Source organism: Cibotium barometz, chromosome 21 (genome assembly GCF_041138505.1).
Source record: "Cibotium barometz isolate CiBa-2024 chromosome 21, ASM4113850v1, whole genome shotgun sequence".
In the NCBI taxonomy this organism is placed as follows: Eukaryota; Viridiplantae; Streptophyta; class Polypodiopsida; order Cyatheales; family Cibotiaceae; genus Cibotium; species Cibotium barometz.
This window is the reverse complement of record NC_141066.1, coordinates 3,165,397-3,309,575: the sequence shown is the minus strand read 5'-3', so window position 1 is coordinate 3,309,575 and position 144,179 is coordinate 3,165,397. Positions and strand designations below refer to the sequence as shown.

General features: G+C 43.7%; 2 protein-coding genes across 11 annotated transcripts; both read right to left on the bottom strand.

Moving 5' to 3' along the window:
- Positions 1–32,234: 32,234 nt before the first annotated feature.
- Positions 32,235–133,538, bottom strand: LOC147626765 (uncharacterized). Of its 8 annotated transcripts, none has more exons than XM_086815305.1 (7): positions 130,829–133,538; positions 86,769–86,859; positions 86,408–86,595; positions 86,258–86,309; positions 54,154–54,242; positions 53,924–54,017; positions 32,235–33,789 (listed from the first exon to the last, which is right to left on the bottom strand). In XM_086815305.1, the coding sequence occupies exons 1-7, from the start codon at positions 132,512–132,514 to the stop codon at positions 32,930–32,932; spliced, it is 3,060 nt and encodes a 1,019-aa protein (XP_086671431.1). In that variant the 5' UTR covers positions 132,515–133,538; the 3' UTR covers positions 32,235–32,929. The 8 variants fall into 8 exon arrangements, with proteins under 8 accessions (XP_086671431.1, XP_086671432.1, XP_086671435.1 ...); XM_086815306.1 differs by having other exon boundaries at positions 54,154–54,239; XM_086815309.1 differs by having other exon boundaries at positions 86,438–86,595.
- On the bottom strand, positions 63,981–65,369 carry LOC147626766 (uncharacterized). 3 transcript variants are annotated; one of them, XM_086815312.1, is made up of 3 exons: positions 65,045–65,197; positions 64,742–64,903; positions 63,981–64,617 (listed from the first exon to the last, which is right to left on the bottom strand). In XM_086815312.1, the coding sequence occupies exons 2-3, from the start codon at positions 64,784–64,786 to the stop codon at positions 64,165–64,167; spliced, it is 498 nt and encodes a 165-aa protein (XP_086671438.1). In that variant the 5' UTR covers positions 64,787–64,903; positions 65,045–65,197; the 3' UTR covers positions 63,981–64,164. The 3 variants fall into 3 exon arrangements, with proteins under 3 accessions (XP_086671438.1, XP_086671440.1, XP_086671439.1); XM_086815314.1 differs by having other exon boundaries at positions 64,453–64,613; positions 65,045–65,366; XM_086815313.1 differs by lacking the exon at positions 63,981–64,617 and having other exon boundaries at positions 64,624–64,903; positions 65,045–65,369.
- Positions 133,539–144,179: the final 10,641 nt, after the last annotated feature.

Below are 144,179 nucleotides of genomic sequence, written 5' to 3'. Positions count from 1 at the left end.
CTTGAGATAGTACATAGTGATGTATGGGGTCCTGCACAAAACCCATCTATCAAAGGCAGTTTATACTATGTGACATTCATAGATGATTTCAGCAGGATGACATGGATATACTTTCTCAGAGAGAAGAGTGAAGTATTGGAAAAGTTCATGGATTTCAAAGCTTTTTCAGAAAAGCAATATGGCTGTTGGATTAAATGTTTGAGGACAGATGGAGGTGGTGAATACACCTCAAAAGCTTTTGAGCATTTCTTGAGGAAGCATGGAATAAGAAGACAATTGACTTGCAGGTATACACCTCAGCATAATGGTGTGGCTGAGAGAAAGAATAGAGTCATATGTGAAGTGGCTAGGGCAATGCTCAATGAAAAGAGCATGCCAGATTACTATTAGGCAGAAGCATGTGCTACTGCAGTGTATATACTGAACAAAACACCTTCAGCAGCCATTCATGGAAGCACGCCAGAGATGCGGCTTACAAGTTATAGGCCAGACATTGGACACCTCAAAGTTTTTGGATGCATAGCTTATGTACATGTGCTTGATGAAAGAAGAAGGAAGTTGGATCCTAAGGCAGAAAAATGTGTATTTGTTGGATATGCACAGGATCAAAAGGCATACAAATGTTACAATCCACAAACTAGACAAGTGGTCATCTCACGAGATGTGGTGTTTGATGAGCTTGCTAGTTGGTACAAAGCAAAGGATGAGGGTGTCATTGAGTCACTTGAAGCAGATGTGCCTGTGAACTTGCCACAAGCAAGTTCTAGTTCTACTTCTATGTCTGGGCCAGCAGCATCAGAGGCTGAGAGTAGTACTATACATCCATGGTCAGGACGTTTGAGGCATGAGAGTGTGAGCACTGGGAGTAGTGCTATGGATAAAGGCAAAAAGAAAGTCGAAGGAATTGGAATTACAGGTTATGAGTCATCTAGTTCAGAGAGTTTGGATGAGGAGCTTGGCATACCTGTTTTACGCACACTTGGTGCTAGACAAGATAGATATGTGCCACCACATGCTAGAGTGACAGGTGTACAAAGTGACCCGCATACATTGCGGAGATCCCAGAGAGTCAGATATCCAGTTGTTGACAGATTGACATATCGAGATTTTGCTATGCACTATGCATATATGACATCTATGGTGAAGCATGTGGAACCTACATGCTATACAGAGGCTATTAGAGAGCATGTATGGGAGAAAGCAATGGATGTAGAGATGGACGCATTGGTCCATAATGACACATGGGACTTGGTTGCATTACCAAAGGACAAGAATGTTATTGGATGTAAATGGGTTTACAAAGTGAAGTGCAAATCTGATGGTTCTATTGAGAGACATAAAGCAAGATTGGTAGCAAAGGGTTATGCACAAACCCAAGGGTTGGACTATGATGAAACCTTTAGTCCAGTGGCTAAGATGGGCACAGTGAGAGCAGTCATTGCTATGGTTGCAGCTAATGGCTGGGAAATGTATCAAATGGATGTCAAGAATGCATTTCTAAATGGAGATCTACAAGAGGAAGTGTATATGGCACAGCCAGAAGGGTATGTACACCCAAGATATCCCACTCACGTATGCAGATTGAAAAAGGCATTGTATGGTCTGAAGCAAGAACCTCGTGCTTGGAGTGATAAGATGAGCAGATATCTTATCTCACTTGGTTTTCAGATTTCTACAGCAAATTCTTCACTCTATGTGAAGAAGACAGAGCATGGGATTGTTTTACTCGTCATCTATGTGGATGACTTGATTATCACAGGTGATCATGGTGCAGATGTGATGCACGTCAAGAAAGCTTTGAGTGGGCAATTTGACATGAAAGACCTTGTTGAGATACTTTCTTGGAATTGAAGTGGTCAAAGATCATGCAGGTACATGGTTACTACAGCGCCAATATGCATTGGCTATGTTGGCAAAGTATGGCATGACAGGGTGTAAGCCTATGAGTACACCTTTGGAGCAAAATGTGAAGTTGCGGGCTGATTATGGTGATGAGTTGGATGATCCATCTATGTACAGAAAGATGGTTGGTAATCTCATATACATGACTATCACATGCCCGGATTTGAGTTATGCTGTGGGGCTAGAAAGCCAGTTTATTCAGAGCCCCAGGAAACCTCATTTGGATGCAGTGAGACGCATCATGCGATATGTTAAGACCACTGCACATTATGGTCTACTTTATGAGAGTGGTAAAAGCTTGGACATACATGGCTACACAGATGCTGATTGGGCAGGTAGTTCATATGACAGGAGGTCTACTAGTGGTTATGCTTTTACACTTGGAAGTGCCGTGGTGAGTTGGAGTAGCAAGAAGCAACCTACAGTTGCTCTATCTAGTACAGAGGCTGAATACAGGGGTGCAGCCATTGCTACTTGTGAGGCAGTATGGTTAAAGAATCTCTTGGCAGATTTGGGTGAGCCTATTGATGGCAAAGTTGTCATTCATTGTGACAACATGAGCAGTATACAGTTGGCAAAGAATCCAGTGTTTCATGCAAGGACCAAACACATAGAGGTCCATTATCACTTTGTCAGAGAAAAGGTGCTGGATGGTACAGTTGATCTACAGTATGTGAAGACTGATGAGCAGGTGGCAGACATCTTTACAAAGCCACTTAGCAGGGAGAAGTTTGAGTACTTCCGTACTATGTTGGGAGTACATGGGATGAGCTTGAGGGGAAGTGTTGAGAGCTTTGATATCCCAAGCTCATCTACATCTTCATCGGCAGTACATCATGAGCTTGAGAGAGGCTGTTGAGATTCAAGCTCGATGTCAGTGTGAGCCAACTATGCTATGTGCTGGCATGTTAGGTAGGAACATGTGTGAGACATAAATGACCGCGTGTCCAGCTGGTCATAGTGTGTGGACATTAGCTAGGGTTAGATGTGTGTGGACACAACTCATAGTGTGTTGTGTGTATTATGGATTATGGCTTTATGCATTGTGTGAGAAGGGAGATGGCTTCTCTCTATGGTTAGGGTTTGTAATATACATTAGGGTTTACTCCTGTGTGTGTGTCTCCTCCCCCTCTACCGTTCTTTCAACAATCCAAACATCCATCCACATCATCCACATCATCCATACATCCATCCACATCATTTCATAAGCATTCCTATTCTCATCTAATCATATCTTTTTCTATCTCATCACTTATTTCCTCATTTATCCTCATCAGATCTTATCTACTTGCATCTACCCATGTATCTCATCACTTCACATACATTAACATCTATCTAGTTTACATCGCATCTTATCACATTCATTTCACATCACATCTCGTTCATTCACATCCCGATTCACATGCTAACACATTCATTCACGTCCCTTATCGTTCATTCACATCCCGATTCACATCACATCACATTCATTCACATCCTTATCATTCATTCACATCACATCACATTCATTCACATCCTATATCATACATTCACATCCCTTATCATTCATATCTATCCAATTTACATCACATCTCATCGCCTCAAATTCTTGTTCATATCCATCACATTTACATCCACATATATTCTTCCACATACATCCACATCCATACTTATCACATACATCCACTTCTATTTTTCACATACATCCACCTCTATTCTTCACATACATCCACATACATCCACATCCATCCTTTCACATACATACATCTACATCCATTCTTTCACATACATCCACTTCTATTCTTCACATACATCCACTTCTATTCTTCACATACATACATCTACATCCATTCTTTCACATACATTCACTTCTATTCCTATCACATCCATTCTCTATTCATTCTCATCTATCTGATTTGTTGAAATTTGAGCATAATGATGAGCTAGGGTGGATCATACACTAGAATCAACATGATTAACAAAGTGATTAAGAAATGATTAAGATGTAATTAGTGAATAATTAGCAGATAGATTAATGTAGGCATGGATACTCAAAAACCAGCAAATTCTCATTAGGGCTATGCCTCAATTTATAGTGTTTACATAAAGCATCAAATCCCCTTGATTTCTCCATGATTCATTCCCTGAATTTCTCCACCTCTTGCCTGATTCTCTCCACCTCTTCTCTTTTCCCTGAATATCTCCCAGAATATCTCCACACTCCTAAATTCCCTCATGCTACCCATTATTCTCTCCCAGTAGATTCTCCTAACCTTTTCACAGGTTCTTTCACAATTACATCTCCTCTTTTACAGCCTCTATCCAAGAGCTTGTTCCCACACACACCCTTTTCACTTGTATATTTCAACACCTCCCCTCAAGTGAATAATCCTAACACACCTGGACCCTGTATCAAGTTTCCCTCTTACTTGATAGCCCGCGACTAGTGCCTCAAGTCCCTAAACTCCATAGTCCTTGACACTCTCTCTCTCTATGTGTCCAAGGCTACTATAAGTGCCCGTGACCTTGACTAAAGTGCTCACACATACATCTACCACTTGGCCTACATCATCGGTGGCTCAGAGGTGGTTTTACTTTATTGGGGCAGGTTACATTGGGTTGTGGGTTCTCTCTCTCTCTCTCTCTCAGAAAAGATGATCCGACTCCACTTCTCTTGGAGCCTCCATGAAGTTTGCCGATGTCGTTCCTTCTTCATTGGGTTTGCTGTAGCAGTCTCTCGCCATGTGTCCTGGCTTTCCACATTTGTGGCAAGTGAAGGTCCTCCCTCCTACTCTGCCTCTTCCTCGTCCTCGTCCTCGAGAGAATCCTCCTCGGGTGAAGAATGCTTTTTCCTCTCCTGCTGTTGAGTCGAGCTCTTTCTTCTCTTTGCCTCTGCTCTCTTGCTCCAGTAGAGCTGCTTCTATCTCGTGTATCTTTAGTTCAGGCACATTCTTTAGTGTTGCTACAATGTTTTCATAATCTCCTTTATCCACACTCTTCAAAAGTACAGCTAATGCTTCATCATCTTCTACCTTTTTGCCAATAGCTGCCAGCTGTTGCTTAATGCTTTTATATTTGTTCAAGTGTGTGATTAAGGGTTCACTTTCCTTCATGTCCAATTTGTAAAATTGCATTAATAGATTTATCTTGGAATTTTTTGCTTGTGTACCAAATAATTTATTGAGTTCATCCCATGCATCTTTTGCCCACTGTATCCCTGTGATATGATGAATGATCTCATCATTTAAACTGAGTGCAATAAGCCCCAATGCTTTTTCATTCCTACTCTTCCACTCATTTTCCCCTCTCTCTGGGCATTCATCTCTCCCTTCAACTAATCCCCACAGATTTTTCCTCATCAGCAAATACATGGTTTTTGTTTGCCATGTATAAAACTGTTCTCCATTAAATTTGGCTATTTCCTGTGCTGAATTCATGGTGATGTGAAGGGGGTCTTACCTCTTGATCCAAATTCAAGATTCAAGGGCAGTGTCTACCCTTTTACAACTCAATCTGGTGTTTAATAGATGATTACAACAATTTTATCAGCATAAAATCACCAGAAATTACATTAAATTGAGAGTAACCAATTTGTACGGGATGGTTGGAGTATCAAACCAACTCTGATTTGCAATCTGAAGCTTTAGGGATCTGTATCAGATACCTAATGGTTAATTTGAACCCTCAATTGTACCAAAGTACAGTGATTAGCACTGATTAATCACTGATTAGCAAATTAATGCTCTGGTTTGTGTGCAGAAAACAGAGTATGCGGGGAGCCCAGATCTGATGCCTTCCACTTCAAATGAGCTCAAATGCTTTCAAAGGCATCAATAGCAATGAGTCTAGTAGAGGATTAAGCCAAGAAACACAAGATTTGACCAAATAATGAAAGCTTAATCTCTATTTTACCAAAGTCACCTGCAGATTTGATGAAGAGCTTTGATCTCTCTGTAGACTTGATGAAATTGATTTTTGTCTTCACCAGCTTGTAGAGCATGCTTGATTACCCCTTGGGCTAGGAGGAATTGAAGTAATTTGAATGGAGCCAAGAGAAATCTGCAGTTTGCTTCAGAAAAAACGCGCCGGTTCAAACGTCGATTTTCGCTTCGTTTCTGCGTGGTTTGCTGCGTGGAGTAGATAGGATTGAAGCTAAGGATGTTAGCTATTATGTGCTAGAAGTTCTAGCCCTAATTTTGAGTGTGCTAGATGCTAGAGACCCTCCACTGGCTGGGGGTGAAGGGGAAGATGAAAAACTCACTAAAACCTGATTTTTTTGCTAATTACTTACTAATCCTGATTAATCCACTAATGGGCTCATAAATCTGGTTGATTCTAGGCATGGCTCTGATACCATGTTGAAATTTGAGCATAATGATGAGCTAGGGTGGATCATACACTAGAATCAACATGATTAACAAAGTGATTAAGAAATGATTAAGACGTAATTAGTGAATAATTAGCAGATAGATTAATGTAGGCATGGATACTCAAAAACCAGCAAATTCTCATTAGGGCTATGCCTCAATTTATAGTGTTTACATCAAGCATCAAATCCCCTTGATTTCTCCATGATTCATTCCCTGAATTTCTCCACCTCTTGCCTGATTCTCTCCACCTCTTCTCTTTTCCCAGAATATCTCCACACTCCTAAATTCCCTCATGCTACCCATTATTCTCTCCCAGTAGATTCTCCTAACCTTTTCACAGGTTCTTTCACAATTACATCTCCTGTTTTACAGCCTCTATCCAAGAGCTTGTTCCCACACACACCCTTTTCACTTGTATATTTCAACATGATTCATATCACATATCATCACATCTATCTATCTCTCATTCTCATTACTTCCATTCTCATCACATCCATTTATAGAATGTAAGAGAATTCGTATTTTTGATATAAAGATTCTTTACATATCTATTTCTGCATAAGAACAACTTCAGTGGGAAATAACACTTTTATAAAGATTCTTTACACATCTATTTATGCATAAGAACAACTTCAGTGGGAAATAACACTTTTATAAAAATCCGTTTATGCATCTATTTATGCATAAATACAATTTTAAGGAGAATAACACTTTCGAAATAAAAATAAATCTTTTATACATCTTTCTATGCATAAAATTAAAATTGATAAGAATAACTCTTTTGAAATAAAAATAAATTTCTTTATGCAACTTTCTATGCATAAAATCAAAATTGATGAGAATAACTCTTTTGAAATAAAAATAAATTTCTTTACACATCTTTCTATGCGTAAAATCAAAATTAATGAGAATAACTCTTTTGAAAAAATAAACTTCTTTATGCATCTTTCTCTGCATACAATCAAAATTGATGAAAATAACTCTTTTGAAATAAAAATAAATTTCTTTATGCATCTTTCTATGCATAAAATCAAAATTGATGAGAATAACTCTTTTGAAATAAAAATAAATCCTTTATGCATCTTTCTATGTATAAAATCAAAATCAATAAGAATAACTCTTTTGAAATAAAAATAAATTCTTAATGCATCTTTCTATATGCATAAAATCAAAATCAACGAGAATAACTCTTTTGAAATAAAAAAAAAATTCGTTATGCATCTTTCTATGCATAAAATCAAAATCAACGAGAATACTCTTTTGAAATAAAAATAAATTTCTTTATGCATCTTTCTATGCATAAAATCAAAATTGATGAAAATAACTCTTTTGAAATAAAAATAAATTTCTTTATGCATCTTTCTATGCATAAAATCAAAATTGATAAGAATAACACTTTTGAAATAAAAATAAATTTCTTTATGCATCTTTCTATGCATAAAATCAAAATTGATGAAAATAACTCTTTTGAAATAAAAATAAATTTCTTTATGCATCTTTATATGCCTAAAATCAAAATTGATGAAAATAACTCTTTTGAAATAAAAATAAATTTCTTTATGCATCTTTCTATGCATAGAATTTAAATCTAATGAAAATCACTCTTTTATAATAAAAAGAAATTATCCAATATGCATCTTTTTATGCATAGAATTTAGTTTTAATAGAAATAACACTTTTATAATAAAAATATTTCTACCATGCATTTTTCTATGCATACAATGAAAATAACACTTTTAGAATACACAAACGATGGGAATTACTCTTTTTGAATAATAAAGATAATATTTATTTCACAAAATTTAAGAAAATTTTACCATAACCTCCTTTGTATGGCTGACCATTTTTTAATTTTTCTATCCTAAAATTACTTGAAAATTATCCCCAATTGATTAACTAATCAATTTTCACTTTTAAAAGAGAAACAATATGAAAAGTTTAATTCCAACCATTAGATTACTTAACTAGGATAAAGAAGGGCTGAATTTAAGAAGAAGAGAGGGGGAAAGCCTTTCCAACAAGGCATAGCATCTGTTTATACTTCGAAAGAAGAAAAAAATTGAAAAACCATTAAAATAATAAAGAAAAAGTAGGATTTCTTACTTACATGAATTTTTGGGAGCTTTTCTTTGGCTTGATGGTTTGAGGGATCTACTCTTGTTTGCAACAAGAGTGGCCACCAATTCTTTAGAAGAGGGAATGGTCAAAAACTAATGAATTATTAATAAATACATAGTTTTTGGCTCAGGGGAGGAGCAGAGTAAGAGTGCATAAAACACTATTAAGCTTTAACAAAGGGAGAGGCTTCTATTTATAGGAAAAAGTGAGCTTATGAAAATCTAATTGATGAATCTAATTGGCCCCTCAAAACCTTAATTTAAAATTTTGAGAAAATATGGACCCCCAGGATAAGGCCTTTTGAATAGATTATAATTTATTTCTAATGCACCTTATGAAAATCTTTTTGAGCTTTTGATTCGGGGGAATTTATTTTAATAAGAAGAGATATTCTTCCATCCAAAAATATCTAAAAATTGAATAATCTCTCTCTAGAATATTTTCTCTCTCTAAGTCAAAACAGGGTAAAACAGGATCTTTCTTTTATTTCAGAGAGGGGAATAATTATAAGATCAAAAGGGGAGGTTATTACACTTGCACACCTCAAAAGTCGGAGGGAGGAATCTTACATCCTACCCCACTTAAAAAGCGCAAGATGTCCTCATCTCGCAACATTAGAGGATAATTCATTTCCTTAAGATTCAACTGATTCTGGGGTTCCTTATAGTCTGGAGAACCCAACAAAATCCTAGGATAAAGATCCCTTATATAAAACTCATCATTAGATAACAATTCACTCAGATCATAACATTCAAATCCTTATCACAATAATGGTCCATTAGACCGAAATTTCTATTATACAGATTTTTAATTTGACCTCCTTTAACTTGATCCACTAGGTCAAGTGTTAACAGTAGCAAACTGCCAGCACAATCCACTAATCTCATAGTGATTTGCTGGAGTCATTAACATCATTCCAGCTACGAACATTATCACAGGGGCTCGTCCCATTCATCCTCATTGAGGTTTTGCTTAGTTATTACAATTCAGCCAAAATTCAAAAATCTTCATTTTTCAATCACAATCCAAATTAACTCATCATTTCTCAATCAGAATTTAAAATCATATCAACCACATTTGAATTCATGGTCTAGATAGTATTAATGCTTATAATTTCAAGTCTTAGATTTATACATATATACTGCCAGTAAAGAGCTGTAATTATACCCTCAATATATACGGGTAGTCACGGTCCTTGGAGCTATAAGGAAAATACCATCATGTCTAGGCCTCAAGAAAGTCAGGGATTCCATACAATTGCGGTACTTCCATCTAAAGACCCAATTACCAATCTATGAATTTTAGTTTGAATATCAATTTGTATGAATTTTATCACACAATTATAACCCTTTACTGCTTCTTCATAAATTTTTGACATTTTTGGCTTCTCGGTGGATCCTCATTAGCCAAATTTGCTCTAATACTAGCTCTAGGATCCCTGACCCCACTGCACAATGAATTTGGGGGTGCTAACAGTGGAAGTAGCACTTCTTGCACGGGGCAGGGTCCCACACTCGGGGCCTCGCCCACGGATATCCAGACAAGAGACTAATCCATCGGTTCTTCCAAAACCGAACTCGAAAAAACTTCCCTTGCCCAAAAAGCACGGGCGATTCCTCCAGGATAACTTTTCTCTAACGTAGTCAAAAGCCTAAACTAACTGAACTGATCTGACCGAACCCGTAAGTCCCATAGTCAGATCACAAAAAAGATTGTACTTAGGTCATAGAGACCAACGCTTCTTTCCTCATTGAGAGGCACAACCGTTGATTCTTTTCCATAGAACAATTTTTATCCAAGATTTACCTCATCTATCATACTATACAAAAATTGAGTCTCGATTTACGGATCCATCAGTCCAGCCTACAGAAATCAAGTCTCGATTTAGGGATCCATCAATCCCATGGGTTAGCCAACCGCCCAACCACTGTAGTGATGGGATCCAATTAGGAATTTTGGTTAGGTTTTGTCCCGGGTACCAGGGAAAAGAGTTCCCAGGCCCCCTAGCCGGATATTCATGCAAACATAAAACTAGTCACACCACTTACACACCCAATATGAACTTGCCTTTTTCACATATTCAACAATCTTTAAAACAGTCATTTAATTACTTGTGGGTATCTTCGGCGGCGGCGACCCAGAGCCCGAGCACTATATGGTTAGCACCCTCTAGGATCCTTCGCAGGTCACCTAGCGCTTCACTCATAGGCCGCTTCCTTAGTCCCTCATCCACTGTACCGGAAGCTCACCATTTAAATCAAACCGAGGCTGGTCAAGACCTCGGTCAACCTTGCTACGCGAGACGTCCTCCGTTGACTCTCCATCAGAGCAGTTGCAACTTTAACAGATAGGTCTCTACGACCTCATTCACAAGACGATTAAAATGCTTTCCCAGCATTCTTGACATCAAATAGTTATTTAAAAACAAATTTCACATACAAATACAGTTCCAGCAATATTTCCATCTTTTGACGATACTCCGCATCCTTTCACATTAGTCCCCATCTTTTCTCATCTTACCATAATTTTATTTTCTTCATCGATCCCTATCACATCACATCGTTCTCACATCAAATCACATCTAATCACATCATCCACACATTAATCCACATCATCCATACATCCATCCTCATCAACCACATCAATCTACATCATCCATACATCTATCCACATCAATCCACACGTCAATCCACATCATCCATACATCCATCCATACATCCATCCACATCGATCCACATTATCCACACATCCATTCACATCAATCCACATTAATCCACACATCCATCCGCATCATCCACATCATTCACTCATCATACACACACCAATCCACATCATCCACATCATCCAAACATCCATCCACATCATTCACTCATCATACACACACCAATCCACATCGATCCACATCATTCACTCATCAATCCACATCATCCAAACATCCATCCACACCAATCCACATCATCCATACATCCATCCACATCATTTCATAAGCATTCCCATTCTCATCTAATCACATCTTTTTCTATCTCATCACTTATTTCCTCATTTATCCTCATCTACTTGCATCTACCCATATATCTCATCACTTCACATACATTAACATCTATCCAGTTTACATCGCATCTTATCACATTCATTTCACATCACATCTCATTCATTCACATCCCGATTCACATGCTAACACATTCATTCACGTCCCTTATCGTTCATTCACATCCCGATTCTTATCACATCACATCCATTCACATCCCTTATCATTCATTCACATTCCGATTTACATCACATCACATCCATTCACATCCCTTATCATTCATTCACATCACATCACATTCATTCACATCCTATATCATACATTCACATCCATTATCATTCATATCTATCCAATTTACATCACATCTCATCGCCTCAAATTCTTGTTCATATCCATCACATTTACATCCACATATATTCTTCCACATACATCCACATCCATACTTATCACATACATCCACTTCTATTTTTCACATACATCCACTTCTATTCTTCACATACATCCACATCCATCCTTTCACATACATACATCTACATCCATTCTTTCACATACATCCACTTCTATTCTTTACATACATCCACTTCTATTCTTTACATACGTTCACATCCATCCTTTCACATACATACATCTACATCCATTCTTTCACATACATCCACTTCTATTCCTATCATTCTCATCTATCTGATTCATATCACATATCATCACATCTATCTATCTCTCATTCTCATTACTTCCATTCTCATCACATCCATTTATAGAATGTAAGAGAATTCGTATTTTTTATATAAAGATTCTTTACACATCTATTTATGCTGCATAAGAATAACTTCAGTGGAAAATAACACTTTTATAAAAATCCATTTATGCATCTATTTATGCATAAATTCAATTTTAAGGAGAATAACACTTTCGAAATAAAAATAAATCTTTTATGCATCTTTCTATGCATGAAATTAAAAATTGATAAGAATAACTCTTTTGAAATAAAAATAAATTTCTTTATGCATCTTTCTATTCATAAAATCAAAATTGATGAGAATAACTTTTGAAATAAAAATAAATTTCTTTATGCATCTTTCTATGCATAAAATCAAAATTGATGAAAATAACTCTTTTGAAAAATAAATTTCTTTATGCATCTTTCTATGCATAAAATCAAAATTGATGAAAATAACTCTTTTGAAATAAAAAATAAATTTCTTTATGCATCTTTCTATGCATAAAATTAAAATTGATGAAAATAACTCTTTTGAAATAAAAATAAATTTCTTTATGCATCTTTCTATGCATAGAATTTAAATCTAATGAAAATCACTCTTTTATAATAAAAAGAAATTATCCAATATGCATCTTTTATGCATAAAATTTTAGTTTTAATAGAAATAACACTTTTATAATAAAAATATTTCTACCATGCATTTTTCTATGCATACAATGAAAATAACACTTTTAGAATACACAAACGATGGGGATTACTCTTTTTGAATAATAAAGATAATATTTATTTCATAAAATTTAAGAAAATTTTACCATAACCTCCTTTGTATGGCTGACCATTTTTCAATTTTTCTATCCTAAAATTACTTGAAAATTATCTTGATTTAAAGCATTCTAAACTAATCAATTTCCACTTTTAAAAGAGAAACAATATGAAAAGTTTAATTCCAACCATTAGATTACTTAACTAGGATAAAGAAGGACTGAATTTAAGAAGAAGAGAGGGGGAAAGCCTTTCCAACAAGGCATAGCATCTGTTTATACTTCGAAGAAGACAAAAATTAGAAAACCATTAAAACAATAAAGAAAAAGTAGGATTTCTTACTTACATGAATTTCTAGGAGCTTTCCTTTTGCTTGATGGTTTGAGGGATCTACTCTTGTTTGCAACAAGAGTGGCCACCAATTCTTTAGAAGAGGGAATGGTCAAAAACTAATGAATTATTAATAAATTCATAGTTTTTGGCTCTCAAGGGAGGAGCAGAGTAAGAGTGCATAAAACACTAGTAAGCTTTGACAAAGGGGGAGGCTTCTATTTATAGGAAAAAGTGAGCTTCTAACCAAGCAAACTGATTCTAGAATTTTTCAGATCAGTTTGGTCAATTTTTGACCATTTTTGGGTCAGTTTAGCTTACTTTTTGGAACTAGACTTGAATTAGGAGAGAGGAGAGATAAAATATCTCAATTTTTGGAAATTTAAAACTCCACCACACATGTGAAATAGGCGCCTCCTTCATGAGGGAAATTCCCCCACACTGAGGTGTCAAAAATGCATCATTTCTCTAAATATCTCTTCTTTTTTAACTAATATCCTTGTCCTTAGTCAACTCTTCATCTTATGTGAGTATTTACTCATTTTTGGGGGGATTTTCTTCATTTCTTCTATTTATCTCCTCCACACATTTGGATGAATCTAATTGGCCCCTCAGAACCTTAATTTAAAATTTTGAGAAAATCTGGATCCCCAAGATAAGGCCTTTTAAACAGATTATAATTTATTTCTAATGCACCTTATGAAAATCTTTTTGAGCTTTTGATTCGGGGGAATTTATTTTAATAAGAAGAGATATTCTTCCATCCAAAAATATCTAAAAATTGAATAATCTCTCTCTAGAATATTCTCTCTCTAGGTCAAAACAGGATAAAACAGGATCTTTCTTTTATTTCAGAGAGGGGAATAATTATAAGATCAGAAGGGGAGGTTATTACACTTGCACATCTCAAAAGTCGGAGGGAGGAATCTTACATAGCATAATTCAAATTATGAGAAGTTATCAAAAGTGGAATTTTGAGCATTATTGGAAATATGGGTAGAATTGATTTTTGTAAATCCCATGAATCTTTTACTCAAAAGAAGAATATTGAATATATTTTGCTTGAGAAATTTGAGAAAGAATATGAAAATATCCATCGAGAAAAAGTACCTTTAACTAGGCCAAGCAATTGGCAGAAATTTAGAAAAAGTCCCATCGGTATCGAAAGTAGAAAATGTTACTAAATGTGAATACGATGTGAATAAGATGAGAATACAATGTGATAAGATGTGAATGCAATGTGATAGTATGTGAGTGGATGTGATAAGATGTGAATGTGATGTAAATGGATGTGATGTAAATGGATGTGATAAGATGTGAATGTGATGTAAATGGATGTGGATGTGGATGTGGATGTGAAGAGATGTGGATGGGATGTGATGTGATGTAAATGGATGTGGATGTGAATGTGATGAGATGAGATTGAGATGTGATGATATGTGAAAGGAAGTGATGTGATGTAAATGAATGAAAATGAGATGTGGACGTGATGTAATGTGGATGGGATGTATGTGATGTGATGTGGATGTAATGAATGGGATGGATGTGAATGGATGCAATGAGATGTGAATGGATGACATGTGCTATGATGTAAATAGATGTGAATGGATGTGAATGTGATGTGATGTAACTAGATGTGAATGGATGTGAATGTGATGTGATGTAAATAGATGTGAATGAATGAGATGTGATGTGAATGGATGTGATGTGCTGTGAAATGGATGTGATGTGATGTGAATCGGGATAAATATGAATGGATGATATGCAATGTGAATGGATGTGATGTGATGTGATATGGCTATGGATAGATGTAAATGGATGAGATGTGATGTGAATGGATGTGGTGATGTGAAATGGATGTGATGTGAATCAGGATAGATGTGAATGAATGAGATGTGAAGTGATGTGATGTGAAATGGATGTGATGTGATGTGATGTGAATCGGGATAGATGTGAATGGATGAGATGCAATGTGAATGGATGTGATGTGATGTGATGTGATGTGATATGGATATGGGTAGATGTGAATGGATGAGATGTGATGAGGATAGATGTGATGAGATGTAATATGATGTAACTAGATGAGAAAGGATGAAGGATGATGGGAATACATATGATTGGATGTGGATTAAGCAATGTGAATTGATGTAGAAGAATGTGGAATAACGAGATGATGTGGAACAATGTGGAAAGATGAGAGTTTGTTATTAGAAACTGTATTTATGACCTGTTTTTAAATGACTGTTTTATGTCAAGAATGCTAGGGAAGCATTTTGACCATCTTGTGAATGAGGTCGTGGAGACCTAAGTGATAAAGTTGCAACACCTAACGGCGGAGAGTCAACGGATCACGTCTCGCGTAGCTGTTGAAATATAGAAGTGAATAGGGTGTGTATGGGAACAAGCCCTTGGCAAGAGGCTGTAAAAGAGAATCTGTAAATGTGAGAGAACCTATGAAAAGGTGAGAAGTATCTACTGGGAGAGAATAAAGGGTAGCATGAGGAGATTTAGGAGGTGTGGAAATATTCTGGGAAGAGGTGGAGAGAATCAAGCAAAAGAGGTGGAGTGAATCAAGGAGAAATCAGTGGGATTGGCCTATTAATTGAGGCATTGACCTAATGAGAATTTGCTGGTTTTTTATTATCCATGCCTACATTAAGCTATCAATTAATTGCACACTAATCACGTCTTAATTATCGTCTAATGATATTGATTCTAGCATTTGATCCACCATAGCTCATCACATTGCTGCAAATTTAACATGGTATCAAAGCCTAGCCTAGAATCCATCAATTTATGAGCCCATTATCTTGCTAATTGCCTAGCTAATTAGGATTAGTAGATAATTATGTTTTTATCTCTTTTTTCAATTAGCCTCTGTACCCCCAACTGGTGGAGGAGCTCTCTCTCCCTTCATACATCAAATTAGCCCAAACCACTTTACCCAAGCATAGCTATAACCCTTGTGCTCCAGCCCATTCAAACAAAAGCTCAAACCGCCAGCGCATGCAGCAGTTCTACGCGATTTTGTAGGTGCCTGTTTTCTGAAGGAAAAATGAGATCTCTACTGCTCCAGATGCAATGGGTCTGATTCCTCTTGGCCCTAGGGGTTTTCAAGGGTGCTCTACAAGCTGGTGAAGACAGTTTTTGATTTGATCAAGTCTACAGTGAGATCCGAGCTCTTCATCAAATCTGTAGGTGACTTTGGTAAAACAGAGATTAAGCATTCAATGTTTGGTCAAATCTTGTGTTTCTTGGCTTAATCCTCTACTAGACTAATTGCTATTGATGGCCTTGAAAGGATTTGAGCTCATTTGAACTCTAAGGCCTCAGATCTGGACTCCCCGCATACTCTGTTTTTTACACACAAAACACAAGATTAATTTGCTAATCAATGATTAATCAACACTAATCACTATATTTTGGTGCAATTGAGGGTTCAAATTAACCATTAGGTATCTGATACAAATCCCTATAACTTCATATTGCAATTCGGAGATTGTTTGATACTCCAACCATTTCGTACAGATTTGTTACCCTTGATTTAATGTAATTTCTGGTAAAATTATGCTGATAAATTTGTGGTAATCATAATCTTGCATTTACCCCTTGGTTAATGCCTATAAATCACACTCAAATTCAAGATTATTCACAGCCAAAGTTGCATTTGGGAATGTGCATAAGAATGAATGCTATATGCATTATGTATTGGGCACACATGGGTGATTACATCATTGTAAAAATGGGATCAGACACTGTCCTTGTCCAGAATAAGGCAAGAGGTAAGACCTCCCGCATAGATTTGGGTTTGCATTGCATAATGACACAAGATAAACATCAAAAGCCCAAAAGAACTGTCAACAATACATTAAAACATGTTGCTCACATGGAGCAAGAAGAACTGACGGATAAGCTCGTGGTGGCCCCAGCCAATGAAAGAAGAAGAACATCTCTTTCCAAGAGGAGGATCAACACCGAGAAGAAGAGCTAGAGGAAGCATTGAAGGAAGACATCGACTCGTGAAGAGAAGCTACCACAACAAGAAGACTGAAAGAAGAGGAAGACATGGACGCATGAAGAGAAGCTGCCACGACAAGAAGACTGAAGACAAGAGAAGATGTGAGGCTCCAAGAAGTGAGGAGCCATGTGAAAATGAGAGAGAGAGAGAGAGAGAGAGAGAGAGAGAGAGAGAGAGAGAGAAACCCCACAACCCAATGTAACCTGCCCCAACAGAGTAAAACCACCTCTGAGCCACCGATGATGTAGGCCATATGGTAGATGTATGTGTGAGCACTTTAGTCAAGGTCACGGGCACTTGTAGTAGCCTTGGACACATAGAGAGAGAGTGTCAAGGACTATGAGTTTAGGGACTTGAGGCACTAGTCGCGGACTATCAAGTAAGAAGGAAACTTGGTATAGGGTCCAGGTGTGCTAGGTTATTCACTTGAGGGGAGGTGTGCTAGGCACTGGTCGCGGACTATCAAGTAAGAGGGAAACTTGGTATAGGGTCCAGGTGTGCTAGGGGTATTCACTGGAGGGGAGGTGTTGAAATATAGGGTGTGTGCGAGAACAAGCCCTTGGCAACACGAGGCTGTAAAAGAGAATCTGTAAATGTGAGAGAACCTGTGAAAAGGTGAGAAGTATCCATTGGGAGAGAATAAAGGGTAGCATGAGGAGATTTAGGAGATGTGGAGATATTCTTGGAAGATTTAGGAGATTTAGGAGATTTAGGAGATGTGGAGATGTGGAGATATTCTTGGAAGAGGTGGAGAGAATCAAGCAAAAGAGGTGGAGTGAATCAAGGAGAAATCAATGGGATTGGATGCTTGGATGTAAACCCTATAAATTGAGGCATTGGCCTAATGAGAATTTGCTGGTTTTTTATTATCCATGCCTACATTAAGCTATCAGTTAATTTCTCACTAATCATATCTTAATTATCATCTAATCTCTTTGTTAATGATATTGATTCTAGCATTTGATCCACCATAGCTCATCACATTGCTGCAAATTTAACAGTAGCAAGGTCGACCGAGGTCTTGACCAACCTCGGTTTGATTTAAATGGTGAGCTTCTGGTACTATGGTAAATGAGGGACTCAGGAAGCGGCCTATAAGTGAAGCACTACGTGACCTGCGAAGAAGGAGCCTAGAGAGTGCTGACCATACGGTGCTCGGGCTCTGGGTCACTGAAGATACCCACACGTGCGTCGAGGAAGAAAATGGAACAAGGAGTTAGAGTTGTTTTCTAAACTCGGGCATGGATCTGGTTGATTGTCTTTGCTGGTCCTTAATTAACAGATGAGTCCATGGCTCTTTTCTGTGGATCTGTTGGTTGATCTTGTTGATCTTCAACAGAGAGTCCATCTGGATTTTTATAAATGAATATATTTTCGGGTACTATGAGCTAGGAACTATTGAAAAGGTCCCTGAGTGAACAGGTGGTGAGCGTTCTGGTTGCCAATGATGCCATAGGTACACCGATGAAAGAATGATTCGAAATTAGAATTCAACCTGGATATTTTGGAGGATTATGATGATCAATGATACTATGATTTTATTAAAACATTGTTTTAAAGATAATTAAATCTGTGAAATAGGCAATGATACTATGGTTTCATTAAAACATTGTTTTAAAGCAGCTGAATGTGTGAAACATGCAATTTCATATTGGGTGTGTAAGTGGTGTGACTATCTTGAAGTTTGCTTGAAGCGCCGGCTAGGGGACCTGGGAACTCTTTTCCCTGGTACCCGAGACAAAACATAACCAAATTCCTAAATGGATCCTATCACTACAGTGGTTGGGCGGTTGGCTAACCCATGGAACTGGATGGGGTTAGGCTGGACTGATGGATCCCTAAAATGAGACTCAATTCTGTTATGTTACGATAGATGAAGTAAATCCCAGATAGTCCTTGTTCTATGAAAAAGAATCAACGGCTGTGCCTCTTGAGTGACGAGGAAAAAAGCGTTGGCCTCTATGATCCAAGTACAAGTCTCTTCCTTGATTTGACCATGTGACTTACTAGTTCGGTCGGATCAGTTTGGTTAGTTAAGGCTCTTGACTACGTTAGAATAAAAATATCCTGGAGGAATCGCCTGTGCTTTCTGGGCGAGGGAAGTTTTTCCGAGTTCCGTTTTGGATAAACCAAGGGATTAGTCTCTTGTCCGGATATCCGTGGGGTGGGCAAGGCCCCGAGTGATGTATGCATAGTAAAATTTTAGTTCAAAAGAGGAGTTCCTATCACATTTCATAATTATGGGTATTTATTTAAAAGTAGAATTTTGAGAATTCTCAAAAAATGCAGCAAAATTGTGGCAAAAAAAAATTAATGAATTTAATTTTATGCGTAATTTTGTTAATACAAAAAGAGGAATTCCCATCATATTCTAGGCATAAATATTTTTTATGCTAAAAGAATGATTTTTGTTACATTTATGAAAAATACTTTTATAGTATTTATGCATATTTATTTAAATAAAGAAAAGAGGAATTCCCATCATATTCTAGGCATAGATATTTTAATGCTAAAAGAATGATTTTTGTCATATTTATGAAAAATACTTTTATAGTATTTATGCATAATTATTTAAATAGAGAAAAGAGGAATTTTTGTTATATTTATTTTTTATGCAAAAAAAAGATGCAAAAGAGGAATTCCCACGATATTCTAGATACAAATAATTTAAATATTAAAAGAGGATCTCTTGGCATATTTCAAAACATGGATATTTTTAATTATTTAAAAGAGGAATTTTCATCGTACTTTAATTAGAAAATGCATAAATTAAATTTGGTGTTAAAAGAGAAGGTTTCACCATAATTTCATGTAGAAAATTATTGTATATTAATGTTGAGGATCAAAATGGAGAAAAGAATATTTTAAGATATTTCTATGCAAATAAATCAATAAAATGATGTATGCATATTCACAAATGGATTATTGGAAAAAGAGTTATCTTTATAAAATTCCATTATTCTCGAATAGAACTATTTATAATTCTATTGTGGCCAGGAAAGAATAAATTTTCATAATTTTAGAATTTACCCTTAATTACGATTGGAAATCTTATTGATTTATCAGATAAATCGAAGAAAAATCCTTAGGAATCAAAGCTAGGATTAAATCTGAGTAATTTATGGTAGACCACGACCACGTCAGAATGGTGGACCAGTAAGATGCTTACCTATCTCTCGAATCAGAAATTAAGCAAAACCTTGTGACCATTCCCATTTCTTGAGTACGAAGAATGGATTACCGGTGGTGATTTAGAGAAGTTTTTCTTAGACCGAAAACATCAAGAAATAAGTCAGAAATTCATTGTAATTGATGGGTGGGTTACAAGATACTAGAATTGTGATTTTCATTAAGAAAGTCTGGATACTGAGAAAAAGAGTCTTGTGGAATCAAACTCAATGGAAAATTCTTACTTGCATAGAAACTCTCTTTTTCTAAAGGACTGTCTTACGCTAGAATGATGGAGGAAGCATTTGGCTTATGGTCTAATCTAAGGAGAATTACGTTGTAACAGCAGCTAGCGGCAGGGAGTCATCGAAGGATGTCTCTCGTGGGTGGGGACAAAGCCTACCAAGGTCTTGACCAGCCTCGGTATGGTTAAAATGGTGTGCTTCCGGTACGATGGGCGAGGGCCGAAGAAGCGGTACCTGAGTGAAGTGCTAGGACATCTAAGGAGGATCCTAGAGGGTTCTAACCAGGCGATGCATGAGCTCGCGGGCTGCTAGGACACCCATGCGTATGTCGAGGAAGATATTGATGGACTGGAAAGAAATTATCTAAGTGAACTGGAACTTGAAATTGGATCTCGTTGGTTGACTAGCTGGTATTCAACGGAGAGTCCGGATGACATTTTGATTATAAAACATTGGACTAGAATTTTGAGGATTATGATGGAAATACTATGGTTTCATTCCAACTCTATTTTAAAGACAGCTGAATCTCTGAAAAAGGCAATTTTATATTGGGTGTGTAAGTGGTGTGTCTATTTTGTAATTTGCTTGAGTGCTGGCTAGGGGGCTTGGGAACTCTTTTCCTTGGTATCCGGGAAACAAAACATAACCAAATTTTTATAAAAAGGGATCCCACCACTACAATCTTTAGGTGGTTGGCTAACCCATGGGCCGATGGGCCGGTTGGCTGGATCGGTGGATTCCTATTACGATACAGTTAGATACGTTCAAACTACATTAGTTAGAATAAGTCCCAAGAAGATTCTTGTTCTATGGGAAAGAATCAACAGTTGTGCCTCGCTTATGGGGGAAAAAAGCGATGATTTCTATGAACCAAGTGCAAGTCCCTTCCTTGATCTGGCCACGTGACCTACGGGTTCAGCCAGAATAGAAAGGATAGTTAAGGCCTTAACCCGTTAGTAAAGATTCTAGTTAGAAAATTTTCCTGGAGGAATCGGCCATGCTTTCTAGAGACGAGGGAAGTTTTTTTGGTCTCGATTTCAGAGGAACCGATGGATTAGTCTCTTGTCCGGACATCCGTGGGCAAGGCCCCGAGTGGGAATCCGTGCCCTGCGTAAGAGGCTGCTACTTCTGCCTGCCAACGCCCCCCCAGAGAAGGCCGCGCGGAGAGGACAGGGGTCTCACAGCAGAGCTTTGTTGAAAGCTTAAGAATAAAAGACCAAATTTGACAGAAAGAGCATTCATATATTATGTTTTCATTCAGATTAAGTTCAATATTAAAGACTTTTAACAATTGATGAATTGGATTTCATAGATGGACGCCCCGTGTTTATCTGATATCCCCGATCTTACTCAAACTCAGGATATGACTGATTTCGCTTTTGAGCATATCCTCTCTTCCGCTTTAATGACTCGAATGAGCAGGGCAAGGCTCGCTAATCATTTCGAGGAGCTATATTTTCCAGACCCAACTGAGAGACGACAACATAAGTGGTTTGCAGCACAATATGTCCACGCCTGATGCTGAGGAAGAATATCTCTTTAGCCATGGTCCTGTGTTGGGGCTAAAGGTGGTTCGCGGTGTTATCCTGTATCACCCCACACCTCAAGATTTTAGGCTTTCTTGCCATATTTATAGACTTCTCAGTTGTTTTATCCTGAGAAGTAAGATTGTAGCACCTTTAGTGAATAAGGGAAGAATTGTATCTCGGCATGTCTGTAGCCCAGTATCACCATCTCACGCGTATACTACAGAGGTTTTGATTTTCTGGAGCCATGTTGCTCTATGTATATATTGCAAACTTTATCTAAATAAAGAATGTTTTGTGAAAAATTTCCAGTTACCTAAGTGATTTAACTATTAGATATCGAGTTTAAAGAAATAAGATCTATTTTCTCGGATGTATGTCGTAGATCTCTAGTAAGAACAATTACCATGTTTGAAGTAATTAATTCTGAACTTCTTAAGTCTTAGGATCTCGAAGATGAAATCAAATAGAAATTTAACGATGTATCGTTTTGGCAGAATCATGAGACGCACGAACCGTAGCAGACAGCCAGATTCTCTCACTGATGTGAGGAAGAGCTTGACCCCGATGCTCGCAAAGCCCTTTATAGATCTCAGCCAGGTCCCTTCAAGGGTGAAGGGAAAAACTTGGGCGAGGCTGTGGTGGAAAAGTGGATCGAAGCAATGGAAGAATACTTCGATGTCACTGGATACAATGAGAAAAGTAAAGTGGCTCTTGCAAGACTGAAGATAGTAGAAACAGCCATAGTAGCATGGAGAAACCACTGTGAGACAAAACATCTCGATCGGAACACCCATACATGGAATGATCTCAAGACATACCTAAGGAAGAGATTCTATCCTCCCGGCTTCTTGGAAACTAAGATGAATTAATTCTTGGAGTTAACCCTGGGGAGCAGAACTATTAAAGAGTATCACCAAGCGTTCGCTCTCCTCCTCAAATACTCGCCACCGTCGCTGGACGAAGAACAGCTGATGGCCAGGTTCATTCGGGGAATGAGCGAACCCTTGGAAACTAAGATGAATTAATTCTTGGAGATAACCCAGGGGAGCATAACTTTTAAAGAGTATCACCAAGCATTCGCTCTTCTCCTCAAATACTCGCCACCGCTGGACGAAGAACAATTGATGGCCAGGTTCATTTGGGGAATGAACGAACCCTTGGATACCCTGGTAAAGAATGCCAAGCCAGTTTCCATGGCTGAAGCAGTACCGATGGCGAAGGACTTCAACAAGGCCTTTGTTGTTAAGGTCCCGTCCCGCCAAAGCCAGCTCCCTCATCCTTCAAAAGGTTCCCAACCCTGGGAAGTACTTCCAACCTTTCGCCTCCAAAAAGACACCAAGGTCCCAATCAGAACCATGAGACGGGAAGTTTCAAAAATGAAGGAAGACCTTTTCCTTGGAGCACTTTTTTAGGAACTCCGAATCTTTCCAGGATGCAGAAGGAAGAGCTTCAAAGTGAAAACAAGTGTTTCGGTTGTCAAGGTTTTGGGCACCAGCTCAAGGATTGCCCAACTCGTTCTATGTTAATGGGGAAAGGAAGCCAAGGTCCTAGAATGCAGAGACTGACTCCTTCGTGTATCAAACCAATCAAGGTTCCCCCCTCGCCAAAATCAGGGCAATCCCAGAAGAGTGCCAGCTCAGCCTGCAGCTTCAATGCAAAGCAGTCTCAGAACCCCCTCTCAGAATTAGGGAAGCCAGCGAGAGAGAGTCCCACCCCAGACAGCAGTAGCCACAGCTGTAGCTGATGCAGTGGAGGAAGAAAGAGGACATATTTATGCTGCATTGAACATCAAGGGCAAAATCGTCAGTTCTGAGTCCTTCAGACTCCAGCAAAATACAAGGGTAAGCACTTTAAGCTTTTGATTGATTCAGGCAGTACACATTCTTTTATTTCCCCCCTGGATGCTTGCCTAAGTTAGTCCTAGATCAGAAAACAGGGAAACCTATGCAAGTAGAATTGGCCAGTGGGAAGATTCTTTTCACACACCATGAGACAAACCGCATTCAGTTTAATCTAGATGGGAATGCGAAAGACTGCCAGTTCAGAGTCTTACCCTTGTGGGAATCTATGAACGGAATCCTTGAAATGGATTGGCTCCATGAGAATCAGGCTGACATTCGCTGTCACAATAGAACCATTTCTTTCCTCGATCTGCATGGGAATCGAGTCCAAGGAACTGGAATTTCTGGATCTCCAGTGCTACAATTAGTCAAAGCTTCTAAATTGCTGAAAAGGGACTCAGAAAGAGGCAAACTGTCTATGTCGTTAAAATGAATCCAGTACACAGAAAATGCAAGGCTACGGAACCAAAATGGCTAAGTGAGTACGCTGATGTATTCCCAGAAGAGCTGACTGAGATGTCTCCAACTCGTGAAGTAGATCATAAGATAGAGCTCAGCCAGTACCCCAGCGTGCATACAAAATGCTAGTTCTTGAAGCCATAGAACTTAAGGAGGAGCAGTTAAGACAACTGCTAGAGTAAGGATTCGTAAGACCCAGTGTTTCACCTTAGGGTGCATCCGTTCTCTGTCAGAAAAAGAAAGATGGAACGTTAAGACTCTATATTGATTATAAATATTGATTATAAAGGATTAAATCAATTAACAATCAAAAATAAGCATCCTATCCCTAGGATTAACGAACTTCTGGATTGGTTAAGTAGAACCCAAATGTTCACAAAGATAGATTTCAAATCTGGGTATTACTAGATCAGAATCAAGGAATAAGATATCCCAACAAAGACAGCCTTCAATACTCGCTATGGGCATTATGAATTCACAGTCATGCTATTCTCGGATTAACTAATGCCCTAGCAACCTTATTCGCCTCAGGCAGGACATTCTCAGAGAATACTTGGATGAATTTGTTCTTGTCTTCTTCGATGACATCCTGGTATACTCTAAGAATGCAGCTAATTATGAAGATCATGTACGTAAAGTCCTAGAGATCCTAAGGAAGCACCAACTCTTTGCAAAAAAGAGCAAGTGCTCTTTCTCTGCTAACCATGTAGAATACTTGGGATTCATAGTATCTAAAGATGGGATTTCTCAAGTGCTCTTTCTCTGCTAACCATGTAGAATACTTGGGATTCATAGTATCTAAAGATGGGATTTCTCCTGACCCCGCTAAAATCCAAGCAATCGTGGATTGGTCAGAGTCCAAAATAGTGAAAGAAGTCAGAGGATTCTTGGGATTAACTAGATGGTATAGAATCTTTATACCCAGGTATGCTCAAATAGCATCCCCTTTGACTAACATTCTCAAGAAGAGCACCCTATTTCATTGGACCGCTATGTGTCAAAGTGCTTTTGACAAGCTGAAGATAGCCTTAGTAACCAACCCAGTCCTAAAATTGCCAGATTTTTCCTTGCCCTTTGAGGTAGTGACAGATGCCAGTGGTTTTACCCTAGGAGGTGCTCTTATGCAGGAAGGTCATGCAGTAGCCTATGAATCCAGAAAACTCAGAACGCATGAGAGAAATTATGCTGTCCATGACTTGTAGTTACTCTCAGTAGTTTATGCTCTTCTGAAGTTGTGGAGACATTATCTCTTGGGACAGAGATTCACCTTGATGAAAGATCATCAAAGTCTGAAGTGGATCTTCATCCAAAGGGATCTCAACATGCGTCAAAGAAGGTGGATGCAGGCTAGAATTTGACTTTGAGATAAAGTACCGACCAAGGAAAGAAAATGTGGTAGCCGATGCGCTCAGTAGGAAAGCCTCCTTGCTTGCAATAACATTGGTGTCAAATCCATTGATCATTGAAACAAGAGAGAAGATCATGCAGGACAGATTCTTTGCTCCCATTGCTACCCTACTGATGCAGGAAAGCAAGACTCCTCAAGAAATAAGTCGAGTTCTTGGGTACAAAATGGACGAAGGATGTATGTATTACAATAATTGGCTATGCATTCCTAATGAGATGAGGAAACAAAGAGGAAAATTCTGAGGGAATCCTATGATAGCCCGATTAGCTGGACATCCAAGGTTCATAAAGACCTACATGTTTGTAAAGAAAAGCTTCTTCTAGCCAGGACGACTCAAAAGGGATGTACTCAATCATGTACGTCAGTGCTTAACATCTCAAAGAGTCAAGGCAGAAAGGGTTAAGATGCCAGGAAAGCTGCATCCCTTAGACATTCCACAAATCAAGTGGGAATGTATCAATATGGATATTGTTACTAGATTACCGTCAGTGCAATCAGGTTACAACTCCATTTTTGTGGTAGTTGACAGATTAACCAAGGTTGCCCATCTAATTCGAGTAAAAGAAACCTACTCTGCAGTGGATGTTTCCAGAGTCTTCCTCAAGGAGATTTTCAAGCTGTATGGCTTACCCAGAAGAATAGTGAGCGACAGAGATTCTAAGTTCACATCAAGGTTCTGGACTGCATTCTTCGAAGCAGTAGGAACTTCCTTAGATCTCAGTATAGTTTATCATCCAGAGACAAATGGTCAGACTGAAAGAGTACACCAAGTAATTGAAATATTCTTCGGTCATGTTGTGGCAGGGAACCCAAAAAGTGGCTAAGCTACTTACATCTAGTGGAGTGTGCTTACAATGCCTCTTATCACCGAAGTATCGGGATGAGCCCATTCAAAGCTCTGTACGGACAAGATTGCCTCACACCATTAACTTGGTCCGACCCATTGATCAGGGTCGAGATGTCCAGACAGATGCTTGATGATATGGAGCAACAAATGCAGGCAATCCGTAAAGATCAAGGCTGCCCAGGATAGACAAAAGCAATATGATGACAAGAAGAGATTGGAGAGAGTGTTTGAAGAAGCAGATATGGTCTTCATTCGTGTATGACCCAAGAGAAGTTCTTTATCTCTAGGGAATTACAAAAAGCTGTCTCCGAGATACTGTGGGCCCCGTACGTCATTACGAAGAAAGTAGGAGATCTAGCTTATGAACTTCTTCTGCCTCCCCATCTCAAAGTACATAATGTATTCCATGTCAGCTTACTTAAAAAGTATGTACCCAGCCCGAGTCACGTGCTTGATAATGAACAGTTGATTTCTCTGACTCAAGGCTAGATGGTACTCCAACCTGAAGAAATCCTTGACGTTCGGGAGAAGGTTCTCAAGAACTGAGTTCTGAGAGAATTTTTGGTCAAGTGGAAGTTCTACCCTTTAAAGGATGCCACTTGGGAGAAAGAAGAAGAGCTGGTAAAGGATTACCCCCACTTTGTGAGATGAGGACATCTCGCGTTTTTCAAGTGGGAGAGGATGTAGGGTTCCTCCTCAGCTCCTAAAAGATGTATAAGCTCTCCTATTAGTCCCCGGTAATCATCTCCTATTTTAGAATGCAAGAAAATAGTATTTTTCTTTGTTTTTAGCCTAGAGAGAGAAAATGTTCTAGAGAGAGATAATTCAATTTTGAGATATTTTTGGATACAAAGTTTTCCTTATATTTAAGATTAATTCCCCTGAAACAGAAGTTCAAAAAGAATTTTCCAATGTACATTAGAAATTAACTGATTATGTGTATAAGAGACCTTAGCCTAAGGGTCCACATTTTTAGAAATTTTTGATTAAAGTCCAAATAAGGTTCTAAAGGGCCCATAGGATTAATCCAAGTATTTTAATTAGAAAAATACAAAGAATAAAAGAAAATCCCCCAAAAATGAGTAAATGCTCACATAAGATGAAGAATTGACCAAGTACTCAGTTTATTAGTTAAAAATTAAGGTTTATTAGTAAAAAAATCAAATTTTGACACCTCAGTAAGCCCGAGACTATTTTAAGTTATGGTCGGCCAAGTGTGAGCACTAATTATTCGTATATGTCATTTTTGACATTAATAAATACACATTCATTCTCTTGCAAAAGAATACTAATGAGCTCTCCCTCTCCTCTACCCTTTTACTTTGCGATAGAATGCTTATGGCCTCCCTCTCCTCCTCAACCCTTTTGCTTTGCGAAAGAACGCTTGTGGCCTCTCTCTTCTCCTCTGCTCTCTTGCTTGCTTGTATTGTGTTGGTTTTGAATAGGTTTGAGTGTAGGCTTCTCTCTATCATGAGCTTCTTCTCTATCCACCTCTTGTGAGAGAGAACCATAGTAAAGGCTCTTCAGTTCTTTCCCTTATCTAGGTAAAAAGAGATCTTCCTTTACCCCCTTGGCAAAGGAAGCCTTTTGATGTGACAACGGAGTGAGGATACGACTTACAAGCTAGTGCATCCACATAAGGAAGTTGTATTTGCAACTCTAAGGCAAGACCAAACAAAACTTCTTCTAGAAAAACTAAGCTCTTGACTTGAACAATAGTCGACAATACACCAAATTCAAATCAAGATAAAAGTAACATTCCTATGTAAATATATATACAATTTGTCAATAATGTTGTGTATGCTTCTAACATTAAGAAGAAACTATTCTTCATTGGAACCATGATAGAGAAGAACTATAGGCTTATTTTTTGTGTCTGGTTCAAGATAAAGCCAAACATAACCTAATATTTGTAAAGGACATGAGATATTTTAGGTTTAAAATTAGCATTCTAGGAGTTCGCGCAATGATGTCAACCAGCCATGAACCGTTGTCTAGTATATTATAATTATGGCACAAAAAATTATAGCCATTTAAATTTTAAATCATTGGAAACAATAGAATATGGTGATTGGTATGCCTCAAGTAAAATTTTTAAATGAGTATGCCTCAAGTCAAATTTTTGGGTGAGTAGCAAAATGTGTTACACTGGCCAAGAAGCAAGAGCTAGATTCAATTATAGTTAATCAAGATCTTGCAACCTGACAGTTAAGAATAAGTATCCTATCCCAAGAATTGATGAACTTTTGGACAGGCTAAATGGAGCCCAAACCTTCAACTGACCATATAACATAATTTACTCTTTTCTAGAAAGTCAAATATAGTTGAAGGTCATGATTGAAACGCAAATTGATAGATGTATAAAAGTGATGACTTATCAAGAAAGTAAGTATAACTTTAATGTATTTTATAAATATTTGCAAGAAGCATGGCATTCATGTGGTGACTAATGGGGGCGAGTATTTTATGAGCAAAAACTTTCGAGTGTCTGAGCAATGGTGAAATTTCCTAGTTTCTCAAAGAAATATATATAATGCATATTCAAATACAAAAACTATTCTAAACATTTTCTTAAAAGCTCTTTACCTCGTTTACAAACTTTTTTTGGTGAAAGAAAAGGTTTTGTGAATTCCTTAAAACTTACTTTCAAAAAAAATACACTATGCACGTTTTCAACACATAAAAAATATCAAAATTATAACTTTTCCTAGGAATTCTGAGAGGCCCTTGACCTCTTCTCAAACACTATTTTTTGTGGAAAAAAATATGCATGAGACAAATAAACATAAGAGAAGATTCCTTTAGATATGCATGAGACAAATAAACATAAGAGAAGATTCCTTTAGATATGCATATTAATTATTTTAAAAAAAAATTACAAAGCAAGTTCTTCAAAGAAAACTAATATAAATGTTTCTATTTGCATGTTATTTCCATAGAAAAAATGTGCTATATTTTTCTTGTATGTCAAAACCTCAAGGTGAAAATGTATGACTTCTACTCTGTAAATGTATGACTTCTACTCTGTAAATGTACTTTCGTTGGAAAAACTAGGTTTGCGGGTTTTTGAAGTAGCCATAACTCCTGCCTTTAGTGTCCAAATATAGCCATTTCACCACTCAAATCAAAGGGAGGAAGCCCTTGGAAAATATCAAAGGGGGCAAACTTTACAAATCTTATCATTTACCATAGTTTCTGCCAAAAGAAAAATGTAAACATTTTTTGTAAAGGCATATACTTTATATTAGTGATAATTTATGTAAATTTTAACTTACCAATCACTATTATAATCATAATTTCTTGCTTAATTATTTTAAAAACATATTTTTATGTGATCTTTCAATAAAAGTATGTGTTTATTCTTTATTTTTGAATTATATTTTCTTTGAGGACTATTTAACACACCAAGAAAAATCATATTGAAATACTAAATTTTAATTTGATCTACTTGAATAAGACATACTTTCTTTTTTATATGTTTTTAGTCTTCTTTAGAATAAGGTATTTATTTAAACATTATTAATTTATTTATTTTATTCATTACTCTAGTATCAATTAGATATTTTCTTCTTAGTTAGGTCATATGTTTACTTAAATCTCATGAATCTAGGTTGGATGTATTACTTTACCATAAATTAGGCAACTTATGATGCTAGATTTATCATGAATATAAGTTAAATATTGGCAATATTTTACAAAAGTAACTATTAAAAAAAATGTATCAACCACCCAAAATTCTTGTGGGTAAAATATGTGTGCTTGCTTTAGAGACTATTCACTACTACTATATTTCTTTGAGGAAATAATTTTTACACGAGCCTGAAAAAGGCCGGTTGAAAAACCCTACTCATATGGGTTTTTTTTTTTTGCTCAGATTGTGTAACTAGCATACCCACACACACCCCTTGGTAGAATGGGAGTGCATAAAGGAAAACGTGGGTTTGATAGATAGTGCTAGATGTATAAAAAAAATTAGAAAATTCTTCCATGTTAATATTTGGCAAAAGTAGTTAATACTGTGTATTGCATCATTAATAGGAGGATGCCATTCATGGTAAAGACACTTTATAAAGCGTTACATCTTTACTACACATTTGAAGATATCTGGATGCCCAGCTTATGTATACATATTGGACAAATGATAGATGAAAGCTTGATGTAAAGTCAAGAAAGGTTAAAATGGTCACACACATAAAGAAGACCAAGGCTCATAGTTGTACTACCATAATTCATAACTATTTCAACTTTTGGACTTACGTAAAGTGAAGGCTCTAATGGTCACATACATAAAGAAACCCAACGCTCATAGTTGTACTACCATAATCCATAACTATTTCATGATAGTAGAGATGTAATGCTCAATAAAGAAGGTATGTGCGATACCTTTTACCCCAACCTCATCAAGTCCAACTCTTCCCATAACTGTTTATCCTAGACAAAATTTTACTAATCCAAATTAATGATCATTTTATCCTAGAAGATCAAAAAGATCACCCCACCCACTAGCCAAGTTGCCATATAAAACTCTAAGGAACTACGTATTGATTAGTATGACGTACATACATGAGCTAGCATGTCGACAATGGCAACAAGCACTCGTGGATGATGAGATACAAAGAAATAGGACACGAGTTTTGACTCCCTTGCCAATTGGCAAAAGAAACTAGTAAGTTATGCGTGGCTCTATGAAGTTTAATATATTATTGATGGTTTAGTAGACAAGTAGAAGGCTAGGCTAGTATCTTGGACATATGGCCAATGGCATGCAATTGATTAAGAGGAGGCATTTGCTCCAATCACTTGATACATTTTGTGTTTAGGTAACAACAAATTTATCCTCAATAGCAAAAGCCATGGATACAAGGGTGCCATATAAACAATCACCATAAGCATCCTGTAACTTGAAATGAAAGGACACTACCCAGGCTCTTCCAAGTTTTTGATTGGGATATTTAAAGACTGCCCATATAAAAATTAGACTAGGGTAGGAATATAAAACTTGGATTTGAAACAAAGCCAATAGAATTCTCTCAAAAGAAAACTTAAGGCATCATGATTCATTCCACCTAGACAACCATAGACTTGCAAAGATTTAGTACATCATGGCAATCTGTATTGATATTATCATTGTCAATTGTCCGATATTATCGATGTCCATTGTCCCCTCCATCCATGTGTATAGCTCTTCTAGCTAAGCGACTTCCTCCTGAAAAGTGAGGGTCACATCGGTGGGAGATTCTCGCATAAAAATCTTAATGGCAAAGTACTTTCCCTAGCTACAAGAAACCTAGGAGATCCGTAGTCAAGGGGAAAATAGGTCTAAGCTCCATATTTGTAAATGACGTGAATCAACTGGGCTTCTCCTCTTCTGATCTTCATCACATGCATTTGCACATCCATATCCTCCACAAGTATGATCTTGGAGACACGTGAACAAAAAAGTTAAAAATGTGTCTGTTTCCCTCCAGTAATTTTCAATTCATTTCCCATTATCATGCCACACGGTTTTACATCACAAACCACCGCACTCTTGCTTCTCTGCAATATTAAAGATATGTAACTTTTGAATGTATATGTAGCATTGAAGGCTGTAGGTGATATTAGAAAGATACATATCAAGAGCACAACAAAATTTATCAGAAAAAGTCTCTCATGATCCCGCACAAATTCTCTTCGAGCTTCTAATTCATTAACTGCTCTTTTTTACTAGAAGTAACGAAGATAAGGTGTCCGTCTCATGTGAAGTGTTCCATACAGAGTAACACTGATAAAGGTGCAAAACCCTGAACTCGAAAGCTTAACAGAGAACAATGTGCACATGATGTAAATATAAAGCTTTTCTTTTCATAAAATCGCAGTGGCCAAGGGTAGTTTCACATTCATGGAGGTTGTCCAGGCCTGCCAAGACATCCGACGGCCTCTAAAGCTCACCTTACCCCAAGACACGGTAGTTGGCGTTGGATGTGGCAGCCTTTTTTGCAATAGATGTGGGTGGGCAGATGTTGTGAAGCCACCCAGATTTTTTGCGACGGGATGCGGGAAGATGTTGTGACGCCACCCTACCTCTAATGCCTTTATGATCGCTGTTTGCTAACCCACTAGAGCCTTAGTCCCAGCGGATTTTTAAAAAAATATGTCAAAAGAAGAAGCCACTCTCTCAACACCAACTACGGAAGGCTTTCTACAATTGATACCTAGAAACTAAAGTCAAACAGGCAGGCTATGATTTTGAAAAATTTGAATCTCTCCTCCCAACCCAGCAGTGACTATGATCAAACCCCATGCTGCTGTCATGGCAGTGACTTTTCTGTCAACAACATCCTCTGCAGAATGAACGGTCCTAGGTTTAGCCCTTGGACCAGGTGGACTCTTGGCTTGTTGAACTGATGGAAGGTTCTCCTCAGGCCAAGTTGCACACCCTCTTCCCTCAGAAAAAAATCCATGGCTTCCACCTTGTTGATTAGGCATGCCTTTTGAGAACGCTGAGTTCCCACAGCAGTCTTCCAAGTAACAATCCAACATTGAGGAAGTGAAGGTTACTCCACCCAAAACAGGTGAGCTTTTTTCTCTGCTAGCCAAGTAGCTTGCATGTTGACGAAGCTCTGAAGAATGGGATACCACCCTGGAACCATGGGCCAATCCAGTAGCAACAGATTCTCTTATGGTCTCATGCACACCATTTAAGGCATGAAAAGAGGATGCCTTGCAACAAGAAACCACATCGAGATTTGAACCATCAGCCAACATACTCACTGGTAAACGACTGCCAATGTCAAGATTTGTCTCCAAAGTGCTGACAGCTTCTTTAATAACCAAGAAAGAATCATCATTGTGTTTTACTTGCATGGATTTCAAGCCCATTCCAGGCCAGGGTATGGCTATTGAAACATGTCTAGCAGAGAAGTCTTCATAGGACCCTGACAAGCCTTTTTGTTGTTGGATTGATAACCCAAGACTTGCATCATAATATTTCCATATACAAACACGAGAATCCTCACTTGCACAAATTATGTACATTCCATTTGAGCTGAATGATGCCGAAATTTGGCTCTTTGTGTTCCGTAAACCTGACCAAAAAGGCTGTTTGTTTTCTCTCTCTCTCTCTCTCTCTCTCTCTCTCTCTCTCTCAAAGAAGAAGGATGTGGATTTTCAATGGGAGGCCTGGAGACTGGAATTAGAACATTGGAGGAAAATGCGTTGTGCAAACCTGCACTAGGGTATACTAGCGGATGAAGCCTCCTAGTGGGTGGAAGTAGTCAAGAAACAAAAACCTGCCCCAAGTCTAAACACTATCATGGCAGCCACACATGAGGAGGAGAAGCGCAGGCAGAGCAGAGCCCTTCACGTGAGGGTCACTTGGCTGTATGCAGACAAGAGGGTCCCCCTTGCATCGATGCGTAGCATGCAAGGAAAGACATGACTACAGAGAGGCATCTCCTCCTCAAGTTCAAGGATACACAGTCACCCCAGGCTTTCTTGAAAAAGAGAGCTGCCTTATCCACTACCAAGTTCTACATTAATGATGGCATCACACCACTACAAGTAGAGCAAAGAAAAATTGGGATGGCGCAAGTGCTTGAGGCACGCAAGACCAGGAAATGGGCTGTCTATTGGAATGAATGGGTAATCACTGCAAAGCACCACCCCAAATACGGGCAGGGGTCTATAGGACTAAACCCGTATTACAGATAGCCACCTCAAATTATAATGGCATTATATGGTCTGACCCAGGAACATTTGCAGAGACTTTCACAGGGCAAGACAAGAATTTTACAATGAGACACACTAGAGCGCTAATAGCAGCCTACCATAGGTCTCAGGAGACCAAAGCATGTGGAGGAGTTTGGGGATCAGGGGGTTGCAGTTTTGTTTGAACCACACCTTCCCACCATACTCACAAGGTCAAGGAGCCTGGAGGATAAGGCTAGATACATGTGGATGGTGTGATACATACCACGGGAGTGTTTCCTACACATAGCAGGGAGTAACTTTCCACCAGAAACATCCAGTGACACCCAGACCCTTATGTCAGATGGGGTCCTGAGAAACAGTGACTTGTAGTGAAGCTGGTTCTTGTACATATACCTCTGTGGAAAGATTAGATATATATGAACCTGACTTCGGAGTCAATTGTCTGATGTGGTTAGACTTTCCTAGATTCATTTCTGAGTGCGAAAATGTCTGAAGGGAAGTACGTTACGTAGATGCTAACCACATGGTTAGTTGGCCTAATTTGGCATTAAGAGGACCCTGAGGATTAGTGCAACAAGTTGTGATCACTTGGGCTAAAGTATTTATAAGTGTTATTCCATAAGTTATAGCTATTTATGAGTCAATGGCTCTGTAAGTGAGATGAGTCTATTGAGTCGACTATTGTATTGTATTATATCGTGTTGTCAGCTGACAGAGGCCTCTACCTAGGACAGCCCACTCCGAGCTTTAGCCCTTGTGCTCCAGGCTGGTCTGCCAATGAAGACCTACGGTTGGGTGGTGAACCAGCCTGCACCCTTTTATCTCGGTTGTTAATAACGCTTGTCCTGTGTTTAGAAGATCTATGGGCACAAGAAAAATCTCCCCCGTATCTCATAATAAGTTGGGCATTTGAACATATAGTGGTCCTCGTCCTCTACTATAGAACACATGCTCTTATGTGCTAGGGTTTTCCAGAGATAGAAAGAAGAGTGTGGCGGAATCACACATACAGCACCCAGAAGAGTCCTAAAATACTGCTTTGTATTTCATACAAGAAAGAAGTAATACAACTGGAATTCCAGTACAAGATGTAGCTGAGAATGAAGACCTACTGTACACGAAGGGCTAGCACCTCGCCTACCAAGAAACGTTCTGTGAAGTCCAACACTGACTACCACATCATGATTGCCATGTGGCAGTGCCACATGTCACCTGCACTGTGCGGCCCTGCCCATCGGCTGCTACCTAAAGTCTGGCTCTGCCCTGCATACTCCTAGATGTGTCACATTCTCCCCTACTTGCATTGCAGCTGTCCTCATCTACACCGTGTCCATATAAAGTGCCCTTCCATAAAAGGAAAAGATCCAAACAAAGCTCATCAAGGTACCCAAGATCATGAACACTGAGACCACTTTGAGTCGACTCCGAAGGCTCACATTCTGTCCTCGCCGCACTAGCCCAAAGACTGCAAAGAAACTTGCCGATGACCAACTTCCACTCGATCACGCACTTTCTGTCTGTCCAACCGTCCATGAAAAAACACTGCAAACCTCTGAGTATACTCCGGTAGCCCACCAAAAGGACACTCAAGAGAATGGCCGAGAAAAACTCCCAACCACTAACGCATCGGCTCAGATGGAGCACAAGAACTACTTGCACCATCTCCAAAGCACGCTCAAGGAAGAAAGCAAAACCAAGAACCATGCTCGTCAAAAACGCTGCATCAAATCTGTAACCATCAGTACTACTTGGCACTAGTATGTCTAAACCACCCATGTCCTGTGTAACATACTCCATGTAATACATCCACTGATACACCAAAATCAAAACCCTAGTTGTTGTGTACTATGAAGATACACCAACTAGCCTATTCTCCCATGACGAAGACAAATCTGATGACATGTCCTCCTGTGGTGCCCCCATGACATTAGACACTGAAGATACTCCACCCATTGCAAACAACAGGTGAGAAGAGTCCTCTTGGACGACCCCAAAAATTGAAGCAATCCCCAACTAAAGCCAAAGATTCTCCACTGAGGGAAAACGACAACTGTAAAGACTCTCCCTCAAAGACCTCGCTGAAAACTTCCATTGTTCATACATGTGGCCTAATGCAATGTAGCACCCACATCTCCTTCACACTCATCCTCCAGTCCTAAAGAAGTCTCCTCCTCGGACTGCTCCTTTGGATCTAAAGAAGCCGCCTCCTTGGACTGCACTTCCAAGGTCTTCGAACAATCCTTCGCGATGTGCTCTGTGGAGTCACAATTAAAGCACTGTCTGGTTGTAGCACTAAAAAGTTATGTTTGATTCAGTAAAATCAATGGATTTGACACTATGCTATATGAGGTACTATTCCTGGGATCTGTGTGGTTCAAGGCACAAGTCGTACTATTCTCGAGGCCTAGGTAATCAATCACAAGAAGTACTATTCTTGGTTCTCATTTGGACTTGGCAAGATCAAGTTGGCGATATTCTCAGATCTATGCCAAGTAGAGAATCAAGTAGCATGATTTCCGAATCATTCGGTCAAGTGGTACGATTCTTGGAACGTGCGGTTGTAGGATTAGGGTTTGCACAGGTGCAAGCCTAGCTATGGGGAATCAAAGAGATCCATGGTGTGTGTGTGTGTGTGTGTGTGTGTGTGTGTGTGTGTGTGTGTAGAAGCTCCTTACGGCAATCTTATCAGTATTTTAGAAGCTCCTTACGGCAATCTGTTTATGATGCTTGCCAACAGTCATGCCTGGAAATAGTTTCTCTTTGCTTCTGATTTCCCGTTGAGGCTCTCTGTTTTGGAGACTCTCATGTAAATTTCATTGATAATATATTGTTCATGGATTTACCCAAAAAATAAAAGTGTATAGAACTTTTATGATATAATGCAATTTCAACTGGTTTTACCAAAAAAAAAAAAGTGTGTGTATAGAAAGAGAGAGAGAGAGAGTGAGAGAGAGAGAGAATGCTCAAAGAGAGAAAGTATTGCATGATTCAATGAAAAAGCCTTCACCGAGTACAAGCAATCCCCAACTAAAGCCAAAGATTCTCCACTGAGGAAAAACGACAACTGTAAAGACTCTCCCTCAAAGACCTCGCTGAAAACTTCCATTGTTCATACATGTGGCCTAATGCAATGTAGCACCCACATCTCCTTCACACTCATCCTCCAGTCCTAAAGAAGTCTCCTCCTCAGACTGCTCCTCTGGATCTAAAGAAGCCGCCTCCTTGGACTGCACTTCCAAGGTCTTCGAACAATCCTTCGCGATGTGCTCTGTGGAGTCACAATTAAAGCACTGTCTGGTTGTAGCACTAAAAAGTTATGTTTGATTCAGTAAAATCAATGGATTTGACACTATGCTATATGAGGTACTATTCCTGGGATCTGTGTGGTTCAAGGCACAAGTCGTACTATTCTCGAGGCCTAGGTAATCAATCACAAGAAGTACTATTCTTGGTTCTCATTTGGACTTGGCAAGATCAAGTTGGCGATATTCTCAGATCTATGCCAAGTAGAGGATCAAGTAGCATGATTTCCGAATCATTCGGTCAAGTGGTACGATTCTTGGAACGTGCGGTTGTAGGATTAGGGTTTGCACAGGTGCAAGCCTAGCTATGGGGAATCAAAGAGATCCATGGTGTGTGTGTGTGTGTGTGTGTGTGTGTGTGTGTGTGTAGAAGCTCCTTACGGCAATCTTATCAGTATTTTAGAAGCTCCTTACGGCAATCTGTTTATGATGCTTGCCACCAAGGAGATCTTCATCAGTCATGCCTGGAAATAGTTTCTCTTTGCTTCTGATTTCCCGTTGAGGCTCTCCGTTTTGGAGACTCTCATGTAAATTTCATTGATAATATACTGTTCATGGATTTACCCAAAAAAAAAAAGTGTATAGAACTTTTATGATATAATGCAATTTCAACTGGTTTTACCAAAAAAAAAAAAGTGTGTATAGAAAGAGAGAGAGAGAGAGTGAGAGAGAGAGAGAATGCTCAAAGAGAGAAAGTACTGCATGATTCAATGATGGTTGATTGATTGCACCAAAGCCTTCACCGAGTACAAGGCTTTTGTAGGCTAGGGAGTCACCTTATCTTTTGACACAGCTGGACACATGTCACATATTGGACACACAAACACACACTAATGACTCATAGGCAGTGTTCAATAGCCATGGCGGGTGTTCAATAGCCATGGCGGGTGTTCAATAGCCATAGTGATTTGGGCTCTAAACTGCAATCCATAATATAAAAGAACACAGTGTGCCAACAACTAAAACCCTCCTGTCAGGCCTGAAATAAGAGCTTGACCACTCATGAATGTGCTTACATCAATCTACCGAGAACAAACCCCTCTGGTTCTAAGTAGGGATATGTGAAGAGCACGGAGTCTTTTATAAAAACAAGGCTTACAAGAAAAACACACGATTATTTATCAGATATTGAGGGACATCCAAGGCAAAGAACCCTTGACTCATACATGAAATGGAAAATAAAGACTATTTTTAGAAGTTTAAAAACTTCTTGAACATATGTCGATGAAGAACAGTATCTTTCGAGGCGACGCTTCCATGCCACTGCTCTTTCCATGGCGCTATCGGAACTTCAGTTCAATGTAGGAGACTTCAATTTGGAAAAGCCCCATATTTTGGATGCATTTTTCAGAAAAATCCCCAATTTGACTGCTGACATGGATTAGCAGATACAAAAGTCGTCGGAAGAGCTATTGCCATGAGCGGTAGAGGTGATGAGAGGCGCTCGAGGAGACAGCACAGGACGGCTGTGACGGTGTCAGGCGTTTTTCTGTAAAGGTGTTTTGAGTCCGTGTACATATGGGATGCGTGGTGTGCAATAAAACTTTGCCCTGAATGCCCTGGCAAATGTACAGGCTGAGTGGTTTGCAGTGAGCTGGCATATGCACGTGTTTTTTTGGGAGCAAATGTTTGAGATCTGGAAGTTTAATGGCAACAGTGTGGTGTGCAGATGGTTGCTAAAAGCAGGGCACCGACTGGGAAATTGTCGGGTTTGGTAAGATGATGCCGATGATTAAAAGCTGTGGGCAGCTCTTATCAGTTCTGGAAGGTTATGAGTACTGCACGTGAAGTTGAGACAAATGATGATGTAAAGGGGTGTGGTTATTATGAAACTTTTAAAAAAAATAAAAAAAAACATGATACAAGTGGCCAATAAAACCAATGGCCACTTGGAAGCTTTTTTGGGCCGCCACCTCGACGTCTAGAAGGGAGGAGAGAAAGAGAGGATGGCCGCTTCGGAGATAAAGGGTCGCCGAGTAAGAGACAGGGGGAGCAGCTTGTAAAAAGTCTGGAGAGGGAAGACAAAAAAAGGAGTGTGAAAGCGCTGCAGAGGCCAGCGTTGGTGAAGCTACTGTGGTTGCAGAGGCTGGCGAAGAGAGAGGACCAGCTGAAGGCACTCTGGTGCGTGGCTAGAGAGACCGCTTGCAGAGTCTACAACAGACAGGCGCTGGGGCAACCTAAGCTTGAGGAGCTGGGCTGAAGGCTGTACGAGAGGAGCCTGGCGAGTGATCGTGCACACAGAGAGGCTGGAGGACGCCAGCTGTGGACGCCGACGTGGGGGCTCTGGAGTGCAGCATGAAGCGCAGAGGGTAACTCTGACAGGCGTGAAGAGTGGACTGGTTGCCGTCTGTGGGAAGGTGGTCGCCTTGTGAAGGCGCTGCGGTGCATGAGGGTTAGAAGGAGCCGCCTTGTGAAAGCGGCCTGGAACGAAGGCAGTACAGGTGAGGAGCCTGACGGGTGGAGCGTAGATGAGCTGGCAGAGAAAGTGGGCTAAGTAGCCGCCTGGAGAGATGCTCCAGCAGCTGGCGTGAAGACGTAGGCAGCCTACTGGTGCTGGAGAGAGGCTGGCCGCGTGTGGGAGCCAGTGGGACAAGCCGTCATGTGGTTGGCGACTGGGGAGGCGCCCTGGTCATTGAGAGAAGAGGGTGAAGGTACAAGGGCTATGTAGCCTTGCTGACAGAGACAAGCAGAGAGAACGGGCAGTTTTTTTAAAAATTCTGAAGACGCCTGGCGTTAAAGGACAGGCTGGCGATGGGTTTAATAAGCCTTTGAAACTGGTGTTTTGGAGGGTTGGGTATTGGATGTGTAGCGGTTGGCTACATAAGTAAAGAAAGTAACAATTGTGGAAGCAAAGGAATGGGCTGAAGGTGTTAGCTACAAAGGAAAAGCGTGGATTGGTGGCTGTCGTGTCTACAGTGAAGTGAAGGTGGATGAGTGAAGTACCTTGGTGATAGCTGCAGAGGGAGACGACACCGAGACTGGGAGCAAAGAAAGAGATGTGCTAGCTGCTTTTTTTCAAGGCCTCTGGTGTGAGACCAAGAGGAAGATTTGGGCAATGTGTGTGAGTTGTTTGCTGTAAGTGTGTGATAAAAGGAGAGTGCGAGGATGAGTGGGTTGAAGTTTGTCAATTAATAAAATCTATGGTGATGGATCACCCCTTGTAAATGGACAAATAGGGTTTGTGTTGATGATATGTGAGTGGCTTAGCCTTGCTGACAGATAAAAGGCTTTTATAATGAGATATGTGAGCTGTTGAAACTGCCTTTCTTTGGGTATCTCTGTGTGGTATTTAGAGAGATTTCTTTCCAGCTAGAGAAGCTGGTGGTGCCCCTTGTGCTTGTGAATGTTCCGAAGGTGGTGAGTCGGCGAGCTATAGTGGCCTTCTTGTGTTCCTGAGCTGCCTCACATCTTTCTGGTGCCCCCACTGAGGAGTTGCTCTGGCATTGTTTGACTGAGGATTGCTCTGCTATTTTCTTCAGTTTACCAGGGTGTAGGCCCTAGGAGTCGAGAGTTTCAGGGAAGGTTTTTCTTGGATTTGAGGTGAAGTTTGGGGGTTAAAATGATGTCTTATCCAGAGTTTTATGGTAGCCCTAATGAGGATGTGGCAGATTTCTTGGAAAGGATGGAGGTTGCATGTATAAGCAACCACATCAATGAGTCGGTACAGGTGTTGCGGCTACTGAGCATTTGCTTGAAAGGGGATGCAAGGACCTGGTACAGGGCTTATGAGGAGTCATTGAGGGTTGCTGTTCCACGTCTTGATATGACTGAAAATGGATTAAAGACAGCACTTAGCAACAGGTTCAAGAAGGTAGAAGACCTCGACAAGGTTTGGCATGAGGTGCAAGCTCTGACACAAGGTGAGTTTGAATCATTAGATGATTGTATGAAGAAATTTTCTTTGCTATGGGAGACTCTATGCAGGGCTTTAGGGGAAGACCAGGTACCCCCTGACATGATGAAGAAAAACAAGTTTGTAGCCGGGCTTAAGAGGAGTATTCGCTGGAAAGTGGAATTGAAGAAGCCCAGGTCTTATGAGGATGCGGTAGAAATTGCTAAATCAAAAGATTGGAAGCTGCAGAGCAGATGAATCAGCTGGGGATGATTCCAATTGTAGCACAGCCGGAGATTCGTAGAGTGGAGGCTACACCCATGAATGCAGTGATTGAGAGGATGAAGCCCACTGAAGCCCAAGCTATGCAGATGGTGCCACAAGCTAGTCAAGGAGTACCTATGGTTCCTGCAGGTTCTGATGAGGGATTGCGACAGGATATGAAACAGATGGTTGATCTTATGAAGAATTTGAGCTTAAATTTAATGAGAAGTACAGGTGGTGGACGTGGTAGAGGCCGAGGCAATAATCATGAAGGGGGAGATGGACAAGCACGGTATGGACGTGGTCGCGGTAGGGGCCGTCGTTTCATCCCTACATACTGGAACTGTGGTGAGCTTGGTCATCTAAGTACAGATTGTGATAAGCCTCAGCGAATGGGTGGTGATATGTACCCACTACCTTCACAGCTACCTGACAGGTCAAATGATTATGGTATTGATATCAGGGATCAAGCAGGCCCCAGTGGAATCACAGCTGAGGAGAAGGGGAAGGCAAAGGTCATGAATGTTGTTACTCTGGAAAATGTTCAGGTGAGAGAAGAAGGGGATGTGATGCCTATTGGCAAGCGCACAACAGATGAAAGAGAAGGAAAAGGGGTGGCTGGACCCAGCCGTAAGAAGGGGAAGCAGCAGGAAGGAGAAGATGTGAAAGCTAAAAGGAAACAGAAGCCTCGTAGAAGGTTCCAGGTGTCAGACTTCCCACTGGGGGATGGGCAAACCAGCTATGACTTGAAATCTGATTTGGTGAACAAGAAGGCAAACATCACCTTTGGGCAGTTGGTAGAGATGGTGCCAAAATTAAGAAGGCAATGGAAGGGACTTGTGAATCCAATGGAAAAGGAGTCAGGGACGAAGTCAGTCAAAGTATTATCTTTAGAAGAGCTTCCAGATATTTGCCCTATTGTGGAGGTGTGGAGTAAAGGTAGAAACCTTGGTCAGGCCTATATAGATGGAGGAGCTCAAATCTGTGTGATTACCCAATCATGTGTGGAGCAGTCAGGCTTGAGGGTGTCTGGGGTTTCTGGTTTCCGAATCAGGATGGCTAATCATCAAAAGGTAAAATGTCTTGGTATGATAAAGGAATTGGAAATTGAAGCTTTTAATGTCAAAGCTACTGTAGATTTTCATGTGATGCCTGCGGGTCTTGGTGCTTTTCCAATTATTCTTGGACGACCCTGGTTGCGAGTGGTGGGTGCAGTACAGGATTGGAGGTATGGGACCATTTCTTTGCATAATAAGCAGGGTAATAAAAAATCTTTTGAGATGCATAGTAGGAGATCTTTGAATAATGTGTGGGAGAGGCCACAGGATTCGAGTGAAGAGGAAACTACCACCAGTACTTCTGAATCAGAGATGGATTCATCGACTACTGCTTCTAGTGAAGAAGAGGCAGATGTGGCTTTCCTAATATCAGAGCAACAAGGTGATGAAGATAAAGAAGTGCATGAAGTGGGTGCTGAGGGAGAAGATACTATGGGGTCGTATGAAGTGATCGAGGAATTAATGCAGCCAAAGATAGAAGTGAAGAAGAAGCACGAGCTGATTGAAGGAATGCTGAGTCCGGATCTCTCGAGTGGAGAAAAGGTTAGATATGTTAATATGCTGTCTCATTTTCCAGAATTGTTCATCACCTCTTATAGGGAGATTCGAGGATTTAAAGGGCCAGATTTGAGAATTGAATTGAAAGAAGGTGTAAAAACAGTTAGGCAGAAGCTTCGCAGGATGGGACGAGAACGAATGCAGGCCCTGAGAGAGGAAGTTGATAAGCTGTTGAGTGCAGGTTTCATTACACCAGTGGACACAGCTGAGTGGGTAAGTCCTACGGTGGTGAGTCCAAAGAAAGATGGCAGGTGGCGTATATGTGTGGATTTCAAGCCTTTGAATGCTGCTACAAAGAAGGATTCTTACCCCCTACCTTTTTTGGATGAGATTTTGGATACTGTAGCTGGATATGAAAGGTATAGTGTTTGTGATGGGTATTCAGGTTATTTCCAGTTAAAGATTGCAGAAGAAGATCAGCGCAAGACGACTTTTATTACACCGTGGGGGTGTTTCTGCTACAAAGTTCTTCCTTTTGGATTGATGAATGGACCAGCCTACTATCAGAGAAGGGCAAATTGGATATTATCTCCTTTTTTAAACAAGTTTGTGAAGGATTTTATTGATGATTTTTGTATATACAGCTCCAGGCAAGAGCATTGTGATAAGCTGGCTACAGTTTTTCAGCGTTATGATGAGTGTGGTGGTCAATTAAATCCGAAAAAGTGTTTTTTAGCTCAACCGAGGGTGAAGCTCTTGGGCCATGTTATTTCAGAGAATGGTATTGATCCGGATCCTGATAAAGTCAAGTCTCTTCTTCTTCTTCCTACACCAAAGAATACAAGGCAACTGACTACTTTTGTGCAAAAGGTGAAGTATATGGCTCGATTCATCTCTCTATCTTCACAGTTGTTATATCCTTTGCAGCAAGCAGCAAAGCATGATCCTTTGCATTGGACGGAGGAGTGTGAGGTAGTTTTCCAAAAAGTGAAAGAGGTGTTGGGAGCTATTCCTACAATGCAGGCGCCTAACTGGGAACAGGTATTTTATGTCAATCCTTCAGTAGGTGAAGATGCTATTGGAGCTATGCTGTTACAGAAGGGGAAAGAATCACATTATATGCAACCAGTCTACTGTGCTAGCAGAGTAAAACTTGCTAGAGAAAGGTTGTTATCAGAAGTGGAACTTGTTATGGTTAGTGTGATGTATGCATGTAGGCGGTTCCGCCATTACTTGTTGCCTCGCCCCTTTGTGTTTTTGACGAGCTACACTTTTTTGCCTCAGTTGATAAATGGCACAAATTTATCTAAGGCTTGTTATGGTTAGTGTGCTGTATGCATGTAGGCGGTTCCGCCATTACTTGTTGCCTCGCCCCTTTGTGTTTTTGACGAGCTACACTTTTTTGCCTCAGTTGATAAATGGCACAAATTTATCTAAGGCTATGATGAAGTGGGTGATTGAGTTGCAGGAATTTACTTTGTCATTCTTGGTGGAGGAGAGTACCAGGGCTACCTTAGCTGATCTACTGACATATAAGGAGAGTCCTCTTCTTATAAAAGAGGAGACCATCAAGAAGCCAGTTGAGGATGCGGCTGAGTTGATGAATGCACACTTATTATATTTTGATGGTTCTTACAGGAAAAGCCATGATGCAGCCTCAGGAGGTTTGGTACTTTATGATCCACAGGGTTGCCTTGTTTTTAAAAAGGGTGTTAAGGTGGATGCACATAGCAACAATGAAGCGGAGTATCTAACTTTGGAAGTTGGATTGCAAATATGCTTGAAGCATGGTGTACACAGGATTCGCATTCGAGGAGATGCATTGCTTGTGGTAAAACAGGTATTGGGAGTTTGGAAGTCAAAGAATATGTTACTCAAGGAAATGTGTTTCAAGATTAAAGGTTTGTTGAAGGAATTTGAAGCTTGGAGTCTTAAGCATGTAGATCGAGGTCATAATGAGGAGGCTCATGAAGCAGCCCAGGGAATGATTGGTGAAGTTTTTGTTCTTAAAGCTCATGCATCATTTTATTGTGGCAGGGAGAATTTACAGGATATTGAGGAGTTTTTGTTAACAGGGATGATTCCTAATGGTATTGAAAAATCAAAAAAGTATGGTTTCATCAGGAAAGCTACAAGGTATGTGATGGTTGGTGATGCTTTGTATTTGAAGGGAATTGACTTGATAATGCGACGGGTACCTTGGAAGGAAGAAATCTACAAAATTCTTAAGGAAAATCATGAAGGAGCATGTGGTGGACATTTTGTCTCAAAGATCACCTTGCATAAAGTATTGCAGGAAGGTTATATATGGCCAAGTATACATAAGGATGTTAATCATTGGTGCAGGTCATGCAAACAATGCCAAGCTCACAGTAGACGGATATTAAAGCCTGAAATGAGGAAGACAATTCTTGCTTATGATGTTTTTGAAAAATGGGGAATTGATGCTGTGGGACCATTGCCTATTACCAACCGAGGGAAATGCTACATCTTGACTGCAGTTGATTACCTTTCTAGATGGGCAGAAGCAAAGGCAGTGAAACAAATTACTGCTAAGGAGGTGGCAAAGTTTGTATATCAGGATATTTGCTGTAAATTTGGTGTGCCATTGGAATTGCTTTCTGATCAAGGTCCAGGTTTCAGAGCAGAGCTTATGGACTATTTGTGTACAAAGATGAAGATCAGTCGCAGTTTTACCACATCTTACTATCCACAATGTAATGGCCTGAATGAGCGTTTCAATGGTGAATTGATCAAGATTTTATCTAAGGTGACAGAACAACAAGGCAAGAATTGGGATCTGGAATTGCCTGCTGCCTTGTGGGCATACAGGACAGCAATTAAAACTGGTACGGGTTTCACACAAGGGCTATGTAGCCTTGCTGACAGAGACAAGCAGAGAGAACGGGCAGTTTTTTTAAAAATTCTGAAGACGGCTGGCGTTAAAGGACAGGCTGGCGATGGGTTTAATAAGCCTTTGAAACTGGTGTTTTGGAGGGTTGGGTATTGGATGTGTAGCGGTTGGCTACATAAGTAAAGAAAGTGCCAATTGTGGAAGCAAAGGAATGGGCTGAAGGTGTTAGCTACAAAGGAAAAGCGTGGATTGGTGGCTGTCGTGTCTACAGTGAAGTGAAGGTGGATGAGTGAAGTACCTTGGTGATAGCTGCAGAGGGAGACGACACCGAGACTGGGGAGCAAAGAAAGAGATGTGCTAGCTTCTTTTTTTCAAGGCCTCTGGTGTGAGACCAAGAGAAAGATTTGGGCAATGTGTGTGAGTTGTTTGCTGTAAGTGTGTGATAAAAGGAGAGTGCGAGGATGAGTGGGTTGAAGTTTGTCAATTAATAAAATCTATGGTGATGGATCACCCCTTGTAAATGGACAAATAGGGTTTGTGTTGATGATATGTGAGTGGCTTAGCCTTGCTGACAGATAAAAGGCTTTTATAATGAGATATGTGAGCTGTTGAAACTGCCTTTCTTTGGGTATCTCTGTGTGGTATTTAGAGAGATTTCTTTCCAGCTAGAGAAGCTGGTGGTGCCCCTTGTGCTTGTGAATGTTCCGAAGGTGGTGAGTCGGCGAGCTATAGTGGCCTTCTTGTGTTCCTGAGCTGCCTCACAACGGTAGGTTGAAGAAGACAATGAACTACAGGTTCTCGTACAGTCGACAACTACATCCAGTCAAAAAGGTGGGCAGGTGGGCAGGCGAAGGTGAGCCACTAGAACCGCATGATCTGGAAGGGCCAAGCAGGCTGAGGTGGCATCCTGGCCAATAGTGCCGCCGTCTAGGCACAGCGGCGGCAGTGTTCAAGCTGAAACAGGCGACGACTGCAAGCTCAAAATGCGGGCAGTGTCGCGCAAGGAGCTATAGGTTGGAGCAGAAGGCAGCAATTGGAAACCCTTAAAAACAAGAGAAACCCTAAACCTTGCTCTGATACCAATTGTAGGATTAGGGTTTGCAAAGAGAAGATCCATGGGGGGGGGGGGGTGTGTGTGCGCGCGCGCACAGAGAGAGAGAGAGAGAGAGAGAGCTCAAAGAGAGAAATTCTTGCACGACTCAATAGTTGGGCTAGGGTTTGCAACTGCAGATAGAGCGAAAGAAAGTTGTATTAACGTCTTCAAAAGGCCAAAATGACCTATGAGACCAAAAAGGTTACATCATATCCATGAGGTGTACAAGAGAGAGAGAGAGAGAGAGAGAGAGAGAAGCACACAACTTGATAGTGATTGCATTAGATTGTGAGTGGTGCAGGTACAATGTGATAAGTACACCCAGTAATATGAAATAAGAGGGTGTTCACATGATGGGGAAAAAAGTACCCCAGCTACTAAGTGTGTGTGCACACATCACTGTCCATATGGTATATGTCTACAAAACCCCTAGAGTGATGATGTGAACAAGTACAAGGATATGGCCGATCAATCCCCGAAAGCCAATAAGCCCAAAGCTTTACACAAAACTTCGAACTTTTCACGAGGAAGAGCCTTTCTAACAAATCTACCACGTCATCATGTGTCGACACATAGACCAAGCTGATCTCTCGTGCAGAGAGTCTCTCCCTAACATATTCATAATGCACCTCAATGTGCTTAGTGCGAGCATGAAATACTAGGTTCCTCACAACTGCCAATGCGCTCCAAGTGTCAATAAAGATGCAAGTTGAAGACGGCTATCCAACGCTCACATCGACCAATAGGCATCTTGAGCCATACACACTCAACTCTCATTGTAAAAGCTACCATGTACTGAGCTTCACAGCTTAAAGTGGCCACTCTTGGCTACTTCTTTGATGAGCCATGATATACATGAATCATCAAGATGAAAGAAAAAGACGCTAGTGGACACCTTGGTGTCGTAACATCCTGCCGTGTCGGAATCATCGAAGGCATGCATTTGTGACTCACCTCCCTCCCCTGCCCCCCATGTGGGGGATAGAACAATCCAAGGAATTGAGTGCCCTGTAAGTAGCAGAAAACCCGCTTGATAGCCTGTCAATGCCTAGTACCTAAGCAATGCATAAATCTACTTAACTAAGACACCTCATACTGAATGTCCGACCTCGTGTTGCATAGATTAACCAAGCATCCAATAGCCTACTCATAAAATGTTTGATCAAAAGGATCCTGAATGCTAAGCCTGGCATGTGTCTCAACTAGTGTACCCACAGGCGAAGTCTGTGTATATACTTTGATTGCATCATGACAATCCCACCTCACATTGTAAAAATTGAATGCCCAAATAGTAATGCAACGGGCCCAAGTTTGACATCTTAAAAGAAGCCTTTAATACAACCTTAAAGGTTGAAATCTTCTCAACATTGGGGTCTGAGTAGCATGTCATCAACATGTAAAACGAAGACCAGCAAATCCTCTCTCGTCTTCTTGTCATAGAGGCCACTCTATGTTAGACTACTACAAAACCCATGTGCAATCGAGTACGGATGTATCTTCTTGTACCATGCTCTAGGAGCTTGCTTTAAGCCCTACAAAGCTTTCTTTAACCTACACACTTTGGCTTCTTGACCCTTCTGAACAAAACCATGAGGCTGAGATACAGAAACTTCCTCACGCTAATCACCTGTGTAGATTGAAAACCAACAGAAAGCCCCTTAAGTGATGAAACCAAGGCTCGAGGCAGCATGTCTCAATACTCCTAATGGTGGTCATACGAGAAGTGGGAGTAAAGGTTTCACCATAGTCTAAGGCCCTTGTGCTGAGCATAACCCTTTGAAACAACAAGCTTGGCTTTGTAGCGATCAACACTTACGCTTAAGCTTGTAAACCCACTTTGTACCAATGGCTTTCTTGCCATGAGGCAAATCAACCAAACACCACACGTCATTTTTCAAGATCAAGTCACATTCCTCCCGCATGGCATGCAACCACTAATCATCTTCATGTGCTTCCTCAAAGGAAATAGGTTCCTCGTCATTGCATGTACTAGCAATGAGAGCATGACCCACATAATAATCGAATGCATAATGAGAACCTGCACGTGTCCGGCTAGGCAAAGGAGATACCAATCTGCTGCACATGATGTATCCAACAGCCATTTAGACACCCGTCTCGACTCCCGAATGGCTGTCCGTTCCTCATCCGCCGTTGCATCTTCCACAATAGCCTCATCTATGTGGGCTGTAAATCGGGTTGAATCTCAGCCAACGAGGGATGATTTGCAACTATTAGGGGCTGAAATTCAGCACCCCATTGAGCACCAAATGCTGCACATGTGGCTGTCCCAAACTGTACAAGGGGAGTAGTGTATCAAAGAGATCCTGTGAGCTTAAAACTTGTTGTTTGTCACCGAAGCATCAAAATACAGGTCACTAATATGCAAAAATGCAATGCGCACAACCAAAGAAAAAAAGTTTCGGGAAAAAAATTTGGGGAAAAAAAGTGACGTAGAGATGGTGATGTGGCACTGACACATGGCAGGATAGTAATGCAAGGTCACCTTACAATCTTGGAATGATGCGACTAGGTTTTGGAAAGCAAAATATTAAAAGATTCTTAGATACTAAAAAGAGGAGAGATTTTATTATTAGAAAGATGCTTTTTGGACTATAAGTGAGTTTTAAAGTGCTTTTCTCAAGTGCTTTTGGGCAATAACTAGGATATTCTCTCATTGTTGACACGTGTAAAAAGATAAGAGAGCTCTTTAGCTCTAAGAACTTGTACTCAAGACTCCTCCAAGGAGTTTTATCTAATATAACTCAAAAGGAGTGGAGGTGGGCCAAGGCCATTTCGACCCCTAGTGTGGTGTCTTCTCTCTCTACTCCCTCTTTTGTTTATTTTCAAATTTTTCACGAGGTTTTATGCATGAAATTGTTGTTTTCTTGAAGATAAGATAAGTACACATGCCACAGCCCTTACAAAGGCCTATTTCAGCAGTATCAGAGCGAACGTTATATCTCTCTCCTCCGAGGGGATAACGATCTTTACACACAGTGCTTTTTGCTTTTTCTTCAAGCACTGGGAAGCACTCAGCACCAAGAAGATCCAAGAACCCAAATGGTCAAAGAAACTATAACCAATTTGGACACTATTCTCCAAGATCCCGACTTGATGAGAATTTTTGAGCAACTATCTAAGAAGATAGAGCAAATGAATAAAGACGATGAGCAACCAACAACGGAGGATGAGGCTGAAAATCAAAAGTCTTCATCAAAGAGATCACCCAGTCCACCTTCTCGTGGAAGGAAGAGGAGCCATTCCAAATCAGCCCACTCTCATTGTGGGAAAAGTCAATATCATCGGAAAAGGTCCAAGAGTCCATCTTCTTCGTCAAGCCTTTCATCTTCTTCTTCTTCTTCCCCTTCTAGGTCACCCTCTCCACGGCATGGAAAGAAAGGGAAGAAAGGTAACAAAGCTAAGAAATTCAAAGGAGGAGGAAGGACGGTGCAGTTTACATCCTATGATGGAGCTTATGGTTACAGAGACAAAGCCCTCACTTTTATCCGCCAATTTGATATTGCTTTTGGTTCCGAAAACTATTCGGAGTCATCCAAAATTCGCATAGCTAGTTTACATCTTACGGAGACATCCAATGCATGGTGGGATGCACTCATGGTTGAGAGAACATCTCACAAGAAATGGAAAGACTTCAAAAAGCAGTTTTATGATCAGTTTTACCTAAGAAGTTTGAAGATGATGTGCACCTTGCATGGGAATGATTGTGGATGGAAACAAGTGAGACAGTTGATCATTACAACAAGAATTTTGGAATGCATATATCAAGATTACTCCTTTTAAAGAGATTTCTGAGGGACATGCTACTGCCTACAAGAGCTACCGCTTGCTTGAGTCAGAGCGTTCTTTGGCAGTCTATGAGAAGGAACTTATAATTATGGTTCATGCTCCTAATATGTGGAAGCACTATTTGCTTGGAGCTGAATTTATAGCTTAGACAGATCATCATGGATTGAGGTATTCTCTTACGCAAATCAAGCTTTCGCAAAAGCACATGAGGATGGCCAATTTTCTTTCCATGTTTCACTTCCAAATTATGCATACTCTTGGGAAGAAGAATGTAGTAGCCGATGATTGAAGGGTTTTTCTTTTGGGCTTCCATGAGACACAATCTCGAGGCTTATGTTAGAAAGTGTCTCCCTTACCAGAAGGTGAAGTTTGATCGGCAAAAGGCTTTTGGTTTACTTCAACCTTTGCCTATTCCAAGTGAACAATGGAAGAGTATCACTATGGACCTTATCATGGATTTGCCACGGACATCTTATGGAAATGATGCTATTTGAACGACTGGTTACAGGTTTAGCAAACATGCTCACTTTTTGCCAATTAGGAAGACTATAAAAAGCTGAGCATATGGTTTGCATCTTTCTTTCTCAAGTGTTTATAAGCATCATCGTATGTCGAGTCCATTGTGGGGGATAGAGATCCAAGAATGACAAGCTTGTTTTGGGAAGCTCTTTTCGACAGCATGGGAACAAAGCTCAGTTTCTCATTGGCCTATCATCCTCAGACTGGTGGGCAAAGCGAAGCCACAAATTTAGCGGTGCTTGATTTACTTAGATAGTCATGTAACAAATCAAAAAACTTTGGGGAATTATTTACCCTTGGTAAAGTTTGCATACAATAATATGGTGCATTCTTCTACGTGTAAAGCTCCTCCTAAGATTGTTTATGGTGAAGTGGTTATTCCACCCATCCTCAGGATCAAAATCTTTATTGCGGATGAGTTTGTTCGATATTTGAAAGATATCAATATGAAGGTGCCAACAGCCATTGCTCGATCAAAGAACAAGCATAAGAAGATTGTTGAAAAGCATAGAAAGCATCTGACCTTATGGAAGGTGATTGGGTTTTGCTTCCTTAAGGCAAGAATTAGGAAGAAACCTTGAAAGGAAGAGGCTCATCCAAAGCTGTCTAACAGGTTATGGACCATCCCAGGTGACCAAAAAGATCAATGAGGCCTCATTTTGTTTGAGGTTGCCAGATCATTGGAACTTCATTCCCAAAGCATTTCATGTAAGCCTCTTGAAGAAATATGTGGGTCCAGAGCCAATGGACCTAGCGTTGGAAGATCCACCTGAGGTGGGTGACTTGGAAGTAGTCTTACAGCCAAAACAAATTGTGTTTTCATAAAGAGAGAAAACTTCCAAGAGGGCATTTGCATAGATGTTATCTTCTGAAGTTTTAAGAACTTATCCTGCTATTGATCCCAAATGGTTGGATGAGGACTATTTCACGGAGTATTCCGAAATTTTTGAGGCAGATCCAGAGGGTTTTCATTGTTTAGAAGTGGTGTGGAGGGGATGTCACCATTTGGATTATTTCCTGATTAACTCTGTATAAACATCTCTTTTTAGTTATAAAAATTATGTTTATTCAATGAAATACATGGATTTGACATTAGACTATATAAGGTACTAATCTTGGGAACTATGTGGTTCTAGTCACAAGTGGTACTATTCTCGGGGCCTTAATGAGTCAAAAGTGGTGCTATTCTTGGTGCTCATTTGGACTTAGCCAGATCAAGTTTGTGCTATTCTCCGACCTATGCCAAGTAAAGGATCAAGCAGTTCGATTCCCAGATCCTTGGGTCAAGTGGTATGATTCATGGACCTTGTTAGACAAGCTCGTGCATGTATAACCATTGAGAATGGGAGATTTATCATTTTCTAGCATGTGTGTATTTGCATTAGCATAAGAATGTGTGTGAATACTAGATTTGTGCTTGAGCATGATGTATGTTGATGATGTTGCTTGCATGAACTATCTATATGTTGTCCAAAGGTGTGGGGACGCCTAGAACTAAGAAACTAATGGACATGTGGATGTATTGTCTGCCGACAAAGTGTTTGCCTTATTTGAATTGGTTTTCCCCTTAGCTTTTGGGCTAAAACCTTGTACACTTTGTATTACACACTATTAGTTATATAGTAGGTGGGCACTTTAGTCTAAAAGGCCGCCCACAATACATTATTATAATAAGTGTGTGCACCCTTTTTTATTGGAAATAAACCCTACACTTGTAATAGTTTTGGGGGAAAGCAAGTTTTATTAAAAAGAAAAGCAATACAGAATCCTTTTGCCAGTTCAGCAAGGCAGGTCAGAAGGGTATGCTACCCTCACCAGTTTGACAAGTTCAAAAGAAAAAGCATGCCAACAACAGACCCTAGCCAGCTCAACAAGTCCAGTGGCAAGCATATGTGCAAAACAACCTGTGGCATGGCATCATTCACCAATGCCTTCAAACAGAAACAAAGAAAATTCAGCAAGGGCATGAGATGACGGGTTGACAAACTGTCAATGAACAATTTGGGGGGCAAGCATAATTCGACACAAATTTGAGAAGGTACAGCAGGATATTGCAATTTTAGAAGCAAGAGTTTGTTAGCCTGACAATCGAGGAGGAGGTTTTGAGTGCACTGGCCAGAAGAAAGGCCTGGCAATAAAAGTTGTCTAGTTACCTTCGCTAATATAAATTTACACTGCTATGTTAAGCCAGCCTAGTAAGAGCCTAACTAGAGTTAGTTGACCCTGATCTACTTCAAATAACTGCCAGTTCATCTAATATAAATTCCATCTAGTACATGTACCTTTGTACTTGGAGCGGATTTTGGTACCATCGTACACACGGATTCGTGAGTCACTAGATGTGATCAGCACTTTGTCTTCGTCTCCAGGTATGAACTGTCAGAAGATAGCACCATACACATGAGAGCTTACTGCCAGCCTTGAGTGAAAGGATAAACAGCCCTAAAAATGAATTTCCCCAAGCAACAATGGGTCCTTCAAACCTGCACAAGGGGGGCAGACAAATGCATACCTGGAACCCAGTGATCTTCTTCCCTTGAGACCGTTTATTTTTCTTCCTTTGTGCTTCAAATGTTGTGTCGAATTGCAACTTGTTGTCTGCTACAAAACACACGACTGTTCGTTGAAACTGATACTCGTATAAACCTTTCAAAAGGACAAAAAAATGGTAATATAAAAAATAGATCAACAAAGAAAGGAGCCGACGATATCAACCACTTGCTCAAGGAGCAAAGTGAGTGCTTGGAAAAAAGCATGCATTCCTGCTCCTTTGTGGGTTGGGATCACTCATGTATCACCTCCTCAATCTCTCTGCTGAGATGTATCCTGACACTCCGCATCAAAATTTAAAAGCCACAGTTTCTCCAGCTAGATGCCTCTCACAGTTATTTGGAAGCAATCCAAGTACTACCAAGGTGCATCCATGAAATTTGAGAATGTTTGCTGTAGGCACAACAAACCCTGAATAAGACAATTCCAAGGCAAGGGCTCTTGATGCCATGCTTATTCAAGATAGGTGGGCACTTACTGAATTGACTGCAGGCCAACGGAATTCCAAGCATGGAGGAGGCAAGCTTTTATGAATAATGTGTGGATGCTCTTGTAGCATCACCTCAAAAGCCAGTCGTTGATTCGTTGTAACAGGGGCTAGAGCTGGAGCTTCCCCCTTCGCCTCTCTTCCCCCTCCTTCACGCTGCCCCCACCTCCCTACTCCTGAGCGCTTCTACCTCTCTCCTGCCTATTGGGATTTCAGAGTTAGCTGGTGTGAAGACCCACTAGGGGTGTGAACAACCCTTATTAATGTCTAGGTGAAAAGATGAGGCTTGATGCCTATAAAAGCATGAACTTGGGAGGTTCTTATTATAATAAGAATATACTTTGAGTTGTGCAACACCTCTCTCTTACAGAGTTGTGGGAAACTAGGAAATGGATTTTTCCAGGGGAGGGAAACAGAAACACCACGTCAATAGGGGTTGGGGTTACATAACGATAAATTGTTCCGGGAAAAAGATCCTTCAATTAGTTAAAGAGAAAACAGCCACAAAGGGCTAAGTACAACCACAAAGGGCTAAATACAAACTCGCCTCATATAAGGGCAGGAAAAAAGTGATCATAAGGGAGAGAGATGCTTCTCCTCCGGCTGGCCGCTCTATGAGGAGAAGGCTGTCTTATAAGGGGGGGGGGGGGGGGGGGGGGGGGGAAGAACAACCACACAGGTGGTCTATAGTAACAAATGGGGTCACCGCCTCTATCTGTGAGGAAAGGGCCAAGCCTCCAAAGTCTCAAGAAGGCTTCTCGCCGCATCCGCATGCGGTCAAAACCTCCCTGCAGCTTCTCCCACTGATTGCGGAGGGTGTGAATGATGTCGAGCCATATGCTCCTCATGGTCTCAGCCGGCGGAGTGTGGGTACCCTCGATGGCCTCACTACATCTAGCATGCCAGATGTGCCAGGCTGCTATGCTACTGCAAATCTCCCAGCGCTAGCATGAGCCTGGACGCCAAACACTTGCAAGTGGGGCTGTGACTGGTACTACTGCAATACGATGGGGGGAGACCTGAAGGGCATGGCCTTCCCCACCCTCCTTGTAAGTCTTGACCACTCTAGCCTCCGTGACCCAAGTGACAGTACCCCAAGTGATAATCTGAGTCGTTGCCCTGTCCATAGCAAAGATGTGGAGAATCCGCTGCCAAATCTACCCTTCGGGCAATCCCAAAGGCAATGTCGCTGAGACTCCTGGGGGTGGCCGCACCTCGGGCAAGCTGTTGGCCACCATCCGACTGCCAACCAAGTACCCACTGCCAGACTCTTGTGTGCTGTCAACCAGAGGAAGAGGGTGATCTTCCTCGGCCGAAAGCTGTCCCAAAGCCTCGTCCGGAAATCTGAAAGGAAGCGTTGCGATAGGCCTTGAGACTACCAGTGTGTTGCTGTTGCCGGTGTGCCATCTATCTCCGACATCTGGATCCTGCGGCCGAGCCTCGCTGTATATGCAAAGAAAGGGGCATCCAGAGTCTCCACCCGATCTGTGGGATCATGCCACGTCCACTCTCCAAGGTCCCACTACAACCGCGTGAGAGGACAGCACTCCCAAATCCATAACCGCCAAAATCTCTCACTCGCCAGTGCTGGATCTATGTGCCATGCACGTGCCCGAAAACCAATCACCCACACCCTCTGCAAGGTGCAACCTCTAAAATCATCCAAGGGGTACTCTGATCTCTCTAATCTGCCATGTAATCCAATAGAAAAAGTGAGCACACAGCTGTCCTCATCTGCTCCATAGACCACCACGAGAATATCGTGTTTGGTGAACACGTCTAGCCATATCGGGGGGGGGGGGGGGGGGGGGGGGGGGGGGGGGTTAATAGGAGTCAGCCACTCCGGAGGAATAGCTAAGTCAATGTCGATGCTGAGCCTGTCTCTGCTCCGGATCCCTATCAGGCCTCTCTCCTGCTCCTCTTCAGGTAATTGCCTGTGTGCAACCCAATCTCCAAGAGACTTGGCTGGTCCCATGCTCAAGGCGCCCCAAGATATGTGCGGTCAGGCCCCTAGCATGTGGCCACTGGGTAAACGGATCAGGGGTTCCAGATTAAAGGTTGTCGAAGCTACTCCTCTAAGGCCACTGGAACAATCTGTCTGAGCGCTAGCCTGAGATGATCCCAAGCACGAAGTAGACTGGCTGCAAATCTATCCTCAAAGGCAGGACTAAAACCACGGGCTCGCCTCTCTATGAAGATCCATCTAGTACTTTGCGGCCACGGGTCTCCAAGGCTCAAAATGCGGGTTGAAATCCGAGCCAAGAGGAAATCCTTCCAAGGCTCACCACCGGGTTGGAGTCCTCTGACAATCAGCTTGCCCAACAAGGCACGGCTCTGTATAGCTAGATCAATGAGACCTAGCCCCCCTTTGCTACGTGGATAAATGATCACTCTCTATGCCACCTTGGCTGTGGCTGGCCTCCCATCACTTCCGGCCCACAGGAAGTTCCGGATCAAACGTTGTACCTGGACAATACAAGCCCGACAAAAGGCCCAACACGACGTGATGTACCATATGGTGGCAAGCAGTACCCGGTTCGCCACCACCACTCTGCCAGCAAGGGATAGCCTCGCCGAGCTCCAACATAGAAGCTTCTTCCGAATACTTCCGAAGAAGCACAGCGAGCTGTTGCTCGGGAGAGACATCAATGCCAACCTGGCAGCCGAGGTATTGGACTGGAGTGCCCCTTGAGATCCACTGGAAAGCCTCAACTAGTCGCCAAGTCAGGGTGGGTGTTGAGCCTACCCATGAGGTCCTGCTGTCGCATCCTGGCTGAAGCTGTCGCCTCCCAAAAGGTAAAGATGTTGTCCAGAATATTTCGATCCTGAACAAAACCAATCTGAGTGTCATGGATCAAGTCCGGAAGGGAAGGCTAAAGTCGCCTCCTGATGGCCTTGGCCAAAATCTTGTAGGCCGTCCCTAGAAGGGTGATAGGTCTCCACTGCTGGATCTCCAATCTATCACCACCCTCCTTGGGAATCAAATGTATCAAGCCCTCTGTGAGCCTCTCTGGCATGGCACCTGTTAGCATAATCTCATTGAAGGCAGCGCAAAGGCCACCTTTTGTGAGGTCCAATGGCGAAGAAAGAAAGAAACACGACGCCCATCTGCCCCGGGGCATTTGCCCCTGGGTAATGCCTTCACCGCCTCCGCCAGCTCCTCTGCAGTGAAAGGGGTCAATAAGAAAGACCGAAGGGAGGGGGGAACCACCTCTCTCGTGTGTCTCCAGACTCTCTCGCGTGCATCCATCACCTGGGGGGATAATGGGGCACCAATGAGAAGAGACCGAAAGAAATCCGTAGCGGTGGCTCTCACCGCAGGGGATTGGAAACAATAACTCCATCCTGGCCACGTAGCCTGCGAATACCGTCTCTCCTCCTGTGAGAGCCGGCTATCTCAAAGAAGTCTCCAATAACTCTGTCATCGGCCTGAGTCCAGAATGAGGCCTCGCATGGTATCTATAGTCCACCCTCCTCTCCTCAATGGACCGAATCTCCGTGCGGGCAGTAGCGATCTGACTCTCAATCCACAAGCTGTCCGGGGAACTCTCCTGAAGACACTGTAAAGAGGCTAGGCCCCTCCTTAGACTCCTATCCAGCTCCCGAAATCCCTCCAATCTCCTCTGGGCTGCCTCTTGTAAGAAAATACTAACCTCCCCAAGGCCCTCATCCAAAGTGCACGCTGCAGATCGTGAGGAAAAATCTAGACCCGCCCATATCTGCTCAATCCGGCTACAAATCTCGGGGTCCTGAATGAGGCTGTCTGGAATCTTGGAGCTCGCATGTCTGTCATGCATCCATGGGTCCTCTCTAAGGACAGAATAACTGGGGCATGACATGAAACTGTAGTTCCTGCCAGAATACCAACCATGCCTCCACGGCTACAAGCCCACTCGTCAACATAAAACCTATCCAACCGAGAGAAGTTGGGGCCAGTGCTCCGTCTATCAGATCGAGAAAAGCTAAGACTCCCGGGGATGCGCCCAAACTCTGGTAGATGCCAAGGGTCCAGTTCCCTAAGAATCAGTATCATCTCCTCCCATGCAGAGGACTCCACCCCTGAGACAATGGTCGTGCCACCTCCAAGCATGTCCTCTGCTGCCTCTATCATGTTGAAGTCAAAGCCCATGCACCAACAATTAGCCTGGGGAAGGGCCTTTCGGACAGTGCTCCAAAAGATGCTCTACCTGTAGCCGCATTCAGGGCATAAATGTGAGGAAGCCAACGGTATCCTCTCCAATGAGAATGGTAACCCTCTGAGCACGTCCTCGAACTATGACTCCTGATCCTGTCACAGATGGCAGAAGCTGCTCATTGACAGAGAGAGACACTCCTCCCTGCGTCCCTGAAGGGCCGAAGGATGGAGACCAAAAAGTACGACTCTTGCCTGGTAGAATCTTCCCGCAAGCAGCGGGTACGCCCCTCAATAAGATAGTGCTCTTGAAGGAAAAGAATGTCGATAGATCCCCCGACCATCACTCGATGCAGCTCTCCTCTAAGGACGCCTCGTCTCTGAAAGCACTGAGGGCCCCCCCAAGCCCTGAATGTTCCATGAGACAATCCTCATATCAATCTCTGTGTGACGCAGAACCACCGGAATTTCCCTCCACTCGAAGAGTCTTGGGCGCAGGCTTAGACGGGGAATAGTCACAATCTGTCCTGGTGCAGAGTCGCACCAAGTGGACGTGGATCCTGCGGCCTGCCCTCCATGTACTGCCACTTTGCTCGAGCGCAAGAGTATGCATACTCCGTGCTCCATCGATCACAATGGAGGTATCTATAAGAAGGGGGGAGAGGAACTGCGAGAGAGGTATGCATGAACACAAAAGGCAGCACCTCCAGGCTGGAGGTCACTATCTCCCCTCCCTAGTCTCTGTGGGCTGATCCACCAAGCTCCATCCTAGCCAAAGGCCATAGATGAGTAAGAACATCGGTGATCCCGAGATCCTACAAATGATGCGATAGCTCAATTGCCTGATCTTGTATGGTAGCGGCCACTGACTCTGGATCCCACACAATCTCGGGGGCTACGCTCAAGGGGAAAGAGAAGATCATTGCGCCATTCTCTGGCGTAGAGGGTCTAGAGAGGTGGAAGACCACACATACCCGAATACGGGCCACGGTCTCCTCGAACTTGTCTGTCCCTTTCGTCGGAAGACACCGGAAGAAACTATAATCCACAGGCTGCCCCAAGATCTTGGGAGACCCACCTAGAGACGCAGGTGGGAGAGCCCTCACTGGTGAGGCCGCAATAGTCATCTCCACCGGCTCTGAGAACTGATGAATCAGGCGGCGAACAGTACTCGCCGGCTATCTCCTCTCCGGGTCAGGGGCTACAGGGGGCCGACGGGAATGCTATGGAGGGGGAAAAGGGGGGGGGGGGGGGGGGGGGGGGTCGTAGGCACGGAGAAAGAGGAAGGGGCAAATGGAGCGACTGCAAGAAGAGTCGAAGGCGAGGGTGGGGGAGGGGGGGGGAGGAGGCGAGGGGGAGTGGGAAGGCGGAGAGGCTCGAGAGGGATGCTGTTGAGAGGTATCCATCGGAGAAGAAGGTTGCTGGGGCAGGCTCGACAAAGCGAGGGTGGGGTCAACCTGCCCTACTGGGCACTGAAGGCCAAAGGAGAAGTCGCAACGAGGAATCGGCCGCCACCTCGGGGGGGGGGGGGGGGGGGGGGGGGGGGGGGGGGGGGGGGGGGAACCCTCTCCATGACTAGAGGGGGCCTGCTGTCTACGCGCAAGTGCTGTGATAAGTGCTCGAAACAGTTCTTTGACAGAACCAAATCCTCCTGCATGTTGCCAGCCTGCCGCGCATGGCGATGACGCTCAACTCTCGTGCTCGGCTAGCAACCGGGGTGGGGGCCTGTAACTCGCGACGGGTCCCCGGGAGACTAGGGTCTTTGACACACTTGTTGATACCATCAATGCATATTAAAACATTTAAACATGGCCACAACCTTAACATATATCCATCATCACTTTGCATAATACATAAAGCTGGACAAAACATCCACAAATGCTGAAAATGGAGCTTGCACGTGTGACACCGCATAGAGGCCGGAATGGGCCGACCCCCCCCCTTGGAGTATTTTATTACCCAAGGAGAATGATATCATGTACAAGCTTTGAGGGCCTTACTCCCCCCACGGGAGATGCCGGATTATCCATATACAAATGCCATAACACAACCCAACACAAGGCAACTGAGCCAAAACATAGGCTCTAGAAATGTCGAGCCAACAACATAATCCATATACCTCCGTGTGGGTACTGATTCTTCCCGAGAAAACCACGGGTCTTCATGCAATAGAGCTGGTACAGCAAGTACAACTCTCCATTCAGCCGGTATAGCAGGTACAATGGCTGGTACAACAAGTACAGTGGCTGGTACAACTGGTACGGTGGCTGGTGCAACAGGTACAGCCAGTACAAATGCTGGTATAGCATGTACAATGGTGCTGGTACAGCAAGTACAGAAGCTGATACAGCCGGTACAATGGGTGGTACAACAAGTACAAAGGCTGGTACAACAAGTACAATGGCTAGAAATCATAATAAATGATTAAATACCTTTGCCTTCAATATTTCTTCGCGATGGAAGCCTCCAAAACAGTCCCCAACAGCCGGTATTCTTCATGAGCAGCCTGAGAGAGAGAGAGAGAGAGAGAGAGAGAGAGAGTAGCCATCATTAGGGAAGCCTTCAACGGTGGTAGAGGCTAGTGTGCAGCAAGAAAGCCTCCATTAATGAAGAGAGAGGGCCCCAATTTATAGATTTGGGCCTCCCATGAGCTAAAATGGCAAGAGAAGACTACAATGACAAGTGGAGAGCCACACAATAGCTGAAGTGACAAGTGTGAGGCCACTTGTCTCACTTTGATCCACTTTCTGACAAATGTGAGGCCACTTGTTTCACTTTGTTCCACTTTCTTGCCACATGTCCCAATCTAAGAGATGGGTTCTCCCATAATCTTTAGCTCTAAGAATATCCCAACTAGTAGACATTCTGTCATAGGCACTTTGCCAACTCTTGGTATCTGCTCAATTCCAGATGTAATGACGCGAACAGAATTTCCATTGGAGTCAGGCCAAAATAGCAACTCTCCTAAATTTTAGGAGTGTGGTCCTTTGTATTCTAGGATAATCCCCCATTTCCAAAGCTTGTACTTTCCAAATATTTAGACATCCTAGAGTCCACCAGACCCCTTTCATACTGGGAAATGTCCAAGCTGGTGACAGGGCCAACCGTCTGCCACTCTCTGGCTGATGGGTCATCCATGGTTGGAACCTGGTGCTCCGCGGCCTGGGAACATGCTCCTCCCTCGGCCCCCTGATGATGATCTGAGTGGGAATTAGGAGGGGGAACCACCCGGGGCGGTCGCCTAGTCTAACGCCGAGGGCAAACTCTGGCCAGATGACCCATCTGTCTGCAAATAAAGCATTGGACTAGAAGGCCGGAATACTCCGCTCGCTACATAATGGGATCGCCCCAAAGACTAGGAATAGATATCATGTGATGCACAGAATCCGGTGAGGCAATGCAAATGCGGAGAGATGGAATCCCAGCTGCTCGTGCGAGGGCTGAGGCAGCGCGCGGGGGGGGACGGGGTCCATCACTCTCCCGATGGCACAACCAATCATTGGGAGAGGAGGAGGTATTCCTTCCTGAGGCCTGGAAAGCATACTGTCACGGGAAAGCCTGAAACTCCGGCTAATGGGTCAAATGCCGGATCGAAGCCGTGCTGCCACCGTGCAAAGAAGGCCTAGGCCGTACACAATGCAATGGGGATCATATGCCGCTAGTGAGTCGAACTGAACCTGGTAGTAACCACATCCCAAAGGATGAATATCTGCGATCTTTGCTGGCACACCTAGGAGGCTAGCCTGAAGAAGATCTCTGAGTTGGCCATGCGCGAGGCAGCTACCGACAATCTTGCATACCAGAGTGGAGCATAGTTGCAACCAAACTACGTTTGGATGTGTAAGCCCAGCGGGGCGTGCAGTGACAGACTCAACCGCGTGTCCAAGATATAAAAATATAGAGAGAGGGGAGAGTGAAAAGGGAATGGGGATCTTACACAGTACACCACATTGAGCGGGAAACATGCCCCGCCCCCTTTCAGGAATTTCTTCAGGAACAATCCACGGGCACGTTGGCCAAGATCAATACAATCAATGAATACAAAACAAACAAATATGCCAATGTAGGATATCCAAGTCGATGTCGATGTCGACGCACAAGATCTCTGATGTCAAGCACACCACGGGGATGACCCACAAGTATCTCTCACCGGGTTAGAACCAAATCCAATATCCAAATCCAATGGATCCCAAGTCCAATGAATCCAAATCCAAGTCCAAGTCCAAGTCCAAGTCCAAATCCCAGTCCAAAATCCAAGCTCCATGTTTAAGCTCTCTGTTCCATGTTCATGTCCAAGCTTCATGCCCAAGCTCTACGTCCAAGTTCTTCATGTCTATGCTCAAGTTCAAGCTTCCATGTCCAAGCTTCATGTTCCATGTCCAAGCTCCATGCCCAAATTCTCCATGTCCAAGTCCAAGAAACACTCGCTCATCCCATGAGTAATCTCCACAACTCCTATAGCCTTGTCCATGAAGAAAACCATGGAAAAGCTCTTTCTCGCAAGAAAACTGATATAAAACTTGTTTTAATGGTTTTGGGGCGATAAAAACATCCAAAAAGCAATTTTTAGGGTTTTTGGAGCAGTTTTAGGGTTTCTAAAATTTCTGTCCGTACAGCTCCGTACATGCGTCCGTATTGCCCATGAATATGTCCATGTAAGTCTAGGGCTGACCGTACATCTGAAAAGCAAGTTGGAGAAGGTGTTGATGGCGAAGAAGAAACTCTTCATGATCATAATGATGTCCACACACACTCCACGAATTGTATAACATTATTTGGCCCCACATACTCCACTGTCTCACTCCATATTTCACAGAGAACAAGTGCTGTTTTTTGGCACACACCATATTATGTGGACTTTATGTACAAAGCCTTATCACGGCATGATCAAAGGACACCCTCCAAAAGTGGTTGCGTATAATATCAAGGTTGATGTGTACGTACTGTACGTTGTGTATATGTACGTACTGTACGGTGTTCCGTACAGTAAAATTTTTTATGTACGTAAAAATACGTACCATTGGCAAACAATAGGACATTCAACACCTTTCTACATTTAAGGTACATAAAACATTCAAGAATCAAAATAAACCACTTTGCATGTAGTATGTACTAATTTCAAAACACACATCATATACTTGACACAATGGCTGTCAAGACAAAATAGACGTAGAAAGGCTCATACTAGAGCATACAAATAACAAATGTCTGATGTCAACCTAAAAGGCTCATACTAGAGCATACAAATAACAAATCATAAATGTCTGATGTCAAGAGTCAAGACTCAAAAGTAAAAAACACTAAGCAATAACAAAGAGTCTCGACTCGACTCTCGAGACTCTACTCTCTGAATCTCAAAACTCCTCATCGGATGAGGATGATGACACTCCTGAAGAGAGCAAGTCCCCATCTGTCAGGACGTTGCCCTCTTCATCATACTCTGGCTCTGCCATCATACTCTGCTGTCCTGGATCATCATCCTCCGTAGGCTGAATGAGAGGAACAGCCTCATTTGCCCGTCTCCGAGGAGTACGGACAGGAAGCTTTCCTCGCCGAATGGTCTCTCGTCGTGAAACTTCTGGATCTGCATCTCGCCCGACTAACGGGAGACTAAGAACTCGCGCACGTGACCTCGTCACACGTCGATCCACACTCTCCAGCTCTCTGTGCAGCATGCGAATAATCTCCTCCCGATCGTTTCTCACAAGCTGCTGCTGCTGCTGTTGCTGCTGCTGCTGCTGCTGCTGCTGCTGCTCAGTCTCCTCTGCACTCCCCTCCGAGACCAACTTCAATTTTGATGGATCTGTCTGTTAAAAAACAAAATGCAATTCAGTGTTCACATTATTAACAGCGTAGAAAGTAGTAATTAGTAATTACAAATATTCGCTTGTAATATGTATAAACGCTAGCCCAAAGTTTCAACTTTCTAACCTGCTTGGGTGTCCCCAAAGCGTGGTAATCTCGCACAAGCTTCATATTTGCTCGGCAGTAGACTAATCTCTCTAGCTGTGCAGTGCTGAGTCGATTACGGATCTTCGTGTGAATTAGCGAATAAGCGCTCCAATTGCGCTCGCATCCACCAGCAGAGCAATCCTGCATGTCACATGTGACGTGTCAATGGTGACAAATTACAATGGACATTGGACATGGTCATAGACAATAGACATTGGACAATGAACCATGGTCCTAGGTCCATAACACATGTATGGAAAATGTAAAGATAGAAAACTTTACCTGTGAGAGGACACGTAAAGCGATACGAGTGAGCTTTGGAAGACCTTGTCTTCCATAACTCTGCCACCATGTAAGAGAGAACTTCGTTGCCTCCGGCCTCAACGCCACAGCTCTAGTAAAGGATGACCCTAAATTATTTTCATAGCTAGCGATCTCTCCATCAATGTCCAACTGCTCATCCTCCTCGCAAATCAAGCCAATGTACGCAACCTTGCCCTTTAGTAGACTCCTGTCATTAAAAAGAGTTGGCTTCTTGTAGAAAGGATGAAGCAATGCAGCCATCGCATGAATGGGCCGACTCATAAATGTCCATCTCTTGTCTACACATCATCCTCTCCATCATCCTCCACATAGTCCTGCTGCTCATGCATCTCTCCATCATCCTCCACATAGTCCTGCTGCTCATGCATGGTACGAGCCCTCTTCCTACTGCCAGTGGGCTGCTCCTCCTGAACCTGTGAAGAACCACCCAAGTCTCCCAAGAGTGCATCATGGAGAGCATCCTGTGTCTGTTGACTACCTTTCACCTTTTTCCCTGCACCCATTGCTGGAAAATTCTCAACAATCAACTTATCCCTAATGTCCTTTGGTACTGCCTTGCACCCTGCACAGTTATTGGTTGTGCCAATGCCTGTCAAGTGCATAACGACGCGAGAAATGGTACTGGTGAGCTGAAAGTTGCAATACTTGCATCGCCATCGTCGCGTGCCAGATCCAGCTTGCCTTGGCGTGTTGACAATGCGGATGACATTGGTGTGCTCTTGCCAATACGGGTTAGTTGGCTTAGGCATGATGGCTCTTGAGACTTTTGTCTGCACCTGCCAACTGCGCAGCACATATGCAAGAGAAAGAGATAAGACTCAAGAGGGAGAGAAAGAGAGAGAGAGGAAGATGCTCAGTTTACCTACACGCACGCCAAAGTTCCAACGCTGTGGTCGCCTGGTCTTTTTCGATAACTTTCTGCTCTCGCCTCTCTGTAACACACGCTCTCTGGAGTCCAATAATCAAAGTTGAAAGGCCTAGTATGTACCCAAAGGCCAGCCGACAGGCGGGCGCCCAATCAGACACGCAAGTCGATTTTCAGCCCAAAAAAAACCTCACGTACGGATCGATCCGTACACGTGCGGATCCGTCCAGTACGGCCGTACGGTACGGATCAGATCCGTACGTACGTATATGTCAACCATGGCGTATATCACTCCAGCCATCTCCCATCAAAGATACCCCATAGATGTCCCATTTTTCTTTCACACGAACTAAGGCATCATTAATGCTAGAGACCTCATCTTGCAAAAGTCTCATATTTGGGTGCTTCATAAGTGGGCCCAAAGACTACAATTTCAACCACCATCTCCTTGAAGAAAGGAGATTGGGCCACATTAAAAGAATACCACATGAGTGAACAGCTGCATATACTTGTGTTGTCCTTTGAGGATGCCATGCAGTGCTTTGTTTAACTTTGTTTGGGATGGAGTACCATCAATGCTCGCAGAAGATGTTCCAAACATGGCAGTTGCACTCGCTCAACTCCGTGAGCTTTGGCTGTGCCCATGACCCTTAGTGGGAGGAGGTCCACTTGTAGCGCACACTCTGCTCCCTCTCTCAAAACTCTACTAGCCCAGAGGTGGGAAATAAGCGGAATACCCTGAACGCTCCGATCCCCGCCGATGATGGTAAACTCAAGCAAACCTTCGACAATCGTGAAGGTGTCCTTCCTCCAATCAGGAACGGGTGCATATTGGCGGAACCATTGAATCCCTAGGATCATGTTGCACCCGAGGAGGGACGAGACAATGAAATCCCTCTGAAACTGGGCCTTCTGGACAATGAAGGTAGACTATTAAGCTTTTTGGGTGATATGGGTATGCAAGCCTTGAGTGAACCTGTCCACTTCCAAATGACAAGGCACTAGGGCACATCTCATCTTGGTTGCCAATTGCGGAGAGATGGCATCTTCAGAACTGTCCATGTCGAAGAGAACAACAAATTGTTGCCCCTTCACTATTCCATAAGCTCTTATAAGACCTTTCTGACGCCCCTCAACTCCGCCCTCCTACTTATCATTGAATACCACCGCGGGTAATGCATTTAAAGCGGGCAAGAGCTAAACAACATTGGTGGTTGAGGGCGGGAGTGGAGGGAGTGGTACAGTTGTGGCGGCAGCAGCCACTATAGAGGCTTATTGCTTACCTTTTTCCACTTGCCATTTGGAACAATCTTTCTTTGCATGTCTTGTGTGGTGGCAAAAAAAAACAACCGTTCTCGCTAAAGTACCGCTCCTCATCAGAATGTAGGAATCCTCCGGTAAGGTCCTCCTTGATCTTTTCTTCAGTGTCTTCTTGGGTCCATCTTGTAGCCAACCTCGCCTAACAACTCCCCACAATCTTACACACCTCTGCCATAGCCACATTTCAATCCACCAGTTGATCTACTGCCAGACCCCCCACCGGCACCATGCCCCTGAACGATTGGAATGACAAGGAATGCCACACAACTCGTGAACGAGATGCTCAACGGATTAACCAATACACAACCAGCTGTAAGAAACAAGCACATGTTAAGGGCCAATACAAGGACTTATACCAATCTCTCAAAGGTGTGAACTGTATTGAGGGCTAGAAGAAAATCCCAGAGAAACACCCACCCACACTCATCACAGCTCCATCCATATGGCACACATATGCACGATTCCTGTACGAAGTACAGGATCAGCCCTCCATCCCACCACCATCACATCCACCTTCTTCACACCCGCAATGGTAGACTGAGCCATCCGGACTTCGGATACTGAAAAACGGTAGATCACAAGACCACGAGGGCCTCTTGGCAGAGCACATCTCCCATGTGGGGGAGACTCTGGCACCCCTCCTGGCCCATATGTTCAACTGGGCTCTTTCGGAAGACTTCCCACCCACCTGAACAGCCCATATCATCACACCCATCCCTAAAGCCTGATATACCCTAACAATTACACGACTATCATGATTGGCCACACACTCGCCAAACTTTATGGGTCAGTACTTGAGATTGAGCTCAACACACTAGCAAAGAGACATGGGCACACAGCATCAAGGTAGGCAGGCAGGCTTCCACAGGTCATTCTCTTACTTTGGATCACATCTTCACCCTCCGAGCCATCACAACGGGGTTTACTGTTTCTTTGTGGATTTCTGCAAAGCATTTGAGACGGTGCCTCAAGCCAAACCACTGCAGAGACTCCAAGATTTGAAGGTACCATCAGACATGATTTTGGGGGATCATGGCATTATATGAGTCGGTCATAGGGCGGGTGAGATGCATGCCCAGGAGGATTATCAGAGAGGATCTCCAATACCATTGGAGGCAAGCAAGGATGCCCACGGTCTCCCACTCTTTGGCTCTACATCGACGAGATTTCGGCCTTGCCTCCATACTATTTTATGCTGATGACATTGTGCTTATTGCAGATTCTCCAGAGGCATCTTGACACATTACAAGAGTTTTGTGCAAAGCAGGATCTCCCAGTAAACCTTGGGACAACCAAGGTTTATGGTCTTCAACACATCCCCTCTTTTCACATTTCGATTGATTTTCACCTACATGGGCTGCCTAGTGGAGATTGCACACTCATATGTGTACTTGGGAGTCGCTTTAACAGGACCGGTCTTCTCAATGAGCCATGCTGCAAAGGCTAAACTGATGGGAGGGTGTGGTTCTCTTGCTCTCATGGAGAGAGAGTGCTTCCAAGCCCATTTCCAAGAGCCAAGGACCAAGATGTGACTATTTGACACCTTGGTCACTCCGGCATTGATGTATGGACCTTTTGGGCACCTGATCTTACAGCGGCCAAATGGCCAAAGATAGAGAGGCCTCAGGTCATGATGCTCTCCCGTATGATACGCACCAAACCATCGGTCCCACATAATATTATCCTGGCAGAGTTTGTTGCAACACCCATGGTAGTAGAGAAACTCTTCTAGACAGTCACATACATTCACAGGATCAATGTCATGGCCCCTTAGAGACTCCCGAGGCTCACCCTACAGTCCTCCCAGCAGATAGCAGCAGATGGGCACGAGTCATGGTATAGCCAAGCATGCACCTAGTTCACGAGGTAGAGACTCAGGATGGATCGCCTCCCCCCACTCCAGTATGACCCGGACTCCCCATTCATCAGGCTCTCTCAGGATGACAAGAACTGGGTGATCAGATATGATTTATTGGGACTATACATACAGGATACCTGGATCACAACACATGACCACTCTCACACAAACGGTAGTACTACATGGATACTTTCATGAGGCTTACAGAGGATGGTTTCATACTAAGGGCAAAAAATCTTGACATATACATGTCACATGGCATGCAGATTGTAGTGGGCCAGTTGTGGATGTCATCGCACCACCTGAGGATGGAGATAGGGAGAGCCGTGGAGATACCCTCCAAGGAGAGGATATGCACTATGTGCCAGCAGGAGGTCGAGCAAAGGAGCACTTCATATGCAAATGCACCGTATATTATGAGATTCGAGGGAGGTTCCATTGTCTCTTTAGAGAGGGGTTTGGACCCTTATCTAGGATCATGGATTACCCAGATCAATGGAGCATGGGCTTCTTCCTACCAGAGCTTCATCACCACAGAGAAGTTGAGACTCCATGGGAGACATCCACCCCGGCCCCATACGACCATCACTCAGTCCTTCCGACCACGAGAGGGCACCCCATCAGCCATGGATGACATACCCACAGCCTCATCAACCACACATTCTGGAGTGCCCAACCCCCTGCTGGACCCCCCTCTCGTGTGACTCTAGACTACGCAAGCCTGTGATGCTTAGAGCTTCTCAAGCTCCATGATGGCTATAGGCTAGGATTTCTTCTCTTTCTCTCACACGCAAGCTTAGAGCTTCTCAAGCTCAATGATGGCTGGGCTGGGATTTCTTCTCTTTCTCTCACGCTTGATCTGCTCGCTCCTGTGATGTCCGTCTGTTTGTGGTTACCTTATACACAGTCTGTTGTGCGGGAACGCGATGACGTTGCTACACCGTCTGTTGAGTGGGGTTGCAATGACGTTGCTACACCGTCTGTTGTGCGGGAACTACCTTATACACTGTCTATTGTGCGAGGTTGCGATGGCATTGCTACACCGTCTGTTGTGCGGGAACTACCTTATACATCGTATGTTGCCTCAGGCTCATAACACTGCACTCACTTGCTGAACTTTTCCACCATGGCTGCTGAGGCTATCACTACTGCTGTCCCTGCCAATAAGAAAGCAAAAAAGAACAAGCTTGTCTCAAAGAAGCCCAAGGCAGTGGAGAGACCTCGCAGCCATTTCTATTGATGCGCAGAGACCCCACAGTAGCTCTTGCTTGCTCCTCTTCTTCCAAGTGCCTTTGCCTTTATGTTTCTGCACCTTTGGGGACCTTCATAGTCTTTCGGTCCAAGGCTTCCACCCCTACAGGCTAAAATGTTGATGCACGGGATTGTTCCTTGTGCTGCAGTGTAAAGGCTCTGAGAGAAAATGCTCATGCACAGCCGTTAATGCTGTACGCCAGCAGCTTGAGCCAGCCATCCCTTGAAGGATGAACTAGACTGTTGAGCAACAATCATCGGAGAAGCTCGTTGCAGCATTGTTAGCATAGCTTGCTGATAGTTGCAAAGCCGACCGACCTACTTATTTTGGGGCATTAAAGCACCCCAAAATGATCAAGCATGTGCCTGTGATGTTGGGTATTTCAGAGTCTCTTGTGTCTTGTGTGTCCACCACGTATACATGTCAATATGTGTGTATCCATCTATATGTGTTTGTATAGTTATGAACACCTATTTAGGTGTGAACACCTCACATATGTGTAAGTGTACCTATAAGTGTGTGAACACCCCTCTTATCTGGCTAAGGTAAGTTCACACCTATTTAGGTGTGAACACCTCACATATGTGTAAGTGTACCTATAAGTGTGTGAACACCCCTCTTATCTGGCTAAGGTAAGTGTGTGCCATGTATCGTGTCCCCATATGTGTGTGTGATTTATGTGAGTCAAAAGATAAAGCCTTGTGCCTACAAAAGCATGTACGAGGCAATGGTTCTATCATCAATCTAATCATTATCTTTTACGTGCAATTCTCTCTCTTTTTTCTTTTTTTTCTTCCGTAATGGTTGGTTGATTAGATTACGAAAATGTAATACAAAGCAAAGGTCACATGACCAACTATACAAACATGTACATAGAGGCCATCACACCGCACACACTAAAAGGCCACATGAGGCATGCCCACCGTACGAAGAGCATGTAACCAAGGGTCAGCTTGTGCCCTGGTGATAACATGTGCATTGATCAAAGAAGAAACTTGCCAAAGCAATAGACCACGAACGCGCTGGACACGACCTTTCACCCCTGATTGTGAATCAAAGATGAAAGCATTTCACATAAGCCAATTATGCCAAAGACCCAACCATCGAAAGAAAACAAAGAAGACCTCATATTGCTGATTGTCCCCCCCGGGCTGACCATGTCCAAATACCCACTGTCTAGGTGACAAAGTGTTTCTAGTCACCATTTGCCACACTGAAGAGATGAACTCCCATATCTGGCGAGCCACCAGGCAAGAAATAAACCTGTGTCGACTAGATTATGGACAAGCATGGCAGAAGAAACAGTTGCCATTCAAAAGTCTCCGACGCCAAAGGGCAGCGGCCAAAGGCAAGCCCCCAACCATGACTCGCCAAATAAACACTTTGCCTTGAAAAGGAAGCTTGGAATGCCAACCACACAATAGGATGCGCTTCCACCAGGAGGCCGTTTTCTTAACATTCCATACTTTATTAGCGTTTGCTGCAAGCCATCTCTTCTCTTGGACCAAAAGATGATATACAACATTAGCGGAAGCCTTCAACAGCCTGGTCTTGCATCCCAACACCCAATCATCCCATGCATGAGAAGAATCCATCCTAGGAAGGCGCCCCAGAGACTACACGTGTTGCTACAACTGCAACCAAATACACTTGTAACCTTGGGGCGCACAAAATCTATGACGAGCACAACGGAATGATTGCAATTCTCTCTCTCTCTCTCTCTCTCTCTCTCTCTCTCTATATATATATATATATATATATATATATATATATATATATATATATATATATATATATATCTATACACACAGCACCCACATTGGACATCTTCCATCCACCTTAGGCCTCACTATGCGAAACCTAGCCTTGGCCATCAATTTTCTTTTTTTGAACGACTCAATGAGTATTGGATTGCTTGATATAATTTTGAAGTACACTCAGCCCGACTCTTCATCTCTACTTCGTCACCCTGCTCCCTTTGTCTTCGTGCGCATCATCTACTCTCGGCCACCCAAGATATCACTTACCTGCACTGCAACATCAACCATTGGTTTTGACGCCGCCACGTCACTGCCCAAACCCATGGGCGTTCGCCATTGACCAGTCCACATGCACCATCACGCTGCCCAATGCTTTGTCGTCTACACTCAGTCCTTGGCTGTCATGCTGACACCCAAGCCGCATCACCTGACTTTGCCTGGCTCGTCTGACCCTAGGCGGCACCACCCACAAGGGGCAAACCCCGCCTTGGCCGCCTCCAGACTGGCTGCTACCACAAGCTCTGCATCATACCACATGAAGATCCCACGTTGGTACCCATGCGAGCTTCCATTCCTAACACCACCTATTCCAAGCTCACAAGTCGTTAAAAAATTATTGAATTGAAGCCTTTGCAACATTCACAAATTGGGGGTTTTCAAATTTAGGCAGATATTACCTAATTAAAACCTCTACACTCTACAAAATTTGGGAAAAAATCACCAAATTACAACTTCTGCACCAACATGACCTTAGGGATTTTTCCCAAATCAACCAAAATTGGTAAGACCAGAGCTGTAGTCAGCACATTGAAGTCTTCATAGTGCCATGGAGGGTGTGGTAGCATGGAAGAGACGCCGGAAAAGGCAACACCACCAAAATCGAGGGGGGGTTTCACCCTGATTTCCCCGGAATTTGTAGTTTCCATGTTGTGTGTGAGTTAGGGTTCTCTGCCTACGATATTTCCTAAAATTTTCACCTTGATTTCCCCGAAATTTGTAATTTCCATGTTATGTGTGTGAGTCAAAGTTCTCTGCCCCAAATGTCCCCTGAAATCTGAAAAATAATCTTGTGCGTGTGTTACATTCATAGTCACAGGGGACGCCCGTCCCAGGCCTTCGGGACGGAGGAACGTCGTCTCGGCCTCCCTTTCATGCGGGGATGCATCCATCTGCAAGGGAGACGTCCCATGTTCCGTCCCTCACGAAGGGACAACCGTCCCTTGTCATGGGACGTGTTAATTTTGTGAGACGGCTGGACGGCTCTGTTTGGGGACGTGAAGAAAAAAAACGGGATATTTTCTTTTTCGAAGGCTTCGCCTTGTTTTAAGTTTTTATGTTTTAAAAAAAATCATGTTGTGCAAGCAATCTCTGCTCTCCTCCGTCTCTGTTGTGAACACTTGCTCTCCTCCATCTCTGCTCTACAGTGTGCAGTGACTGCACAAGTTCTTGAGGCTTGAGGCTTGAGCGCACCACAAGCCCATAGCTCCATGTACGTTGCCCAGTGCCATCAGCCTTCAAAATTCAATGGCCTCTTCCTCACGAGCACCAGCAGCCCGTGTTGGGGGCAAGGGTTCAATTGGTCTTGGTGGGAAGAGGTGAATGCCCAGAGACCCGGAAGCAAGGGAGGTTCACGTCAATGGCGCTGCAGGTTATGCCCATACACACGAACAAGTGGGGAAAACAAGGTGAGAGCTCACCATCTCCATGAGTCCAGGCATGAGGTGCAGTTTTGCCCAAATGTAAGCCAAGAAAAGAGGACGGAGCTCTTAGAGCAAGCTGCAGCACAAGCGTCTCTCTTTACAGCAACAGGAGGGCGGCACGTCCTATGGGAGTTGACCCCGCAACATTTGTCAGGCCACCTGTATCGGAGGCATGTAGTAGAGACTCTAGAGCTTCTGCATCAGCATCAGCTAGCCATACATCGTCCACACCACAAGCATCCTTTAGCATGCCATCCACAGTTCCTGCACGTCGACAAAGTACCCTTGATCAAAAATGGGATCCCAAGAGAAAGGAGGATGTTGATGCTGCAGTGACTCGCTTCTTTTTTCATGATCATATTGCCTTCCATGCTGCCAGATCTGAGTACTTCAAGGTTATGGTAAGGAAGATTGGCGAGTATGGTCCATCTTACACTCCCCCATCAACAGAGACCTTGCATACCACTCTTCTTGAGAAAGAGAGGCGTGTTGTAGAGCAAGCTGCAAAGAACACAAAGCATATGTGGAAAAAGAATGGATTGTCTCTCATCACTGATGGATGGAGCGATACACGAAAGAGGTTATCCATGGGGTAGTGGCCTATTCTCAAGGAGAGATGTATTTCATTTCGTCGCATGATGCATCAGCGACTGAGAAGAGTGCTGATGTGCTTGTATCATAGTGGACAGAGGTAATAGAGTTTGTTGGTAGTGACCTTGTTGTGGGATTTGTTGTGGATGGCGAGGCTGCCCTCAGGGCAGCAGGTGCCATTGTTGAAGGGATGTATCCACATGTGACAATGTCATTTTGTATGGCACATTGCCTCAATAATTTGCTGAAGGATATAGGGAAGTTGCCTTGGATTGCGCCCATCATTGAGAGGGCAAGTCACATGGTCACTTTTGTGTTGAATCACCAATTCTTACTACATGAGTTTAATAAGAAATCAAGCAAGCAGCTCTCGGAGACACAATTTGCATATAACTTTCCAATGTTGGGCCGACTGAGTACATGTATTGCCGCATTGAGGCAGGTTTTCATTAGTGATGAGTTCACTACATCTCCGTTAGCCTCTACTACTGGAGGGTGGAAATGCAAAGATGATCCTAAAGATCTTGAGTTTTGGGAGCATGTGTATCGCATCGATGCAATGGTGCAGCCCATAATGCATTTGTTGAGGCTTGTGGATGGCATGAAGCCATGCATTGGGAAAGTGTACAAGGTCATGGACAGGATGATTGAGCAATTGAAAGAGCTCATTAAAAGAGTGAGAGCAATTTGATCATGATGACGAGGATGAGGACACTCTCAAGAGCAAGTATGAGATGGTTCAGGATCTTTGTGTCAAAAGATGGAATGCATATCATTCTCCTTTGCATGCAGTAGCATACATTTTGGACCCCAAGTTTCAAGGCAAGGGTCAAGAAAATGATCGAGAGGTGAACAGTGGTTGGCAGAGTATCTATGGTTGCCCCGATGCACAGGAGAATCGGACTCGAGTTGGCGCAGCTTTGTGGTGGGAGGATTTTGGATCAAATGAATGGCTATTTGCATTCTCAGCCACATTGTGACCTCTTATTTGGAGCAACTGTGGAGCTCCTATAGTCACATTGCATCAAAGAAGAGAAGTAGAAAAAGCCCGTGATTTGGTTTTTGTAAGTGCCAACTTGCGTATGTTGGGCAAGGGGGTGATTGCAAAAACTTATCCTTTTGTAGAGTGGGAGCAGCAACAAGAGGAGGAGAATGAGCAGGTTGAGATCACAGAGACTAATGCTCATGACAATGAGGCCACCGTTTCCTTCAGTATGGATTCTGATTGATGATTTTAGATTAGCGCAGCGCCGCAGGCTTTAACCTTGGATGTCACATGTGGAGTTCAGCCTTTAGGGCCCACTACCCAAGCTATATTTATATAGACATGGTTTATTTTCTATTCTAGAGTCAGTAGACTATGCTTCAACCGTGAGTCTCGACAATTGTATTGTGTTTTGTGTCCACAGCTACCAGTACACTATTTTTGTAATATGAATCATGAATTGTGTCATTTTGTGTGCTTTCTTTCAGAGTACTCAAATGTAATATAAATACTTAACATTTGATGATATATTGATACATTTTTTTGTGTACCGTCCCACCCCTCGTCCCCGTTCCCTGCCTCCAGGCGTTCCCCATCCCCAAACCCTTCCCCGTCCTCGTTCCCATCTCCTGACCCATGTGACTATGGTTACATTTTCCCGTGTGCTTTCCCATCTAAATGTTTGTATTGCCTTGTGTTATAAAAGGCTCTGTAATTTCCTCATTAACAGTGTTTTGAGTCAAGGGGGGTAGTTCTAGAGGCTGAAGAATCTTATGTGTGGTCAAGATCCATTTGCAGGCTTGGTTGTCATCTATTGTTTCACACCAAGTATGGTCATTGTGATCTTTTGCATCACGTGGTGCTAGTGAGCCCAAATGGCCATAAGTGTCAAGGCTATTCCTCATAACTTCACTCTCGCTCCAAAGGGGAGTTTATTGGGTATTTCGGTCTCTTGTGTCTTGCGCATGTTCACCACGTATACCTGTCAGTATGCGTGTATCCATCTATATGTGTTTGTATAGGTGTGAAGTTTGAACACCGCATGTAGTGTAAGTGTACCTATAAGTGTGTGAGCACCCCTCCTATCTAGATAAGATAGGTGTGTGCCATGTGTCGTTTCCCCATATGTGTATGTGATTTATGTGAGTCAAAAGATAAGGCCTTGTGCCTAGCATGTACAAGGCAGTGGTTCTATCATCAATCTAATCATTATCTTTTATGTGCAATTCTCTCTCTCTGTACATAGCACCCACGATGGACATCTTCCATCCACCTTAGGCCTCACTGTGTGAGCCCTAGCCTTGGCCATCATGTGAGCCTTACAATGAAGGCACTGATGCCCTCCCTCTAGTGCCACTGAGCACCTACTCTTGTTTGAATGTCATGTGCGCTCATTTGCGAGGTTAGAAGCTTGAAGATATGTGAGTTGGCTGTTCAAATTTGTCTTAACTGATTTCAAGCTAAGCTAGGAATACTCCAAAAGTAGTATCTGGTCCTTGAAGGCAAGATCTCGTCAACCAAAGTTTGGAGTACATCCTTCACACTCTCGCTTATGACGCCTTTCTCACACTGTGTCTTCTTAAGCCACACGATATATCAGAGACTCAACTGCCACACGATATATCAGAGACTCAACTCTGTTTGCTTTGAGCGTGTTGGTGTTCTATGTTTTCAACAACTCTGCACCTCTTGTGAATGCTACGAGGAGATGGGAACGAGGACGGGGAAGGGTTTGGGGATGGGGACACTATCCTCATTGTCTATTGTTGTTGTTTAGTCTGTAATCTACATGCAGTTGATTTAAGGAGAGGTCCAGCACTTCTTTCACTATGATAAGACATTGTTTAGCTACATGTCCTTGTTAGTGATGCATGTCTATAGTTTAACCTATGAATGTATGTCCAGTTGCATCAACCAAGAGTCTGAATCCTCTATTGTTGTACCACCTTGTTGCTGATGACACACTACTATGCTGCACTTCAAGTAATGCTCTGCACTGACTTGCACTTCAAGTAATGCTCTGCACTGACTTAAAACACTTGTGGCTGCTAGTATTGCAATCTTGTTTCTTTGAATTGCCTAATGGTATATGTCGTAAGTAGATCATCTTTTCTTTCTTGCTTTGATTTTCTTCTCTTCTTTAAACTGATTATGACACTTGTGTGCAAGTTAGGAAACCTCAGCACCAGACTGTGCATTGGTGCTTACACCAAAGGAATTCGCTTCAACTCCCCACAGGGTTACATATACAAATGTTGTTGTTAGGATGCTAGATATGAAATGAATCCTTTGTTTGTAGCTTATGATTGTTGGTCATGACCTGGCCATCTCATTGAGGAATGCAAGAAGTGCATTGAGAGTGAAAAGAAAAAGAAGCAGCAAGGTTTGGCTGCTACAGTGGACACTAAAGAAGAGGCTAACTTTGTTCATGAGGGCTATGCATTAGTGGTTACCTACAGTTTGCCTACTTCTTGTATGTCTATCTCAGCTGGAGATTGGTGCTTTGATAGTGGTGCTTCTAAGCACATCACTTCTTGCAAGGATCTATTTGCCACTTTGCAAGATTCACCTCCAGGTGGCATAGTTATGTGTGCCAATGATGCCTCTTACTCCATTCTAACCATTGTTGCTCAGTGTATGACGGTAGAGATTCAGCTTCTCTTATGCTTTCTGGGACATTATGCAGTGGCTTGTATAAGCTTGACATGTATGACAGGAGTACTCATTCTCATGATGCTATGATTACATCCACCTCCCGTGAGTTGAGTGACACTGAGTTATGGCATGCTCGGTTTGGTCACTTGAATTTCCCATCTCTTGTACGCTTGCAGAAGCAAGGTATGGTGCATGAGCTTCCTCCTCTGCAGGTTCCATTCAAGCATGTATATGAGGGAAGCATTCTTGGAAAACTGCACAGGAATTCCTTTCCTAACGATGGTGCTATGAGGGTTGTCCGTCCATTACACCTCATTCATAGTGATCTTTGTGGCCCGATGAGGGCTCCATCTTTTGGAGGACACTTGTACTTCATCATGTTCATTGATTTTGTTGGGTGTATGGTTTAAAAGTGAAGTCAGGTGCCTTTGGAGCTTTCAGAGACTTCCGTCCCATGGTTGAAAATGCTTGTGGACACAAGCTTGTCACATTGCGTATAGATCGAGGGGGGGGAATATTTGTCAAATGAGTTCACATCCTACATGCAGTTACATGGTATTTCCTATCAGTGTACTACCCCCTATACTCCTAAGCAGAATGGAGTTGCAAAGAGACGTAATCGTACACTTATGGAGATGGCACGTTGCATGCTCAAGAGCAAGGATCTGCCCAGTAAGTTTTCGCTTGAGGCGGTTATGTGCGCCAATTATGTGCTTAACCGTTGCCCTATTAAATCCTTGAAATTTATGACTGCCTATGAGGCATGGAATGGCAGGATTCCAGTGGTGACTCATATGAGAGTCTTTGGGTGTTTGGCATATGTGCATGTGCCCACACAACAAAGACATAAGCTTGATGCAAAGGCAATCAAATGCATTTTCATTAGTTATAGTACTGAGGGTAAGGGATACAGACTCTATGTGCCTAATACAGGTAAGATCATTGTGTCAAGAGATGTTATCTTTGATGAATATGCATCTCAACCACTTGTCTCATGTACCAGACAGCCATCTAGTGGGCCGGAAGATGTGTTTGATACTTTATTGCCTTTATTCAATTCCAATGTGGATAATGTAGAGCATGTTTCAGCTCATTTACAGCCACCTATGCCTGTTGAAAATCAGCAAAATCAGCAGCTAAGCTTGCCGCAAATTGATCTTGAAATGCCTCAAATTGATCAGGATTCCTTGGGTGATGCATTGGCAGAGGAAGATGCAGATACTAGGAAGTCAAAAACTGTTCCTAGATGGCTGGTTGAGACTTTGCATGATAGCACATAGTCTACATTCATGCCAGGTCGTACACGTCAGGCTTCTCGCCATGCATCTTCACATTATGTGGATACAACTCTTGTTGCCACCGCTTGTAACAAGGAACCTATTTCTCACGTTGATGCATTGGAGGACGACAATTGGGTGGCAGCCATGCGTTTGGAGTTGGACTCCATTGACAAAAATGGTACTTGGGAGTTATGCGACTTGCCTCTTGGCAAGCGTGCTATTGGCACAAAATGGGTTTTCAAGCAAAGCGTAAGCCTAATGGTTCAGTTGATCGCCATAAGGCTCGCTTGGTCGCCAAAGGGTATGCCCAACGTAAGGGCATTGACTATTAGGAGACCTTTGCTCCCACTTCACATATGACTACCATACGTACTGTTATTGCATTGGCTCCACACAACAATGGCGTGTACATCAATTGGATGTCAAAACTACCTTCTTGAATGGCGATTTGCAAGAGTAAGTTTATGTATCTCAGCCTCCTGGCTTTGTTCAAAAAGGTGCAAAAAGTAAAGTATGCGGTTTACATAATGCACTATGTGGTCTTAAACAGGCTCCTCGTGCTTGGTACCACAAAATTCATGCATAGTTGACTGCCAAAGGGTTTCAAAATAGTTTAGCTGAGAGTACACTTTATGTTCGCCACATTGGGAACAATGTTCTCATCCTTATTCTTTATGTGGATGACATGCTCATCACTGGCCCTGAAGAGGGTGCTATTTCAGCTTTTAAAGCTGATTTGCAGCATGCATTTGATGTCACAGACATGGGGCATTTACATTACTATTTGGACATACAGTTTATACCTTTTGAGAGGGGTATCATGTTATCTCAGTGTAGATATGTTGAGCAGCTCCTTGAGCGTGACAAATTGTAAACCTACTTCTACTCCTATGGAACCATGTCTAAAACTGTCACTTGAGCATACCGGTGAACCTTTTGACGTTGCCACCTATCAACAAGCTGTGGGATGCCTTATCTATTTATGCTCTACTCGTTTGGACATACAGTATGCTGTTTCTCAGTTGAGTAGATTCATGCATTGTCCGAGCACTATGCATTGGCAAGCGTGTAAGTGTGTCTTTCGTTATCTTAAAGGCACCGCAAACTTTGCCTTGTTCTATGGCAATTCTTCTACATTATGCTTGCTTGCATCAATGTGATTGGGCAGGTTGCTATGACACGCGAGTGTCAACTAGTGGTAACTGTTTTCTTCTTGGTGACTCATGCATCTCATCGCTCAGTAAGAAGTAGCCTACAGTGGCCACTTCTAGCTGTGAAGCGGAATACAGGGCAGCCTTTACAGCTACTGTGGAATGTGTTTAGCTACGACACCTATTAGCCCATCTTGGTGTTGGACAACAATCCCCTACCACCATTTACACTGACAGTTAGAGTGCTTTGGCAGTTGCACGAAACCTAGTATTTCATGCCCGCACAAAGCATATTGAGGTTCACTATCATTATGTCAGGGAAAGGCTCCATGCAGGAGAGATTGACTTGGCTTATGTGCCTACACATGCCAATATAGTAGATGGGTTTACAAAGCCTCTTTCGAGAGAAAAGTTTGAAGCTTTCCGCAAAGCTTTGAGCTTTGAGCTTCTATCAGGGTAGTATGCTACACCCTGTTTCCGTTCCCAACATTCACTTTTGGGAAGGGAAGGGGGGGGGGGGGGGTGTTGGTCATGACCACTCCCGACTAGTTCAGGTGTGAACCCAGCTTACTCACGGACAATTTTTCCCTGTGGCTGGACACAGGTTTTTTCCTCGTGTGAACACACTTATGTGTGTTGGGCACTTTGCCCTAGGCTATTATTTGTACTCATTGTACTTTTGTACTTCATTATTATAGAGTTCCTTTCCAGCAGCAAGCTCTTCCACGTTTTTATTCAAGCTCACTCTCTGTGTGTGTGGCGGTGTACAGACAAGCTCTCCCCAACCCCAACAATGATCCCAATATTATCACATGCACTCTGCACTGTAGTGCATGGTGACAAGCTGGCTCATCATCATCAGTGCAACATTGTACAGTATTAGTTCCTTTTAGGTTATATTTGTCGTACGCTACTATGCCGTGACCCCATTGTAATCCCTAGTCCAGGATAAGTCAGGCACGAGCTATGTAGGTCATTCTCAGCCCTAGACAGTCAGTCAGTCACTTCAAGTCCCTTAACCCACTTGAAGAGATGCATTCATGCATGTAGAGTCAGTAGTAACCTTAGGGTTTGCATTAGAAAGCACTCTACATGTTGCATATCATTCATCCGTTGCATATAGATCATTGCAGAAGCCTTGAAATAGCCTCTGGCAACCTTAGAATATTTATTAGGATTTATCTGCTATTTTTTCCATAATTTCCAGCATTTAATACTATGTATTCATCATCTACAAGTCGTGTAGCATTTATTATGCAATCGGCCAGCATCTAGTGCCAACCGACCAGCCTCAAGATAGTATAAATAGGAGTGCTTTGCTCATTCATTTATATCATCTCATATCTCAGCAATCAGCCTCAAGCGCTTCAGCGTTTCAGTCTTCAGCCCATAGTTCCCTTCAGCAACTTGGATTTTGGAGAAGCGTTTCATTCTACAGTCCTAGGAGTATCAACGCATGTGCATCCAGCCCTCCATCAGCAGCACGCAGCAGTTTTCAGCATTCAACCATCAGTAAACCTTGAGTTTTCTGCATACAAACAGTTTTCAGCATTCATCTCTTCATCGTTTTGCTACAGCCAATTGGTGAAGGTAAAACTCAGCATTCATATTCATTTTCAGCATTCATACATAGCCTAGAACAGTCCCAAACAGCCCCTATCTTAGCCTCAGATTTGCAGCCCCTTCCTCATTCCATTGGGAAGAGTGCATAGGCTCAAGATTGGACATCATTGGTGTTTCTACAGCCACGTACAATTCAGCCCGACTCTTGGTCTTCAGAGATCTTGCGTTTGGCTTATCGTCAGTCACACCGTCAGTCACACTGTCAGTATAATAAAGCAAATACTATTCCGGTAACGGGATAGGGGGCCCTTCAGTGGGTGATTCGGGACCCCATACGGTGTACAGTTTCCATCTCTCTCTCTCTCTCTCTCTCTCTCTCTCTCTCTCTCTCTCTCTCTCTCTCTCTTAAAGTTTGAAGTTAAAGTGGATTGCTAAACTCGCGAAACTCAAGATACAAAAGACGGTGTGAGCATTTGTGTGACAGGATCCTCAATTATGAATACTTCTACTGCATGTTACAAATATGCATCAAACGGTTGTAATAATCTTGCACTACTTCCACCAAGATTCAATAATCTTGTTTTCTTGCATCAAATTATGCAAGAATACAACTCTTGTGCTTATCTTGCATCGAATTTTGCAACATTTCATGATTTTCTTAAAGCTTTTACAATTTCTCTTGAAGAAACACGATTCTTGCAAAGTATAATCAAGAATCACTCCCTGTTACAATTTTGCACCAAGATTTGATTTCTACACTCATGTCTTTGCAAACTTTACAATTATGCACCAAGATTCTTATAAACTTCACTCAGAATAGTAACTATGCACAAATCTATGACGGAAGTGTAAACTGCACATGAATCTATTCAAAATTTGCAATAGAATTGCAATCTTCACATAAATCTTCTCAAATCTACAAACAAAACTGTAATCTTCACACTTTCTTGATAAACTTCGTGCCAAGATTTGCACAACCACCACCAGTATCTCCCAAACCGCCAAGAATCTAAAGAAACTAGGCAAATGTTGAAGGAAACTAGGATGTATGAAAAGGTTTGATGACAGAAGTCACTAATCAAGGAGCTGTGCACTAAATTCAGAGAATAGGATTTTTGACAATGGTGATTAGCATAGATTCCAAAATGGTTAACACTAATCCCATTGCTAATCAATAGAAATCAAGATAACGTCAATCTTGAAAAACTATGTAAAACTTAATTCGAAAATGATTAAGTCTTAATCATCACCAAGATCAAAGCGTGCTCGATCAAATACATGATCTAAGATTAATGTTTGTAACTCAAAATACGCAAGCCCAATGATCGTACAAGAAATTAATAAGTAACTACAAGTAGTCAGAAATCCGGTCACTAGCACTCGGCTGTGACACACATGGATTGCAATCAAATCAAATGCCTGACAGAATTCCTTCATCAAGGCTTCTCAATTGGCGTCTATCTATCCAAGATCAACCGGTGTAATTCCTGGATGCACGAAAGAACTATCAAGCATGACAACTGTGCCAGCAAAATAAAATTAGATAAGTGCATAGTATTCACAACACCATCAAAGTCATGCTATCGCTCCTTCACATGCTCTCCAGATTCCCACCAGGTAGCCTACAATCACTAGGATCCCCACCGAAGACGTGGGTTTCCACTTTGGAACACACGGGTCACGAAATAAACACCAAAGTACATCCGCATCCAAGAGTTCATCTAAACGGAATCAAGGTTACCTTGGCAAGACCAGTCAAAGAAGGCTCTCTCTGGTCTCCCAAGTCAATGGTCTGTACCATAAATTCTTCTCTTCAGGTTGAGGATTTTACCCAGAAGGAAAACATCCATCTACAACTGGACCCACTCAAATATCCAAAACAATAATCTATCAAATATCACGTACAAGATGGGACACCAAGGTATATGTCTCCAAGGTGTGTATCCCTATCTGAACCTCCCAAGATATCAACGACTCTTGGGTCCCTCCCGCAGATCACTCCTGCAACGGTCTAGATCTACTCCTTTAGATCAGTCTACCACGAGTCCACGTAATCAAGGAGAATTCCAGTCCAAGTTGTTCAGCTAAGGCATTACGAGCACATACAAATCAAGAAGCTATCAAGAAATCTGCTTCTCGCTACATACTCAAGCAACTCTCCTTCCACCTATGTCTGCTCCCCGTGGGTGTGAAGGCTACAGTACTCTCTAATGGAGGAGAAAGAGCCATCAAGTATCTGGAAGGAATTATGAAGGAAAACTCGAACTGTTCCGCTCATATGAGCTCCCGACTATCTCTGTTGCGCATCATGCATAGCCCCGGCTGCCCCACAAAAGGCTGGCAGTGTTGCTTGTTTTTGAAGCTTCCCCCTCTGCCACCTATAAGCAGCCTTTTAGCCTGTATACAGGCTGGAAGACAGCCCTTCTACACACCAAACTGAGGCTATCCCTTGCTCACTCTCCTCCACCACTATGCCTACATGCATATCACATGTATCAAGGGTAGGTACATGAGCATAAACACAGCCAACAGGGAGGAAAACTAGAGAAGGATCAGGGTTTCCCATGAAGTTTCCTTCGGCACATCCTCTACACGCATGAATATTCCCCCTCTCTCAGAATCCAGGGTGTCTCAGAATCCATGTAACCTAACATGTCCTAAATGGCATAAACGTTTTTCCTAAGATGAAAACTTAGGCATGGCGTAGAGAAATACTTTCAACGAGTATGCATCAAATCAACCTTAGCAGAAAAGCGTAGAGAATACCTAGATCTTGCGAATCCATCAAAAGTAAAACGGAAAAGCTTACTGAGACTACCTCCCACATGATACCTTCCGCGTTTAGGCAGCTCTGATACCAAGTGTTACAACTCACGGATCTCCTAAACACGAGACACAAGTGATTAGTACAAACCCCCTAAAAGGGGTGCAGGCTAGCTCCCCTTCCAACCGCAAGTTCTATGCTTCCAACCACCCCCCTACCCAAGGGCTAAGGTTTGACTCCCACAGATCCATGCCAATCCTTCGTCATGCCGATCTATGTTGTGCCACACACATAACCAAAGTCTTGGCCAAACTCTAACCAATAGCGAGGTTATGACAACAACCCATGTTTCACTTATATAGGGCCCACTACTGCTTTTGTGAGAGTCCGATATACTCTACACTTCTTCGACTGTAGACTATTCAGTTGGGAGGGAGGACTTTTAATTCGTTCACTCGGGAGTTCAGAGAGCTTATTACTAAGTTCTCTGACCTCCTTGATCCTCGTTACGTCCACTTGTTCTTTCTACAAGCACTTCCTCGGGACTATCAACATAAAGTGCTGCAGAATACAATCAAGTCTTTTGGGAATGCATTATACTTCGCACGTATCTATGATGATACCATGGCGGCCAGTAGGATTAAAAAGAAGAGAAAAGGGAAAAGAAATGTCAAGCTGTTACACTACTTATCAGTTGCAATCATGCTCATTCCAATCACATTATGCAATGAGGCGGCTGTAGTAAATGATGCTTGTCATCCCCACAGAAGCTCTCCACTAGCCAGCGCACACATTAATAACAGTGCCAAGGGCCTGTCATGGCGAGAGAACTGGGTGTGGTACCTTACCTTGACTCATCAGTTTGAGTTGTGTTTATCGAGTCATATTTCCAAGGGCTGTCTTGGGACTCTTGTGATGAAGCTGCTCAAGAGAGGATAAGCCATTGTCCCTCCCACAAAACAGAGCTGGCTTGTTAGAAGAAGCTACTAACCTCTAGCACAGCCATGTCTAGTGCAGCTGCCTTGTTACCACAAGGTACCAAAACCTCCTGCTCTAAATACTCCATCCATGAGCAGACACCCTCTAATTGAAAATTTCTGACCCAATAGTACAGGCCTATTGTCTTGCCTCCTGCCAGGCTGTGTTTTTTCAAGCTCAAAATTCTATAGCCAAGGTTGGCTATCCTCCCCCCTCTTGCAATTCCTTATCCCTTCTTTCTCATAGTCTCCTTTCCCCCGTTTTTGTATAGAAACCCCCTCAAAACCTCCTAAATTTCATGACCGTGCACTCTCTAGACCTCGGAAGCAATCGAACTCCAGGCAACCATTCTATGTCTCAAAGAGCGAATATTCTTACCTTAGATTCCTAAGGAATATTCCCACCATACATCAAAAGAAACAACCATAAGAGAAGAGGACAAGTAATACCTGATGTTTTGTAAAAGCGGCAAGTCCCCTTGTACGAGCCTACAACTGCTCCCTGCACAGGAACGCATCATTATTTCAGAAAGTAAGTAGCAGAATTCTATACAGTGAGAGCATAAAATGATGAAAGATGGAAAGAATTATAAACCATACAAAAGATACATCTTGCACCACAGACAAGACCTGCCCATTGGGTGTATAACATGCTGCAGTAACCATCTCGCGTACGTCCACCCAGTCCACCACTTGGCGTTCTTTAATGCTCCAGATTCGCACTTTACCATCCAATGAGCCGCTAATAAAGTACCCATCATCCACAGGGTTGAAGTGAATGCATGTCACTACCCTCAGCAAAACATGTCAAACATGCAGACATCAGATCCTGACTACTGACCTCAACCCCCGAACATACAAACCATGATGATGGTGTTGGCTGAGTGCTTATTTTCACACACGTGTGGAAAAGAGAAGAGAACTCTATTGTCATATCAAGGCTAAGTTTCTTAATATTTACCATAATCATTGTGTGTAAAGATCCTTAAGCATTCTCCGGTCAGAATGTTCCATAGACGAACTGTTTTATCCATAGAAGATGAAAGAAGAGACTGCCACAAACAACGTAGAGCATGTGATCAATGACTTGTAGATCCAGCAAGAAGACCATTCATCTCGTTAAAGTTATACCTTTGTAAGGTTGGAATACATCCAAATTCACAAATTTGAGAGAATTAACATGCAGTAGCAAAGGGATTTAAATGAAACAAAACCAAACTACGGAGGATGAGAATCTATGAAATTGAGAGTTGATTACTACATGCTTAATCATATTAGAAATATTCAAGATAATATGAGGCCAATTTTTTGCCAAAACAAGGAGTTGCCAAACGGCACATGAGAAATCAAGCCAGTAAAAGACTTCTTAAGGTTTGCAACCTTAATAATGTCCTACTTTCAAGTACATTATCCTTTTTGGATTTTGGCCAAGACCATAGTTCATATCATACATTTCATACTGCCATACGTCGAAGAGAATGATAGGTATGATAAAGTATGATTCAGCTCCTGGTGGAGTTTCATACATGGGCTTAAATTTGGGGCTATATATGCACGTGGGACTTGGGACTTAAAAATATTGACAATTTGACACTTGAAAGTTGAAAGTTGAAGGCTGAAACTTGAAACTTGAAAGTTGAAGGCTGCAAACTTGAATGTACATACTACATACTACATACTATGTATATAATACATAGTATATACTATGTACTATATGTACTAGTAAGTATGTGCAGTGCATTGGTACTATGTAGGACTACCCAACCTGAGGTCCAAGTTCTTTACAGCCCAAGCCTAGTACCTACAGGATGCAGACCAGCCATGGTGTCACTTTCAGTAAAAAAAAGTCTCAAATTTTTTATTTTAAAAAAACAGCAAGAATGATAGGCCACTTTCATACGCCATTTTAGCATATGTTAGCAAATGTTTGCTTCACCAATCATATGAGTATGATATGAACTATAGCCAAGACATCATGACAGCACTTAGATCTCCGCTACAAATTTCTTTGCCCCTCAACAGATGGCTGCAATGATCCACCCCCACCCCGACACGGGCACGGAGAGCCAGACACCCCACGGATGCAATATCTGACCTTGCCATCCCTTGACACCACATACACGTGGAGTCATGAGAGAGCACGAAGTCCCTCTGGAGAGCCAGACGCCCTCGCCCACAAACAGCTAGACCCTCCGTTTGCCAACTCTGGATTTGGGACATACTTGGGTGCCATACAGATACACCACCACAGGAGGTCCACAATGAAGCTCTGTACTCCTTTCATGAAAAGGGTGACATAGGATGATCTCTTCCCAATTCATTGTAATGCACAGCTCGGATAGTATGCAGGCATTGTTTCTTTTGGTAGACAATTTCCACTTTCCTGAGTTTTTGACATCCACTTTAATCATGGACGCTAATACAACCTCTCTTTTGAGGCCCAGACCTGGGAAAGGAGGACTGGCACAGAGTGGCGAGACTGCAGGTTATGATGCTCTCACGCATGATCAGGAGTAAGCCATCAGTGCTACATGCCATAGTATTGGCCAAGTTCAGATCAGCTCCTCTTGTCATAGATGCCATGTTCCAGGCCATCACATATATACAGCATATCTACAGACTACAAAGAGATCGCCTCCCACGATTGACCTTGGAGTCCTCTAGACAGCTGGCATAGGAGGGTCATCACAGTTGTTGGTATGCACGCATCACCAGTTGGTTTGAGTAACATGGATTTGGGATGGATCACCTCCCCCCTTTTGAGTACAGACTTTTTGATCTCTTACGATAGGAGATCAACCGCATCATCACTAGACTTCGTATAGACTGGACATGGATATCAGTGGCCAAGCTTTTCTTGAAGCTTTAGTTTTACAGAGAACATTTCTTGAGGGTCACACAGGATGGTTTCATTGAGAGGCTATGCAGTACTGAGGAGATCAAGTCTGAGAAGCATTACATACTTAGATGCCCAATTTACTATGAGATACACGGACACTACAGCGGTCTCTTCAGGGAGGGGCTCAGGCCCTTGTCACGGGTGATGCATTACAGAGATTAGAGACGCTTAGGACTATACCTATTGGAGTTGAGGCACTACAGAGACAGACAAACTATTGAGGTAGCAGCCCGAGCTGTGGGATAACACACAGACATCTATCATTGACTTCTTTGGCCCCCTACAGAAAGCCCCAGCTCACACTCAGCATGCACGAGATTCATTGGGAAACATGGACCAGGACAGAACTAGACATCCACATCAAGTGAGCACCCTCCAGACCCACAACAAGCTGGCTCTCCCCAAAAATTTGAAGTAAACTAGGGATCCCTGTCTGATGTTATTGTCCTTGGCAAACCTCCTATGGGTACCAATGGCAGATGAACAGGCAAGTGATGTCTTCGGTTGTGGCCGTTTGCTTACACAAGATCTACATGCAAAATTTACTCAGTCGGTCCACAATGGTCATGCACAGTGTGTTCCAAGATCCAAATGCAATGGGAAGAGGTCCAACAAAGTCCATGCTAGTGTCTTAAAAAGGGCCTTCCAAAACTGGCAAAGGTTCAAGCAACCCTGCCTGTTGCGTATGAGGAACCTTCACTTTCTAGCATATCTGGCATGCTTGGACATGTTGATAGACATCCTGTCTCATCTTAGGCCAATAGAATGATCACACAAGCTTCTCCAATGTACTATTGATACCTTTGTGACCTCCGACGAGAGAGTCATGGGCATCATGAAAAAGTGCCTGTTGCTTTTCCTTGAATATGCACAGCCGGTTCTTGTAAAATAACCAGCCATCATGGATGGTATAGTGACCCGGTTCTGATTGCAAGACCAATCTATACCGAGTCTCAAATTCCAAAGAATCCTCATATTGTGCCTTCATACTATCGAGATCACTTCCCTGTATTTCCAGCACGGTGGACAACTACAAATTTTGAATTGTGCCTTTACGACTAGGAGCAACGGCAACCACGTTATTCGAGCCAGGAATGTGCAACCATTTAAGTGCCTGATGATCTATCTTAACTGTGAAATCTCTCCCATGAAGGATATGTTTCCAATGCTTAAGAGCTGTCATCACCTCCAATAGGTTCTTGTCATACACATAATAATTCTTTGCTGCATCATTTAATTTCCAACTATAACAAGCCTGTATTATCCTGCTTTCTCCTAATCCCAGAGCTCCCCTAAACCTGCTAGATTAGGACACTAATCCCAAGGATTAGTACTAGATACGTAACGTACTTTCCCACCTAAGACATTTCTACTCTTGAAAATAAATAGGGGAGACTCAAGCTACATCTGACAACTAACTCCATAGTCTCTTTCACATGCATCTTCTCTTTCCACTCATATATCTATCATAGGAACTGCCTAAATCTACAACCATTGTTCCTACAACTATCTCAGTGGAACTCAAGATAGACCAGCTCAAACCAGAGTCAAGGAACACAACAATCCCTCAATCCAACTCCCAAGGAATCGGACAACGTAGAGACAATTGTCTTAGCTAAACATATTACGTATCCCATGAAGATTGAGTAACTTCTTGTACCTAGGATATATAAAAAATACCTTCCCTCTATGAGAACCACAAAACTATCAGATATTTGACCACTCGCCAGTTCTTTCCAAGACTATCTGCACCTAGAACATCTTCAAGTTCTAATTCTTGGGCTAACACCCATACCAAACCACAACCTATTCGATATCATCATAGGCGGATACGGACCAATCAAATGATCTCTCCGTGCTGAACTCATTACAATGTTCCACCAAAACTAATATATCCTCTCTATTGTCTAACAAACTAAGGACAATCAGATCGAGCTCTTGCTAGAGTTCCCCCCCATTGTGCACCTACTGGCAGAGCCGCTGTCCCTTCTACTTGTCGTCAACCTCAGCCCCTACCTTTGCTCCACGTTTGCCTCCCTCCAAGGCTTTGCTACATGTTTCCCCTTTCGCGCCTTGGACAGACGCCCAACCGGTGCGCATCCGTCTATTAGAACTTTGTGCATCTCAATGTTCTGGGAACCGAGCCTTTTATTGGCATTTATATATTTTTCACATGTTTTCTGGGTCGAGGGGCCAGTCGGCCAACTTCTAACCTCTCTATATAAAAGGGCCTCCCTCATCCAATCCTTGCACATTGTATTGCATATTTGCTGGCTATTGCCATTGTAAAAGCCTCTTGCTTATCAAGTAGGTCTTCACACGGCAGCCTTGCAAGCTATCCCGTGAAGGGAACTCTGATGATGTTCTGAGAGGGCATGTAGCCCACATAAGTGATGTGAGAGGGCATGCAATCCGCACCAGTGATGTAAGTGGGCATGCAGCCCGAGCAAGTGTTTTGAGGGGGCTTGCAGCCCATGCAATAGATATGAGGGGGCATGCAACCCGAGGAGATGATATACATCGACATGCAGCTCGAAGGGATGATGAGGGGTTTTCAGCCCATTTGAGAGATGCACAAGATCTTCATGCATTGTCGGTGGTGTCTCCACCTTCTAGGTATGTTCCTGCTCCTAAAGCTCCATCCAGAGTGGAAGGTGTTACACGGGAAATCAGCCCTAGATCTGGACACCGTCGCCATCGTAGACATGACAAGCAGGATGATGTATTAGAGCGTCAGGATGCTCGTCATAGCAAGAAGGCCAGAGAGTTCAAGTCAGGGGACAAGTACATCAAACTCGAGAGCTATAATGGAAAGTTGGATACTACCAAGGCACTTGTTTTCATAAGGCAATTTGAAATAGCCTTTTGCACTGAGGAATTTACCGAGAAATCTATGCTCAGGCATGTGGGTATGCATCTTAAAGAGACTGCAAGTGATTGGTGGATAGCAAAGCTTTTGGATAGGCCAGCTGCCCGTACACGGGGTGCTTTCAAAGAGCAATTTTATGATCAGTTCCTTCCTCCTCACTTTGAGAAGGATGTACGAAAGGAATGGGATTGGCTATCACAGGATGAAGGCGAATCCGTTTCCTCTTATGTTTTAAAGTTTTGGCGGATTCTTCTCAAAGTCGCAGCTTTCATGACGATTAGTGAGGATGAGAAGAAAAGAAAGTTTGAGTCAGGGCTGCAACGAATCATTCAAAAGAGCCTTGCAATGTATCCCCACAACACCTTACAGGAGCTCATATACTCGGCCACTATTTCTAAGGAGTTGCATGGCAAGGAAGCGTCAAAAAGACAAGAATTCAGCTCATACAAGGGAAAATTCAAAGCTGGAAATGAGCAGAAAAAGGGTGGACAGCCTGCATGAGAGGGGAAAAGTGCTTCACATGTGGGAGCAAAGATCACATGAAAGCTCAATGCCCCCAGAATCTCAGAATCTCAAAAACATCACATGTGAGAGAGGAAGTCCAGACAGCACATCTTCGGAAGCGGCCAGGTAAGGAAGTCCGGTTTCCTAAGCTTTCAAACAGGTATTACGGGCCATTACAGATCTTGCAGAAAATAAATGATGTGGCATATAAATTGGTATTGCCCGATCACTGGAAAATACACAATGCCTTTCATGTCAGTTTGCTGAGGCCTTATGAGGAACCACCTCCTATGGAACCAGTTTTGGAAGATCCACAGATCCACACGAAGTGGATGAACTTGAGGAGGTATTGCAACCTGAGCAGATAGTTTTTCATAAAGAGCGCGAGCATGCAGGCGGCAAGCTAGTGCGCAAGTATCTTGTGAAGTTTAAAAACTATTCGGCTATGAATGCAAAATGGATGGACGAGGATTACTTTGCGGATTATCCGGAGCTTCTGAAGGTCTACTTGGAAGCTTTTCAGTTGCGGTCAACGGCTTAGAAGCCGGGAGGGATGTCACAAAATTCCTTAGAGCTTCTATTTTTCTACTGTTCATGTGTGGCATGTGGAGCCTGACATGACATACATGTATGGCTGGTGCAGCCTGACATGGTGTGTCTGTGTGGCATATGGAACCTGACATGACAGTACATGTATGGCTGGTGTAGCCTGACATGCTAGTACATGTGTGGCTTCTAGGGCCTGACATGGTGTACATGTATGCCTCATGGAGCCTGACATGATGTAATTCTCTGGGACTAGCTATCTTGGAGATCTTTTGTATTTATGTTCTAGGAAGGTTCCGGAAGGATCATGAGCCCTAGACATTTTATCGGATACAACTGAGCAAATGGGTGTTTCTTCTAGTCTAGCTGCACTCATGTGTGTGCATGACTTTGATTTTATCTTTGGATGACTTGTCTTGTTTGCCTGGACAATGATGAGATTTCTGCCTACGTTGTCCATGGGACCGAGGACGCCTGGGCGCCCTGTGGACATGTATGTGCACACCTGTTTGGGACTGACAGGTGGTCTACATGTGTTTTGCAGGTGGTAAGTATTCCCAAAAACTCAATTTACAGCTTTATGAGTTCACATGCTAATAATTATCGGTACAGGTTCACACTTACTTATAAGTGGCTCAACAACTTATAAGTGAGTACACATTGAGTAGGACTTATTTAATACACGTGGCGGCCAAAAGCTGGGCACTAGACAATATTTGAGCCTCCTTCAAGTAGGCACCCCCTTCTAGACCTAAAAAGCACACGTGGGAGCTAAAACCAGCGGAGGAGCTAATCTTGAGTAAGACTCCAGTTTTCTGTGAGGCGCCTGCTTTTCATGGTACATGGGAGCTGGTCGACTGCTTCTACAGGCTGGGCCTTCTATCGTGACAAAAACCTAACAAGTGCATGGGAGGTGCTGGCCGACCCCTTCTGCATGTTCTCCACTGCTGGCCGGCTGATTTACAGCTTGAACAGAGGCTGGACAGAGGATAAAAATAGAGAGGAAGAGCTGGTCGTGCGACGTGGGCATCTCGACAGTTTTCCTTCTGACCAGGGGCTTGCAGGCTTGTGTACAGCTGCTGGTCGATTTCTTCTGAGGCTACTGAGGGCTGGTTGACTCCTGAAAACAGCTTTTGAGGGCTGGTCGACTTGCTCTATGAGCCAAACAGGAAGAAGACAATGATGTTGAGTTGTCCCGAGCTGATGTAGGAGTGCTATGAGCTATCCATAGTTGTCTTGCATGTGCTTGATGCTGGGAATGCTCACTTGTGCTGAGAATGATCAGCAAATTCAATTTACGTTATCTTTTCTTGTTTTCATATTGTATTGGAAGAAACAGGTGCAGCCAGTGGTGAACCTTGGGCACCCGCAAAGTTGTATTGGAAGCAAACTCCTTTTTGGTAATCTAACCATAAAGGGGGGGGCTCAACCCTTCTTCTGGCCCCTAGTGTGGTGTACTGTGCAGATTTGTCATCTTGTTTTATCTGGCATGCTTATGTGTGTTTTCAGATTTCATGATTGATAAGATTTTCCATGTACAGTTGCCTTCCATTTACATGAAGGCTGATGTGGAACTAGCCTTCGAAAGCACAAAGAAGGTGGCGGCCGGTGTCCAAGGAAAGAGCGTGGAGAGCTACTAGTTGAGGTCCGGAAGTTGCAAGACACCAACCAAACCCTGAACAAAGAAAACGAACGCCTAAAATACAGATTAGCCAACAGCTCAACTACTCCATGGGCCAGCACAGATAACCCATTTTTTGAAGCTTCTCATGTGATGTTCTCAGAGCTATTGAAGGCTGTCATGTGCACACTAGGGGCAGGCAGATTGGCGAGCTAGAGTGTGATATGTTGTGGATGGACATGTGCTTTTTGGTCCACTACTGATAGAGTGTGCTTTTTGGGCGTTCCTTCCCTATTTATTGGGGGGGAGGGTGTCCATATGCACAACGGAAGACTAACGCACGTAGGAGACGCATCACCATCGAGCAGTACGAACACCCCCAACGGGCATTGCAGCATCCCTCCACCGGGCTCCCATCTCCCGGTGAGCTGCCTCCCAAAACACCGGCCGCAGGAGATGATTATGACAAGGTGTCACTCTAGCCTATATATGGCTCTTCAACTTCCCATGCTTCCACTTATGGGATAATCCAAGGCACCTTCTAGCCATAGATCACACGCTCGAAACCGCCAACCTTCCAACACCCTCCCTCGATTCGAGCTCTACAAGCCACCGAGCCACGAGGGGGTCACCCCCAAGACCACACGCCTGAGCCGCCCAAGACCACACACGCTCGAGCCGCCCAGGACCACACACGCCCGGGCTCTGATACCATGTCAAAATGCGTAGCGGAAGACTAACGCACGTAGGAGACGCATCAACTCTACCTTTGACTTGCAGTCCTTCACCCCTTTGCGTTAGCAAGCCCTTGGCTGTCCTGGCCCTTGATTGCCTTAGCTCTTGGTGAATTATGAGATAACACAATGGATTGGGACCTCAAGTATTTATACTACCAAATAAAGACAGTCGGCCAACTTAAGTTCAGGCGGTTGACTCTATTTCTGCCCACGACTAGAAAATAGCAATAAATGCTGAATAAAATCAGTAAAATGATGCGCATCACTTCCTTGATGGCTGGGCACTAGGCACCTGGTGTTCTGGAGGCTAGGCTGCCCCATACTTGTCCTATAGCCATCACAAGGCTGGTTGACCTGTCGGCTGTCCCTAGGGCTGTCCTACAGCCCTCCATGGCCTACGCATGGCTGATGGGTACGGCCAGGGCCTTCTTGGCCCCTCATGGAGGTGGTTTTACACTGTCCCCATGCCCACACAAGTACTTGGGGTAGCCCTATGGGCTGGCCCCTTTCCTATAAGCAAACCCTAACTTATCTACACAATGATCTGGCATCCAGCACCATACCAGATACACACAATCACTGACATCATTCCAGAGGGAGACTCACAGCACGGACTGGCACTGTTTCATGTGCAGGACAGTGCACACCTGACCTTGGATTCATGTGCAGGACAATGCACACCTGACCTCGGACGACTAGGATGGAACCCTGGCTGACTCGTCCCGGACTAGGCTCACATGGGACCAATTTACCATCCTAGGTCCTACACCTTCTGTACAGATATGTCTACGTGGCATCCAAGTGCGGGATGCATGTGATATCTGTCACCAATTGGCCGACCATTTGGTCCATTCCTAGCTTTTGCGTCTCGTTCACTTGAGGCCAGGCCAGTGTCTCATGTGAAGAGGCCAGTATTTTGCTGACATGGACGGGAGCCAGACTGGTGCCACCCGTGTGTTAGCAGGATGGTGTCGTATGGACGGGAGCCAGATCAGTGCCACCCGTGTATGACCTGGACTGTGTTCGATCCATGGGACTGTCACGCCATGGAAGAGCCAGTATTCGTGCCGTGTTTTACCTATGGGACTGTCACACCTAGGGAAACTCGTGCCTGGAACTGTGTCTTACCTATGGGACTGTCACTCCATAGGAAGACCAGGTTTTTATGTTTTATGTCGTGCCAGTTTTGTGCCGACAGATATTTTGTACATGTTCCATGAACGGGAGATATGTCCATGTTACTATTTGCACATGCACACATGATTTGCATGCTTGAAACTGTTTTCGCATGACATGTATTCGTGTGTTTGCCTGCCTGACGTGTTACTTACTGAGCGGGGACGCCTGCCAGTGAGTCGTGAAGTTTGCCCTGTATTCTGACGAGTTTCAGTGCATGTGAACAGGTGGTAAGTATATGGTACATGTTGTTTTAATGTTTTAAATTCTAACCCTTTGATTTATAAGGTTAGGGGTTTACACTTATTTAAAAGTGGGCACCCACTTTGGGGCCAAGGTGGGGAGCCTCACTTTTAAGTGAGTGTGGGGGTGGGCATGGTCACCAACCCCCACTAGTCCCCACATGCATGCGTGGATATCAAGAGTTAACTACACATTAATTTTATTAAAAGAAAGGGCCCCCTTCAAGCGTGCTAGGAATCGCTTCCCTCTTACGTGGAGAACCAGCAGGCGACTACCATCTCTGCGATTATTCTTCTGGAGGCGGCTTGTTTTCCATCAACTTCTACAGGCGGCTGACTCTGCCGCTGCTGTACCTGCCCCTCTACAGGCGATTGAGCTTGTTGCTGCTGGCTGCTACTGCCCTGCAGGCGGCTACTCTTCCCAGGGGCTGCAACTACAGGCGGCTGCTCTTCTCCTTGCGCCTGTTTTCCTGCAGGCTGTGGTACCTTCCACACAGGCGGCTGCCCCCAGTTCAGGTCGCATCTTCTGTACTCTCTGGTGGCTGCCCTACACCTCTCCTACGTTTGTTTTTCCACAAGCGACTGGCTGCAACAGCCTCTGTATCCTCCGTACTGCAGGCTGTACCTTCTTGCTGCAGGCTGTGTACCTTCTGTACCTTCTTGCTGCAGGCTGTGTACCTTCTGTACCCTCTGCTACGACTGTACTCTCTGGCTGTACCTTCTTGCTGCAGGCTGTGTACCTTCTGTACCCCCTTGCTGGCGGTTATAATCTATACTGGTAGCTGTGTATTGACTCTCTCCTCTCTTGCAAGTGGAAGTTTCTCTCTCTCACAGCAGGCGGCTGTGCCCTTTGTGGTGGAACTTGCCTTGGTGGTTCACCACGAGGCGACTAAGTCTTCATCAAAGGGACTTCGCATCACCTGGAAGACTTCATCATTCCGCAAGTTTTGGTCCTTTATCAACCAACTACAAGTAAGTGATTTTCAGATTTGAGTAAAGCATTTAATGTTTAAATCTGGTAAAAGATTCGTCCCGCTCGGCCTACACCCGTTCGGTGCCGGGTTGTCCAAGCTATATGGGCGAACCTCGGTCCAAAGGTGCTGAGATCGGGAGAGCCAGGCGTTAGTACGAGAGCGCCTGTCTGTGCGTGGTCTCGGAACACCAGTGTGGTGCTCTCCGCGGAGTCCAGTGAAAGCACAGGACCGTAGCGATTGGACCACACTAGTGGTCGATCTGCTTCGAGTTTTCTACATCGAAATCCGAGCCTACTTGTTTGGTACTGTTTTCATATGTACATGGACATTATCTGGTTCTCAGAACCCATGGAGCATTGTATTCTTTAAATACTCCCAATAAATATATCATATATTGAGGGGGGGGTCGGCCCGTTCCGGCCCCAGTGCTGGTGTCCATTTTCCATTTCATTTCATTTAAAATTCAAGTTGTTTTAAAGTTGTCCATTTCAAATTTGTGGTTTTAAAGTTGTGCTATTAAGCGTGTGGGTGTCCAACGGAGTCTTTCCCACTTGACGGGATCGGTTTCATTGGTATCAGAGCACGGTTGTTTCCCTCTTCCTAGTGGGGAAACGAACCTGTGTACTGGACATCCCGCTTTTAGCAAACTTTGAACACAATGGACAGCCAAGGCAACCCTTTGGAAGTGCCAAATTCGAGGGGTCCATCTAGTGCTTCTCGTGGATCTGATGCCTTGCGAGGAAGACACAAGCCTCTTGAAAGGGTTATGGATAGTGAATCCAAGGGTCAACTGTCTCCAGGAAAGACAGTTATGCTTGAACAAGACCCTGATGCTATGAAAGCTGAAATGGAACATATGAGAAAACTTTTGCAGGCTCAAGAGCAAGAATTGAAGTTTTTGCATGAAGATCCTCATCTACAAAGTGCTATTGAAGCCAGGAAGGCTGATGCTATGGTTGATGTAACCTTTGAATCAATGGCTCGTGAAGTGGGCAAGAAACCAAGGGAGTTGGCACTTGCCTATCTCCTTCGCAAAGGTGATATCAAAGAGGGGGATGACGGAGAGCTGATTTTCAGAAATCCACCTCGTTTGAAGCATGGAGATCCCGCATCCCAGAGGCTGAAATCTTTTATGCAAAAGGAAGAGGTGACTGTCACCTCTCGTCATGCATCCTCTCCCCAAGACACTAAGCCTGACAGATTTATGTATGCCAGTGCTCATGGAGGGCACGAAAGTCACATGCATGCCAGACATGTACTTCATGGTGACAGGTCTACTTCCAGAAAAATTTTGCCTTCTGAGTTGTCTCATGGAGAGACTATGCCATATGCAGGTAAGTCGCATGCATCTGAGCTTCGAGTTCGTGGAGCACATGCCACCGTGCCCCATGAAGCTTCTTTGACGACCCATGGAGCCCATGCAGACAGGGCTACCCCGTTGGATAAGGGGAAAAGAAAAAGAGAAGATCATGAGCCTCATGCCAGGAAGCTCAAGGAGTTCAAAGCAGGTGATAAATCTGTCAAATTTGATGTCTTTCATGGTGAACATGATGCTTCTAAGGTGTTAGCATTTGTGGCACAGTTCGACATTGCTTTTAGCGATGAGGACTTTACAGAAAAGTCAAAGGTGCGCCATGCTAGCATGTTTCTGAAAGGCACTGCTGCCCATTGGTGGATCACCGAAAAGATCACCAAGGATCCCATCTCTACTTGGAAGGAATTCAAAGATAGATTTTATGCTCAGTTCTTGCCACCCAATGCAGAGCAAACTCTCACTCAAAAGTGGGACAGGCTGGAACAAAAAGATAACGAGAGTGTGCAACAGTATGTGAACAAATTTTGGAAAGTGTTGCTGGAAGTGACTCCCTTCATGCTAATCACAGAGGATGAAAGAAAGAGGAAGTTTCGTTCTGGATTGCAACCAGCATATAGATCGGGTATTGAATTGCACCCAAAACATACGTTGCAGCAACTCACAGCTTCTGCCCTTGCTACAGAGCAATTGGTGCTCAAGATCAAGCAGGATCAAGGAGGTTCCAAGGCGAAGGACAAGGCTGCCCCAAATCAGCAAAAGGGCGGACAGCCATCTAAAAAGAACTTCTGGGAGTCCTACGAGGGTGGTAAAGCTGAAAATAAAGAACAGGGCCCAAGAAAGAATAAATTTGGATTAACCCCGGAGCAAACAGAGCAATATGCTAAGGATGGAAAATGTTTTTCTTGTGGTAGCAAAGACCACATGTTTCGGCAATGCCCAGATCGTAAACCAAAGCACGAGGACAAGCACACCAAAGCAAATGTTCATGCAGTTCCTGATGTGCAAGGTAATACAGGTCATGATGCTAAAGAGCGTATGGTTTGCAAGGCTTGGGGGCAAATCAAGGATCAGCCCGCATTATTCATGTTTGATGACTGTGCAACTGACAATTTCATCTCTATGCAAATGGCAGCTGCACTGGGTATTGAGGTTGAAAACATGGGACCTCAGATTGAAGCCGAAGTTGCATTTATTGGCAAAGAGGTGCAGGTTACCCCTTTGATTGGGAAGTTGCGTATCCATATACAGGGCTATCTTGATAATGAGCATTTCCTAGTTGCTCCTCTGAATGGATGTGATGTATTGTTGGGCAAGCCGTGGCATCATAGGCTTGAGCCCCGCAAAGACTACAAGTCCAATATGATTTCTTTTATGCATAAAGGCCGCATGCATTTTATTGATGCTGGCAAAGAAGGGGATTCTATCCCAGTTGTATCACACATCCAAATTAATAAAGCAATGAAAAAGAGTCTTTCAGCGTACTTGGTTTTTGTGCGTGATAGTCTTGTGCCAAATCATCAAAATGTGGATGCTATGTCTAATGATAGGCTGAATTTTCTTAATGCATTCAAAGACTGTTTTGCTGACTCATTGCCAGGTGAATTACCTCCCCAAAGGCCCGAAGATCACTGCATAGATCTTGTGCCAGGTAGTTCTCCACCTAACAAACCCGCATACCGAGTGAGTGCTGCACAACAAGAAGAAATTATGAAGCAGGTAAACGAGCTTTTAGAGAAAGGTTTGGTTCAGCCCAGTTCCTCACCTTACTGCTCTCCTGTGCTTCTAGTTCAAAAGAAGGACGGATCATTCCGTATGTGTGTGGACTATAGAGCTTTGAACAAGCTTACCATCAAGAATAGATTTCCAATTCCACGTATTGATGATATCTTGGATAAGCTTGATGGCTCAGCTTGCTTTAGCAGACTTGATTTGAAGAGTGGTTATCACCAGATCCGAGTGGTGCCACAAGATGTCCATAAGACTGCATTCAGGACAGCCTTCGGATTATATGAATTCTTGGTAATGCCTTTTGGTCTCACCAATGCTCCTGCTACCTTTAATCGTATGATGGATAGGATATTCCGACCCCATCGCAAGTTTACAGGAGTCTTCTTTGATGATATCTTGGTTTTCTCCAAGAATGAGCAGGAACACAGAACTCATTTGGTCACAGTGTTCCAAGAGTTGCGGAAGCATAAACTTTTCGTCAATGCTAAGAAAAGTGAGTTTTTCCTTTCAGAGATTCATTATCTGGGACATATTGTATCCAAGGATGGAGTTACAATGGATCCTGCAAAGATAGAGACTATTCGGAATTGGCCCGAATTGCAAAACGTACATCAAGTACGTAGTTTTCTGGGATTATGTTCGTACTACAGGCGTTTCATAAGGCATTTCGCCATGATTGCCACTCCCCTACATGATCTCACGAAGAAGAAAACTGTTTTCAAATGGACTTCAAAGGAACAGGATGCTTTCTTGCAGCTCAAGCATGCGATCATATGTGGTCCAGTATTGATTGTTCCTGACTTGCACAAGTCATTCGTGGTTGAATGTGATGCTTGTGGTGATTGCATAGGAGCTGTCCTAAATCAAGAAGGGCATGCAGTTGCATATGAGAGCCGTCGTTTGCATGATGCCGAGCTTCATATGGATATCTATGAGAAAGAGCTCTTGGCTGTAATTCACGCCTTAAAGATTTGGAAGCATTACCTTCTTGGGGCTGAATTTGTGGTCAAGACAGATCATCAAAGCTTGAGATACTTTTTATCTCAAACCAAGCTTTCAGAGAAGCAGATGAGAATGGCAAATTTTCTTTCCATGTTTCATTTTCAGATTGTGCATACTCCAGGAAAGAAAAATGTGGTGGCCGATGCACTATCTAGGAGGCCTTATATTGCTGCAGTCTCAGTGGCCTCTCATGGAGATCTATCTGCTATGAGAGATTTGTATCATTTGGATGCTGATTTTTGCCATATATGGACTGATTTGATGGCTGGTCATTCACATGCCTCTTATGTTATCAACGAGGGTTATCTCTTGAAGGATAATTGCCTATGTGTGGTGAAGGATTTGCGTCCAAAGGTTATGGACGAATGTCACGCTCCACCTTATGCTGGTCATAGAGGTATTATGCCTACTACTCGCATGATTCAGAGGTATTTCTTTTGGCCAAGCATGCGTAAAGACATTGAGGCTTATGTGCGTGCATGTATCACTTGCCAAAAGGTGAAATTTGACAGGCAAAAGCCTCCAGGTTTGCTTCAGCCATTGCCTATTCCCTCGCAACCTTGGGAAAGTATCACGATGGATTTTATTATGGATTTGCCTAGATCCCATCATGGGAATGATGCTATTTGGACTATTGTGGACAGGTTTAGCAAGCAAGCTCACTTCTTGCCCGTCAAGAAAACCATTAAAACTGATCATATGGTAAAGCTTTTTCTTGCTAATATTTTCAAGCATCATGGTATGCCTAAATCCATTGTTGGGGATAGAGATCCCAGGACTACAAGCCTATTTTGGAGGGCTTTATTTGATAATATGGGTACTAAGCTTGAGTTTTCATCAGCTTATCATCCCCAAACGGATGGCCAAAGTGAAGCTGCAAATTCAGCCGTGTTGGATTTATTGAAATGTTATGTGGCAGATCAAAAGAGTGCATGGGAGAAGTATCTTCCACTTGTTGAGTTTGCCTACAACAATACGATCCATGCTTCCACAGGAAAGGCTCCGTTTGAGATTATTTATGGCAGAGTGGTCTTGCCACCCATCCTTCGTACAAAGGATGAGATTTTTGCAGCTGATGAATATGTTCGTGACTTGGATGTTGCCTTTGGTCAGGTGCGGACAGCCATTGCAAGATCTCAGGATAAGTATAAAAAGGCTGCTGACAAACATAGAAGGGACATGGAAGTCAAAGAAGGTGATTGGGTATTGCTGAAATTTGAGAAGGCTAGGCTTCGGAAGAGGCCAGGACGAGAAGGATCATATCCTAAGCTTTCTCCTCGCTATTATGGACCCTTCAAGGTGATTCACAAGATCAATGAAGTGTCCTACAGGCTTGCTTTACCTAGTCATTGGAAGATTCACAATGCTTTTCATGTGAGTCTATTTCGGAAATATGTGGGGCCAGATCCTGATGAGCCTGTCACAGAGGATCCTCCAGCCAGAACAGATTGTTTTTCACAAGGAGAGAAAGCTACCTGCAGGAGAGCTTTCCAGGAGATACCTTGTGAAGTTTAAAAATGATTTGCCTATTGATGCCAAATGGGTAAATGAGGATTATTTTGCAGATTATCCGCAATTGTTGCAGGCATATCTTGAGGCTTTTAAGTTGAGGTCAACTCTTTAGAAGCCCGGGGGGATGTCACCAATTGGCCGACCATTTGGTCCATTCCTAGCTTTTGCGTCTCGTTCACTTGAGGCCAGGCCGGTGTCTCATGTGAAGAGGCCAGTATTTTGCTGACATGGACGGGAGCCAGACTGGTGCCACCCGTGTGTTAGCAGGATGGTGTCGTATGGACGGGAGCCAGATCAGTGCCACCCGTGTATGACCTGGACTGTGTTCGATCCATGGGACTGTCACGCCATGGAAGAGCCAGTATTCGTGCCGTGTTTTACCTATGGGACTGTCACACCTAGGGAAACTCGTGCCTGGAACTGTGTCTTACCTATGGGACTGTCACTCCATAGGAAGACCAGGTTTTTATGTTTTATGTCGTGCCAGTTTTGTGCCGACAGATATTTTGTACATGTTCCATGAACGGGAGATATGTCCATGTTACTATTTGCACATGCACACATGATTTGCATGCTTGAAACTGTTTTCGCATGACATGTATTCGTGTGTTTGCCTGCCTGACGTGTTACTTACTGAGCGGGGACGCCTGCCAGTGAGTCGTGAAGTTTGCCCTGTATTCTGACGAGTTTCAGTGCATGTGAACAGGTGGTAAGTATATGGTACATGTTGTTTTAATGTTTTAAATTCTAACCCTTTGATTTATAAGGTTAGGGGTTTACACTTATTTAAAAGTGGGCACCCCCTTTGGGCACCCACTTTGGGGCCAAGGTGGGGAGCCTCACTTTTAAGTGAGTGTGGGGGTGGGCATGGTCACCAACCCCCACTAGTCCCCACATGCATGCGTGGATATCAAGAGTTAACTACACATTAATTTTATTAAAAGAAAGGGCCCCCTTCAAGCGTGCTAGGAATCGCTTCCCTCTTACGTGGAGAACCAGCAGGCGACTACCATCTCTGCGATTATTCTTCTGGAGGCGGCTTGTTTTCCATCAACTTCTACAGGCGGCTGACTCTGCCGCTGCTGTACCTGCCCCTCTACAGGCGATTGAGCTTGTTGCTGCTGGCTGCTACTGCCCTGCAGGCGGCTACTCTTCCCAGGGGCTGCAACTACAGGCGGCTGCTCTTCTCCTTGCGCCTGTTTTCCTGCAGGCTGTGGTACCTTCCACACAGGCGGCTGCCCCCAGTTCAGGTCGCATCTTCTGTACTCTCTGGTGGCTGCCCTACACCTCTCCTACGTTTGTTTTTCCACAAGCGACTGGCTGCAACAGCCTCTGTATCCTCCGTACTGCAGGCTGTACCTTCTTGCTGCAGGCTGTGTACCTTCTGTACCTTCTTGCTGCAGGCTGTGTACCTTCTGTACCCTCTGCTACGACTGTACTCTCTGGCTGTACCTTCTTGCTGTAGGCTGTGTACCTTCTGTACCCCCTTGCTGGCGGTTATAATCTATACTGGTAGCTGTGTATTGACTCTCTCCTCTCTTGCAAGTGGAAGTTTCTCTCTCTCACAGCAGGCGGCTGTGCCCTTTGTGGTGGAACTTGCCTTGGTGGTTCACCACGAGGCGACTAAGTCTTCATCAAAGGGACTTCGCATCACCTGGAAGACTTCATCATTCCGCAAGTTTTGGTCCTTTATCAACCAACTACAAGTAAGTGATTTTCAGATTTGAGTAAAGCATTTAATGTTTAAATCTGGTAAAAGATTCGTCCCGCTCGGCCTACACCCGTTCGGTGCCGGGTTGTCCAAGCTATATGGGCGAACCTCGGTCCAAAGGTGCTGAGATCGGGAGAGCCAGGCGTTAGTACGAGAGCGCCTGTCTGTGCGTGGTCTCGGAACACCAGTGTGGTGCTCTCCGCGGAGTCCAGTGAAAGCACAGGACCGTAGCGATTGGACCACACTAGTGGTCGATCTGCTTCGAGTTTTCTACATCGAAATCCGAGCCTACTTGTTTGGTACTGTTTTCATATGTACATGGACATTATCTGGTTCTCAGAACCCATGGAGCATTGTATTCTTTAAATACTCCCAATAAATATATCATATATTGAGGGGGGGGTCGGCCCGTTCCGGCCCCAGTGCTGGTGTCCATTTTCCATTTCATTTCATTTAAAATTCAAGTTGTTTTAAAGTTGTCCATTTCAAATTTGTGGTTTTAAAGTTCTGCTATTAAGCGTGTGGGTGTCCAACGGAGTCTTTCCCACTTGACGGGATCGGTTTCAATATCCCCTTCTACTTAACTTAACGGAAGCTGCATAGCCTCCAAATAATCCAATAACGCCGAATAGTCCTCGAAAAACTCTTTGTCAAGCCATACCGCTTCGTGGGTCCCTCGGTCTTGAAACTTCGTGAGAAACTGTCTGTGTCTTCGGCCTAAGCCATGCTTGAAACGGTGCAGAAGGATCTGTTCTAGAACCATCACTTCTGCTTCATCAATAATATCTGGTTCCACCTCGTCTTTAACTTCTGAAGGGATAGGACCTGCATATGGCTTTAACCAACTGACGTGAAACACATCGTGCATAGTCCAGCTCGGAGGTAGCTTCAACTGGATGGAAACCTCATTGATCTTTTTCTGGATGGAAAAGAGTCTAAAGCTCCTGAAAGACAACTTTGGGCATCGCTTGCCCACTTACTTCAACCTTTGCTTCATAATCTGAAGATAAACCCAATCCCCTTCCGAAAACTTCATATCCCTTCGGTCTTTATTGGCCTGTCAAGTGTAGGCCTCTTGCGCTTTAGCCAACCTATCTTTTACTGACTCTAAAATCTCTTGGTAAGACTCTGTCACTCTGTTCGCTTCAGGTACTGAAGACGAGGTCCTGGTCAAAAACGACTGGAAAGGTCTTCCAAACGCTGCCTCATATGGAGTCCTACCAATAGCTGAAGAAAAACCAACTGGTTGTATATCTCTGTCTGGCCGTCCGTCTGTGGGTGAAATGCACTGGAAAAAATCAATTTAGTACCAAAGTTATCAAACAATGCCGTCCAAAAATGACTGGTAAACTTGGCATCTCGGTCTGACACTATGGTCCTAGGAAACCCGCCAATCGGGTAACAATGCCGAATGAACAACTCAGCAATATCCTCGGCGGTCACATTGCCCCTCCAAGGAATAAGCATAACAAATTTGCTAAATCTATCAACAATAGTTAAGCACTGCGTATTACGCTTACTCGGACTGGGAGGTAGATTTCCTGACAAAGTCCATTGAAATATCTTAGAAAGGACCCTCAAGAATTGGCAAGGACTGTAACAACCCTATCTTCTTTCCACGAGGAGCTTTCATCTTTTGACAAATATCACAGCATTGTACATATGTAAACACATCTCGCCTCATCTTTGGCCAATAATATTGCCGTTCCAATTTCTCCAGAGTCGAATTCATGCCCCTATGACCACCAGTAATGGCGTCATGGGGATATGGAGAAGAGCTGCCTTGAACGACTTCATGACACATAGTCGGCCTTTGTAGAAAAGCCAACCATCGCGTATCAAAAAGTGGCATGGTCCTATGGCATCCAATGCCTATTCCCACTGTGTACCGAATTCCTCTAAATCCGCGTACGTGTGCTTCATGTCATCTAGTCCAGTACCAACAAGATCGAGTCTAGTGGTCTGAATCGAAGTCACTTGCCCCTTCCTGCTCAAAGCATCGGCCAATGGATTGGCCTTTCCTGGAAGGTACTCAATCATACCACCGAATTGCTAGAATATCCGGCTCCAATGGTGTTGTCGGTCACTCCACTGTGCACTTGGCATTATCTGAATCCAGCTTAATGCTTGATGGTCAGTGCGAACCTCAAAGTCACAGCCATAAAGAAAATGTTTCCAATGTTTCAAGGCCTGTATAACGGCAAGGAGTTCACGATCGTAGACTAAGTAATTTTTCTCTGCGGGCAGTAACTTACGAGACATGTAAGCTACTGGATGACCATTCTGTTGTAACACACCGCCAATTGCGATGTTACATCGGTGATCACTTGAAATGACTCGTCTCACTTGAAATGGCTCGTCTCACGAGGCAAGTGCTAAACAAGGCGCTTCTGATAAAGCCACCTTGAGGTTCTTGAATGCCTCCAACGCTCGTGGAGTCGTTCGAATCCGTTGCCTTCTTGTCTTCACACCCTTTAGCAAATCGGTGAGATCCGCCGAGAGGTCAGAAAACTTGTATATGTGGGTGGCGTATACCTGGCATATACCAACAAAGGATCTGATGTCATATGCTATCTGAGGTACTTCCCAATTGGCAATCTTGGCCACTTTAGCTGGGTCAAGTCGAATGCCTTCTGCACTAATGATATATCCAAAGTAATAAACCTGGAACAAATAAAATTCCGACTTCTTTTCATTGACGTAGAGCTCGTTGCTTTCCAACAACTTAAGGACTTTCTCCACATCAATGTCATGCTGCTCAACCGAAGCCAGATTGCAACAATTCTTGGAGTTGGCGGTGTAACTCCGATTCCATTGCCTTGGAAAGGCGATACGGAAACTTGCTCGGGGATTCCGAGCCTGGGAGGAGGTCAATCTTGTGGTCCTTCGGTTTGGACGGGGGGAGCTGGGGAGGGAGACTGTTCCGAAGAAAAATCTTCTGGAACCGAGAGCCGAGTACTTCTCGGAAGCACTGGCCACCGTCTGGGCTGTCTGGATGTATATCATCGCACAATGTGCGCCTTTCCTAACTGCTCGCTTAGCCTGCAAGTGGCTTATGAGCGGAAAGTTTGGAATTCCTAGCTCACACTTAATGGTCACTGGGGCGTTTGACACATTCCGATTGATCTGGAACGTGTGCTTGTCCCACTTGACATCAGGAAGAAACTTGTGAAACCACTGAATACCAAAAATTATGTCTGCTCCTACAAGAGAGGCAACCATAAAATCACGCACAAATTCTATGCCCTAAATAACTAACTTAGCACCTAGAGCTTCATACTTGACGCTCGTTGCCATGCCTATGCTAAAACCCTCAACCTGTTTGTCCACCGAAGTCGGGACGAAACGGGCTCGCCTAGCGGCCTGTTCCATGACCACATCCTCCGTGCTGCCGCTGTCGAACAAGACGACGACTCTCTGGCCACCTATGTAGCCAAAGGACTTGAGCAATTCGTTGTGCTCATACTCCTGGTCATGGGCGCCCTTCTACTTATCTTCGAGTTCCCGGCTAATAATTGCTCGAACTGAAGCACCGGGATTTGAAGAACTAGGGGCAACCACTGGGGTCTATGTGGAAGTTGGGCTCACCACGGAAGCTGTGGAGGCAGCGGCGACGGTCTTTGGAGTCTTCTTAGGACACTTCCAAGAAGTATGTCCTTTTGTATGACAAAAGAAACATCTATCCTCCTCCTTGTACTGAGAAAGCTCCTCAGCACTCAACTTGCCACCTGTCTTGCCTGCCTCCGCTTTTTGGTCTGGAGTAAGCTTCGAGTTCTTGGAGCCAGAGGCTCCCGTGCTCTGTCCTAGGGAAGACCCAGTCTGGTTCTGGCCTTTTCCACCCATGGCGATAGCCTTGGGAGTAGCCGGCTGGGAAGTCTTGGGCTTGCCACCATTATGCTTCATTTCTGCACTTTGCGCAAGCGAGAGTGGGACTTCAAAGGTGGCTGGCCTAAACATAAGCACCTCCCACTGGATTTGCGTGTCAAGGCCATACAAAAATTGCCCTTTCTTGTTCGAATCAGATAAGCCTAATTGCAAACATAAAGTCCAAATTCTATTGGCAAACTGAAGGACTGGTTGCGCGTTCTGACGCGCTCCCCAGAGCTCGTCTTCAAGTCGCTCAAGGTAGTGGGGCGGTAGAAACCGCTGCCTAAGGTCACGGACAAACTCGTCTGAAACCGATCCCGTCAAGTGGGAATACACTCCGTTGGACACCCACACGCGTAATAGCACAACTTAATATCACAATTTGAAATGGACAACTTAATAACAACTGAAATTGAAATGAAATGAAATGTTGAAAGATGGACACCAACAATGGGGCCGGAACGGGCTGACCCCCCCCTCAATATATGATATATTATTAGGAGTATTTAACAAATACAATGCTCCATGGGTTCAATGAACCAGATGATGTCCATGTACAAATGAATACAGTACCAAACAAGAGGCTCGAAGTAGATGTTCGAAGGAGAGCGACCACTTGAGCGGTCCAATCTCTACGGTCCTGTGCCTTCACTGGACTCCGCGGAGAGCGCCCCACTGGTGTTCCAAGACCACGCACAAACAGGCGCTCCCGTACTAACGCCTAGCTCTCCCGATCTCGGCACCTTTGGACCGTGGTTCTCCAAAAGCTTGGACTACCTGGCACCGAACAGGTGTTAGCCGTAGAGAGAATCCTTTATCAGATTTACAACAAAGTTCTTTACTTAAATCTGAATTCACTTACTTGTACCTCACAGATGGAAGACCAATACCCGAGGTGTCTATGTGCAGCTACTAGTGGTGGACACCAAGACGCAGCAGCCTCTCGAGGAGGAGGGGGAGCTGCCTGTGTTGAAGGTGTAACCACCTAGGAGGTGCAAAGCCACCTGTAACCACCTATGGAGGGAAGGTGTAACCGCCTACAGAGGAGCACAGCCGCCTGCTGTGGAGGAGGAGGAGGCGTAGCTGCCTATGGAGAGGATGAGGAGCCGCCACCTATATGCAGAGCACAGCCGCCAAGGGAATAGAAGTAGCCGCCTGGCTGCAGCCGCCTCTGGGGTGGCTCAGCCGCCTGCAGGACAGAAGGAACAGTCGCCTGCTTGTGATGCTAAAGTCGCCTGGCTGCAGCCTCAAGAGGAAGAGACGTGGAGGAGCAGCCTCACGCAGCCTGTAGAGGAGAGTAGACAACCGCCTGAATGGGAGGAGGAGCATGCGCAGCCGCCAGCTGAAGAGGAGCATAAACGCCGCCACCAGCAGAAGGCACAGCCGCCTGGCTGCAGCCTGCGCTACCTGCAGAAGAGGGTAGCTTGCTGGAGAATAGGCGCAGCCACCTGCAGCAAGTACAGCCGCCTGTATGGGTAGTGGGCAGCCCGCTAGAGAACTAGCGTAGCCACCTGCAGCAGGTACAACCGCCAGCAGAGGTGGTGGAGATGGCGCAGCTTGAGGAGGAGGAGGCGTACAATCATCTCTGGGATGCTGAAGGGTGGTCGCTTATTTTTGTAGGTGTTGGAGAGGAGTTCCACGACAACAGCTGGCCGGCTCCCCAAGGTTGCATGGGAGCGGCCAGCTTCAAAGTGTGGTGTGGGTAGGTGGCCATGCACCCACCCCCACACACGCAAAGGGTTAAGTGTGGCTCCCCACCTTGGCCCATATGTGGGTGCCCCTAATGGGTGCCCACTTTTAAATGAAATGTGAACTTACAACCTTATAAAATGAAAGGTTAGAAATAAAATTATTAAACCAACAAGTGCAATACACTTACCACCTGTTCACACGCAACAAAACTCGTCAGAAGACAGAGCATTCACGACTCACTGGCAGGCGTCCCCGCTCAGTAAGTGGCACGCAAACACAAAAACACAAGTCATGCGAAAATAGTTTCAAACATGCAAAACATGAGTGCATGTGCAAATAGTATCATGGACATTTCTCCCATTCATGGAACAAGTACAAAATATCTGTCGGGCACGAAAATGGCACGACATAAAACATAAATCCTGGTCTTCCTATGGAGTGACAGTCCCATAGGTAAAACACAGTTCCAGGCACGAGCCTCCCTATGGAGTGACAGTCCCATAGGTAAGATATGGCACAAATACTGGCCCTTCCATGGCGTGACAATCCCATGGATAGAACACAGTCCAGGTCATACACGGGTGGCACCAGTCTGGCTCCCGTCCATACGACACCATCCTGCTAACACACGGGTGGCACCAATCTGGCTCCCGTCCATGTTAAGCAAAATACTGGCCTCTTCACATGAGACACCATCCTGGCCTTAAGTGAACGAGACGCAAAACTGGAGATGGACCAAATGGTCGGCCAATTGGTGACATCCCCCCGGGCTTCTAAAGAGTTGTCCTCAACTGAAAAGCCTCAAGATATGCCTACAACAACTGTGGGTAGTCAACAAAATAATCCTCATTTACCCACTTGCATCAATAGGCAAATAATTCTTAAATTTCACAAGGTATCTCCTGGAAAGCTTTCCTGCAGGTAGCTTTCGCTCCCTGTGAAAGACAATCTGTTCTGGCTGGAGGATCTCCTCAAGCTCATCAATCTCTGGTGGATCTTCTGTGAAAGGCTCATCAGGATCTGGCCCCACATATTTTCGAAAAAGACTCACATGAAATGCGTTGTGAATCTTCCAATGACTAGGTAAAGCAAGCCTGTATGACACTTCATTGATCTTTTGAATCACGTTGAAGGGTCCATAATAGTGAGGAGAAAGCTTAGGATATTATCCTTCTTGTCCTGGCCTCTTCCGAAGCCTGGCCTTCTCAAATTTCAGCAAAACCCAATCACCTTCTTTGACTTGCATGTCCCTTCTATGCTTGTCAACAGCCATTTTATGCTTATCTTGAGACCTTGCAATGGCTGTCCGTACCTGAGCAAAGGCTGTTGGGGTAAAGGCGTTATGCCCACCCTTATAGTGTGTACAAGCCCATAAGTTATAGTACATAGTACACTTAGTACTTTTAATGTACTAAGTGCACTATGTGTACTAGTGCAATATACATGTGTGATAGGGGAGTCACACACTCATGCTATTGATGAGTTGACTTATCCCCACAACTCTCTCTCTCTCTCTCCCTTGTTTCTCTGTGTATGTCTCCCACACATAAATTAACCTAACCCTAATTCTTCCTTCTCCCACACAACTGGTATCAGAGCCAAGAAGAAGGCCAGGGGTGATCAAACCTGCTGACTTGTAAGCCATGCCCACAACAAACACCAGCAGGTGACAGGCTGAGGAAACCAGCCGCTGGAAGAGAAAGCGAGAAGGCGCCAGCCAATAGAACCGGGAGTTGTCAGCGTATGCGCAGAAGCGCTGAATCCAATAAGCTGGGCAGCAATTCGTGAGCTGTGCGAACTCAGGCGATAGCACCACTAAAGCGAAAGCAGCGCCATAGGCGAGAAGCGTTGAGCAAAGGCGGCAACTGGGCGTGAGCGAGCGCATTCGCAGTGTAGCGAGCCACTGAAGCAGGCGAGCGAAGAAGCGTGAGCGAAGGCGGGCGTTGAATCATTCGCAGCCAGGCGAAGGCGAATACTTAGGGCGCCCTTGCGCAGGCCCACCTTCCATTCGCTGTGGCGCCTGCGGTGCGGTTCGCTATTGCTCACCTTATCACCAGCGTCTGCACTGGCCCGAGCACAGGCATGATTGCCAGTGCTATGAAGAGCAGATGAGGATGGGAGCTATCCTCCACGACTTTCCTTTCACCTTCACCCACGAGTCGACTTTCCCAGCAAGAAGGTCATGTTCATCGATACACTTGCCCTGGCCGTGAAGCAGCATCATCTATACAGCAGCACCAAATTCATCACCCCCCTTTCCTGCAACAGAAAATCAGAAATCAAGGTATTTGCCTCAATTTTTTTTTGGGATTTGCAATTGAGCAGGTGCAATCATTAATTGAGCAGATACAGGCGCCGAATTGCTCAATTTTTGAGCAAAATTGGCAAAATTGGGTGACATTGGTCACAATCAAGATCAATTTGCAGGAAATTGGTCACAATCAGGATCAATTTGCAGGAAATTGGATGTCGAAATTTGGGGCTTTTGATGTAATTGTGCAATTAAGCACTCATACATGCTGTATGATGTGAAAAATCGCACATTTGGGCAAAATTGCAGCAAATTGCAGTGCAAATCAAGGGGCTTTTGTGCCGATTTGGTTGATTTGCATGCAGGCAATCGCATTTGATGCTGTGGATAATGTGCTGATGCCTTACAAGCACTCAATGTGCCTGTAAATCAAGGGGCTTTCATGTATTTGATGTATATGTGGCCAGGGGGAAGCATCGTGAACACTCTGGATGCCTTCATGTGCGTCAATGTACCATGTATGATCAGAAATTGATCTTAATTCAAGGGACTTTTCAAGTTTGTATGCTTGTTGAGCTTGGCAAAGCAGCAGGCAAGACTTTTATGCCTTGAATCCTCAGAAATCAGCTTGCAGTCAAGGGGCTTTTGCCCAATTTCTGTTCGGGACTGTTGTATGCAGTGTACGGGACTGTAAAAGTCTGATTTTCACTCATTTGGACAGCCAGGAGAGCATTTATTGCTACTGTACCTGCTGGTACAGATTTGGCACAGCTTTGTGCAAGTTTTGGCATGGCTGTACCCTGATTTGAGTGAGAAAAAGGTTCAATTTCAGCTGCTGTACTTGCCGGTACAGATTTGGTACATCACAGGTGAGCACTTGGTACTGCTGTACAGTACTTTGGAAGGGCAACAGAGCACATTTAAGGTGCTGTCCAAATTCTGCAGCAACCAGATTTTGGTGATTTCATCACATAAAGTGGGAGAAAAGTTGCATTTGTGCTTCCGCAGTGGGAGATAAAGCTTGGGAGAAAAACTGTGAGCACTTTGTGTGCTTTTGGTGCAGTGTTTGCACATTTTTGCAGGGAGTCAGGCATTGACAGGTTGCATATTGCTATGGCAACCACAGGTGAGAGCTCTTCATTGCTTCACATCAAGAAGCTTGAAGGCTCACATAACTATGATATTTGGCAAACCCAGTGCTATAATGTGTTGCTCCAGAAAAAGCAGCACAAGCCTATCAAAGAAAGGGGTGTAATGCCCGCTTCTCTTACTGCTGAAGAGTGGGAAGATATGGATGAGCTGGCAAGATCTACTATCATGTTGTCTGTGTCAGACTCATTACTTTTCAGCATTCGTGAAGAGAAGACAGCTTGGGGAATGTGGCAGAGATTGCAGGACTTGTATGCCCAGCAAAGTGCCTCAAGCAAAGTGTATTGGTTGAAGAAACTCATAGGTCTTCAGATGAAGGAAGGGGCGTCTATGACAGCCCATCTAAATGAGTTTAATGGTATTGTCAGCCAGGTCATAAATCAAAAGTTGGCGATGGACGATGAGTTCAAAGCCACTTTTCTCTTATGCACTTTGCCAGAGAGTTGGGACACATTCAGGACAGCCACTAGCAATTCGCATGCTATGCTGTCATATGCAGATGTTGAGGGTGCTCTTCTTCAAGAAGAGATGAACAGGAAAAACAACTCTGTTGGAAAGTCCAATGCAATGAATGCACGTGGGAGATCCCAACAAAGGGGTAAAAGCCAAGAACGGGGAAAGAGCAAGTCCCGCTCCAAAAAGGACTTGGAATGCCATTATTGTGGCAAGAAGGGACACATTAAAAAGCAATGCTACAAATGGAAAAATGATCAAAAGGAAAAGGGAAAAGGCAAAGACAAAGAGAAAGATGAAGCCAAAGATGTAAAGCCAAAGGGCAAAAGTGGAGTCAAGATTGAAGAAATCAATGTGTCACATGCAGGTGGCAGTGAGGATGAGGTCCTATTTACTTCTTCACTTGATGCCCATTCACTTCTTACAGGTGGTCATGGTATGCACTCATGGATCATTGATTCAGGTGCCTCCTTTCATGTCACAGGTTGCAGAGACTTGTTTAGACTTGTTTGTCAGGTATACTGCTGGCAATGAAGGAGTGGTTTATTTGGGTGATAACCATGCATGCAAGATTCTTGGCAGAGGTGATGTGAGGCTTGTGTTTTCAAATGGCTCACAGCTTATGCTCCATGATGTCAGGCATGTGCCTGAGATCAAGAAGAATCTGCTTTCTACTGGACAGCTTGATGATCTTGATTATGTTACCACATTTGGTAGTGGAAAGTGGAAGATTTGTAAGGGCTCACTGGTTGTTGCCAGAGGCTCTAAGGTGGACACTCTTTACTTTATGCATGCAGGTGTTTGTCACCATGCTAATGTAAATGCAACCGAGCTACCGGAAATCTCTATGTGGCATAGCCGGTTGGGACACATGAGTGTCAAAGGAATGGAGCAATTGTCTCGTTTGGGTTACTTGCCTTCTCTAAAGTTTTCAAGTTTTCAGTTTTGTGAGCATTGTATATATGGTAGGCAACTACAGTGCCCCCACAAGAAAGCTCTTGGACAGAAAGATGCTCAGTTAGAGCTTGTGCATACAGATGTATGTGAGATGCCTCAGCTTTCTTTGGGAGGGGCAAAATATTTTGTGTCTTTCATTGATGATGCCACACGCAAGGTGTGGGTTTATCCTCTTCGTTTGAAGAGTGATACATTCTCAGTGTTTGAGAAGTTTGTTGCTCTTGTTGAGAATCAAACTGGCAAAACACTGAAGGCTTTGCGTTCCGACAATGGTGGAGAGTATATGTCCAAACAGTTTCAGGACTTTTGTGATGCTAAAGGCATCAAGAGGGAGCTCTCTACTCCTTATGATCCTCCACAAAACAGGACAGCAGAGAGGATGAACAGGACCATTCAGGAAAAGGTCCGTTCTATGTTGTCACATGCTGCGTTACCTCATGGTTTTTGGGCTGAAGCTGTTATGACAGCCGTTCACCTTATAAACAGGTCACCTAACACGAGGCTTGGTGGGAAAGTGCCAGAAGAAGTATGGACAGGGAAGCCTCCGTCATACAAGCACTTGAGAGTGTTTGGTTGCGTTGCGTACGTGCACATACGCAGGGAAATGCGCACCAAACTTGATCCTAAGTCTCACAAATGCATATTCCTAGGATATGGTGACAGAGGTGAAATGGGGTATAGACTTTGGGATCCCATGAATAGAAAGATCATACGCAGCAATGATGTCATTTTTGATGAAACATGCATGTATAAGGAGCTTGCAAGGCAACAGGAGCCTGGCAGAGTCATCTTTGATGATGATGGACATCATGGACAACAACAAAGGGCTGTAAATCAGCCATTACAGCAAGAAAACCAGCCCTTAAATGGTGCTGAAAATGGTCCAAATGGACAGCCAGAGATGGCAGAAGATATCCCTATGGATATACCACAGTTAGAGGAGATACCGGGCATGATTTTTCAGCCTTATGGCATGGAACAGGAGCCACCAATGGATGATATGCAGGCTGGACACCAACCTGCAAATGATGGTCATTGGGTACGGAGGTCCACAAGACCCTCCAGAGCCCCTGACAGGTTTGTTCCAGGGGTTGACTACTTGATGCTTACTGACTGTGGGGAGCCCTCATGTTATAAGGAGGCTTTACAGAGGGCAGACAAGGCTCTATGGGAGCGTGCCATGAAGTCAAAGATGGATTCTCTGCATAAAAATATAGTTTTGCAAGAGGAGCCAATGGACAAAACATTGAAGTTCCAGGTTACTTTAGATACACTACTCAAACAATCGTGAAAGGTGTCATGAGATACCTGAAGGGCACACAGGATTTGTGCATTTGCTTTGGCAAACAGGATGCATTAGTGCATGGTTACACGGATTCGGATTATGCCGGTCATCCAGATAACTGGAAGTCAACTACCGGTTATGTGTTTACATTCACAGGAGGTGCTGTGTCATGGATATCCAGGATGCAGAAGTGCACTACCTTATCTACTACAGAGGCCGAGTATATTGCAGCCACAGAGGCTTTCAAGGAGGCATTATGGCTATCTCGGTTAGTGGTTGATTTGGGTTATACAGGGGATATTCCATTGTTGCATTGTGACAGTCAGAGTGCCATCCAGTTGGCAAAGAACCCTGTCTTTCATGCAAAGACGAAGCATGTGGATGTGAAGTATCACTTCATCAGAGAGGTGATAGAGAACAAGCAAATTCAGCTTGTTAAGATTCATACGGATGACAACCCGGCTGATCTGTTGACAAAGAGTTTGCCTCCGGAGCGGTTTGCTCATTGCAGACACTTGATGGGCATTGGATGAGGCCAGTTTCAGCCTTGATATGGCCTTGTATATTATCATGTACATGCTGATTTTTCTTTTCCTTTACTTAAGGGCACTTTGCCTTTAAGTGGGAGGTTGTTGGGGTAAAGGCGTTATGCCCACCCTTATAGTGTGTACAAGCCCATAAGTTATAGTACATAGTACACTTAGTACTTTTAATGTACTAAGTGCACTATGTGTACTAGTGCAATATACATGTGTGATAGGGGAGTCACACACTCATGCTATTGATGAGTTGACTTATCCCCACAACTCTCTCTCTCTCTCTCTCCCTTGTTTCTCTGTGTATGTCTCCCACACATAAATTAACCTAACCCTAATTCTTCCTTCTCCCACACAAAGGCTACATCCAAGTCACGAACATATTCATCAGCTGCAAAAATCTCATCCTTTGTACGAAGGATGGGTGGCAATACCACTCTGCCATAAATAATCTCAAACGGAGCCTTTCCCGTGGAAGCATGGATCGTATTGCTGTAGGCAAACTCAACAAGTGGAAGATACTTCTCCCATGCAGTCTTTTGATCTGCCACATAACACTTCAACAAATCCAAGACGGCTGAATTTGCAGCTTCACTTTGGCCATCCGTTTGGGGATGATAAGCTGATGAAAACTCAAGTTTAGTACCCATATTATCAAATAAAGCCCTCCAAAAGAGGCTTGTAGTCCTAGGATCTCTATCCCCAACAATGGATTTAGGCATACCATGATGCTTGAAGATATTAGCAAAAAAAAGCTTTACCATATGATCAACTTTAATGGTTTTCTTGACAGGTAAGAAATGACCTTGCTTGCTAAACCTGTCCACAATGGTCCAAATAGCATCATTCCCATGCTGGGATCTAGGCAAATCCATAATAAAATCCATAGTAATACTTTCCCAAGGTTGCGAGGGAATAGGCAATGGCTGAAGCAAACCTGGAGGTTTATGTTAGAAGTCATCTCCTGTCTAGTTTTATACACCAGGGCCTTTGTTGTGGGTGTGCCCGCCCTTATGAGGTGTTTTATCATTTTTCCCCACTCTCCGCATTTTTCCCCTATTTTTCCTATTTTTCTGTGGCTTGGGAGGCAGCCCATTTGCTGGCCGACTGCTGGAACTAGTCCACGACTCCATATATGAGGTGGCCGACTGCTGACAAGCTGGCCGACTGGATGGTGTGCTGGTCATGGAGTTTTCAGGGCCAGTCGGCTGCCCTAGAGCAAGCCGACTGCTGTTGGGGGGCCATATAAATAGGCCCCCAGCCCCCTTGCCAGTTTTGTATCAACTCCGGGATCTTCTTGTGTATATAGAGCAGAGTTACACGCCTACATCTCTCTCTCTCTTGTGCTGTATTTTTTCTGCATGCGTTTTTGCTCGTGTTCCCAGATCTGGTCATCATCTCCGCTGCGTATTCTGACATGGTATCAGAGCCTAGGCTCTAGATAGTTCTTGGGATTTGTGTGAGCAAGAGGGGACCTGTTGTGTGGCTGATTGGTGGACTATTTTTGACTGTTCGGGAAGAGGAGAAGCAAGAGGACGGCGGGCTGATTTGCTGGACAGCCACTTGCAGGTATTAGTTCTTCTTTGTTCCCACCCACCTACCCTTTTCAGAGTACATCCCCGCAATGGCAGATCTGTTTGAGATGGCCGAGAGGCATGTGAAGATCCCGACACTCCCCACGTTCCCGGTGGACCGTCAGTTGGACGGGAGTAACTACGGCATATGGAAGGTTATGATGGAATCTGTTCTGGAGTCTTACGACCTAGCTGATTTCGTCGTTGTTGGTGTTCCACGGCCGGAAGTAGAGGAAGGGGAGTTACCGTCGATCCGAAAGGACCGGGAGGCTCAGACACAGATATGGGATCGTGTCAATGCCAGGGTCCGTTCCTTTATCTTTCTCAACTGCACACCGCAAGTAATCAATCATGTAAAGCATATGACGCTGGCCCGAGGTATATGGCAGCATTTGGCTTCTCTTTACAACAGGGTATCGCCCATGAAGAGGATTTCCTTGGAAGTACAGATGCGGGAGCATATTAACAAGCTGCAGGCCCTTCAGCAGGAAGTTCTTCAGGCTGGGAAGGAGATATCGTCAGAGGACATGGCCATAACGTTGCTGTCGCACTTGCCCTCTTCGTACTCAGCATTTTACTCGTCTTTGATTACCAGTGGCAGGCTCAGCACCATCACGTGGGAGGAGCTTGTGCCCATGGTCCTGGACCAGGAGGAACGATTCACGAACCCTCCTCGGGGTGGAGGTTCGGAGGCCTTAACTGGCCAACGGTCGAAAGGCCGTAACACGGGCAAAGGGAAGGCTTCGTCGGAGAAGTCTTCTGAGAAGAAGTCCGTTACTGACCGCGAGAAACTAAAGGCAGAGAGGACCTGTAATGATTGTGGCGAGAAAGGCCACTATTGGAGGCAATGTCCCAAGCGGAAGACCGAGAAGGGTGAAGATTCCTCAGCAGCAATCATGAAGACTCCGGTTTTTGTGCACCTGGAAGTGATGGACACCGATATTTCATTTTCTTCAGACAGGGAGGAGATTGGAGGACTCTCCGCAACGGATACTCGGGAGTGGATTCTAGATAGTGGTGCTTCCCGGCACATGACTCCTTCCCGCTCTGGTTTTACAGGATCTCTACAGGCTTTCTGGTCACATTCTTACTGGGGGTACATCCACTATCCCAGTTCACAGTGAGGGCAGGATGGAGATAGTTCCCGATGGCAGAGGGGGGAAGCATTCCTCCCAGGTGTTGTATGTTCCGTCACTTGGTTTTCATCTGTTGTCAGTGCATCAGGTTTGCAAGACTGGCGTACGGGTGGAGTTTGATGAGCATTTTGTTGCTCTTCGAGACAAAGCAACAGGCCAAGTGGTTTGGGAAGGCGGAGTGGAGAATGGGGTTTACAAGCTTTCACCACTCTCTCTCCCACGTCCTCAGGTTTGTGATGAGTGGCAGTCTGGTAAAGGCCACTTAAGTGTGGATACGCTGCAGGTACAGGCTTTCCGAGACCAGATGGTGGATAGCTTGCCAGTAGATGGCAGCAGTTGGCAGGAACTCTCTAGTACTGATGTTGGTAGTTCTTGTGTTCGTCAGTCAGAGGAAACTAAACAGGTAACTTATGCTCTGATGTCTCATAGTATTCGGGACAAAGAACCTCCAGTAGATGAGGATGTTCGTTCCACGGGGACCTTTCGGAAAGCCAGGCAGGTGGCAGTTGATTACTTGCAGAAGGAGGTAGTTTCTCCGGGCTTTGTGGTTCCGGACTCAGAGGGGGTAGTTGACAGGTTTCAGAAGGCCTTGCGTGGTCTTCATCAGGTTTCCGGGACTTGTTTTTGCACCGTAACAGGTGTTGATCCTTGTGAGCAGTGTGATGCCTTTTTGACTCAGAAGCAAAATGGTTCATTGATCTGGTTGATGGACACCACATTGGACGGGAGCTTCCTGATGAGGCAGTTGAGCTCATATTTGCAGATGTCTCTTTGGGAGGCAGGATTGCGTTTCCTGTGGTTTCTGCGGCATGCGAAGGATCATGGACTCTTGTACACAAGAGGGGGATTGTTGGATGGAGTCCGACTCCACGGTTGGAGTGACTCAGTTTGGGGAGGAGATCCAGACACGAGGAGATCTACTTCAGGCCCAGGAGCTGTTTTATGGAGCAGTAAGAAGCAGTCATCTTTTGCCTTGTCGAGCACAGAGGCAAAGTACCGGGCTGTTTGTGATGCTGCTTGTGAGGTGGTGAGGATGCAGAGGTTGCATTGCAAGTTTGGGCTTCCACTGGAGGAACCCATGGTCATCCAGAGGCATTTTGTTCGTGAACAGATCGTTGCTGATGACATCTTGCTAGAGTTCTGTTCGACGGAGGACAGTACGGTGGACCTCTTCATGAAGTCGCTCTTTCAGGATTTGCTCAGGCGGCACCCCAGCCCCCTGTGGTTGGTTTCACAGCCAGGAGCTGAGAGGGGGTGTTAGAAGTCATCTCCTGTCCAGTTTTATACACCAGGGCCTTTGTGGTGGGTGTGCCCGCCCTTATGAGGTGTTTTATCATTTTTCCCCACTCTCTGCATTTTTCCCCTATTTTTTCTGTGGCTTGGGAGGCAGCCCATTTGCTGGCCGACTGCTGGAACTGGTCCACGACTCCATATATGAGGTGGCCGACTGCTGACAAGCTGGCCGACTGGATGGTGTGCTGGTCGTGGAGTTTTCAGGGCCAGTCGGCTGCCCTACAGCAGGCCGACTGCTGTTGGGGGGCCATATAAATAGGCCCCTAGCCCCCTTGCCAGTTTTGTATCAACTCCGGGATCTTCTTGTGTATATAGAGCAGAGTTACACGCCTACATCTCTCTCTCTCTTGTGCTGTATTTTTTCTGCATGCGTTTTTGCTCGTGTTCCCAGATCTGGTCATCATCTCCGCTGCGTATTCTGACAGTTTCTGCCTGTCAAATTTCACCTTTTGGCAAGTAATACATGCACGTACATAAGCCTCAATGTCTTTACGCATGCTTGGCCAAAAGAAATATCTCTCAACCATGCGTGTAGTGGGCATGATACCTCTATGACCAGCATAAGGTGGAGCGTGACATTCCTCCATAACCTTTGGACGCAAATCGTTCACGACACTAGGCAATTATCCTTCATAAGATAACCCTCGTTGATAACATAAGAGGCATGTGAATGACCAGCCATCAAATCAGTCCATATACGGCAAAAATCAGCATCCAAATGATACAAATCTCGCATAGCAGATAAGTCCCCATGAGAGGCCACTGAGACTGCAGCTACATAAGGCCTCCTGGATAATGCATCTGCTACCACATTTTTCTTTCCTGGAGTATGCACAATCTGAAAATGAAACATGGAAAGAAAATTTGCCATTTTCATCTGCTTCTCCGAAAGCTTTGTTTCAGATAGAAATATCTCAAGCTTTGATGATCTGTCTTGACTACAAATTCAGCCCCAAGAAGATAATGTTTCCATATCTTTAAGGCATGAATTACAGCCAAGAGCTCTTTCTCATAGATATCCATATGAAGCTCAGCATCATGCAAACGACGGCTCTCGTATGCAACTGCATGCCCTTCTTGATTTAGGACAGCCCCTATACAATCGCCACAAGCATCACATTCTACCACGAATGATTTTTGCAAGTCAGGAACAATTAATACGGGTCCACATATGATAGCATGCTTGAGCTGCAAGAAAGCATCCTGTTCTTTTGAAGTCCATTTGAAAGTGGTTTTCTTCTTTGTGAGATCATGTAGAGGGGTGGCTATCACAGCAAAATGCCTTATGAAACGCCTATAATATGAACATAATCCCATAAAACTACGTACTTGATATACGTTTTACAATTCTGGCCAATTCCGAATGGTCTCTATCTTGCAGGATCCATTGTTACGCCATCTTTGGATACAATGTGACCCAGATAATGTATCTCTGAAAGGAAGAACTCACTTTTCTTGGCATTAATGAAAGTTTATGCTTCCGCAACTCTTCGAACACTGTGACCAAATGAGTTCTATGTTCCTGCTCATTCTTGGAGAAAACCAAGATATCATCAAAGAATACTCCTGTAAATTTGCGATGGGGTCGGAATATCCTATCCATCATACGATTAAATGTGGCAGGAGCATTGGTGAGACCAAAAGGCATTACCAAAAATTCATATAATCCAAAGACTGTCCTGAATGCAGTTTTATGGACATCTTGTGGCACCACTCGTATTTGGTGATAACCACTTTTCAAATCAAGTCGGCTGAAACAAGCCGAACCATCAAGCTTATCCAAAATGTCATCAATTCGCGGAATTGGGAATCTGTTCTTGTTGGTAAGCTTGTTTAAAGCTCTATAGTCCACGCACATGCGGAATGAGCCGTCTTTTTTTTGAACAAGAAGCACAGGAGAGCAACAAGGTGAGGAACTAGGCTGAACCAAACCTTTCTCTAAAAGCTCATTTACCTACTTCATGATCTCTTCTTGTTGTGCGGCACTCACACGGTATGCGGGTTTGTTAGGTGGAGAACTACCTGGCACAGGATCTATGCGATGATCTTCGGGCCTTTGGGGAGGTAATTCACCTGGCAATGCATCAACAAAACAGTCGTTGAATGCATGAAGAAAATTCAGCCTATCATAAGTCATAGTATCCAATGATCCACATTTTGATGACTTGGTACAATGCTATCACGAACAAAAACCAAGTACGCAGAAAGACTCTTTTTCATTGCTTTATTAATTTGGATGTGAGATACAAGTGGGATGGAATCCCCTTCTTTGCCAGCATCAATGAAATGCATACGGCCTTTATGCATAAAAGAAATCATGTTGGTCTTGTACTCTTTGCGAGGCTCAAGCCTATGATGCCATGGCTTGCCCAACAATACATCACATCCATTTAGTGGTGCAACTAAGAAATGTTCATTATCAAGGTAGCCCTGGATATGTTTGCGCAACTTCCCTATCAGCGGGGTAACCTGCACCTCTTTACCAACAAAAGCAGCTTCGGCTTCAATATGAGGTCCCATGTTTTTAACCTCAATACCCAATGCAGCTGCCGTTTGTATAGAGATGAAGTTATCGGTTGCACAGTCATCAAACATGAACAAGGCGGGCTGATCCTTGATTTGACCCCAAGCCTTGCATACCATCTGCTCTTTTGCATCATGATTTGTGTTTCCCTGCACATCGGAAACTGTACGTACATTCGCCTTGGTCTGCTTGTCCTCGTGCTTTGGTTTGCGGTCAGGGCATTGTCGAAACATGTGCTCTTTGCTACCACAAGAAAAACATTTTCCTTCCTTGGCATATTGTTCTCTTTGCTCCAGGGTCAAGCCGAATTTGTTCTTCTTTGGGCCCTCATCTTTAGATGAGGTATTTTCAGCTTTACCTCCCTTGTGGGTCTCCCGGAAATTCTTTTTAGGTGGCTGTCCACCTTTTTGCAGATTTGGGACAACCTTGTCTTTCCCCTTTGAACCGCCTTGATCCTGCTTAATTTTGAGCACCAATTGCTCCGTAGCAAGAGCAGAGGCTGTGAGCTGTTGCAAAGTATGTTTCGGGTGCAATTCAATGCCCGAACGATAAGCTGGTTGCAATCTGGAGCGAAACTTCCTCTTTCTTTCATCCTCAGTGATTTGCATAAAAGGAGTACTGCAACACTTTCCAAAACTTGTTGACATACTGTTGCACACTTTCATTATCTCTTTGCTCAAGTCTCCCCCACTTTTGGGTGAGAGTTTGCTCCGCATTTGGTGGCAAGAACTGAGCATAGAATCTGTCCTTAAATTCCTTCCAGGTGCAAATGCGATCTTTGGTGATCTTTTCAGTGATCCACCAATGAGCAACGGTCCCTTTCAAAAACATGCTAGCATGGCGTACTTTAGACTTCTCAGTGAAGTCCTCATCGCTAAAAGCAACGTCAAACTGTGCCACAAATGCTAACACTTTGGAAGCATCATGCTCTCCATGAAAAACATCAAACTTAACAAACTTGTCACCTGCTTTAAATTCCTTGAGCTTTCTGGCATGAGGCTCATGGTCTTCTGGCAGCCCTATCTGCATGGGCTTCATGGGCCATCATGGAAGTTTCATGAAGCACGGTGGCATGTGCTCCACGAACTTGAGAATCGGATGCATGTGACTTTCCTGCATAAGGCAATGTCTCTCCATGAGACAACTCAGAAGGCAAAGCTCTTCTAGTGGCAGACCTGTCACCCCTACCATGGGATACATGTCTTGAATGCATGTGACCATCATGCCCTCCATGAGCACTAGCATACATATATCTGTCAGGCTTTGTGCCTTGTGGAGAAGATGCATGAAGGGAGGTGACTGTCACCTCTTCCTTTTGCATAAATGACCTCAACCTTTGAGAGGCGGGATCTCCATGCTTCAAGCGAGGTGGATTTCTGAATTTCACCTCTCCATCTTCCCCCTCTTTGATGTCACCTTTGCGGAGGAGGTAGGAAAGTGCCAACTCCCTTGGCTTCTTCACCCTTCCCGTGCCATGGACTCAAAAGTCACATCTACCATTGCATCAGCTTTCCTTGCTTCAATGGCACTTTGCACATGGGGATCTTCATGCAAAAATTTCAGCTCTTGCTCTTGTGCCTGCAAAAGCTTTCTCATATGCTCCATTTCAGCCCTCATTGCATCAGGCTCTTTTTCTAGCATGACTGTCTTTCCTCGAGACAGTTGCCCCTTTGAATCACTATCATTTACCCTCTCAAGGGGCTTGTGCCTTCCTCGTAGAGCATCAGAACCACGCGAGGCACTTGATGGGCCCCTCGAATTAGGCACTTCCAAAGGGTTGCCTTGGCTGTCCATTGTGTTAAGTGTGCTAGAAGCGGGGTGTCCAATACACAGGTTCGTTTCCCCACTAAGAAGAGGGAAACAACCATGCTCTGATACCAATGAAACCGATCCCATCAAGTGGGAATAGACTCCGCTGGACACCCACACGGCACAACTTAATATCACAATTTGAAATGGACAACTTAATAACAACTGAAATTGAAATGAAATGAAATGTTGAAAGATGGACACCAGCAATGGGGCCGGAACGGGCCGACCCCCCCCTCAATATATGATATATTATTGGGAGTATTTAACAAATACAATGCTCCATGGGTTCAATGAACCAGATGATGCCCATGTACAAATGAATTCAGTACCAAACAAGAGGCTTGAAGTAGATGTTCGAAGGAGAGCGACCACTTGAGTGGTCCAGTCTCTACGGTCCTGTGCCTTCACTGGACTCCGCGGAGAGCGCCCCACTGGTGTTCAAGGACCACGCACAAACAGGCGCTCCCGTACTAACGCCTGGCTCTCCTGATCTCGGCACCTTTGGACCGTGGTTCTCCAAAAGCTTGGACTACCCGGCACCGAATGGGTGTTAGCCGTAGAGAGAATCCTTTATCAGATTTACAACAAAGTTCTTAACTTAAATTTGAATTCACTTACTTGTAGCTCGCAGATGGAAGACCAATACCCGAGGTGTCTGTGTGCAGCTACTAGTGGTGGACACCAAGACGCAGCAGCTTGTCGAGGAGGAGGGGGAGCTGCCTGTGTTGAAGGTGTAACCAACTAGGAGGTGCAAAGCCACCTGTAACCACCTATGGAGGGAAGGTGTAGCCGCCTGCTGTGCAGGACACAGCCGCCTGCTGTGGAGGAGGATGAGGAGCTGCCACCTATATGCAGGAGAGGATGAGGAGCTGCCGCCTATATGCAGAGCACAGCCGCCAGGGGAATAGAAGTAGCCGCCTGGCTGCAGCCGCCTCTGGGGTGGCTCAGCCGCCTGTAGGACAGAAGGAACAGTCGCCTGCTTGTGATGCTAAAGTCGCCTGGCTGCAGCCTAAAGAGGAAGAGGCGTGGAGGAGGAGCCTCACGCAGCCTATAGAGGAGAGGAGACAACCGCCTGAATGGGAGGAGGAGCATGCGCAGCCACCAGCTAAAGAGGAGCATAAACGCCGCCACCAACAAAAGGCATAGCCGCCTGGCTGGAGCCTGCGCTAGCTGCAGAAGAGGGTAGCTTGCTGGAGAACAAGCGCCGCCACCTGCAGCAAGTACAGCCGCCTGTATGGGTAGTGGGCAGCCCGTTGGAGAACTAGCGTAGCCACCTGCAGAAGGTACAGCCGCCAGCATAGGTGGTGGAGACGGCGCAGCTTGAGAAGGAGGAGGCGTACAATCATCTCTGGGATGCTGAAGGGTGGTCGCTTATTTTTGTAGGTGTTGGAGAGGAGCTCCACGACCACAGCTGGCCAGCTCCCCAAGGTTGCATGGGGGGCGGCTAGCTTCAAAGTGTGGTGTGGATAGGTGGCCATGCACCCACCCCCACACACACAAAGGGTTAAGTGTGGCTCCCCACCTTGGCCCATATGTGGGTGCCCACTTTTAAATGAAATGTGAACTTACAACCTTATAAAATGAAAGGTTAGAAATAAAATTATTAAACCAACAAGTGCAATACACTTACCACCTGTTCACACGCAACAAAACTCGTCAGAAGACAGAGCAAACTTCACGACTCACTGGCAGGCGTCCCCGCTCAGTAAGTGGCACGTCAAGCAGGCAAACACAAAAATACAAGTCATGCGAAAATAGTTTCAAACATGCAAAACATGAGTGCATGTGCAAATAGTATCATGGACATATCTCCCGTTCATGAAACAAGTACAAAATATCTGTCGGGCACAAAAATGGCACGACATAAAACATAAATCCTGGTCTTCCTATGGAGTGACAGTCCCATAGGTAAAACACAATTCCAGGCACGAGCTTCCCTATGGAGTGACAGTCCCATAGGTAAGACACGGCACAAATACTCCATGACAATCCCATGGATAGAACACAGTCCATGTCATACACGGGTGGCACCAGTCTTGCTCCCGTCCATACGACACCATCCAACTAACACACGGGTGGCACCAGTCTGGCTCCCGTCCATGTTAAGCAAAAATACTGGCCTCTTCACATGAGACACCGACCTGGCCTCAAGTGAACGAGATGCAAAACTAGAGATGGACCAAATGGTCGGCCAATTGGTGACATCCCACACATAAGCTGCCATACCTAATCTGGTGTGGGCATGAGCCCACTGAGTCCACCAAGGAATGGCCTCATCTTCCAAGTACCAACTGGCTAAGATCACTCTGTCAGTATCTGTCTTTCTAACTACGGCAAAGTAAGCTTCAAACTGATGCAACCATGAATAAAGAGTTGTGGGGTCGAGTTTACCATTATACTTACTGAAGTTCCTTTTCTCGGAAAAATGATTCGAGGGCGCCGCTGGTGTCAATCTGGCGTCCAAAGCAGCAAGGTAACGCTCATGTTCCACGCGTCGCATGGCTTCATCTTCACGTTGTCTGATCTCCAATGCACGCATCTGCAACTCAAGCAAAGAGCTCGGCTGCGGTCATGAACCCGCGAGAGGGTCCCTGTGTGGAGGATTTGGAATCCGGAATACGGAAGGAGAGGGAGGAGATGAAAAACGCGACGCCGGAGAACGGGTACACTCTTCCAGAGCCAAGATCTGCGCCTTTTGCTCTTCCAACTTGGTCGTCTGGTCTGCGATTGCTCGCATCATCTCCTGACTCGAACATATTTGTAACACTCAAGCCTGGTGCCCTAGCTGGGCTGCCCGGTGCACTCTGGTACCAAGGTTCTTGGTCTCTCTCGTCGTCGAAGCTCGCCATAGCAGGAAAACGCACTTCCTTTCCGGAGCATAATCTGACCATCCACTATGTGTGTGGGAGACTTCCGGAGACTGAAAACCAACCGTCCTTCGAGGGACAGGAGTCACTCCAAAAGGGGTAGTCCACCGGCGTCTGAAAACCAACCACACGAGCGAGAAAAAATTATGGTTTCTTTGCTGAATCTTTGAACTTGAAGTAGGCTCTGATACCACTATAACATGCGGAAACTTCGGGGAAGATCGGTAACTTCAATACTCAGAAATCAGCACACTTTTCGCGACGGAATTAACGCACAAAACTAAATGAAGATGTGCAGAAAATAGAGAGAGAGAGAGGGAGAGAGGAGAGGACACAGTATTGGGTCTCGAATACCCTCTGTAGGGTCCCCACCACGAATGGTGTATTTGCTTTATTAGAATGATGCAAATCTAAAAAGAAAATAGAGGAAACTTGACCTTTCTTGGCTGAGATAACTCTGCCCTTGACTTGCAGTCCTTCACCCCTTTGCGTTAGCGAGTCCTTGGCTATCCTGGCCCTTGATTGCCTTAGCTCTTGGTGAATTATGAGATAACACAATGGATTGGGGCCTCAAGTATTTATACTACCAAATAAAGGCAATCGGCCAGCTTAAGTCCAGGCAGCTGACTCTATTTCTGCCCACAACTGAAAAATAGCAATAAATGCTCGAAAAAAATCAATAAAATGTTGCGCATCACTTCTTTGATGGCTAGGCACTAGGCGCCTGGTGTTCTGGAGGCTGGGCAGCCTATATGGGCTGCCCCATACTTGTCCTACAGCCATCACAAGGCTGGTTGACCTGTCGGCTGTCCTACAGCCCTCCATGGCCTACCCATGGCTGGTGGGTACAGCCAGGGCATTCCTGGCCCCTCGTGGGGGTGGTTTTACACTGTCCCCATGCCCACACAAGTACTTGCGGTAGCCCTATGGATTGGCCCCTTTCCTATAAGCAAACCCTAACTTATCTACACAATGATCAGGCATCCAGTACCATACCAGATACACAGAATCATTGACGTCATTCCAGAGGGAGACTCACAGCGCGGACTGGCATTGTTTCATGTGCAGGACAGTGCACACCTGACCTTGGACTCATGTGCAGGACAATGCACACCTGACCTCGGACGACTGGGATGGAACCCTGGCTGACTTGTCCCGGACTGGGCTCACATGGGACCAGTCTACCATCCCAAGTCTTGCACCTTCTGTACAGATATGTCTACGTGGCATCCAAGTGCGGGATGCACGTGACATGGAGCCATCCAATTTTGCAGACTCAAAGAACATATGAAGAGCAGACAAGGCAGCCATTGCTAAAACTCGGGCTCAATCTCAGAAGAAAAACGCACACCTCAAAAGAAAGAAGTGTCCACCACAGGTACCAAGGCTGCCACCAAAGCCAGAATTACCACAAGACCCCCTTTGCAAGAGATAGTGTCCACTGGAGAAGAAAATGGAGCCAACCAGGGGGCTGCAAACCTGAAAATACAGTCCGACCAGCTTCCACAACTCTGTAGAGAAAAACGCTGACGAGAAGATACTTGTAGGCTGAAAGCGATGGAGCCTACAAGAAGGTAGAGCAACCTGCAGCAATCGTCCAGAAAACGCAGCAATCCAAAGGGCTGTGAATCTAAAAAACACACAGGTGAAGGAGCTGTAGACAGGGCAGAATATGGGGCAGCAGAGAAAACGCTGAACCTAGAGCGATGATACCATGAAAGAGTGCACAGAGCGGAAGAAAGATGAGCACTAGAGTGTGCTGATCTAAGAAGTGCGAGAGAGAGAGAGAGAGAGAGAGAGAGAGAGAGAGAGAGAGAGAGAGAAAAAGAAAAACTGCAATGAAAGCAAGAGACAAACTAGTCTCAAAAGTGAAGGATACAGAAGGTGAGAGTGTGTCAACACATGAACCACACACCAAGTGATCAATGAATGAATAAGAAGGATGTCACAATCCTCCAGACATCTATGCCATGCAGAAGGAATTTCCTGGATAATGATGGATTCACTCATGTAAGAGTTGGTGACTTTAATGAGTGATTAGAGTTGGTGACTCTAAGTCAATAAGAAGAGTTGGTGACTCTAACTACTATAGTTACGCATTCACACAAGGGTTGGTGACCCTAGTGTCTACATAAACTCATGAAAGAGTTGGTGACTCTGTTCAGTGAGTATGTTAACTCATGGAAGGGTTGGTGCTCCTGCTGAGTTAGCTGGGCTCATGCAAGGGCAATGGCTCTAGTGAGTACACAATTTGGATCCAGCATGGGTGGTGCCCATGGTCGCACCAGTTTTTGTGTACAAGATGGCAAGTTGGGAGATTGAATCCAAATCATCGCACACAAGCATTTGCCTGTGAAGTGCACTTGCATGTGCGACTTGTTTTGTTTGCCTAGACATTGCATGGTATTTTGCCTGTGAATGTCCACGGGCATTGGGGATGCCTGGACACCCCGAGGACGCACGTGTGCACACCTGTTTGGGACTAAGGCCGTGAATTTTGTGTGTTTTGCATGTGGTAAGTGTGCACACTCAACCTTATTTAATTATTATTTCTTTGTTTACTGAAGTCTAGAAGCATCAACATGAAGAGCAATGCCAATTCTATCTGGATTAACACAAAGCTCAAGAAAGTGTGGCACTCTTCAAGCCAGTTCTACCAGCAGCAGCAAACACCAGTCAACTCTTTGAAAATCAAAACGCATACCACATGTCCAACACAGTAGCATCGGTTTAAATAAAGATAATGGAGAAGAAATTTGGAAGCTGCATACATGAAGAAGATAAGACACCTGAGAACGTGACCAAGATAAATCCAAAATGTCTTCAGTATGGCCATTAAAGGCACACTTTGAGCTCTCTGAAAGTAGAAATAGCTTGTTGGTCTGGCATGTGCTGCTTAAGGCAACAGTCTGCCTTGTAGTCTCCTCGATACTCCTCTTCGAGTTGTAATTCCTCTGCAGAAGATTGTCCGCACCCAGTTTCTCCACACTTGAACATGAGTCTCCTGAAGTGTCAGTTACATATTTTACGCCTTCATTTTGCTCAATGACTTCCCACACTTTTACTACCCTATCCTGCCCAGCACTGGCTAGAAAAGACCCATCAAGGTTGAATTTCATTGTCCATATTGCACCTTGATGTGCTTGAATCTCTTGCCTCAGGTATAGATCTGCAAACTCCTTCGCACTTTTCTTGTGAGTATGTACTTTGATTCGTTTTGCTGTCTGTGAAGGAGTTTCCTGACTATCATTAGTTGCCAAACCGGACCTTCTTCCAGATTTTTCCATGGAAGCCGCCTTGTCACTGCCACTCTTGTGATGCCCTTTCTCTCGCGAACCGCTTACCATTCCTTTGATAACTTTAAGCCACGCCTTCCTTTTCTTCTCAATTCCAGACCCAGTATCCATTTGGGCGTCTGTCACACCAGTGTCATCTGCTGCTCTCTCCCTCTTCATGACCTCTTGCACAATTGGGGAAAGTCCCAAGGAGGACTCAAACTCTTCCAAGGTAAGCTCTCTACCAGTGTCAAGCTCTTTAAGTTTGTTCCACAAACCATCTTTCCCAACCTCATTCACAACAAACTCCTTGCCACTGTCCAGATCTTTTATTCTGCACAAAAGTTCTTCATCATGCCAGTTCTGTGCATACCCACTGTTTTCCAAGGAAAGTCTCCCTTCCTTCACCAATACCTGTGGCATGCAATCAATGCATTCCCCATCTAAGCCTTCAGAATCCAGTGAAGTGTCTGGCTTGCTAGAATTTAATCTCTGGGCTACTATGCCTTCTCTTACAGAGTTATCTGCTCTCGTACAGACATCTATCCCTGTAATTTTCTTGGCTCCAAGGGGAGGTCTTTGAACACTTGAACCAGACCTCAAAACAGCACCACTGTAATCTACCAGCCTCTCGTGAACTTGGAGAGGCAATGCGGGTGAAGTAGCACCTGACCTAACCAACCTGACAGAGGAATCTTTAGCCTCATGACCTTCACATGGATCATCTGACCTGAACCGCAGCGTAGTCCATCCACTGTCTCTATCATGAGCAATACCTGCCTTGTGGTCTTTTATTCCATCCTTAGCATTGGAAAGCCCGACATCATGGGCTGCTGACCCACTTCCAACCTTTTCAAGTTGCTGAACAGGTGACAGCGGCACCCCTAACAACCTTCCCTCCAATGAAGCTGTGTCCAACAGAACCACTGCATTATCAGGATCCTCCTGCTGCAGCTTTAAGCCCATCTGAGTGAGCAGACGCTGCCTTCTCTCAAAAATGCTGCCCGAATCACTCTTCCACACTTCATACTTCGAGAATGAGACAGGTTGAGCTTCACCAGAAGCTTTGGTCATTGCTGCTTGCAATTTGTTCAAATGGTGACTGTCATCTTCTCCACTCTCGCTCTCCGATGACGACGCTGGAATAGCTTCCAAGCTTTCAAAGAACTCTTCCTGCTCCTCGTCAATAGAAGAATCCATCCTCAGAGATGAACACTAAGAGGTAACCGTCGCCAATCCATGGCCGACCAAGCTCAATAACCCTGGCCGGACTTCACCTCCATTTGCAATTGTACCTCCTCGAACAAATGGCAAGGTGCAATCTTGGCACAGATCTTTCCCCCACAAGAACAGGCTATCGATGCTAGCATTGATTTAACATTGAACTATGAGTGACGAAGCCTACCAGAATCTTGCGGTGTGTTGAAGGAGTGCATTGGATCTCTGTTCTGGCGTTCGCAGCAAGATCGCCTTCCAAGCAAAGTGCATTCCATACTTTTCACAGACAAACGCATCAAGTAAAGTCCATCCTAGAGGCAAAGGGGACGGTTCAGCAGCGATGGTAAGCGTTTCTCCGCGCGAAAGAGAGAATGGCGCTGGCATCGCGGTAAGATCAATGCGATCTGATAGTTGCTGGCGCTTGAAATGAATGAGAGAATGATGGGTGCGGTGTCCCAGCGTTGGGGCGCACGCGCGTGTTGGGAAGGAAAGGGAGAAGGGTAAAGCCCGGGAAGATGTACAGGTCGGGGGCGAGAAAAGAGTGCAGTCAGTGGTGGTGCAAGCAGGTCAAGGGGGTGGGGAAAGGCGTTTGACGTGGGCACAGCAACAACTGCTGCAAACAGCAACAGCCGCAGCAGCACCAGAGACCTTAGCTTTTGTCCTGGATGCTCTACGGACAACCCCCCGACTTCTTCCTCCTTCGTCTTCATCTTCCCTTTTTGTTGCCGGCATACCACGCCCATCATCACCCTAATCTTCATTCGTCACACCATCATCATCACCCGATATCCATCATGCAGCTGCTGGTGATGGGGTGGGGCTTTGAAATGCGCACCCCAGTCGGGACCACTCGGTCTTCAGCTTTGTGCCATAATGATGCGGTGCGGCTTTCCTGATGCCTGCACGAGAACAGCCCCAATGCCCATATGGCTAGGCTACACTATCCATACATGGAGTGGCTGGCACTCAAAGACATGAGAGCCGCAAAGCTCCCTCTGCAATGCACGAGATCCATTCGTGAGCTCGTGTCATTTACTTTGGCTCTCGGCATTGTTTTGAACTAGAAATCTAGCTCCGCCAATTTTGGCAGAAGCTAAGATGTTGAGAAATCGTTAGCTACAACCATTAAATGAAGGGGGCACGGTTAATACACAAAGCCCCTCTGGTGGGAACTTCCACTCACATTCTTGGACGAGCAATTCTTGGGGTACCTTGTCATCCCCTTTTCTCCTAACTCTCTCATTGTGCTCAATAACATTTCAACCATTCTCACTCCATGTGGTATGTTAGACAATAAGTGTAGAAGTCGAAGCCACAACCCACTTGGGCTAGTAGCACTAACAGCGTTTTGCTATTGGAGATGGGCCACACAGGCTTACAAGAGAAACCCTGACTTTGATAGCTAACAACAAATTGTGAAGTAGTTTTTAATTATGGTGATCTGAAAAAAAAAACATTCCCAATATATATGAGAGCGTGGTTACATGAAAAAATTGCACAAATCTCAAAAATTTGCAAGTACTAAGCTATTTTCATGGTGCTTCTACACTCTAGGCAAAGTATATGAATTTTTTGCATTTAGATTGTTGTCTGGTGCTACTAGTGTTGCTAACCCTTTGCAAGACTGGAAAGAAGTTTTGGTAGCGACACCTCCATGTGGGGGAAAAGGGCTCTAAGGCCTAGCTAACCCACAATCCCGAAGTTCACTTGAAAGGCTAATAGTAATGCCGCTTTTATAGATAAAAAGAGGTTGGAAGAGCAAACTATTGTTTTTTTCCCCAAACTTTAACTTTCCTTTGAAGGATGAATTTATTTCTATATTGGCTAAACCCCCTTAGAAAGCTACCACAACCTTCAAATTTTGGACCTAAGCCCATTTAGCTACTTATGGATTTTGGTGGATGAGTAACCTAATGCTTAATTCAAGGTGGTGAGCACACACATCTCATGGAAAATGAAGAGATATCAATAGGTCACAAGCTTTGGTGTAGAAAACCATTCGAGCAACAAAATAACTGAAACTACCTTTTTTCCAACCTCATTAATTTTCAAAGCACATTGCAAAAAGGTGAATGTTGCTACATTGTAAAAGGTGTGTGCTATAAATAATGCTGCTACATTGTAAAAGGTGTGTGCTATAAATAATGTTTAAGTGCACCATCAACATGATTTTAGAGGTTTCTAATGCCAACCTAGCTATATGTATCACCAATATCATTTGATATCACAACAATGTCCTCACAAAAGGTTAGGTTAAAGGTTTAAAAACATTCCTACATACATTACTTATAAACCCACACACCTCCATACATTTTGCATGGCCATTATATATTGAAATTAAGTGGCATTATTGTGAGAAGCTAGGATAATTTTTAATCTCTTCAATTCTATCGGTTTGCATATTGCTATGTAAGGGAGGTCCTTATTCAATGGCCCAACTTTCTTATGGAGAATACAAAGATCTTTAATTTGCTAAAGCAAATGCATGCACTAGAATTGTAACAAAAGTGAGTTTAAAAACTTCTTGTGTAAATGCACTCTTTTAGAGCAACAAATACTATACAAATGGTGGGGATGGTTAACCTTTCCATGCAAGTTAAGCACCCATGGAATCTCTCACCTCATGTAAAAAGATGCTATATCCGTAAGGATGCTTTCTAAGACACTCTCACCAAGTAAAAGGATACCTTCTTCTTTTTTGGAAACAATAGTTATATATATATAATTCCAAAAACAGCTTTACATCCATTTTCAAGTTCATCCACAAACTCTACATATCTTTGTTCAGAAGACTACATATTAAACTCCACCTATCATCTTCCAATACCAAAGATGACTGCCCCCATGAAATCTGATAACCCAGCTATATACATGCCTCAATCGTAGCTTCAGTTGTGCAACCTTTAGGAGACTATTTCTCCAATACATCCCCTTTTTTGGTTCATACTTTTACTACTAGTCTGGTTCCTACAAGGTTCTCAATAAAAGCCACATAGGTGTAGACAATCTGTTTCTCTTTAAGGTACCACCTCTTTGTTTTAGGCCCAAACTTCAAAGGTTTTGATTTCAAATCCAATCCTATACAGCCCTAAAACATAAGAAGAGCCTATTAGGTTTACATAGTATACATGAGAGTCACCCAAGAATATCAAGAGGTCAAGCTATGCCAATTTGCAAAACCTGAATTAGTTGTGACATCTCATCCTTATTCAACTTGTTCACATAATATACATATATGCATCAACTGTGTCACATCCAACTGTTAATCCAATTCTAGGATTAACAAGAGCTACCGCCATTATCTTACATCAAGGAGTCATGATAGATACACTAAAGGGTTATACATTCAAGATATGAAGCAATAGTATCCAAAGCTACAACTTGGACGGGCGCCCGTAATAGTGTGACGGAGTATTTATAGCGATTCTCGCTTCAAGAGCGTGTGGTAGCAAGATAGGAGGAAGTCCTAAGTGATGTACTTTATGGATATATTATGAGAGTAGTCATTGTAATAGCATTAGGCCTCTTATGAGCCTAAAGTGCCCGGTCGGCCATAGTTTAAGTGAGTGTGATCACTTATGGCCATGTATATAAGTGAATTCTCTCATAATACAACATACTCTCCCATTATGCAATTGAATCTTACTCTTGTTAATCCTCTTGCTAATCTCTCTCCCTGATGCATGCTAGTGTGAGTGTGTGTGAGTGAAGTGAGATGAGAGGAGGGACGAGGACCTGTAGTGCAACGCGGTGGTGTGACAATGCTCAGGAGACTCGATGGAATTGCTTCTCAAGGAGTTGTAGTTGCGGTTCACTAGGTAATCTCTTTTTAGATGTGTTTCAAGGAGGACGGTTAGGGTGAGCCATAACGTTTTTTGCGCCACTGTCAGGGAACCATTCCTTGGCTTTTTCCCTCGTTTTGCCTCTAATCTACGCATGACCCATTGCCCATTATCTTGATTAATGGTTCTCCATAAAAAAGATGTGGATTTAATGGTGATTTGTGTGAGATTTGGTGTAAAATAGCTCTCTTTTTTGTTTTTGAAAAGAATGCTTTTTGCTTAATTTTTAGATTAATTTGTTGTTTTGGTTGTTGTTTTTGTGGTTTTTCATGATCTTAGGGCTTGCATATAGTTTGTATTAGAATTAGTTTGCATACATTGCATCAAACAATGCAAGAGAATGCATTTCTTAGTGAATGTTAGCTCTCTTTAGTTTAAATATAGATCTAAGATCATTAATTTTAGTTTAATTTTGTGTTTTTTGTTGAAATTTTTTGGATTAGAGTGTTAGCAAACATTAGGAGTAGCTTAATTTTTTTAAAATTTTCTTAAAACCATAAAAAAATCCTTGAATTTAACTAATTTCTCTTAATGGACTGGTTTTTTTCATTAAGGGTGATTAATCTTGTTCAAGAGGCCAAAATTTAGAAAATGTGTTAATTGGGGTCTAAATTGATCATATGAGTAGTTAAAATTTGGGTTTTTGAGTGTTTTGAGAGCATCTAGATTCATCAAAACACCTAATCACATCAATTTTTTGATCAATTGGAGAAATTTGAATCTCTTTGCTTAATTTTGCCTTAAAGAGGAGACTACAATTAAGAGTCTAATTAATCCCCCTAATTTAGATTAATTTACACAATGGGCGATACACAAAGCTTAGATTTTCCTTGCTCTATCCAATGGTGTGCTTAATTGTGTGAATTAATTAGGGATTAGTGGTTAATTAGAGTCCTTGATTAGTGTAAAAGAGAGAAAGATTAGTGAAAGGATTAATCTTGGATTAATTTTTAATCACTTTTTTACATAACTCATGAAGGCTAATGAGCATTCAATGAGAAAATGCTCATGAGTTGTCAATTTGTCCATTTTTGGGGTCATTTATGAAGGGTGTAAGGTGTGTCATTAAAAGGATGACTTTTTTTATTCCACTTACCTTTTTTGGGAAAATGCCCATATCCCTTTCATTTTAAATTCAAAAAATATTCCCCCTAAGAAGGAAAATTTGTATTTCCCACTAGACCCTAAAAAAAAGCAATTTAATTTCCATGTGAAGTCCGGTTCACAGTGTGAAACACCAGTTCACACGCGGCAACAAAAAAAATAAAATTTAATTTTTCGTGAAGCGGAGCGTGAAACACCAGTTCACCATGGCCAAAAAAAATCGCAATTTAATTTCCATGTGAAGTCCGGTTCACGACGTGAAACAATAGAGTTTCACGTGAGAAAAAAAAGAAAAAAAATTGTAATTTAATTTCCATGTGAAGTCCGGTTCACAGCGTGAAACACCAGAGTTTCATGTGGGAAAAAAAATCGTAATTTAATTTCCACGTGAAACTGGTGTTTCACGTTGGACTTAACAAAAAAAAATTTTTTTAAAATGTTTTGTTTTGTTTTGTTTTGTTTTGTTTTGTTTTGCCTTTTTTTTTTGGGGGTCGCGTCGTAAAAAACTATGGAAAACACCCTTGTTTGGAGGCCCGTATCTCCTAAACCGTATATCCGATGAAGGCGCTCTAGGGCTCATCAAAAGATTGACATCGAGCTCTTCGACTTTGGACTTGGTCGTCCGAAGTCAAAATCGACCATTTTGGCCTCCGACCAGCAACCTCAAAATTCGACCCGAAAATCGAGGCAAAAAACAGCCCGAAAACCACGAAAAATCGTAAAAAAACAGCGCAAAAATGACGACGAGCCATATTTGAGCTACTTTATGAGAGTCTAAACGAGAAATCACGGACGACTCAGGGAAACAAAGTTGTAGTACTCCAAAAATACTACGACTCCCTCATACAGAGTTTTTTAAAATTCCTTTTGAAACACCCTAAAAAACATGCTAAGGGAAAAAATTCCTTTTGAAACACCCTAAAAAACATGCTGAGGGAAAAAATTCTTGGATTTTTTTTTTTTGTCTTGAGAGACAGTGATGGAGAATAGGTTTTAGGACCTCCTCTTCCATCTGGGAAGTTCCTAGCATACGCTTTTTCTAGAAAAATATTTCTAAGACCGTTCACGTGCCTACAGCACTTAAGCTAATTAGGGCAAACGAACAGACATTGGTGATCCTAACAAGCATTGGAAAGGTAGGATCGCGGAGTTTTGTAGGCAGCTAAGTGGTGCAATCGTCGAGATCTGTGTGCAGTATGTTTATATGCACACGGACATAGTGCTACATCACCACGATGAAAGTACAAGATCTAAGAAAAATAGTAAGATTTAATAAGTAGTCTTTGTTTTTTGTGTTCAATACCTAATTGTTTTGTGCTCTTTAGCTAAGCATTAAAATTTTCTTGCAGATTTATATCCATCAAATGTGGAGGAGTGGCAGAATGTAGAGTGCATCAGTGGAAGAATCAATGTCTTCCATATAGAATCAGTGGATTTCATTAACGTCTTCACAATTTCGTGATCACGTTAACAAAACCTATTGTTAACATATTAAAACTTGTGATCACATTGTATATTCACATGACCTGAGCAATGACCTGCCAAAACCCACTAGTCCCGTAACACCTCCGGGCTTTTAGTTTTCCCGGCGGGCCCGCCGGGAAAACTACTTATCCCTGCGGGCCCGCCGGGAAAAACAAAGAACACCGGCGGGGTACTATTCTGTATATAAACACTGCCCGACACCCATCGTACAACTTTTGGAGAGAGAGTCCTTGTTTTGGGGGCGTGATATCTCTCCTCAAAGTACTTGTAGAGCTCTCGAGTTGCTAGAAGTGTCCTCTTGGGAAGAACGTCCTTATCTTAGGGGCTGTCGTCTTTCCTTGTAGGCACTCCTAAGGCTATTGAGCCACTCGTCCTTAGTTCTTTGAACTGGGGGCAGGGTGTGGTTCGTAGCTAATACTTGCGGAGATTTAGGGACAAATTTGGAGTCATTCAGCTTTGCATTTGAGCCACGTACGTAATCTACCTCATTCTGCTTTATGAATGGTTTGATGGAGCCAAGAGTCCTGCTTAGGGGCTTGTATTGGTTCTTGATACTTGATATAGTTTAGAGTAGACAAGGGTCTATTGTCCTATACTAGAGTATTGGGCAAGCATAGATCTTTGATTTTCTTTGTGAAAAGGTCTATTGTCCTATACTAGAGTATTGGGCAAGCATAGATCTTTGATTGTGTAAAGTATCCTTAATTGGGTACAAAAGGCATCCTTCATTGGGGGTGCAATGTGCATGATAGTTTCGAAGTAGTTTTGTAGTAAGACCTTGCAAGATAGTTTGAAGTAGTTTTGTGTTATGTGATGATCTTTTGTATTTGTCAAGATAGTTTCGAAGTACTTTGTCTGCTAATGTATGTTTTGTAATACGTGAGTGATTTGTTGTTTTTTCATTTGTGTATTCATTGTTATATGCTTGGTTGAATAGGTTATTTGTTGAGATGGAGGACAATGTTGGATCCAGTGATACCTCCAATAGAGTCCAAATTTCAAATAGCAGGAAAAAAAAGGTACCTGGGATAGAGTGGCAATATGCAATTAACGTTGGTGATCGATTCATAGATTGGGAGTGTAAGCTATGTCATGCAGTAAAATCAGGTGGGGCGCCTCGACTAAGAGAACACTTTTTAGGCGGACCAAAGAAAAAGTCATGTACCCACCCCTCTGCACCTATAGTGGCCAAACGCATAAGAGAAGAAATTCAAAAGAAAGATTCAAGAAAACATGACACTCCTACCGTTAATGTATCAAGGCAGCAAGAACACTGTTGTTCTAATCATCAAACTTCCGCTACATCGCCTACTTGTATCCCAAACGGCAATGTGCAACCAGAAAGTAATCTACCCAGTGCATCTTCCTGCAAGCGAAACTTTGACGTAGGAAATATACCCATGCGTCAAACTTCATTGCAAGAAAGCCTACGTCAAGGTCGACTCGATGATGCACAACTTACCCTTGCTGAAGCGATTTACTTTTCTGGGAGTGCTATGATGATGGTGGACAGTGAGCATTAGAAGAGAGCATGGAAGAAAATTGGTGAGTTTGGACCAGGGTTTTCACCGCCTACGTACCATGCTATGTGAAATGATCTATTAGAGAAATGTTATGCGCAAGTAAAAGAACGTGTATAAAGAATAATTCTTAGCAATATAGAGCTTTCTGGATGTAGTATAGTAAGTGATGGATGGTCTAATGTGCAAAGAAAACCATTAATTAATATAATGGTTATTTCACCTAGAGGTGAGACTTTCATCCGTGCCGTGGATTCAGCTGGTTCAATCAAAACTGGGGCTTACATTGCTCAAGTCATTAGCTCTGTGATAGAGGAAGTGGGTGCCAAAAATGTAGTCCAAGTCGTCATGGACAATGCAAAAAATTACAAAAATGCATCCAAAATGCTACAGCGACAATATCCACATATTTTTCCGGTAGGCTGTAATACTCATAGTTTGAATCTTGTATTAAAAGATTGGTATAAATCTGATGATACCAAATGGTTTGCCTCAATCGTCGACACTGCTCGCCAGCTTGTGAGATTCATGCTCAAGAGACAGAGAGTGTTAGATATTTTTCGACCTCGCATGTCAGTTATGTTAAAGCTTCCAGCGGAGACTAGGTTTTGCACTCACTTTTACACTTTTGAGTCTCTTCTTAGAAATAAAGATGCAGTTTGCGAAACATTTACATGCATGGCATTTCATGACTGGGAGAACACTCAACTTGAAAAAGTGAAAGAGAAAATCAAAGTCTTGAAGGCAGCGCTTACGAGAAGAAGTTGGTGGAACAGTGTGATGGATGCATACCATGTAATGATGCCTGTTATGTATGCCGTACGAAGTCTTGATCAAAGAGCGCCTAATCTCGGAAAAGCATGGATGCAATGGTGGACTGTCCAGCGGAGTTTGGAGTGTCCTGAGAAATTAGAGCATTCAGTGGTGGAAAAGCAATGGCATGTACCATTCTCCAGTAGACAAAGAAAAGTTCTATTGAAGTACTTTCATGCTAGATGGATTGGAGCGCATTCACCAACGACACAGTGCTGCTTACATGTTAGATCCTGAATATTGGAATATGGATTTGATGTCCAACGTTGAGGTGGTGCAAGATTTTTATAAAGTGGTAAACACTTTCTATAATAATGATGATGATCGTGTAAAGTGCATAAAGGAGATGACCTCATTTCGATTGAAAGAGGGTTTATTTTCCAACTCCCTTATTCAACAAATGGCTAAAGAGCAACCTGCATGGAAGTGGTGGATGATGAATGGTGGTGAGCATTATGCTTTATTGCGCAACCTTGCGATGAAGGTTCTAAGTCAGTGCTCTTCAAACTCAGGCTCAGAAAGAAACTGGAGCATGTACAAATATATTCACAGTACTATTCGCAATCGACTTCTTGCAGATCGAGCAGATAAACTTGTTTACATGTATTGCAATGAAAAGATCTTGCGAGACATTGAAAGCGAAGAGTATGAAGAAGATATGCCCAAATGGATGTACAATTGTGATGATGTAGTAGACGAGAACTTTGATGTTGGACGCACGTTGTGCACCACCCTTGAGATAGAAGACAATTTAGACATTGATTTAGATGAGCTTAATTTAGCAGACGAGAGAGTAAACGGTGAAAGAATTTTGGAGCAAGATACTGACATAGAGGAAGAAGTCACTTCATTAATTTCATAAAAAGTACTTGTACAAATGATCGTATTTGGAGAAATTATCAATACAAAAGTAGGATTTGTCTTTCTTAGCTTTCATCTTGAAATAAATTACGAATTGCACTAGGAGTTGCATCTAAAGGTCCTGGTGGTTTATATTCGCTAGCCATGCCGAACACTATATAAATACCTTGATTTATTGGGACACTGCACAATGCACATGTGAAAGTATTTTGCATTTGCCTCACTAAACATATTAAGTGGTAGTAGTGTCCACCGGGTAGTATATACTGGCCGCTCCACCCATCGAATACTTTGTAACATACAGGACATTGGGGGGTGGAGGAACTAGTAGCCTCAGCAGAAACTTCCACAAGATCAGGATGTATCAAAAATTGAGAGATGTGGTTTCCTTGGCGCACAGGAGCAATACGTGAAGAGATGCTCTGCACATCTTGGCTGATCTTTGTGAGCTGCTCTTGAATCCCTCTATTGGCCGGGGGAGGAGTTGATGCTTGAGTTAATCACTCAGCTTCTTTCTCCTTCTCTGCTAGCTGTGCCCCTAAGCTTTCTTTGACCTTGTTTAACTCCAATCCAGCGCCCTCCACCATGAGAGCAAGTTCTTCCCTTGTGAATGTCATTGTCTCTTCACGTATGTCGTGGGTGTTGGCAGTGGCCTCTCTGGAGGAGAAGTCCACTGGAGTTTCTAGGATAAATTGAGCATATAGCATCTTAGCAAAATAGAGTGGAGCGTCGGCGTTATGGAGAGGACGACCGTACACCTCCAAGAAAATGCGCTCGGCATTAGTTTTGATATCATTGTGAGTGCAATGTGAAATCTTCCATCTTCCCTTCTTAATCTCGCCATCTGGACATGGCCATATTTCCTTTATCATCTCTGTGGTTACGCGTTTGTTTATGTCTTTCCATTGGGCATAAGTTGGATTTGTCCATTTCGACAACTTGCATGCTGTTCTTGTTGCTTCGCGGGCTGTCAGGCCATGTGCAAGGGCCTTCATTCGCTCATATGCCTTCTTGGCTAACTCTTGATGCTCGTTTGCTTGCGCCTCTGCCATATCTGCATGAACATAAATGACTTTAGGATTTTAATGAACTGTAAAGATCAACGTAAGATAAATTGACCATTACTCTCAAAAACTTAAAGTTAAACACCACGAGAGGAGATATGTATTGCAAAGACTCGATGAGAAATATCCACTTGACTCCAAAAATACTTCAAACAATGCGCGCACATCAAATTTTGAAGAGAAAACATAAACTTAAACACCACAAGAGGAGAGAGATATTGCAAAGACTCAATGAGATAATTTTCAAACAATGGACACATCAAATTTTGAAGAGAGAAACAAAATGCCATTCCTGAAACTTAATCTCCTGATACTGTATCATTACAAAGTTGGGGTGAATGACACCGATAGCTCTACAAGAGGACGTTGTGCCCTCGTTGGGTCAGTATTTAGTGATCTAAAAAATTCAACTACTTGCAAAATTGATTTTCGCTCATCGCGATTAGGCAGAAACATCCAATTTTTGACTCTATGAATAATAGTATCCATGGTAACTTTGTCATAGGAACTATTATCCATCCACAACTCTTGTACTTTCTGCCAAAAGTCATATAAAGTTTGTAATAAATATCCCAAGGCAAAAACATCAGATGCAGGAGTGTATGCATCTGCCAAAAATGGATCATAAAGCTCCGGGGCTATCCACGGCCGTTTATTTCGCTCTCTGTCTGCGTAGGAGACCGCCTGTGCCACCTTCTCAGGGTTCTTGTCTGCTTCAAATACAAAATTGAGAGACACCCGTTTTTTGGGCGCTCTCAGCAGTAACCCCCAATCGATAATACCTATGCGTGGCTTCAACTCTTTTGTAAAATCCAACACTACATTGAATGGATGTAGGTCGGTATGTACAATTCCTGCCAGATGTGCTGCCGCTAGGCCTTCCACCAGGGCATGCATAATATGCGGCATGGTTATTACTATTTGTTTTATTTTAGAAAGTTCTAGATGACTTAAAGGA

Coding starts and splice junctions, on each gene's coding strand:
- LOC147626765 (XM_086815303.1), bottom strand. CDS start 132,514: ATGGATTCTTCTATTGACGAGGAGCAGGAAGAGTTCTTTGAAAGCTTG. Junction 54,243..86,257: donor CCGCTTTTACAAAACATCAG/GTATTACTTGTC, acceptor TGTGTTTTGTAG/CAGACAACAAGTTGCAATTC. Junction 33,790..53,923: donor AATCCGCTCCAAGTACAAAG/GTACATGTACTA, acceptor CTTTTTGGTCAG/GTTTACGGAACACAAAGAGC.
- LOC147626766 (XM_086815313.1), bottom strand. CDS start 65,347: ATGAGTCGGCCCATTCATGCGATGGCTGCATTGCTTCATCCTTTCTAC. Junction 64,904..65,044: donor CTTTACGTGTCCTCTCACAG/GTAAAGTTTTCT, acceptor TGTGACATGCAG/GATTGCTCTGCTGGTGGATG.